The sequence below is a fragment of the Pristiophorus japonicus genome, chromosome 6 (assembly GCF_044704955.1).
Source record: "Pristiophorus japonicus isolate sPriJap1 chromosome 6, sPriJap1.hap1, whole genome shotgun sequence".
In the NCBI taxonomy this organism is placed as follows: Eukaryota; Metazoa; Chordata; class Chondrichthyes; family Pristiophoridae; genus Pristiophorus; species Pristiophorus japonicus.
Window position 1 is genome coordinate 26,403,933 of NC_091982.1, and position 144,179 is coordinate 26,548,111.

Consider the following 144,179-nt stretch of genomic DNA (forward strand, 5'->3'; position numbering starts at 1 on the left):
ATTGCTGTACTGCGCATGCGCATAAAGGCACACCGCTTTATTCCACCTGTGAGTGTGAGAGGGGAGAGGAGAGAGTTGGCATTTGAGAGGACAGAGTTGGAGGTTGGAGAGGAGAGAGTTGGCATTTGAGAGGACAGAGTTGGAGGTTGGAGAGGACAGAGTTGGAGGTTGGAGAGGACAGAGTTGGAGGTTGGAGAGGACAGAGTTGGAGGTTGGAGAAGACAGAGTTGGAGGTTGCAGAGGTGGCATTCGGAGAAATTGAGACGCACAAACTATTGAGTACTCATTTCTTTCATCATTGACGATGAGTGGTCAGAAATCAACAATGAAGACTGGCAAAACCAGGCCCCTGGTTTTGGAGGAGCTAGTAATGGAGGTAGAGCGCAGGTACAAAGACCTCACCCGGGATGGTCATGGCAAGCCTCCACCACCCCAATATCAATGCATTTGGAGGGAGATCGCTGAGATCGTGTCCGCAATGGGCAATATTGAGCAGGATGGGGACCAATGCCGGAAACGTTGGAACGCTTTGGTGGGGGCAGCAAGAGTGAGTAAAAATGTATTCGTCCCCTCCTGTCCAACGCCAAAAGGATTGTGCGTCAGATGTGTGGGAGTGTGTGTGGGGGGCGTCAGCAAAGGGGCTAAAGGCTGCAATGTTTCTTGGCGCAGAAGAAAAAAGCTTCCAAGGCAGCAAGCCTGTGTGGGACGGGAGGGGGACCAGCAGAGGTGGTCGAATTGAGCAGGCTGGAGGAGCATGCATTGACATTGGTGGGTGACCGCTGCCGTGCAACCACAACGGTTGATGCAGATCCAGTGCTACAGCATTGTAAGATTATACTAATCTGCGGTCTGAGCCACGCTCATGGCATGAAAGGCATGGCATGAAAGGTCATGCAATGTTAAGGCACTCGCAGTTTAATGCACACTTTGTTGCCACGCATTGGTGTGCCCATATAGAGATGCAACTCCCTGCTGGCACAATGTGAGATAGCACAGCTCACATCTCAGCTTGACCAGCTCCACCCCCCACCCCCGCCGCTCCCCCCCCCCCCCAACCCCCGGCTGCAGACTGAAATATTATCCTCTACTTGCAGATGATGACTCGCACAGCACAGATCAAGGCACATCATCGACCTCTGGCCTGCAGAGAAGCCATTAGACTCCAAACTTTTCCCACTCCAACGCTGCCCCCAGCCCAAGACAGCAGATCCCTCCTCCAACCCCCTCCCCCACCCCCCCAGATCGCCCATTTCCACGGCTCCCACCTCCGCCACCCTGAACCACGAAGAAGAGGAGAGAGAGGAGGAAGGACTCGTCTTTGAGCCCCTTGAGCTCCAAGAGCAGGAACAGGATGATAGCAGCCTCCTGCCATATGAGCCAGGTGTCAGCAGAACCTCGGCGTCAGCCTCTGAGTTCCTGGGGTTTGGAACGGACTCCACACTGGCAAGTTCAACCAAGCGCAGAGGCTGTGGGGCGAAGGCAAGCAAGGCGCCAGAACCCACCAGCCGTGAGCATCCACTTGAGGATCCACCATGGCTCTCTGCAATTCTGGAGATGATCCAGCTATCACGGATAAGCGTGAAGATAGGTCGCGATATGTTCCAGACCATGACTGGAATAGCTGCCAGCATGGCCACCTTCACCCAAGAGCACGTTGACAAGATGGACCAGCTCATCACTGTGTTGGAGTGCACAACCGAGACCATTGAGGCGATGAAGCCGATAAAAGACCATTGGAGGCCTATAAAAGGCCCAGCGGCAGCGAGAGGCGGCAGTTGGTGAGGCGCGAGTCCGGGGGCGGAGGCCTATAAAGGCCCAGCAGCAGCAAGAGGCGGCGGCAGTTGGTGAGGCGCGAGTCCGGGGGCGGAGGCCTATAAAGGCCCAGCGGCAGCGAGAGGCGTACTTGTGCAGCTACAGGGAGAAGGCAAAAAAGAAATAGAAAGGTGACGTCACAGCCAAAGGGGTAAATGATTGGCTGGTGATTGGTGAGTAGTTTTTCTTCTTCTCTTTAACAGTGAGTAAACTTTAACATTATTGTTGCCTATCTAAAGGTTAAGTCATGGCAGAAGAGCTCAGTCGCGTGTTCTGCTCCTCCTGTACCATGTGGGAACTCAGGAACGACTCCAGTGTCCCTGACGACTACGTGTGCAGGAAGTGTATCCACCTCCAGCTCCTGACGGTCCGCGTTGCAGAGTTGGAGCTGAGAGTGGATTCACTCTGGAGCATTCACGATGCTGAGAATGACGTGAGTAGCACGTGTAGCGAGTTGGTCATACCACAAGAGAAGGGTCCACAGCTAGATAGGGAATGGAAAACCAGCAGGAAGAGCAGTGCAAAGAAGGTAGTGCAAGGGTCCCCTGTGGTCATCCCCCTGCAAAACAGATACACTGCTTTGAGTACTGTTGAGGGAGATGACTCATCAGGGGAGGACAGCAGCAGCCAAAGTCATGGCACCGTGGCTGGCTCTGTTACACAGGAGGGCAGGAAAAAGAGTGGGAGAGCGATAGTGATAGGGGATTCAATTATTAGGGGAATAGATAGGCGTTTCTGCGGCAGCAACCGAGACTCCAGGATAGTATGTTGCCTCCCTGGTGCAAGGGTCAAGGATGTCTCGGAGCGGGTGCAGGACATTCTAAAAAGGGAGGGAGAACAGCTAGTTGTCGTGGTGCACATTGCTACCAACGACATAGGTAAAAAAAGGGATGAGGTCCTAGAAACGAATTTAAGGAGCTAGGAGGTAAATTAAAAAGTAGGACCTCAAAAGTAGTAATCTCAGAATTGCTACCAGTACCACATGCTAGTCAGAGTAGGAATCGCAGGATAGCACAGATGAATAAGTGGCTTGAGCAGTGCTGCAGCAGGGAGGGATTCAAATTCCTGGGGCATTGGAACCAGTTCTGGGGGAGGTGGGACCAGTACAAACCAGACGGTCTACACTTGGGCAGGACCGGAACCAATGTCCGAGGGGGATTGTTTGCTAGTACTGTTGGGGAGGAATTAAACTAATATGGCAGGGGGATGGGAACCAATGGAGGGAGACAGAGGGAAACAAAAAGGAGATAAAAGCAAAAAACAGAAAGGAGATGAGAAAAAGTGGAGGGCAGAGAAACGCAAGACAAAGAACAAAAAGGGCCACTGTACAACAAAATTCTAAAAGGACAAAGGGTGTTAAAAAAACAAGCCTGAAGGCTTTGTGTCTTAATGCAAGGAGTATCCGCAATAAGGTGGATGAATTAACTGTGTAAATAGATGTTAACAAATATGATGTGATTGGGATTACAGAGACGTGGCTCCAGGATGATCAGGGCTGGGAACTCAACATCCAGGGGTATTCAACATTCAAGAAGGATAGAATAAAAGGAAAAGGAGGTGGGGTAGCATTGCTGCTTAAAGAGGAGATTAATACAATAATTAGGAATGACATTAGCTTGAATGATGTGGAATCTACATGGGTAGAGCTGCAGAACACCAAAGGGCAAAAAACGTTAGTGGGAGTTGTGTACAGACCTCCAAACAGCAGTAGTGATGTTGGGAAGGGCATCAAACAGGAAATTATGGGTGCATGCAATAAGGGTGCAGCAGTTATAATGGGTGACTTTAATATGCACATAGATTGGGCTAACCAAACTGGAAGCAATACGGTGGAAGAGGATTTCCTGGAGTGCATAAGGGATGGTTTTCTAGACCAATATGTCGAGGAACCAACTCGGGGAGAGGCCATCTTAGACTGGGTGTTGTGTAATGAGAGAGGATTAATTAACAATCTCATTGTGCGAGGCCCCTTGGGGAAGAGTGGTCATAATATGGTGGAATTCTGCATTAGGATGGAGAATGAAACAGTTAATTCAGAGACCATAGTCCAGAACTTAAAGAAGGGTAACTTTGAAGGTATGAGGCGTGAATTGACTAGGATTAATTGGCGAATGATACTTGAGTGGTTGACTGTGGATGGGCAATGGCAGACATTTAGAGACCGCATGGATGAACTACAACAATTGTACATTCCTGTCTGGCATAAAAATAAAAAAGCGAAGGTGGCTCAACCGTGGCTATCAAGGGAAATCAAGGATAGTATTAAAGCCAAGGAAGTGGCATACAAATTGGCCAGAAATAGCAGCGAACCCGGAGACTGGGAGAAATTTAGAACTCAGCAGAGGAGGACGAAGGGTTTGATTAGGGCAGGGAAAATAGAGTACGAGAGGAAGCTTGCAGGGAACATTAAGATGGATTGCAAAAGTTTCTATCGATATGTAAAGAGAAAAAGGTCAGTAAAGACAAATGTAGGTCCCCTGCAGTCAGAATCAGGGGAAGTCATGACTGGGAACAAAGAAATGGCAGACCAATTGAACAAGTACTTTGGTTTGGTATTCACTAACAAGGACACTAATAACATTCCGGATATAAGAAGAGTCAGAGGGTCTAGTAAGGAGGAACTGAGGGAAATCCTTATTGTGTTGGGGAAATTGATGGGATTGAGGGCCGATAAATCTCCAGGGCCTGATAGACTGCATCCCAGAGTACTTAAGGAGGTGGCCTTGGAAATAGCGGATGCATTGACAGTTATTTTCCAACATTCCATTGACTCTGGATCAGTTCCTATCGAGTGGAGGGTAGCCAATGTAACCCCACTTTTTAAAAAAGGAGGGAGAGCGAAAACAGGGAATTATAGACCGGTCAGCCTGACATCGGTAGTGGGTAAGATGATGGAATCAATTATTAAGGATGTCATAGCAGCACATTTGGAAAGAGGTGACATGATAGGTCCAAGTCAGCATGGATTTGTGAAAGGGAAATCATGCTTGACAAATCTTATGGAATTTTTTGAGGACGTTTCCAGTAGAGTGGACAAGGGAGAACCATTTGATGTGGTATATTTGGACTTTCAGAAGGCTTTCGGCAAGGTTCCACACAAGAGATTAATGTGCAAAGTTAAAGCACATGGGATTGGGGGTAGTGTGCTGACATGGATTGAGAAATGGTTGTCAGACAGGAAGCAAAGAGTAGGAGTAAATGGGGACTTTTCAGAATGGCAGGCGGTGACTAGTGGGATACCGCAAGGTTCTGTGCTGGGGCCCCAGCTGTTTACACTGTATATTAATGATTTAGGCGAGGGGATTAAATGTAGTATCTCCACATTTGCGGATGACACTAAGTTAGGTGACAGTGTGAGCTGCGAGGAGGATGCTATGAGGCTGCAGAGCGACTTGGATAGGTTAGGTGAGTGGGCAAATGCATGGCAGATGAAGTATAATGTGGATAAATGTGAGGGTGTCCACTTTGGTGGTAAAAACAGAGAGACAGACTATTATCTGAATGGTGACAGATTAGGAAAAGGGAAGGTGCAACGAGACCTGGGTGTCATGGTACATCAGTCATTGAAGGTTGGCATGCAGGTACAGCATGCGGTTAAGAAAGCAAATGGCATGTTGGCCTTCATAGCGAAGGGATTTGAGTACGGGGGCAGGGAGGTGTTACTACAGTTGTACAGGGCCTTGGTGAGGCCACACCTGGAGTATTGTGTACAGTTTTGGTCTCCTAACCTGAGGAAGGACATACTTGCTATTGAGGGAGTGCAGCAAAGGTTCACCAGACTGAATCCCGGGATGGCGGGACTGACCTATCAAGAAAGACTGAATCAACTGGGCTTGTATTCACTGGAGTTCGGAAGAATGAGAGGGGACCTTATCGAAACGTTTAAAATTCTGATGGGTTTAGACAGGTTAGATGCAGGAAGAATTTTCACAATGTTGGGGAAGTCCAGAATCAGGGGTCACAGTCTAAGGATAAGGGGTAAGTCATTTAGGACCGAGATGAGGAGAAACTTCTTCACCCAGAGAGTGGTGAACCTGTGGAATTCTCTACCACAGAAAGTTGTTGAGGCCAATTCACTAAATATATTCAAAAAGGAGTTAGATGTAGTCCTTACTACTAGGGGGATCAAGGGGTATGGCGAGAAAGCAGGAATGGGGTACTGAAGTTGCATATTCAGCCATGAACTCATTGAATGGCGGTGCAGGCTAGAAGGGCCGAATGGCCTACACCTGCACCTATTTTCTATGTTTCTATGAGCAAGAAATGGCTTTTGGATGCGCAGTTCAAGCCCCTGACCCCACACCCTCAAGGCAGACGGGTTCGGAGGAGCAGGAGATCCCGGCGCCTTTGGCCACACCCCCTGCCTTCTCACCAAGATGCACAAGTCTGCAGACATCCCACTGCCCTCCTGCATAACCTCGTCAACCAGAGGCAGTGAGGGGCAGGGGAGTGGCACGCTGTGGTGTAGGCAGGGCGAGGAAGAGGAGCTTGGGCATCGCTTCAAGGCTGGGGAAGAGAGGTGGTGGTACCGGGTAGATGGGATGGGTGTTGGTGGTGTAAATGTAATAATGTTATGTAACCTATGTTATTGTGCACTTGTAAATACACTCACATTGTTGACCCTCTCTTGGTGAGTGTTTGAATTTAACGTCATGTGTGGTGCCGTGTGAGAAACACACGTCTGTCCCTCAGGTCATCTGCTTTATAAGGAATATCTTTCCATCCACATATGACTGCACTGTATAATGGGTACGGTCATCAGGCCATCGCAACATGCTTTAAGTGATGTGAGGGTTATTCGATGTGTCAGATTAATTACATCTCTCAGAATAGACTTATGTCCGTAACCACAGCAAGGCATGCTGGGTACAGGTTTTTTGTGATGAATCAGAACAGATTTTATGAAGTAGTTTCCTTGCAGTACAAAGAAAGGCACATTAACAAGGTGATAGTGACAGTCTAGTCATTGAAACCTCAACGGTAGGCCACTGAGTCACCGCAGTGCTTGTCTCTTGCTGTGTTCTATTGACCGTAGTCCTTCCTCAGTTTGGTCTGTAATTGTGCTGCCCCTAATGTCGAATAGCTGTAACTTTCTATCCTTTTCCTCCCATACAAATGTTGTCAGAGTCTGCAGCTGCCTCAGCTTGGAATAGATCATTCTAGCCCTAACCTCTCACGCTCTATGTGATATGTAGTGCTTCCCTGAGAACCTCTTGAAGGACTGTGTCATAGAAGTAATTAATCAGCTTGGATGGACAAAATGTGACTTTTCACTTCTTCATAATTATTTTGCCTTCGCCATTGGGCTTCTCAATGAAGGTCTTTCAGCAAGGTCAAAGAAGAAAGTTTCCATCAGCCGAGACACATGTCAGTCACTTTTATCACATCCAAATTAAACATGACCAACAATAAAGTAAAGCAACATCCACCTAACTTTTTCCCAGCAGTCCCAGTCATGATGGTCGAGCACCTGCACCATAGCCGCGATGTGCAGCGCTGCAGCACTCGGGGTCCTTCTCCCTGCCGCCCGACTCACGGCCAGGGCAGACCTGCTTTTTGCGAGCGGTCCTTCTGGCAGACGGCAGGTCCATCGCAGGCCAGCATCCCTCACCAAAATGGCCGATTTGCAGCAGCCGGCATGGGTGGGCGGCATGACGTCACGCCGGCGGATCCCTCTGCGACCAATCCCGCACCGGGCGGAACCTGGACAGCAGATAGGCGGTTCCGGAGGAATCACCCATAAAACATACAATTCCAGCAGATCCTCGCCGGCTGCGGGCGCAATCGCTACCAAATCCGGCTCCATTGAGACTGACACTCCATGATACAGGAAAGTCACAAGTGTGTTTTTACCAAGTCAGATCCACACGTTTATAAATATCATTGAACATTGATGATAAGGTAACATAGTTGTATCTTAAAAAATGAATATGTATGCAGAAATTGCCAAGTTATATGCAACAGGACAAGGTCAGGTTAGGGACAGTAAAGGTAATCAATGACATGAGGCCTGAGAATAGTGTGCTCTTTTCATGAATTGCCAATCTGCCATTATAGGGAAGAAACTTTTTCAAAGCAAATTAGATTTCAGTTCTAGATACTCCACAAAGGCTGTGTAGTACCCCAAATGTTCTTGCAATGTGGTCTGATATGAATCACTGAAAATTATTTTTCTGTCCTTTTCCAAATATGGTTCTATGGGCCAATTTCATTGACTCTGCTAAATCACTGTGTCTGTGTGTTCACATAAAATTTATTTTTTTTGCCATTTTAACACAGTCACTAAACTGTTAAAAAATGGGAAACTATTACATCAAAATAGAGCATAAAGGAATTACATGCAAATGTATTAAGCAACACACTAGCAGAGATGATTAAGCCCCTCTATGCTGAATTGCTGATATTTGCAATTAGAAACACCGGACAAATGTATGGTGGGAGTGGTGCTGGTAAAAGATGCATCAACATACATATTTTTTAATGTATCGCCTGTCCATTGCAGTGTATATATTTATTGGGTTTAATGATGAAAGTCACATGAGAAAGCTGCAAGCCATTGTTTGAATAAAAGCACATGGGCTAGCCCAGTGGATAAAGCCAATGCCTGGGGGTAGGAATGAGCCATACACACCAGAAAGTCTCAGGTTGGATTCTTGGCTATTGTTGAGTTAGTGGCTCTCAGCCATGCTGACAGTTGGCCCACTACGATTGGTCTCAACATCGCATGCTGGAGAATTGGGGGAATAAAATCAGCCAGGCTTACTGCTCATTTTTTAAAATATATTCATTCACAGGACGAAGGCATCGCTGGCAAGGCCAGCATTTATTGTCCATCCCTAATTGCCCTTGAAAAGGTGATGGTGAGACACCTTCTTGAACGACTGCAATCCTTGTGGTTAAGGTACTCTCGCAGTGCTGACTTTGTCGTAACAGTTTGGTACAACTGAGTGGCTTGCTCGGCCATTTCAAAGTCAATTGTCATTGCTGTGGCTCTGGAGTCACATATAGGTTGGACCAGGTAAGGATGGCAGATTTCCTACCCTAAAAAAGGACATTACTAAGCCAGCTGTGTTTTTCTGACAATCTGGTAGTTTTATGGTCACCATTACTGATAATAAACTTTTTTATTTTAAATTTATTTAATTAAGTGAAATTAAATTACTGCAGCTGCCATGGTGGGATTTGAACTTAATTCTCAGGATTACTGGTCTAGTACCATAACCACTATGCTACCATACTCCTTTATCATTATGAATGGTTTTATGAAAGGGAAATCATGTTTGACAAATTTGCTGGAGTACTTTGAGGATGTAATGAGCAGGGTGGATAAGGGAGAACCAGTGGATTGGTGTATTTGGATTTCCAGAAGGCATTCGATAAGGTGCCAATAAGCGGTTCCTGCACAAGATAAAAGCTCACGGGGTTGGGTGTAATATATTAGCATGGATAGAGGACGACAACAAAGAATGGGCTGGTCTTGGACTTGGCTTGGAGGCGACGAAGGTTTAACAGCTTCCCATTGGATTTGTAGTTTAGTTCCATTCCAGTGGGGAGCATGTTGACTTTGAGGTGGAGCATGGCAGCGAGGAAGATTGAGAGGGGTGGAGTGATGACGCAGCCCTATTTGACCCTGGTTCAAGCGTGGATTGGGTCGGTAATAGATCCGTTGATAAGGATCACAGCCTGCATGTCGTCGTGGAGCAGGCGAAGGATGTTGACGAACATTTGGGGGCATCCGAAACGGAGGAGGACGCTCCATAGACTCTCGCGGTTGACAGTGTCAAAGGCCTTTGTAAGATCGAAAAAGACCATGTATAAGGGCTGGCACTGCTCGCTGCATTTTTCCTGCAGCTGCCGCGCTGCAAAGATCATGTCCGTTGTACCCCATAGGGGACAAGATGCTCACTGCGACTCCGGGAGGAGCTCCTCGGCCACAGGGAGAAGATGGTTGAGGAGAACTCTAGCGACAACTTTCCCAGTGGCTGATAGCAGGGAGATTCCTCTGTAATTGCCGCAGTTGGACTTGTCCCCTTTTTTAAAGATCAGAGGCTGAACTCCAGGAAATAGTCAACGTATTTACTGAGGCATACGAAAGAATAGGCCTTACTCTAAACATCCGTAAGACAAAGGTCCTGTACCAGCCTGTCCTTGCCGCACAGCACTGCCCCCCAGTCATCAAGATTTATGGCGTGGCCCTGGACAACATGGACCATTTCCCATCCCTCAGGAGTCTGTTATCAACAAAAGCAGACATTGATGAGGAGATTCAACACAGCATCCAGTGCGCCAGCGCCGTCTTCGGCCGCCTGAGGAAAAGAGTGTCCGAAGACCAGGCCCTCAAATCTACCACCAAGCGCATGGTCTACAGAGCTGTAGTAATACCCGCCCTTCTGCGTGTCTCAGAGGCATGGACCATGTACAGTGGACACCTCAAGTCGCTGGAGAAATACCATCAACGATGCCTCCACAAGATCCTACAAATCCCCTGGGAGGACACACGCACCAACAATAGCGTCCTCGACCAGGCCAGCATCTCCAGCTTTGAAGCACTGACCACACTTGATCAGCTCCGCCGGGCAGGCCACATTGTCCGCATGCCAGACACGAGACTCCCAAAGCAAGCGCTCTACTCAGAACTCCTTCATGGCAAACGAGCCAAGGGTGGACAGAGGAAACGTTATAAGGATACCCTCAAAGCCTCCCCATCAACATCTGGGAGTCCCTGACCAAAGACCGCCCTGAGTGGATGAAGTGCATCCGGGAAGACGCTGAGCGCCTCGAGTCTCATTGCCGAGGGCATGCAGAAATCAAGCGCAGGCAGTGTAAAGAGCCTGCGGCAAACTTGTCCCACCCTCCCTTACCCTAAATGACTGCCTGTCCCACATGTGGCAGGGACTGTGCCTCTCATATTGGACTGTTCAGCCACCTAAGGACTCATTCTAACAGTGCTAGCAAGTCTTCCTCAATCCAGAGCGACTGGCTATGATGGTGAGGAGAGAAGATTGGCTAACAGAAAACAGAGTCAAGATAATTGGGTCATTTTCTGGTTGGCAAACAGTGACTAGTGGGGTGGCATAGGGATCTGTGCTGGGTCCTCAACTATTTACAATCTATATTAATCACTTGGATTAAGTGAAGGGACCGAGTGTAATGTAGCTCAGTTTGCTGATGATACATAGATGAGTGGGAAAGTAAATTGTGAGGAGGATAAAGGGACACAGACAGGCTAAGTGAGTGGGCAAAAATTTGGCAGATGGAGTATAATGTGGGAAAATGTGACGTTATCCACTTCGGCAGAAATAATAGAAAAGCAAATTGTAATTTAAATGGAGAAAAATTGCAAAGTGCTGCACTACAGAGAGACCTGGGGGTCTTTGTGCATGAAACACAAAAAGTTAGTATGCAGGTACAGCAAATAATCAGGAAGGCAAATGGAATGGTGGCCTTTATTGGAAGGGGGATGGAGTATAAAAGCAGAGAGGTCCTGTTACAACTGTACAGGGTATTGGTGAGGCCACACCTGGAATACTGTGTACAGTTTTGGTCTCCGTATTTAAGGAAGGATATACTTGCATTTGAGGCTGTTCAGAGAAGGTTCACTAGGTTGATTGCTAGTGCTGTTAAACTAATATGGCAGGGGGATGGGAATCAATGCAGGGAGACAGAGGGAAACAAAAAGGAGACAAAAGCAAAAGACAGAAAGGAGATGAGGAAAAGTGGAGGGCAGAGAAACCCAAGGCAAAGAACAAAAAGGGCCACTGTACAGCAAAATTCTAAAAGGAAAAAGGGTGTTAAAAAAACAAGCCTGAAGGCTTTGTGTCTTAATGCAAGGAGTATCCGTAATAAAGTGGATGAATTAACTGTGCAAATAGATGTTAACAAATATGATGTGATTGGGATTACGGAGACGTGGCTCCAGGATGATCAGTGCTGGGAACTCAACATCCAGGGGTATTCAACATTCAGGAAGGATAGAATAAAAGGAAAAGGAGGTGGGGTAGCATTGCTGGTTAAAGAAGAGATTAATGCAATAGTTAGAATGGACATTAGCTTGGATGATGTGGAATCTATATGGGTAGAACTGCAGAACACCAAAGGGCAAAAAACATTAGTGGGAGTTGTGTACAGACCTCCAAACAGTAGTAGTAATGTTGGGGAGGGCATCAAACAGGAAATTAGGGGTGCATGCAATAAGGGTGCAGCAGTTATAATGGGTGACTTTAATATGCACATAGATTGGGCTAACCAAACTGGAAGCAATACGGTGAAGGAGGATTTCCTGGAGTGCATAAGGGATGGTTTTCTAGACCAATATGCTGAGGAACCAACTGGAGGGGAGGCCATCTTAGACTGGGTGTTGTGTAATGAGAGAGGATTAATTAGCAATCTCATTGTGCGAGGCCCCTTGGGGAAGAGTGACCATAATATGGTGGAATTCTGCATTAGGATGGAGAATGAAACAGTTAATTCAGAGACCATGGTCCAGAACTTAAAGAAGGGTAACATTGAAGGTATGAGGCGTGAATTAGCTAGGATTGATTGGCGAATGATACTTAAGGGGTTGACTGTGGATGGGCAATGGCAGACATTTAGAGACCGCATGGATGAACTACAACAATTGTACATTCCTGTCTGTCGTAAAAATAAAAAAGGGAAGGTGGATCAACCGTGGCTATCAAGGGAAATCAGGGATACTATTAAAGCCAAGGAAGTGGCATACAAATTGGCCAGAAATAGCAGTGAACCCGGAGACTGGGAGAAATTTAGAACTCAGCAGAGGAGAACAAAGGGTTTGATTAGGGCAGGGAAAATGGAGTACGAGAAGAAGCTTGCAGGGAACATTAAGGCGGATTGCAAAAGTTTCTATAGATATGTAAAGAGAAAAAGGTTAGTAAAGACAAACGTAGGTCCCCTGCAGTCAGAATCAGGGGAAGTCATAACGGGGAACAAAGAAATGGCAGACCAATTGAAAAAGTACTTTGGTTCGGTATTCACTAAGGAGGACACTAACAACCTTACGGATATAAGAGGGGTCAGAGGGTCTAGTAAGGAGGAGGAACTGAGGGAAATCCTTATTAGTCGGGAAATTGTGTTGGGGAAATTAATGGGATTGAAGGCCGATAAATCCCCAGGGCCTGATGGACTGCATCCCAGAGTACCTAAGGAGGTGGCCTTGGAAATAGCGGATGCATTGACTCTGGATCAGTTCCTATCGAGTGGAGGGTAGCCAATGTAACCCCACTTTTTAAAAAAGGAGGGAGAGCGAAAACAGGGAATTATAGACCGGTCAGCCTGACATCGGTAGTGGGTAAGATGATGGAATCAATTATTAAGTATGTCATAGCAGCACATTTGGAAAGAGGTGACATGATAGGTCCAAGTCAGCATGGATTTGTGAAAGGGAAATCATGCTTGACAAATCTTATGGAATTTTTTGAGGATGTTTCCAGTAGAGTGGACAAGGGAGAACCATTTCATGTGGTATATTTGGACTTTCAGAAGGCTTTCGGCAAGGTTCCACACAAGAGATTAACGTGCAAAGTTAAAGCACATGGGATTGGGGGTAGTGTGCTGACATGGATTGAGAAATGGTTGTCAGACAGGAAGCAAAGAGTAGGAGTAAATGGGGACTTTTCAGAATGGCAGGCAGTGACTAGTGGGGTACCGCAAGGTTCTGTGCTGGGGCCCCAGCTGTTTGCACTGTACATTAATGATTTAGACGAGGGGATTAAATGTAGTATCTCCAAATTTGCGGATGACACTAAGTTAGGTGGCAGTGTGAGCTGCGAGGAGGATGCTATGAGGCTGCAGAGCAACTTGGATAGGTTAGGTGAGTGGGCAAATGCATGGCAGATGAAGTATAATGTGGATAAATGTGAGGTTATCCACTTTGGTTGTAAAAACAGAGAGACAGACTATTATCTGAATGGTGACAGGTTGGGAAAAGGGGAGGTGCAACGAGACCTGGGTGTCATGGTACATCAGTCATTGAAAGTTGGCATGCAGGTACAGCAGGCGGTTAAGAAAGCAAATGGCATGTTGGCCTTCATAGCGAGGGGATTTGAGTACAGGGGCAGGGAGGTGTTACTACAATTGTACAGGGCCTTGGTGAGGCTACACCTGGAGTATTGTGTACAGTTTTGGTCTCCTAACTTGAGGAAGGACATTCTTGCTATTGTGGGAGTGCAGTGAAGGTTCACCAGACTGATTCCCGGGATGGCGGGACTGACTTATCAAGAAAGACTGGATCAACTGGGCTTGTATTCACTGGAGTTCAGAAGAATGAGAGGGGACCTCATAGAAACGTTTAAAATTCTGATGGGTTTAGACAGGTTAGATGCAGGAAGAATGTTCCCAATGTTGGGGAAGTCCAAAATCAGGGGTCACAGTCTAAGGATAAGGGGTAAGCCATTTAGGACCGAGATGAGGAGGAACTTCTTCACCCAGAGAGTGGTGAACCTGTGGAATTCTCTACCACAGAAAGTTGTTGAGGCCAATTCACTAAATATATTCAAAAAAGAGTTAGATGTAGTCCTTACTACTAAGGGGATCAAGGGGTATGGTGAGAAAGCAGGAATGGGGTACTGAAGTTGCATGTTCAGCCATGAACTCATTGAATGGCAGTGCAGGCTAGAAGGGCCGAATGGCCTACTCCTGCACCTATTTTCTATGTTTCTATGTTTCTATGATTCAGGAGATGAAAAGATTGACATGAGGATAATTTGAGTAGGTTGGGCCTATACACATTGGAGTTCAGAAGAATGAGAGGTGATCTTATTGAAACATATAAGATAATGAGGGGGCTCGACAAGGTGGATGCAGATATTTCCACTCCTAGGGGAAACTAAAACTAGGGGACATTAGAATAATCGCCCATTTAAAACTGAGATTAGGTGGAATTCCTTCTCTCAGAGGGCTTGAGCAGTGGTGCAGCAGGGAGGGATTCAAATTCCTGGGGCATTGGAACTGGTTCTCGGGGAGGTGGGACCAGTACAAACCGGACGGTCTGCACCTGGGCAGGACCGGAACCAATGTCCTAGGGGAGTGTTTGCTAGTGCTGTTGGGGAGGAGGTAAACTAATATGGCAGGGGGATGGGAACCAATGCAGGGAGATAGAGGGAGACAAAATGCAGACAGAAGCAAAAGTCAGAAAGGAGATGAGTAAAAGTGGAGGGCAGAGAAACCCAATGCAAAAAACAAAAAGGGCCATTGTACAGCAAAATTCTAAAGGGTCAAAGTATAATAAAAAGGCAAGCATGAAAGCTCGGTGCCTCAATGCGAGGAGTATTCGGAACCCAGGAGAGGGCTCTCAGCTAGTTAGAGTCGGGGAGAGCTCAGATGATCAGGACCCCAAGAAAGAATGCAAAAGGCAGGAGGCAACAGAGCAGAGTAGCACTGGGGTAAGTGTAAACCACAAGGTGATAGGAAGGGACAATATGTATGAATATAAAGGGACTGCAGGAGGGGTCAAAACTAAAAATTATCGTTTAAAAACTAGTATTAAAACACTCTACCTAAACGCACGCAGCATTCGAAATAAAGTAAATGAGTTGACGGCACAAATTATTACAAATGGTTATGATTTGGTGGCCATTGCAGAAACGTGGTTGCAGGGTGGCCAAGACTGGTAATTAAACATACAGGGATATCTGACAATTCGGAAAGATAGACAAGAATAAAGGAGCTGGGGTAGCTCTGTTACTACTGCTGTCCTTACTACTAGGGGGATCAAGGGGTATGGCGAGAAAGCAGGAATGGGGTACTGAAGTTGCATGTTCAGCCATGAACTCATTGAATGGCGGTGCAGGCTCGAAGGGCCGAATGGCCTACTCCTGCACCTATTTTCTATGTTTCTATGTTAATAAAGGATGATATCAGGGCAGTTGTGAGAGACGATATTGGCTCTAATGAACAAAATGATGAATCATTGTGGGTGGAAATTAAAGATAGTAAGGGGAAAAAGTCACTGGTGGGCGTAGTTTATAGGCCCCCAAATAATAACTTCACGGTGGGCGGACAATAATCAAGGGAATAATGGAGGCATGTGAAAAAGGAACGGCAGTAATCATGGGGGATTTTAACCTACATATCGATTGGTCAAATCAAATCTCACAGGGTAGCCTTGAGGAGGAATTCATAGAATGCATACGGGATTGTTTCTTAGAACAGTATGTTACAGAACCTACAAGGGAGCAAGCTATCTTAGATCTGGTCCTGTGTAATGAGACAGGAATAATAAACGATCTCCTAGTAAAAGATCCTCTCGGAATGAGTGATCACAGTATGGTTGAATTTGTAATACAGATTGAGGCTGAGGAAGTAGTGTCTCAAACGAGCGTACTATGCTTAAACAAAGGGGACTACAGTGGGATGAGGGCAGAGTTGGCTAAAGTAGACTGGAAACACAGACTAAACGGTGGCACAATTGAGGAACAGTGGAGGACTTTTAAGGAGCTCTTTCATATTGTTCAACAAAAATATATTCCAGTGAAAAAGGAGGGCGGAAAGAGAAGGGATAACCAGCCGTGGATAACCAAGGAAATAAAGGAGAGTATCAAATTAAAAACCAATGCATATAAGGTGGCCAAGGTTAGTGGGAAACTGGAAGATTGGGAAAATTTTAAACGACAGCAAAGAATGACTAAGAAAGCAATAAAGAAAGATAGATTACGAAAGTAAACTTGCGCAAAACATAAAAACGGATAGTAAAAGCTTTTACCAATATATAAAACGTAAAAGAGTGACTAAAGTAAATGTTGGTCCCTTAGAAGATGAGAAGGGGGATTTAATAATGGGAAATGTGGAAATGGCTGAGACCTTAAACAATTATTTTGCTTCGGTCTTCACAGTGGAAGACACAAAAACCATGCCAAAAATTGTTGGTCACGGGAATGTGGGAAGGGAGGACCTTGAGATAATCACTATAACTAGGGGGGTAGTGCTGGACAGGCTAATGGGACTCAAGGTAGACAAGTCCCCTGGTCTGGATGAAATGCATTAAAAGAGATGGCAGAAGTTATAGCAGGTGCATTCATTATAATCTACTAAAATTCTCTGGACTCTGGGGAGGTACCAGCGGATTGGAAAGCAGCTAATGTGACGCCTCCGTTTAAAAAAGGGGGCAGACAAAAGGCAGGTAACTAACTATAGGCCGGTTAGTTTAACATCTGTAATGGGGAAAATGCTTGAAGCTATCATTAAGGAAGACATAGCGGGACATCTAGATAGGAATAGTGCGATCAAACAGACGCAACATGGATTCATGAAGGGGAAATCAGGTTTAACTAATTTACTGGAATTCTTTGAGGATATAATGAGCATGGTGAATAGAGGTGTACCGATGGATGTGGTGTATTTAGATTTCCAAAAAGCATTCGATAAGGTGCCACACAAAAGGTTACTGCAGAAGATAAAGGTACGCAGAGTCGGAGGAAATGTATTAGCATGGATCGAGAATTGGCTGGCTAACAGAAAGCAGAGAGTCGGGATAAATGGGTCCTTTTCGGGTTGGAAATCGGTGGTTAGTGGTGTGCCACAGGGATCGGTGCTGAGACCACAACTGTTTACAATATACATAGATGACCTGGAAGAGGGGACAGAGTGTAGTGTAACAAAATTTGCAGATGACACAAAGATTAGTGGGAAAGCGGGTTGTGTAGAGGACACAGAGAGGCTGCAAAGAGATTTAGATAGGTTAAGCGAATGCGCTAAGGTTTGGCAGATGGAATACAATGTCGGAAAATGTGAGGTCATCCACCTTGGAAAAAAAAACAGTAAAAGGGAATATTATTTGAATGGGGAGAAATTACAACATGCTGCGGTGCAGAGGAACCTGGGGGTCCTTGTGCATGAATCCCAAAAAGTTAGATTGCAGGTGCAGCAGGTAATCAGGGAGGCGAATGGAATGTTGGCCTACATTGCGAGAGGGATGGAGTACAAAAGCAGGGAGGTCTTGCTGCAACTGTACAGGGTATTGGTGAGGCCACACCTGGAGTACTGCGTGCAGTTTTGGTCATCTTACTTAAGGAAGATATACTAGCTTTGGAGTGGGTACAGAGACGATTCACTAGGCTGATTCCGGAGATGAGGGGGTTACCTTATGATGATAGATTGAATAGACTGGGTCTTTACTCGTTGGAGTTCAGAAGGATGAGGGGTGATCTTGTAGAAACATTTAAAATAATGAAAGGGATAGACAAGATAGAGGCAGAGAGGTTGTTTCCACTGGTCGGGGAGACTAGAACTAGGGGGCACAGCCTCAAAATACGGGGGAGCCAATTTAAAACCGAGTTAAGGAGGAATTTCTTCTCCCAGAGGGTTGTGAATCTGTGGAATTCTCTGCCCAAGGAAGCAGTTGAGGCTAGCTCATTGAATGTATTCAAATCACAGATTTAACCAATAAGGGAATTAAGGGTTATGGGGAGCGGGCGGGTAAGTGGAGCTGAGTCCACGGCCAGATCAGCCATCAGGCTCGAGGGGCTAGATGGCCTGCTCCTGTTCCTAATTCTTATGTTCTTATGTTCTCAAATCTATGGAATTCTCTGCCCCAGAAAAAAAATGCACTCCTGTGACTAACAAATAAGAAAAAGTTGAAGGGAACATAATTATTGCTAGATCACTCTATTTCTTCAAAAGAAAATCTCAGAATATCTATCAATTTAAAAAAAATCAGGAAATAAATCAAACGTGTTTCACAGAAACTAAGTTTTAAAAAGGTTTCTGTAGCAGTCCAGTACAGCAGATATCTATAGCACCTGCTTCCTAACTACATATTGGCATGTTCATGTCTCAAGGCTGCCATTCACTTGAGATGCCTTTTGTTTTAATTTTATATGTATCTTTACCAAAAGTTACTCCAAGTGCTGCTGCTACTTTTTTGTTGGCAATAAATAAAATACATGAAATTATTTTTTTCTGTTTAGTAATGTTTCTCAATCAAATTCAGGGGGACATCGTTGTGGAAAACAGCAAGATTGATAATCGTGGCTTGCTGTGGCTCATAAAGCAGTGTTGCTGTGTCATCCGTGTACTAAACTAAATCACTGTGTGACCATATAATAATCTTGTATGTGTGATGTGACTGCTGTTGAGCTCAGGAAGGTTTGTTCAGCAAGACATTTTACACTCATACACAGTTGTTGAGAGAAAATGGTTCTTCACAAATGCAGGGTAAACACTGGCCCTGAGTTTCTACAGCAGTTGTTCCAATCTCCTGTCATAATCTTGGAGGGAGAACATCAGAGCCCTGGAGACCAATCTCTCACCATGATGAGAGATGAGGACAACCCCTGCAGAAATTCAGTGGAATTACAGAGAAAATTGTTTTTCACTTTTTGTATCACTGCTATTATTCACAAATAGCAGAACTGTAACTATCCTTCAACAAAATTTCTTTTAAAATTAGATCAGTCAAGTGGTAAAAAAATTTTAAAATTTTTTCAGTTGAACACCAGTAGCTGCCTTAGAACAATATGAAAGGAACAGAGATCCCTTTGCTAACAAGTTTGGGGAAAAGATAAATAAATAAATGAAATATTATGAGCCCTCTGCTTCATCAAGTACTTGTGCACTGAAGTATGCCAGAACTTCATATATCAAGAACAGTAATTGCTAGTTGAGCATCTGGTTCTCCGGAAAAAGGAAATAATATTTAGAATGTTGAACAGTGCATAACACCATCAAAGATCAATGAAGATATATCCAGGTTGACTGTTGCAGCTCGTTTCAACAGAAAGCACTTATGATAAGTTCAGTCCAACGTCATATTAGCAATTAAAAAATAGAACATCAATCATTCAGCTGGTTGCATCATGAGATAATCTTCTTCCATTTCAACACCTGAAAAAACAAATAAAAATTCAGTGTTGTAATGAGAATTTTAGTTAATAAATCTGCATGAAAATGACACATGTTATCGTTAATCAAAGTGAAGTTTACGCATGAGTTGTCCAATGGCTTAGTGGGCTAAAGTTACTACCTCAGTCTAGTACTGAGCCATGCAGACTAGAAGGCTCCTGGTTCATGTTCTGGACTGTGCTGATTTCAGTTGTGCATTTGGCTTCAGTGCCCTTCCTGGGCTATGGAACATGAGAAAAAAGTCAGCTAGAATTTGCACTCCTGCTCACTATCCAATAGCATCAGCTGCAGAGTGTGCATCAGGTGCAGACCACACAGAGCTCAGCTGTGATCCCTCACATGGTCAATTGCAACAACAAACTTGCGTTTATGTAGTGACTTCAACGTAGGAAAAAGTCCCAAGGCACTTCACAGATACCCAGTCAGGCAAAAATTAACAATGAGCCAAAAAAGGAAATATTAGGAGGGAAGGTTAAAAGCTTGGTCAAAGAAATAGGCTTAAAGAAGGGTTTTAAAGGACAAGAAAGAGATGCAGAGGTAGAGAGGTTTAGGGTGGAAATTCCAGACCTTAGGGCCTATATGGCGAAAGTCATGGATGCCAAAAGTGGTGCAAAGAGATTTCTGGATGTACATGTGAGGAGAGTTGGAGGAATGTGGAATCCACCGAACAACAGGGACATTTGGTGCTGGATTTCTGCTGTTTCCAGGATTTCTTGCTTGCCTAGTAAGGGACAGAACCACTGCCCATTCCTTAAAACCAAACGTCATTGGAAGGGGTAACGAGTTAAGAGGACTCCCTATGTTGGGAGTTCCAGCTTTTGTGTTTCACTCAAGAATCATTGTAGTTCTGCAGGTCAGTATACAGAGTGAGATGAGGTCTACTGGCCTCCATATGAGTGCAAGTGGGCCCCTCGGAGCAGGGGGGGCCTTTCTTGTTCCTATTTGGGGAGAGAAAACTTTGTGCTCCACTTTGTCCTTTATATACATTTAGCATTAGATGCCAGTTTCCACTGCAGGTTGGGTTTCACTGGGTAATATGAAGAGAAAAGAAATAAAGAAGAAAGTAAGACTTGCATTTATATAGTGCCTATCATGACCACTGGACATCACAAAGCGCTTTACAGCCAATGAAGTACTTTCAAAGTGTAGTCACTGTTGTAGTGTGGGAAACACGGCAGCCGATTTGCGCACAAGCAACAACGTAATAATGACCAGATAATCCATTTTTTGATATGTGGATTGAAAGATAAACATTGGCCAGGACACCAGGGATAACTCCCCTGCTTTTCTTTGAAATAGTGCCATGGAATCTTTTACATCCACTTGAGAGAGCAGACGGGGTCTCGGTTTAAAGTCTCATGCGAAAGATGGCACCTTCGACAGTGTAGTGCTCCCTCAGCACTGCACTAGAGTGCCATCCTAGATTTTTTTGTGCTCGAGTTCCTGGAGTGGGATGAACCCACAACCTCTGAGGCGAGTTTGCCACCAACTGAGCCAGAACCTGTTCTCTTAAAACCCACAGATTATAACCTTCCACAGCCTGCTCTATACACACATACACACACAACTTTTACAACTCTGGAAAATAGGAAATACTATAAAATTCACAAAAAAATTGACAGGAGAAATATCTTCAATGGGCTGAACAAATCCACTTAGCAAAACAAGATTATAGGAAAATGTTAAAATAAGGCACCTTTTATTCATATCAAACCAATACATGAGAAGAGCAGTATTTCCAAGCACATATGATTCGGCTCAGGTAACAGTAAAGACATTTTAAATACCTTTCTGTTTGTACACAGGGTATAATAAGGGTATTGCTATGCCTTGGTCTTCCTTTTGGTATGCAGCTATTAAGTTCTTCACTTTACGAAACAACCTCTTTGGGACTCCAGGTGCAGTCTGTAAACACATAAAAGAAAAATAATTTTTAGGAACAGGATAAGGACAAAATGCTAAAATAAGCCTATCCCTTTGTCTCAGACCAGGCCCAGATACCCATTTTCTCACCTTAATTCCTTCTCACTTCAGAAATGCGGCATTTATCAGGGCCGTTTTTCAAGTTTGTGCTGCCAGCTGGGAACCTTGCCCACCAGCCATACATTTCAGAAAATCCCCAGCATGCTGCCCACGTGTTCTGTTAGTTCCGATTCAGAATAATCGGCCATATACTTTACACTTCAACAACCTTCCCTGCTAACATATTCCACAACTCTATGTGACATTCCTCTTATCCCTAACTTTCCAATTTTGAAACTTGTGTTCACTAGTTCTTGAACCCTGTTAATGCAACCAAACATCATAGATATCCATTATCACTTTTATTTCATTAGTCACGGTCTGCAAATTGTAATTGTTTCACAGGTGTTGTACTCCTCTGGCTAGGCCACACTGCGCTCACTTATTATGGCTTCATGGGATGCCAAGACATTTTTTTTTCATGCTAATAATTCTGAGCAAGTTATCAGGTCAAAGAATTTAGTTGACAGGATACCCATGATATCGAATTGTAGAAATAAAAAAAAAATAATGCAAAATAAGAAAATATGAAATAAGGACAGGAAATGCTGGAATGCACAGCAAGTCTGAAAGTACCTGGAAAGAGGAAAGACTGGTTAATATTTGGAAAGATCTGGAAAAATGAACGGCCTCCTTCTGCGCTGTAAATTTCTATGTTTCTATAAGATGGTCTGAGAATAAGAGGGGAGGAGAGAACTTTTTCAAGTGGAAACTCTTCATCAGAACTGGAAATAAGATTTTTTTTTTAATTTATAGGACAACTAAAATAATGAATATAGGGTACAAGTATAAATATAGCAAGAGTAGAAATACACAAAGATACTTCCAAGAGTAAAAATTTGCTGAATGTTAGTCCAAAAAAGTAACTACTGGATTTAGTGGCCTGTAAACTGTTTTTTTTGTAAAGATGGAAAGGAGTGAAGCGTTGCTGCAGTCGGAATGCAGGGAGGGTTATGCCTGAAATGTTAACTTGTCTCCACAGATGGTGAGTGTTTCCAGCATTTTCTGTTTTTGTTTCCTAAACTGCACACGTCTCTGCCTCATCTTGAGCTGTGAATATCAGCCAGACTGTAATGTATATTCACTGCGGCTTGAAAAGAAACAGTTAGCAGTCACTGATTTTAACTCAGTGTGTCCTGTACCAAAAAGAAAGATTTCAATAAATAATCCACTATGGACAAAAATGCTTTATTTTTGTCGTATGAACAGGATCCAGTCCACAGTTAAGGGCCAAGGTCTATAATGCCGCATACCATCGAGGTGAAAAGAGTAGCAGAAAGGACGTGATAAATCAGGCAATTATGCCTATCTGAAGCTAGCATTGGAGAACTGCAGGAAGAAGGAGAGAAGGAAAGAATTCCACAGTTCTGAGGTCCTTGGAAATAATGAATTTGAATAAGGGACAAAATAGTCTTGATTTTAACACAGTGAGAATGCAGACAAGAAGAAAAGGCAACAGCATATTTAGTTTAGATTTTAGAAGAAACAGAAGAAAGTAAGTTCAGAGGAGCAATGTTGACAGCTTTAATTAAAGCTTAGGTAGAATGATGGTTAATTACCAAGAAGAAACAGAATCATGCAGCAGACACAGTCTGTGTGTGTGCATCAGGAGTTTTACAATGTTAAATTACCAGTCACAGGGCTGAGATCAATTTCATTGTAGGTTATGTTAAATTTGTATGGAACCTTGGTTAGACCACACTTAAGAGTTCTGTGCACAGGTCAGATCTCCATATTAGAAAAAGGATAGAGAGGCACGAGAGAAGCTGCAAGAAAGATTTACAAGGATGATACCAGAACTGAGAGGTTATAACTATCGGACAATTATACAGGAATAGACAGCTGAAGAGTGACCTGATAGAGGTCTTTAAAATTAAGAAGGAGTTTGATAGGATAGATGTAGAGAAGATGTTTTCACTTGTGGGATCAGTTCAAAACTAGGGATCATAAATATAAAATAAAAACAGAAAATGCTGGAAATCTCAGCGGGTCAGGCAGCATCTGTGGAGAGAAACAGAGTTAATGTTTCAGGTCGATGACCCTTCGTCAGTGTTCTAGCATTTTCTGGTTTTATTTCAGATTACAGTATCTGCAGTATTTTGCTTTTGATCATAAATATAAGATAGTCATTAAAAAAATCCAATAAGGAAGTCAGGAGAAACTTCCTTACCTAGAGAGTGGTGAGTATGTGGAACTCGCTACTACATGGAGTAGCTGAGATGAATAGCATAGATACATTGAAGGAAGATATGGTAATAGGGTGAGATGAAGTAGGGTGGGATGATCCTCGTGTGGAACATAAACACCAGCTAAGACCAGTTGGGCCAAATGGCCTGATTCTGTGCTGCAAATTATATGTAATTCTATGCAATAAGCTCTAAACTGCAATGAGTATGACTTTGGCCAGCTTTATATTCAGTTAGTTCAGTGTGAACTGAAAGGACAATAATTTCCACCAACCCATTAATCAACATCTTTATTTACGAGGTTGAAAACTTCCTGCTGCTCATTTGCACTCCGGAGCATATTAAATGATTCTGCACTTTACCCCTTCTACTTATAGAAAATTAATATACTGCAGTAATATGGGAAAATAAATAAGGTTTATTAATAGAGACAGTGAAGTATACAGATGGAATCAAGGGACAAATTTATATGAATTAGAGATAAATTTGAATCAGAATTATGCCATGAAATATATGTTTTCATCATCATCATAGGCAGTCCCTCTGAAGCGAGGAAGACTTGCTTCCACTCTTAAAATGAGTCCTTAGGTGGCTGTACAGTCCAATACGAGATCCACAGTCCCTGTCACAGGTGGGACAGATAGTCGTTGAGGGAAAGAGTGGGTGGTACAGTTTGCTGCACGGTCTTTCCACTGCCTGCGCTTGATTTCTGCATGCTCTCGGCAATGAGACTTGAGTTGCTCAGCGCCCTCCTGGATGCACTTCTTCCACACAGGGCGGTCTTTGGCCAGGGACTCCCAGGTGTCAGTGAGGATGTTGCACTTCATCAGGGAGGCTTTGAGGGTGTCCTTGTAACGTTTCCACTGCCCACCTTTGGCTCGTATGCCGTGAAGGAGTTCCGAGTAGAGCGCTTGCTTTGGGAGTCTCATAGAAACATAGAAACATAGAAAATAGGTGCAGGAGTAGGCCATTTGGCCCTTCTAGCCTGCACCGCCATTCAATGAGTTCATGGCTGAACATGCAACTTCAGTACCCCATTCCTGCTTTCTCACCATACCCCTTGATTCCCCTAGTAGTAAGGACTTCATCTATCTCCTTTTTGAATATATTTAGTGAATTGGCCTCAACAACTTTCTGTGGTAGAGAATTCCACAGGTTCACCACTCTCTGGGTGAAGAAATTCCTCCTCATCTCGGTCCTAAATGGCTTCCCCCTTATCCTTAGACTGTGTCCCCTGGTTCTGGACTTCCCCAACATTGGGAACATTCTTCCTGCATCTAACCTGTCTCACCCCGTCAGAATTTTAAACGTTTCTATGAGGTCCCCTCTCATTCTTCTGAACTCCAGTGAATACAAGCCCAGTTGATCCAGTCTTTCTTGATAGGTCAGTCCTGCCATCCCGCGAATCAGTCTGGTGAACCTTCGCTGCACTCCCTCAATAGCAAGAATGTCCTTCCTCAGGTTAGGAGACCAAAACTGTACACAATACTCCAGGTGTGGCCTCACCAAGGCCCTGTACAATTGTAGCAACACCTCCCTGCCCCTGTACTCAAATCCCCTCGCTATGAAGGCCAACATGCCATTTGCTTTCTTAACCGCCTGCTGTACCTGCATGCCAACCTTCAATGACTGATGTACCATGACACCCAGGTCTCTTTGCACCTCCCCTTTTCCTAATCTATCACCATTCAGATAATAGTCTGTCTCTCTGTTTTTACCACCAAAGTGGATAACCTCATATTTATCCACATTATACTTCATCTGCCATGCATTTGCCCACTCACCTAACCTATCCAAGTCGCTCTGCAGCCTCATAGCATCCTCCTCGCAGCTCACACTGCCACCCAACTTAGTGTCATCCGCAAATTTGGAGATACTACATTTAATCCCCTCGTCTAAATCATTAATGTACAGTGTAAACAGCTGGGGCCCCAGCACAGAACCTTGCGGTACCCCACTAGTCACTGCCTGCCATTCTGAAAAGTCCCCATTTACTCCTACTCTTTGCTTCCTGTCTGACAACCAGTTCTCAATCCATGTCAGCACACTACCCCCAATCCCATGTGCTTTAACTTTGCACATTAATCTCTTGTGTGGGACCTTGTCGAAAGCCTTCTGAAAGTCCAAATATACCACATCAACTGGTTCTCCCTTGTCCACTCTACTGGAAACATCCTCAAAAAATTCCAGAAGATTTGTCAAGCATGATTTCCCTTTCACAAATCATGCTGACTTGGACCTATCATGTCACCTCTTTCCAAATGCACTGCTATGACATCCTTAATAATTGATTCCATCATTTTACCCACTACCGATGTCAGGCTGACCGGTCTATAATTCCCTGTTTTCTCTCTCCCTCCTTTTTTAAAAAGTGGGGTTACATTGGCTACCCTCCACTCCATAGGAACTGATCCAGAGTCAATGGAATGTTGGAAAATGACTGTCAATGCATCCACTATTTCCAAGGCCACCTCCTTAAGTACTCTGGGATGCAGTCTATCAGGCCCTGGGGATTTATCGGCCTTCAATCCCATCAATTTCCCCAACATAATTTCCTGACTAATAAAGATTTCCCTCAGTTCCTCCTCCTTACTAGACCCTCCGACCCCTTTTATATCCGGAAGGTTGTTTGTGTCCTCCTCAGTGAATACCGAACCAAAGTACTTGTTCAATTGGTCCGCCATTTCTTTGTTCCCCGTTATGACTTCCCCTGATTCTGACTGCAGGGGACCTACGTTTGTCTTTACTAACCTTTTTCTCTTTACATATCTATAGAAACTTTTGCAATCCGTCTTAATGTTCCCTGCAAGCTTCTTCTCGTACTCCATTTTCCCTGCCCTAATCAAACCCTTTGTCCTCCTCTGCTGAGTTCGAAATTTCTCCCAGTCCCCGGGTTCGCTGCTATTTCTGGCCAATTTGTATGCCACTTCCTTGGCTTTAATGCTATCCCTGATTTCCCTTGATAGCCACGGTTGAGCCACCTTCCCTTTTTTATTTTTACGCCAGACAGGAATGTACAATTGTTGTAGTTCATCCATACAGTCTCTAAATGTCTGCCATTGCCCATCCACAGTCAACCCCTTCAGTATCATTCGCCAATCTATCCTAGCCAATTCACGCCTCATACCTTCAAAGTTACCCTTCTTTAAGTTCTGGACCATGGTCTCTGAATTAACTGTTTCATTCTCCATCCTAATGCAGAATTCCACCATATTATGGTCATTCTTCCCCAAGGGGCCTCGCACTACGAGATTGCTAATTAATCCTCTCTCATTACACAACACACAGTCTAAGATAGCCTCCCCCCTAGTTGGTTCCTCGACATATTGGTCAGGCATGCGAACGATGTGGCCTGCCCAGCGGAGCTGATCAAGTGTGCTCAGTGCTGCGGATGTTGGCCTGGTCGAGGACTCTAATGTTGGTGCATCTGTCTTCCTAGAGAATTTGTAGGATCTTGCGGATGTCATCACCCAACACCTTGTACCTCCAGAGGGACAAATACAAGGCATCGCAGCAACACCCTTGCTCCAAACTCTGGCACCAGCTCGACTATGTCATCGTCTAAGCCAGGGATCGCAAGGATGTGCGCATCACCCGCGTCATGACAGGAGCTGACAACTGCTGAACGGACCACCGCCTAATCCGATCCATCGTTGACATCAACAGAAAGCAATTGACAGAAAGCAATAAAGAAAGAAAAGATTGATTACGAAAGTAAACTTGCACAAAACATAAAAACAGATAGTAAAAGCTTTTACCGATATATAAAACGGAAAAGAGTGACTAAAGTAAATGTTGGTCCCTTAGAAGATGAGAAGGGGGATTTAATAATGGGAAATGTGGAAATGGCTGAGACCTTAAACAATTATTTTGCTTCGGTCTTCACAGTGGAAGACACAAAACCATGCCAAAAATTGCTGGTCATGGGAATGTGGGAAGGGAGGACCTTGAGATAATCACTATCACTAGGGGGGTAGTGCTGGACAGGCTAATGGGACTCAAGGTAGACAAATCTCCTGGTCCAGATGAAATGCACCCCAGGGTATTAAAGAGATGTCGGAAGTTATAGCAGATGCATTCGTTATAATCTACCAAAATTCTCTGGACTCTGAGGAGGTACCAGCGGATTGGAAAGCAGCTAATGTAACGCCTCTGTTTAAAAAAGGGGGCAGACAAAAGGCAGGTAACTATAGGCCGGTTAGTTTAACATCTGTAGTGGGGAAAATGCTTGAAGCTATCATTAAGGAAGAAATAGTGGGACATCTAGATAGGAATAGTGCAGTCAAGCAGACACAACATGGATTCATGAAGGGGAAATCATGTTTAACTAATTTACTGCAATTCTTTGAGGATATAACGAGCATGGTGGATAGAGGTGTACCGATGGATGTGGTGTATTTAGATTTCCAAAAGGCATTTAATAAGGTGCCACACAAAAGGTTACTGCAGAAGATAAAGGTACTCGGAGTCGGAGGAAATGTATTAGCATGGATCGAGAATTGGCTGATGATCAGAAAGCAGAGAGTCGGGATAAATGGGTCCTTTTCGGGTTAGAAATCGGTGGTTAGTGGTGTGCCACAGGGATCGGTGCTGGGACCAGAACTGTTCACAATATACATAGATGACCTGGAAGAGGGGACCGAGTGTAGTGTAACAAAATTTGCAGATGGCACAAAAATTAGTGGGAAAGCGGGTTGTGTAGAGGACACAGAGAGGCTGCAAAGAGATTTAGATAGGTTAAGCGAATGGGCTAAGGTTTGGCAGATGGAATACAATGTCGGAAAGTGTGAGGTCATCCACCTTGGGGAAAAAAAACAGTAAAAGGGAATATTATTTGAATGGGAAGAAATTGCAACATGCTGCGGTGCAGAGGGACCTGGGGGTCCTTGTGCATGAAACTCTTTTTGGAGTTCACCTGCAAAACATAAAACATTAAACGGTGCCACCCGACCTGGGTGACACTCCAGACATTTACAAGGCCCTTTTTTTTTTTTTTCCCCCTTTTTTTTTGTGTTTTTCTTTTTTTGGTTTTTTTTTTGGGCACTAAAATCACAATTTTCCCCAGTGCCCCCTATAAAAGGGAACGGGGACACTAAAAGTACCGGCAATTAAAACAAATTAAACTTAAAAACGTAAAATCAAATTAAAATTTGGTTGCCGGGCGTGATGATGCACTCCAGTCCCTCCGGTGCCCACCTCTCGTGGAAGGCCGCGAGCGTACCGGTGGACACCGCGTGCTCCATCTCCAAGGACACCCTGGACCGGATGTAAGAGCGGAAGAGAGGCAGGCAGTCAGGTTGAACGACCCCCTCAACCGCCCGCTGCCTGGACTGGCTGATGGCACCCTTGGCCGTGCCCAGGAGCAGTCCTACGAGGAGGCCTTCGGACCTACCCGCTCCCCTCCGCACAGGGTGCCCAAAGATCAGGAGAGTGGGACTGAAGTGCAGCCAGAATTTCAGGAGCAGCCCCTTCAAATAATGGAACAGGGGCTGCAACCTCGTGCACTCAATAAAAACATGGAACACGGACTCCTCCAGACCGCAGAAATTGCAGGCGGCCTGGGAGTCCGTGAACCGGCTTAAAAATTTGTTGCACGGCACTGCTCCGTGCACCACCCTCCAGGCCAAGTCCCCGATGAATAGTGGGAGGACCCCTGCGTAGAGTGCCCTCCATCGGGGACCCCCGCCTCCCCCGGACGGCAAGATGGTACGCCATGGCGTATCCGGACGGCCGGCGAGGATGGCAAAGTTGAGGGTGTGCAGGAGCAGCCCGTACAGGAAACCCCTCCGCGCGGAACTGAAAGGCACGGAGGGGATTTCCCCGAGGCGGCTCAAGTTGTGAGGCGCCGGCCCCCGAGGGAGGTTCCGGGGTTTGGCGCCGATGACGAATTCCGTCCGGACGGGGGTCAGTTCGGACGGGATCTCCCCACGTGCTTGAGCCTCCTCGATGCACCTAACGGAGTCAGGGCCCAGAGCTGTTTTTAGCGACTCGATGGCATCGGCCGCGGACGTTGGCAGAGTTTAGGCGCCGCGCCAGCGTGTCTGGCGCCATCCAGCCCGCTCCTCCGCCATCGAGCAGGTCCCTGACCCTGGTCACCTCACTAGCCACAGCCCTCTCTTCCGACCGCCACATGAAACCTCGGCCGTGGAGGTACGGATTCCCGAGCAGCGGTTCCTGCAGGACGGCCGCCACTCCAGCCGGCGGAGAGCTGCGCTTGGTGGAGACTTTGTTCCAGACCCTGATGAGTTCCCTGTAAAAGACAGGCAGCTCCCGCAGGGCGGTCCTGGCACCCCCCAAGTTCACAAACAGGAGCTGCGTGTCATAATTGAGGTCGCGCTGCTGGCGGAAGAAATACCTCGCCAGAGCACACCACCTCGGAGGGGGCTCGACGTAAAGGTATCTCTGCAGGGTCTGAAGACGGAAAGTCGCGAGCTGGGCGCTGACGCACACCAACGACTGACCGCCCTCCTCAAGCGGGAGATTCAAGACCGCAGCAGAGACCCAGTGCTTCCTGTTGTTCCAGAAGAAGTCCACCAGCTTCTTCTGTATCTTGGCGACAAACGCAGGGGGAGGGGTCAAAGTGACCAGCCGGTACCACAACATTGCGGCCACCAGCTCCTTGTGCATGAAACTCTTTTGAGTTAACCTGCAAAAACATAAAACATTAAAACCATGCCACCCGACCTGGGTGACACAGCAGACATTTTCAAGGCCCCTTTTTTTTTTGGTTTTTTTTTTTTTTTTTGGGGCGCTAAAACCAAATTTTTCCTTTTTCCAGTGCCCCCTATAAAAGGAGAGGGGGACACTAAAAGCACCGGCAATTAAAACAAATTAAACTTAAAAACGTAAAATCAAATTAAAATTTGGTTGCCGGGCGTGATGATGCACTCCAGTCCCTCCGGTGCCCACCTCTCGCGGAAGGCCGCGAGCGTACCGGTGAACACCGCGTGCTCCATCTCCAAGGACACCCTGGACCGGATGTAAGAGCGGAAGAGAGGCAGGCAGTCAGGTTGAACGACCCCCTCGACCGCCCGCTGCCTGGATCGGCTGATGGCACCCTTGGCCGTGCCCAGGAGCAGTCCTACGAGGAGGCCTTCGGACCTACCCGCTCCCCTCCGCACAGGGTGCCCAAAGATCAGGAGTGTGGGACTGAAGTGCAGCCAGAATTTCAGGAGCAGCCCCTTCAAATAATGGAACAGGGGCTGCAACCTCGTGCACTCAATAAAAACATGGAACACGGACTCCTCCAGACCGCAGAAATTGCAGGCGGCCTGGGAGTCCGTGAACCGGCTTAAAAATTTATTGCACGGCACTGCTCCGTGCACCACCCTCCAGGCCAAGTCCCCGATGAATAGTGGGAGGACCCCCGCGTAGAGTGCCCTCCATCGGGGACCCCCGCCTCCTCCGGACGGCAAGATGGTACGCCATGGCGTGTCCGGACGGCCGGCGAGGATGGCAAAGTTGAGGGTGTGCAGGAGCAGCCCGTACAGGAAACCCCTCCGCGCGGAACTGAAAGGCACGGAGGGGATTTCCCCGAGGCGGCTCAAGTTGTGAGGCGCCGGCCCCCGAGGGAGGTTCCGGGGTTTGGCGCCGATGAGGAATTCCGTCCGGACGGGGGTCAGTTCGGACAGGATCTCCCCACGTGCTTGAGCCTCCTCGATACACCTAACGGAGTCAGGGCCCAGAGCTGTTTTTAGCGACTCGATGGCATCGGCCGCGTGGCGGACGTTGGCAGAATTTAGGCGCCGCGCCAGCGTGTCTGGCGCCATCCAGCCCGCTCCTCCGCCATCGAGCAGGTCCCTGACCCTGGTCACCTCACCAGCCACAGCCCTCTCTTCCGACTGCCACATAAAACCTCGGCCGTGGAGGTACGGATTCCCGAGCAGCGGTTCCTGCAGGACGGCCGCCACTCCAGCCGGCGGAGAGCTGCGCTTGGTGGAGACTTTGTTCCAGACCCTGATGAGTTCCCTGTAAAAGACAGGCAGCTCCCGGAGGGCGGTCCTGGCACCCCCCAAGTTCACAAACAGGAGCTGCGTGTCATAATTGAGGTCGCGCTGCTGGCGGAAGAAATACCTCGCCAGAGCACACCACCTCGGAGGGGGCTCGACGTAAAGGTATCTCTGCAGGGTCTGAAGACGGAAAGTCGCGAGCTGGGCGCTGACGCACACCAACGACTGACCGCCCTCCTCAAGCGGGAGACTCAAGACCGCAGCAGAGACCCAGTGCTTCCTGTTGTTCCAGAAAGAAGTCCACCAGCTTCTTCTGTATCTTGGCGACAAACGCAGGGGGAGGGGTCAAAGTGACCAGCCGGTACCACAACATTGCGGCCACCAGCTGGTTTATGACTAGCGCTCGACCCCTGTAGGACAGCACTCGGAGCAGTCCTGTCCAGCGCCCTAGGCGAGCGGCGACCTTGGCCTCCAGCTCCTGCCAGTTCGCCGGCCAGGCTCCCTCGTCGGGGCTAAGGTAGACTCCCAGATAGAGGAGATGGGTCGTGCTCCAGGCAAAAGGCCTGAGCTCCTCCGGCAGGGAGTCCACCCGCCACTGACCCACCAGGAGTCCGGAACATTTCTCCCAGTTGATCCTGGTGGAGGACGCGGCCGAGTAAATCTCCTGGCACTCACGCATCCTCCGCAGGTCAGCGGGATCCTCTACCGCGAGGAGCACGTCATCGGCGTAAGCCGAGAGGACGACCTCCACGCCCGGCCCTTGCAGAGCCAGTCCCGTCAACCTCGTCCGCAAGAGGCGCAGGAAAGGCTCCACGCAAACGGCGTATAACTGGCCGGACATGGGGCATCCCTGGCGCACCCCTCTCCTAAAGCGAAGGGGCGCCGTCAAGGACCCGTTAACCTTAATCAGACACTCCGCGGCGGCGTACAAAAGTCGGATCCGGGCGACGAAATGCGTCCCGAACCCGAAAGCGCGCAGAGTTCCGAGTAGATAGTCGTGATCCACCCTGTCGAACGCCTTCTCTTGGTCGAGGGATAGGAAGGCGACCGACAGACCAGCCTCCTGGGAACAATGGATGAGGTCCCGGACCAGATGGATGTTATCGTGGATTGTCCGGCCTCCTTGTGCATGAATCCCAAAAAAAAAGTTAGTTTGCAGGTGCAGCAGGTAATCAGGAAGGCGAATGGAATGTTGGCCTTCATTGCGAGAGGGATGGAGTACAAAAGCAGGGAGGTTCTGCTGCAACTGTATAGGGTATTGGTGAGGCCGCACCTGGAGTACTACATGCAGTTTTGGTCACCTTACTTAAGGAAGGATATACTAGCTTTGGAGGGGGTACAGAGACGATTCACTAGGCTGATTCCGGAGATGAGGGGGTTACCTTATGATGATAGATTGAGTAGACTGGGTCTTTACTCGTTGGAGTTCAGAAGAATGAGGGGTGATCTTATAGAAACATTTAAAATAATGAAAGGGATAGACAAGATCGAGGCAGAAAGGTTGTTTCCACTGGTCGGGGAGACTAGAACTAGGGGGCACAGCCTCAAAATACAGGGGAGCCAATTTAAAACCGAGTTTCTTCTCCCAGAGGGTTGTGAATCTGTGGAATTCTCTGCCCAAGGAAGCAGTTGAGGCTAGCTCATTGAATGTATTCAAGTCACAGATAGATATATTTTTAACCAATAAGGGAATTAAGGGTTACGGGGAGCGGGCGGGTAAGTGGAGCTGAGTCCACGGCCAGATCAGCCTTGATCTTGTTGAATGGCGGAGCAGGCTCGAGGGGCTAGATGGCCTACTCCTGTTCCTAATTCTTATGTTCTTATGTTCTTATGTAACATAGCCCCAAAGCAGAGGGAGCAGCAGAAGCAGTGCCACAAAAAAGTCAATGCCGGGGCACTTAAAGACCCAGCTAAGAGAGCCCTGTACAGTCAGCGCCTCACAGCTAACCTGGCGTGCCATGATGACCCCCGAGACGCAGAATGCCCACAGCGCTTGGTCTGCCCTCCAAGCCTCCTTAACCAGTGCCTGCAAAAAGACACTTGGTCACTCAACCAGGAAAACCACGACTGGTTTGATGAGAATAATCAGGAGATCCAAAAGCTAAAAGATCGCAAGCGCAAGGCATTTCTGAGCCTTAAACAACAACCCAACTCGGGACCAGAAAAGCAGCATTTCAGACGGTCCAACAAAAAACCTGGGACCTAAAGAACAGGTGGTGGATGGAGAAAGCACAGGAAATACAGCAGCTGGCCAACAGCCATGATGTGCAAGGATTCTTCATCGCAGTCAAGGCCACCTATGGGCCAAACACCCAAGGCCCTACCCCAATGCTGGCCAAGAACGGGGAAACACTCATCAAGGACACTGAGGCAGACAGGGCCCGTGGAAGGAACACTCCAAAGATCTCCTCAATCGAGACTCTGCCTTTGACTCGAGTATTCTTGATTCCATCCCGCAGCATGCTACCCGCCACCACCTTAGTAAAACCCCAACATTGCATGAGGTAGAAAAAGCTATAAGACAGCTTAAGAACAACAAGGCTATGGGAGCGGATGGAATCCCTGCTGAGGCACTGAAGTATGGCAGAGAGGCATTGTTGGCGCGAATACATGACCTCACCTCTCTCACCTGAAGGGGGGAGAGCATGCCAGGAGATATCAGAGATGCAGTGATCGTGACCATCTTTAAAAAAGGGGACAAGTCCGACTGCGGCAACTAAAAAAAAAAAAAACTACAGGGGGCCTTTTGGCTAAGATCATGCGTAACTGACCTGACAGGGGAGTAACCACCATAACCCCAAGGTGGTTCTCCCTGGATCAGGAAGGTATATGCTTGCTTTTTTGGAAATAGGAGGTGGGTGGGGTGGCTTGACCCATCCACCTCCACGGAGGTGTGTGGGGGACCTGACCCATCCACCTCCATGGCACGAACCTGGTATTGCAGTACTTCCAGGAACGGTGCAGTGGCTCTGGGCCTTTTGGCTAAGAGCATTGGCGCAGAGTGATCCTTGACGTGTGCAGGGTGACCTCTGGCGTTTGTGATTTGACAAAGAATTGGAACGATTGGCTACGAATTTCAAAAAAAAACTACAGGAGAATCTCCCTGTTATCAGCCACTGGGAAAGTCGTCGCTAGAGTCCTCCTCAACCATCTTCTCCCTGTGGCTGAGGAGCTCCTCCCGGAGTCACAGTGCGGATTTTGTCATCTACGGGGCACAATGGACATGATTTTTACAGCGCGACAGCTGCAGGAAAACTGCAGGGAACAGCACCAGCCCTTATACAGGGCCGCCTTCGAACTACAAAGGCCTTTGACACTGTCAACTGCGAAGTTCTGTGGAGCGTCTTCCTCCGTTTCGGATGTCCCAAAGATTCGTAACTATCCTCCGCCTGCTCCACGACATGCAGGCCCTGATCCTTACCAACAGATCCATTACAGACTCAATCCACGTCCGGATCTGGGTCAAACAGAGCTGGCACATCGCCCCAACCCTCTTCTCAGTCTTTCTCACTGCCATGCTCCACCATGCTCAGTAAGGAATGCAAAGGTGCTGGAGATAAACTTCAAATAATAATAGGGTCTTAATCTTGGTCAACCTTTACAAAGCCTTCATAGAATCATAGAATAGTACAACACAGGAGGAGGCCATTCGGCCTGTTGAGTCTGCGCTGGCTCTTTCGAAGAGCAATCCAGGTAGTCCCACTCCCCCACTCTTTCCTCATATCCCTGCAATTTTTTCTTTTTCAAATATTTATCCAATTTCCCTTTGAAGGCCTTTATTGACTATGTATCCACCATTTTTCAAATGTTATTTCTATTTCTTTATTTCAATATATTATCAGTGACATTCAAAATGATCTGAGGTCTTAGTTCTAGCATTCTAATATTGATGAAATATTAACTTGAATATGAGCTTTAAAGTATGCACCTCCACTTCATTTTTCTTGTGTTGAATATTTTGCACCATTCGTGGTTTGAGAGAGGATTTCTTTAAATCTAGTTGATAATATTAATTTTCTGAAAAATGACAAAAGTGGGTTTGAGTGAGCCAATAGCAGAGCCTCACCTGTGCCAGTAGCTCAGAGATTTGGCCATGCTGAATTTTTCAACTGGAGTCCATCCCCTTATTTTAAATAAGCTGCTGGCTCAACTGAGCTTGTCCAGTGAGCTAGACCTGTAGCTCACTTAGTTGGGGAGGATAATAGCAGCAAGGCAGCAGCTCTTGAAGGGCTGCAGATCTTCAATACAGCTTAAATACAGCTTGCATTTAAGTAATACCGTTAATGTAGGAAAATGCCCCAAGGTGCTTCAGACAAAAATTGACATTGAGCCAAGGAAAAGATATTAGGAGGGTTGACTAAACGCTTAGTTAAAGAGGTCCTTTTTACAGAGAGACAAAGAAGGGAAAGGTGAAGGAGCAAAGCAGTTTGTGGAGGAAATCCAGAGATTAGAGTCTAGTTGGCTGAAGGCATGGCTGCCAATGGTAGGGTGAACAGATTGGTGGTTGCACAAGCAGATTACTGAGGGAAGTAAGGGTGGAAATTATGGAGTCTCTGGCCCCAATCTTCCAACCCTCCTTAGATTATGGGGGCGGTACCAGAGGACAGGAGGATTTTAAATGTTACACCCCTGTTTATGAAAGGAGAGTGGGATAAACCCAACAACTATAGGCCAGACAACCTCATGTTGGTGGTGGGGAAACGTTCAGAGATAAGTTCAGGAAAAAAATAATCGCAATTTGTAAAAGTATGGGCTAATAAATGAAAGTCAGCACAGATTTGTTAAAGGCAAATCGTGTTTGACTATTTTGATTGAGTTCTTTGATGAAGTAATGGAGAGGGTTGATGAGCGTAGTGCGGTTGATGTTATGTATATCAACTTTCAAAAGGCATCTGACAAAGAGCCACATAATAGGCTTGTTAGCAAAATAAAGCTCATGGGATTAAAGGAACTGTGGCAGCGTGGATATGAAATTGATAAGGGACAGAAAGCGTAGAGTAGTGATGAACTGTTGTTTTTCAGACTGGAGAGAAGTATACAGTGATGTTTCCCAGCACTTGGTATTAGGACAACTGCTCTTATTGATATATATTAATGACTTGGACTTGGGTATACAGGAAATAATTTCAAGTTTACAGATGATACAAAACGCAGAAATGTAGTCAACAATGAGAAGGATAGTAACAGACTTCAAGAAGGCATAGACAGACTGGTGAAATGGGCAATCACTTGACAGATGAAATTTAATGCTGAGAAGTATGAAATGATACAGTTTGGTAGGAAGAATGAGGAGAGGCAATATGAACTACGTGGTACAATTTTAAAGGGATTGCAGGAACAGAGACCTGGGGGCTGTATGCAAACAAATCTTGGAAGGACAAGTTGAGAAGGCTGTTAAAAAAGCATATTAATTAGAGGAATAGAGTAAAATGCAAGGAAGCTATGCTAAACCTGTATAAAACACTGGTTAGGCTTCAGCTGGAGTATTGTGTTCAATTCTGGGCACCACATTTTAGGAAGGATATCAAGGCCTTAGGGAGCGTGCTGAAGAAATTTACTAGAATGCTACCAGGGATAAGGAAATTCAGTTATGTGGAGAAACTGGAGAAGCTGGGATTGTTCTCCTTAGAGCAGAGAAGCAAAGAGGAGATTTCATAGAGGTGTTGGAAATCATTGAACGGTTTTGATAGAGTAAATAAGGAGAGACTACTTGCAGTGGCAGATGGGTTACTAACTCAACAACAGAGATTTAAGGTGATTGGCAAAAGAACAGAGGCGACATTTTTTACACAACGAGTTGTAACTTGGAATGGATTGCCCGAAAGGGTGCTGGAAGCAGATTTAATGGTGACTTTCAGAAGGGAATTAGATAAATATTTGAAATGAATAAAGTTACAGGGCTATGGGAAAAGAGCAGGGGAGTGGGACTAATTGGAAAACTGTACCAAAGAACCGACAAAGGCACAATGGGCCGAATGGACTTCTATGCTTCTAAGAGCAAGAGTTGGAGGAGCACAGAGTTCTCGGAGGTTTGTAGAGCTGGAGATGATTACAGAGATAGGGATGGGCAAAAACATGGAGAGATTTGAACACAAGGAGAAACATTTGGGAACCGGAAACCAATTTAGCTGAATGAGTACAGAGCTGCAAGGACCATCAGCAGGCCGGGGCCTTCAAAGGAGCGTACCACTTCAAGGTACAGCGCGTGCTGGGGAGCGACGGCTGTGAAGAGGGCGACTGGATTAGACGTCACCAAGTTCCATGTCGCTTATTGGAGCATGGACAGGTACAGCAGGAGCGGCGGGGTTGGGGTGCAGAAGCAGGAGTGATCGTAGAGCGACATGATCGGGGCCCAGGAGAGGCGTGAGTTTGGGGCCCAGAAGAGGCGAGGACCCAGGGGCAGCACGGGCCAGCTCACGTTGCAATATGTGTCCGCACTAGGTCCGTGCAGCAGAGCTGGTCTCCAATCATCCTGGTTAATCCTTGCCATTGGACCAAGACCAAGCTCTGTCAAGTCCGTGTGGTGGCTGGTGTGCAACGGCCACCCCACGTTAAAAAAATCCACGCATAGGCATCTTCCACCCTTCAACATGTAGTTCGGGACCTGGAATATTCGGTCCTTCATTGAAACACCTGTGAACTCATCCCTTTTTGGCATGGAAGCAAGTCATCCTCAATACGAGGGACAGCCTATGATGATGATGATGGGTGAACAGGACTTAGGATATGGGGAGCAGAATTTTGGATGTGTTCAGCTTTATGGAGGTTGGAAGATGGGAGACCAGCCATGATAGCATCGGAATAGTTGAGTCTGGAGGTAACAAAAGCATGGGAGAGGGTTTCAGCAGCAAATTGGTCGAGGCAGAGGTGGAGACGGGTGATGTTAGTGTAGAACCGGATATGTGTGAAAGAGTTTCAGACATATTGGAGTTTTTGGAGGGTGGAGGACAGAAAGCCAATAAGGAAAGCTTTGGAATGAGAAAAACTTGTATTTACATAGTGCCTTTCCTCAGAATATCCCAAAGCGTTTCACAGCCAATGAAGTACGTTTGAAGTGGTATCACCTGTTGGAATGTAGGTAACCGCAGCAGCCAATTTACACACAGCAAGGTCCCTCAAATAGCAATGAGATAAATGGCCAATTAATCAATTTTGATGACGTTATTTCGTGGATAAAAGTGAGTCAGAACAATGGGAGAACACTGCTCCTCTTCTTCGAATAATACCTTGGAATCTTTTACATCGACCTGAGCAAGCAGACGGGGCCTCAGTTTAATGTCTCATCTGAAAGAGTCAGCCTAGGTCGTGTGTCTAACTACTGGAGTGGGAGTTGAACCCACAATCTTCTGACACATGATGAGTAGCCGAAGCTACAGGTGCCAATGCATCAATGGGGGCTTCAGCAGTAAAGGGACAGAGGCAGACAACATTGCAGAAATAAGCGGTCTTGGTTATGGATAGGGTGTGGGGTCTGAAACTCAGCTCAGGATGCAAAGATTGTGAATGGTCGAGCTCCGCCTGAGATACTGGCTGGGGAGGAGCTGGAATCAGTGGCTAAGGAGCAGAACTTGCAGTGGAGGCCAAAGACTGTGGCTTCGGCCTGCCTGACATTGAGCTCGAGCATGTGATGACTAATCCAAGTCTTGGTAATAGGACAGTTCATAGGGAGTTAAGGGATCAAGGAGAAGTGATAAAGAGATACAGCTGGGTGTCTTCAATGTACATGTGAAAGCTGACCCTATACCTGCAGATGATGTTGCTAAGCAGGAAGAGAAGGGGGCCAAAGATAGATCCTCAGGTGGAAAGAAAAGGTACTGTTGGACATTCATGGCTACTTCAGATAGGTAGGAATGAGACCATGTGAAGGCACTTGCACTGGGCTGAAAGTAACAAAGTCATAATCCCTATTTGCATTATTTTCCAGTTGATGCAATGAATGGCTCAGACAGAAATTAAATATTTCAAAAGGTAAAGTTTGAAAAGTGTTCAAATTGCGAGTCTGATGAGAGATACTTAACTGTTTCTCCCAACTGTTTTTCTAATAATGCAATTAGATGGTGTTATGAAGACAAAAGAGAAAACAATCATCGACAATTATTAGTGTGAATTCAAATGAGTTCCAACTGCTGGCGGCATAAACAAGTTTCCATTCCCAGAGACTACATAAATCTCCATGACAACAGGACTTTTGAAAAGGTAACAGTGGAGCAATCGACTTCAGAATTATGTCCCCAGCAATTTCCATTTGATGAAAAGACAGAGATTGTTGTGTCCTCTGTCTTCATACATGGTCTTACTATTGTTACCATTTGTTATGTATTTCTAAAGCTCATTTTTGCTTCAGCCACTGATCAAGGACATCTTTCATGCACATAAAAAGCAAAATACTACATGGATGTTGGGAACCTGAAATAAAAACTGAAAATGCTGGAAACACAGCAGGTTAACCAGCATCCATGGGGAGAACAAACAGTTGATGTTTCAGGTGCATACCCTTCATCTGAACTGAAAAATAAGAGACAGATAGGCATATTAATAGAAAAAGCGGAGCGCTACATTTTATATGTAAACAGCGAGGAAGCACCAGTGGAATGCTATAACAGATCATCTCAGTCAATTAACGAGAAGTATTAAATAAGTAAAAAATATTAAACAAACAAAGGCCATGTGAACAGATAAGGAAGTGAGAGGCCTAAGGAAAATGGGAAGGATGGAATTTCAATTAAATCAAATATGAAATTAAAACAGGTTTGAAAATGAAACACAAGATGCTGGCAAATTGCAGCAAGTCCACCAACTCCTGTCAAAAGGGAAAGAATACATCAGCATAAGGCAAAAGCATTCCATGCTCCAACAAATCTGAGTAAAGAAATGTTATCTCACTTCTCTCCTTACTCTCTTGGTAACGATTCTGAATTGATGTCCCCACATCACTGTCTCCCCAATCAGAATGGTCACCCATTATACACCCATCTCTGAAGTCAATGGAAAAGGAAGTCCAGCGGGGTGTATAATGTGTGACCGTTCTGGTTTATCAACCGGCAGTTAAAGTTAAAATCAACTCCTACATTTCAATCTGTGTATATAAATTAATCCAATTCATTGCCTGAAATGGGTCTTTACAGGTAAATTTAGAATGTTAAAATAAATTGTTAAAATTTTGTAAAAATTATTTGTAGCCAGGAGGAACTCTATGAATGTGATTGCACTTATAGAGTTACCTTCCTTTTTTATTGATAACCATACTAAAATATTAAATATCAATCAGCAGTATGGAGAAAAAGTGATTGCTGACTCAGTTTATGACAATTGACATAAAATTAAATGCCATTGATCTTAAAGGAACATACAATAAAAAAAGACTTGCATTTATATAGCACCTCTCACGACCACCGGACATCTCAAAGCACTTTACAGCCAATGAAGTACTTTTTGGAATGTAATCACTGTTGTAATTTGGGAAATGTGGCAGCCAATTTGCGCACAGCAAGTTCCCGCAAACAGCAATGTGATAATGACCAGATCGTCTGCTTTTTGTTATGTTGATTGAGGGATTCTGGTATCCCCCAAGAATCTATCCTTAGCCTCCTCCTAGTTCTGATCTGTATGCTGCCCCTTGGCAACATCATCCATAAACACGGCATCAGTTTCCACATGTACGCTGATGACACCCAGCCCTACTGCATCATCACATCTCTCGACCCCTCCATATTGTCAGGCTGCTTGTCCGACATCCAGTACTGGATGAGCAGAAATTTTCTCCAATTAAATATTGTGAAGACTGAAGCCATTGTCTTTGGTTCCCGCCACAAACTGCATTCCTTAGCCACTGACTCGATCCCTCTCCCTAGCATCTATCAAAGGCTAAACCAGACTGTTCGCAACCTAAAGCGTCATACTTGATCCTGAAATGAGCTTCCGGCCACATATCCGCAGCATAACTAAAACCGCCTATTTCCACCTCCATAACATTGCCCGCCTCCGCCCCTGCCTCAGCTCATCTGCTGCTGAAACCCTCATCCATGCCTTTGTTACTTCTAGACTTGACAACTCCAACGCAATCCTGGCTGGCTTCCCACATTCTACCCTACGTAAGCTTGAAGTAATCCAAAACTCAGCAGCCCGTGTCCTAACTCGCACCAAGTCCCATTCACCCATCACCGCTGTGCTCGCTGACCTACATTGGCTCCCGTTTAAGCAATGCCTCGATTTTAAAACGCTCATCCTTGTTTTGAAATCCCACCATGGCCTCGCCCCTCCCTATCTCTGTAAACTCCTTCATCCCTACAACCCCCGAGATGTCTGCGCTCCTCAATTCTGGTCTCTTGAGCATCCCTGATTTTAATCGCTCCACCTTTGGTGGCCGTGTCTTCAGCGACCTGGGCCCCAAGCTCTAGAACTCTCTCCGTAAACCTCTCCGCCTCTCTACCTCTCTTTCCTCCTTTAAGACGCTCCTTAAAACCTACCTCTTTGACCAAGCTTTTGGTCATCTGCCATAATTTCTTCTTATGTGGCTAGGTGTCAATTTGTTTTTGTCATAACACTCCTGTGAAACGCCTTGCGATATTTTACTACATTAAAGGCGTTATACAAATACAAATTGTAGTTGTAGTGGGATAAATATCGGCCAGGGCATCGGGGATAACTCCCCTGCTCTTTTTCGAAATAGTGCCATAGGGTTTTTTAAGTTCACCTGAGTGAGCAGATGGGAATTTAGTTTAAGATCTCATCTGAAAGACAGTGCAGCACTCCCTCAGGACTGCACTGGAGTGTCAGCCTGGATTTATGTGCTCAACTTCCTGGAGTGGGATTTGAACCCACAACCTTCTGACTCAGAAACGAGTACGCTACCCACTGAGCCACAGCTGACACTAAAAATGGTGTATGTAATTTCTTATTTAAAATATTAGGTGGTATAATGACAAAATTGATTAGATCACAAAAAGGGCTGGAGAATATGTTTTGGGTTGTGAAGGGTCAGCCCCAGAACTGTACCATGGCCTAATGCCTGTACCATATGCCATATTTCCTCATACCATGGAATGTCCATTATCTGACACAATGAAGCTAGTAAAATTTACATCCACTCCAACAATAAGCTTATAGATAAAGTACCAGTGGGATATATGCCAACATGAAAAGATAAAGGGAAGCTTCCAATTTGAACTGTAGCAATACCAAGAAATCAGGGTCCCTTCTTGGAAGCTTACTTGGCACGATCATTCCTAGGAGTGCCCCAATGTCCCCATAAAAAGGGGAGGCCCAGCACACCTAAAGTAACAGAAGACAGCATCACCTTGTCCCTAAAGCCCACAGCAAGGTTATCCAGTCCATTATGTTCCTCTGCCTCTGTTCCTGCCTGCTCTCCCTACAGAACCACAATCATCAACCACCTCTATCCTTCTCATGCACAGAGCCTGAAAATTGCTCAAACCTGAGCATGCATGGCATTGCCAGCACACTCAGCACCTCTGTGAGACACCAGTATATGAAACACAATGTAAATAGACATGTTACAGTTCATTAAAAAATTAATGTTTCTCTTACTTCAACTGTCCATGAATCAGTAGGAGTCTTGAAAACACGGTATGTGTAAACTAATCCAGAACATCTGTCAAAAAAAGCACAAATTTAGTGAATGCAACTGGCTGTTATTTAGACTTGGAGCAAAACATTTATTATATATTAAATTTAGTAAGGCACATTTTGTGGAGAATTTTCATGTGAATCTTGCTCCTAGGAAAAACTCCATTATAGTATCTGTAATAAAAACAGAGAATGCTGGAAATCTCAGCAGGTCAAGCAGCATCTGTGGAGAGAACAACAAAGTTAACGTTACTGGTTGACGACCCTTCGTCAGAACTGCCGAATGGTTGAAAAGAGCACATTCTTAAGCACTGAAAGGGGGAGGGGAAGAAAGAACAAAAGGGAAGGGCTGTGATAGCGTGGAAGGCAGGAGAGATTAGAGAGACGAAAGGGATGATCGGCCGAACTCAAATGGTAATGACAGAAGTTAGAAAAAGGTTAGTCTGGGAAGGGTGTGAATGGCGGAGTAATGACCAGCTGCCATTAGAGACAAAGAGGGGAAAAAAGAGAAGAAAAAAAACATAAGATTGGGGGGGGGGGGGGGGGGAGGGAGCCAAAGATGGCCAGAGGTTATGCTCTGAAATTGTTGAAATCGATGTTGAGTTCAGAAGGCTGTAAAGTGCCTAAAGAAAAGATGAGGTACTGTTCCTCGAGCTTGCGTTGAGCTTCGTTGGAACAGTGTAGGAGACTGAGAATGGAGAGGTCAGAGCGGGAGTGGAGTGGAGAATTAAAGTGACAGGTGACCGGAAGCTCAGGGTCACACTTACGGACTGAACGGAGGTGCTCAGCAAAGCGGTCACCCAATCTACGTTTGGTCTCCCCAATGTAGAAGAGACCACATCGCGAGCAGCGAATACGGTATACTAAATTGAAAGAAGTACAAGTAAATCACTGTTTCACCTGGAAGGAGTATTTGGGGCCCTGGACAGTGGTAAAGGAGGAGGTAAAAGGGCTGGTGTTGTGGGAAGTGGAGGGGTGCTAGGGGTGACTGCGGAATGGACCAGGGTGTCATGGAGGGAGCGGTCCCTTTGGAATGCTGAGAGGGGAGGGGAGGGGAAGATATGATTGGTGGTGGGATCATGCTGGAGGTGGCGGAAATGGTGGAGGATGATCCATTGAACGGGGCGGTTGGTGAGGTGAAAGGTCAGGACAAGGGGAACCCAGTAATGCCAGTTATATAAGTAGGTAGCACTGTGATGGGAGATTTGAAAGTCACAGATTCACCCAGCCCGGTGTAGTTAGTTACTGTTGGTTTTGTGTTCCATAGTTGTTAATTGGTATTTTTTTTACATTTTTAACGGAATTTATTTCTTTATATACTTTTTATCTTTCTGTTGAATCAATTTTGCCTTTCTTTTCTCAAGTTCAGCGGGTACGGTTATGTAATAGTTATGTCACTGAACTAGTAATCCATAGGGCTGGACAAATAATCCACTGAATGTGAGTTGAAATCACACCATGGGAGCTTGAGAATTTGATTTCATTTCAAAAAACAAATTCTGGAAATAAAAATCTGTTACCAATGAAGCTGTCGGCTTGTCATAAAAAAAATCAATTGGTTCAAAGGTGCTCTTTTAGGAACAAAACCTGCCAGCCTGACCTGGTCTGGCCAATATGTGTGTCGAGTCCCACACCAATGTGGTTGACTCATAAATGTCCTCTGAAGTGGCCAAGCAAGCCACACCACCACCTTCTCAAGGCAAATAGGAATGGGCAATAAATGCCGGCCTTGCCAGCAATGTCCGTATATGGAGAATAAATAAAAATGCTGTGTGATTCTAATATATTTTCACAAGTTCTTCTATATTTTCATTCCTTCGATATTTGTAAACATTTATATGATATACGTCTTTGTAAATAAAAATTCATTAAAAAGAAACATATTTTTTGACCCAATTGTACAAACACTTTGTCAAGAAATAAAATCCCACTTAAGCCAATATGCTTTCACATTGTGTGATACTTTTAATGCATCACTTCAATTTTTTTCTGCTACAAACAATGATGTTCCCGTAACTGCCAATACCTCACAGTAGGGCTCTTCTCTCAAAATACTCTCTCCAGACACAGCCCGAGTTTAGAAGGACAGCATCCACAAATGTATTCACTGCTTTAGTCACTGATGATCAAGATTGTCTAAGAAAGGAAATGACACACAAGCTCATATAGGGACAGTGGTCATTTGTGTGAAAAATGTAGAAAGGTAAAAAGTAAAATTGTATTTCTTTTAACTGGACATTTTTTTAATTTGATTTACAACCTGCAAAAATTAGACTCGTAGTCTCATACTGGATCAGAATCTGGTCTTTGCATCTATCTATGCATATATCTATACAAATGAGTGTTATAAATAGGTGCAATCAAAACATTATGACTAGTGTTTGCGACTTCAATGCTACTTTTTTAGTCAGAAGGCTATGAGTGTAAAATTGAGTCGGCTCGTCAGCAGTACAGTAACAAAGAACACTGAGAACTAACATGCACTGTCACAGAATGGTGGTTTTTAGATTCAATTCTCCACTCAATCAGCTCCGGTCTTTGGATACCTTGTGAAGTGAAGACAAGCAAAAATTAGGAGAGGAGAAGGATCTATCCTTCCCATCTATTAGGGACTGGCTTAGAGTGACATTGGGCATGTCAAAGTTACACAAAGGAGAACTGAGAAGCAAACCGAATCATTCATAATCTCAAAAAAAAAGTTTATTCCCAGTAGCAGTAATTATACTCCATGCTCCTTAGTGAAGGTGAAACCACTAACTAACTCATCTAGTGTGCTTTCACCTACACTAATGTAATGGGCTCAATTTTCCCCAAAACCGTTTTTTTGGTGTACAGGTTGAGCGTCCGAAATCCGGAAACCTCGGGACCGAGGCAGTTCCGGATTCCGGGTATTTCCGGATTTTGGAACGTCTTTGCCTGGGCCAAGGTAGGTGGGGGTCGGGCAGCCGTGATCAGCCCGCCCAGGTAAGGGGGAGAGGGGGAAGAAGGGGGGGGGAGCCGGGGCCGATGCGAGGTCAGGCCACCGAGGGCTGGGGCGGGCAAAATCGCGGCGAAGTCGGGCTGGAGGTCGGGCCGCCAAGGGCCGGGGCAAGGTCGGGCCGGGGCGAGGTCGGGCCGCCAAGGGCCGGGGCGAGGTCGGGCCGCCAAGGGCCGAGGCGAGGTCGGGCCGCCAAGGGCCGAGGCGAGGTAGGGCCGGGGCGAGGTCGGGCCGCCAAGGGCCGGGGCGAGGTCGGGCCGCCAAGGGCCGAGGCGAGGTCGGGCCGCCAAGGGCCGGGGCGAGGTCGGGCCGGGGCGAGGTCGGGCCGCCAAGGGCCGGGGCGAGGTCGGGCCGGGGCGAGGTCGGGCCGCCAAGGGCCGGGGCGAGGTAGGGCCGGGGCGAGGTCAGGCCGCCAAGGGCCGAGGCGAGGTAGGGCCGGGGCGAGGTCGGGCCGGGGCGAGGTCGGGCCGCCAAGGGCCGGGGCGAGGTCGGGCCGGGGCGAGGTCGGGCCGCCAAGGGCCGAGGCGAGGTAGGGCCGGGGCGAGGCGAGGCCGCCAAGGGCCGAGGCGAGGTAGGGCCGGGGCGAGGCGAGGCCGCCAAGGGCCGAGGCGAGGTAGGGCCGGGGCGAGGTCGGGCCGCCAAGGGCCGAGGCGAGGTAGGGCCGGGGCGAGGCGAGGCCGCCAAGGGCCGAGGCGAGGTAGGGCCGGGGCGAGGTCGGGCCGCCAAGGGCCGGGGCGAGGTCGGGCCGCCAAGGGCCGAGGCGAGGTAGGGCCGGGGCGAGGTCAGGCCGCCGAGGGCCGGGGCGAGGTCGGGTCGCCGAGGCGGAGGGAGTCTGGATTTCGGAACATTTTCCGGTTTCCGGACAACCCCGCCACGGATCGGCCCGGTGTCCGGATTCTGGAACATTCCAAATTTTGGAACTCCGGATTTCGGACGCTCAACCTGTACTTGAAGAGTTACGCCCATTTTTCTGAGGCCCAACTACGGCAAAAAAAATTTATCCAGCTTTCCCCATTTCAATTGTTGATTTTGGCACCACCTAGCCTGTCCTTTAACTTTGGGGGTGGAGCCTAAGATCTGCGCCAAAAAGGTCGGGTTGCCGGGGTAACGAGGGCCTCACTGCGGGCTGAGGCTGGAAAGTGAAACATACAACACATTCTGGCCAGCTCACAGCAACCTGCACAAGCACATTGCACAATGCAGCAGCATTCCAGCATTAAATTATTGAAGCGTTTAAGCCAAAAGTCTGTCCACCCGCTCCTGGTGCCCGGTGCTGCTCCTAACTAACCCTGGCCAAAAGGCCGCCCTTCCCTCTTGGTGCCGGTGCAGATAGCCGCTGCTAGCCCTGACCAAAGGGCCTCCCTCCTCCCGGTGCTAGGTGCCGCTCCTAACCCTGGCCGAAAGGCCTCCCCTCCCCCCTCTCGCCTCTCCTCTCCCACCCCTCCATTCCCCCCCCCCCCCGCAGCCCCCTCCTCTTCTTTCCCCCCCTCTCTCCTCTCTCCTCTCTCCCCATCTCCGCTGCTGCTGTCTGGGCCGTGGAACTGCATCTGCTGTGCTGATTCTCTTACCTGCACTGATTTTGTTAACAGAAGGTTTTTCCAGAGTGGTCACATAAGCCGTCCGAAGAAAACTTGGAGTAAATCGGAGCTGGCCAAACTTGCTTAAATGGCCAGAATTGGCGCGGGCGGCATAAATCAAGAAATAATGGAGGCTTGTAAAAAACGAACAGCAATAATCATGGGCGATTTTAACCTTCATATTGATTGGACATTGGACAAAGCAAATTGGCCAGGGTAGCCTTGAGGACGAGTTCATAGCGTGTAACTTTTAAAGCTTTTAAAAGCCAGCAAAGAACGACTAAAAAAATGATTAAGAAAGGGAAGATAGACTATGAAATAAACTAGCACAAAATATAACAACAGATAGTAAGAGTTTCTATAGGTATATAAAAAGGAAAAGAGTGGCTAAAGTAAATGTTGGTCCCTTAGAGGATGAGACAGAGGAATTAGTAATGGAGATGGCAGAAACTCTGAACAAATTTTTTGTAGCAGTCTTAACGGTAGAGGACACTAACAATATTCCAACAGTGGATAGTAATTGGGCTATGGAGGGGGGCGGGGGGGCGGATGAACTTAACACAAGCACAATCACTAAGGAGGTGGTACTCAGTAAGATAATGGGACTAAAGACAGATAAATCCCCTGGACCTGATGACTTGCATTCTAGGGTCTTAAGAGAAGTAGTGGTAGGGATTGTGGATGCATTGGTTGTAATTTTCCAAAATTCCCTGGATTCTGAGGAGGTCCCAGCAGATTGGAAAACTGCAAATGTAACACCCCTATTTAAAAAAGGAGGCAGACAAAAAGCAGGAAACTATCGACCAGTTAGACTAACATCTGTGGTTGGGAAAATGTTGGAGTCCATTATTAAATAAGCAGTAGCAGGACATTTGGAAAAGCAAAATTCGGTCAGGCAGAGTCAGCATGGATTTATGAAGGGGAAGTCATGTTTGACATACAGGAAGCAGAGAGTCGGGATAAACGGGTCCTTTTCAGAATGGCAGGCAGTGACTAGTGGGGTGCCGCAGGGCTCAGTGCTGGTACCCCAGCTATTTACAATATACATTAATGATTTAGATGAAGGAATTGAGTGTAATATCTCCAAGTTTGCAGATGACACTAACCTGGGTGGCGGTGTGAGTTGCGAGGAGGATGCTAAGAGCCTGCAAGGTGACTTGGATGGGTTAGGTGAGTGGGCAAATGCATGGCAGATGCAGTATAATGTGGATAAATGTGAGGTTATCCACTTTGGTGGCAAAAACATGAAGGCAGAATATTATCTGAATGGCGGCAGATTAGGAAAGGAGGTACAACGAGACCTGGGTGTCATGGTACATCAGTCATTAAAAGTTGGCATGCAGGTATAGCAGGAGGTGAAGAAGGCAAATGGTATGTTGGCCTTCACAGCTAGGGGATTTGAGTATAGGAGCAGGGAGGACTTACTGCAGTTGTAAAGGGCCTTTGTGAGGCCCCACCTGGAATATTGTGTTCAGTTTTGGTCTCCTAATCTGAGGAAGGACGTTCTTGCTATTGAGCGAGTGCAGCGAAGGTTCACCAGACTGATTCCCGGGATGGCAGGACTGACATACGAGGAGAGACTGGATCGACTGGGCCTGTATTCACTGGAGTTTAGAAGGATGAGAGGGGATCTCATAGAAACATATAAAATTCTGACGGGACTGGACAGGTTAGATGTAGGAAGAATGTTCCCGATGTTGGGGAAGTCCAGAACCAGGGGACATAGTCTAAGGATAAGGGGTAAGCCATTTAGGACTGAGATGAGGAAAAGCTTCATCACTCAGAGAGTTGTTCCCTACCACAGAGAGTTGTTGATGCCAGTTCATTGGATATATTCAAGAGGGAGTTAGATATGGCCCCTACAGCTCAAGGCATCAAGGGGTATGGAGAGAAAGCAGGAAAGGGGTACTGAGGTGAATGATCAGCCATGATCTTATTGAATGGTGGTGCAGGCTCGAAGGGCTGAATGGCCTACTCCTGCATCTATTTTCAATGTTTCTATGTTTCTATGTTGAAAAATTTGTTGGAATTCTTTGAGGATGTAACGAACAGGGTGGATAAAGAGGAACCAGTGGATGTGGTGTATTTGGACTTCCAGAAGGCATTTGACAAGGTGTTACATAAAAGGTTACTGCACAAGATAAATGTTCACAGGGTTGGGGGTAATATATTAGCTAGGATAGAGGATTGGCTAACTAACAGAAAACAGAGAGTCAGGATAAATGGCTCATTCTCGGGTTGGCAATCAGTAACGAGTGGGGTGCCACAGGGATCAGAGCTGGGACCAACTATTTACAATCTATATTAACAACTTGGATGAAGGGACTGAGTGTAATGTAGCCAAGTTTGATGACAATACAAAGATGGGAGGAAAAGCAATGTGTGAGGAGGGCACAAAAAATCTGCAAAAGATCATAAGCAGGCTAAGTGAGTGAACAAATTTTTGGCAGATGGAGTACATTGTTGGAAAGTGTGAGATCATGCACTTTGGCAGAAAAAATCAAAGAGCAAGTTATTATTTAAATGGAGAAAAATTGCAAAGTGCTGCAGTACGGCAGGATCTGGGGGTATTTGTGCATGAAACGCAAAAGGATAGTCTGCAGGTACAGCAAGTGATCGGGAAGGCCAATGGAATCTTAGCCTTTATTGCAAAGGGGAAGTCTTGCTACAGCTATACAGGGTATTGGTGAGGCCACACCTGGAGTACTGCGTGCAGTTTTGGTTTCCGTATTTACAAAAGGATATACTTGCTTTGGAGGCAGTTCAGAGAAGGTTCACTAGGTTGATTCTGGAGCTGCGGGGGTTGACTTATGAGGAAATGTTGAATGGGTTGGGCCTCTACTCATTGGGATCCAGAAGAATGAGAGATGATCTTATCGAAACATATAAAATTATGAGGGGGCTTGTTTGACAAGGTGGATGCAGAGAGGATGTTTCCACTGATAGGGGAGACTAGAACTAGTCTTAGAATAAAACCGAGATGAAGAGAAATTTCTTCTCTCAGAGGGTTGTAAATCTGTGGAATTCACTGCCTCAGAGAGCTGTGGAAGCTGAGACATTGAATAAATTTAAGACAGAAATGAACAGTTTCTTAAACGATAAGGGTATAAGGGATTATGGGGAGTGGGCAGGGAAGTGGACCTGAGTCCATGATCAGATCAGCCATGATCATATTGAATGGCGGAGCATGTTTGAGGGGCCTTATGGCCTACCCCTGCTCCTATTTCTTATGTTCTTATGTTCTTATGTATCCAGAATAATTTCCTTGAACAGTACGTTGCGGGAGCAGGCTATCTTAGATCTGGTAATGAGACAGGATTAATAAATGATCTCCTAGTAAAGGATCCTCTAGGAATGAATGACCATAACATAGTTGAATTTCAAATTCAGTTGGAGGATGAGGAAGTTGGATCTCAAACCAGTGTTCCAAGCTTAAATAAAGGAGACTACAAAGGTATAAGGGCAGAGTTGGCTAAAATGGACTGGGAAAATAGATTAAAGTATGCGATGGTTGATGAGCAGTGGCAGACATTTCAGGAGATATTTCATAACTCGCAATAAAAATATATCCAAATGAGAAGGAAAGACTGTAAGAGAAGGGATAATCATCTGCAGCTAACTAAGGAAATAAGGGATGGTATCAAATTGAAAACAAGAGCAAGACTAATGGGAGGCCAGAGGATTGGGAAACTTTTAAAAGCCAGCAAAGAATTACTAAAAAAATGATGAGGAGAGGGAAGATTGATTATGAAAGTAAACTGGCATGAAATATAAAAACGGATACTAAGAGTTTCTACAGGTACGTAACAAGGAAAAGTGTGGCAAAAGTAAATGTTCGTCCCCTAAAGGATGAGATTGTGGGAATTAATAATGGAGAACAGGGAAATGGCAGAGACGTTGAACAAATATTTTGTCTCGGTCTTCATGGTAGAATACACTTAAAATATTCCAATAGTGGCTAATCAAGGGGCTTTCGGGAGGGAGGAACTTAATATAATCACTATCATTAATGAAGTAGTACTCGGTAAAATAATGGGACTAAAGGCGAACAAGTCCCCTGAACCTGATGGTTTACATTCTAGGCTCTTAAAAGAAGTGGCTGCAGAGATAGTGAATGCATTGGTTGTAATCTACCAACATTCCCGGGATTCCGTGGTAGTCCCAGCAGATTGGAAAACTGCAAATGCAACACTCCTATTTAAAAAAGGAGGCAGAAAAAAAGCAGGAAACTATAGACCAGTTAGCCTAACATCTGTCATTGGGAAAATGCTGGAGTCCATTATTAAGGAAGCAGTAGCGGGACATTTGGAAAAGCATAATTCAATCAAGCAGAGTCAGCATGGTTTTATGAAAGGGAAATCATGTTTGACAAATTTGCTGGAGTTCTTTGAGGATGTAATGAGCAGGATGGATAAGGGGGAACCAGTGGATGTGGTGTATTTGGATTTCCAGAAGGCATTCGATAAGGTGCCATATAAAAGGTTACTGCACAAGATAAAAGTTTACGAGGTTGGGGTAATAGATTAGCATGAATAGAGGATTGGCTAATTAACAGAAAACAGGGAGTTGGGATAAACAGGTCATTTTCCGTTTGGCAAACTAGTGGGGTGCCGCAGGGATCAGTGCTGGGTCCTCAACTATTTACAATCTATATAAATGACTTGGATGAAGGGACCAAGTGTAATGTAGCAAAGTTTGCTGATGACGTGAGCACGACGCATATGTGCTGCGTCGTGCTCACGTAGCAATGTCCCTCCCCTTCAGTTAAAGGGGAGGGACGCTGTGAGCTCTGCAGCAACTTTAGTGGCGCCCAATGGGCCACCAGGGAGAGCTTCGGCCAGGCCACTGGCCCGGCACCCAAGAGGGGATGCTGGGCTGCCTGTTGGCGGTGCGACCGAACCCGTGGCCAACTTTGTCGGGCCGACTTCAGAGTCGGACGACAATTAAAATAAAATGGTGGCCGCGGCGGTGCACCCTCCCCTTTAAGGGCTGATGCGCTGTCCAGCCACTGCCAGCTTCCCACCGGAAAAAGCTGTTTGGAGCACTGACCAGCGGCCGCTCTGCTCCCGCGGACAGTTTCCTTCGTGGGGCGAAGAGGCGTCGCCGCCGGACAGTAAAGGGTCAGCGCGTGCCCGACAGGAACGGCAACAGGGGATGTGGCTGCACCCCTGGCCTGTGGCAATTTTGGATGGGTCGGACCATCCGCCTTACCGCCCATTACCAACCCTTAGAGTCACCCACCTAATGTGGACTAGAATCAACTACCTGCTGTGGACTGGAATCAGATGTAGGCTCGACTGGGCAGGGGTGTCAGGCTTCCTCCCCTGACTAACCTAGGTGAGATTTTTTGGTCACTTTTTTTGCTGTCAACCTACAAATGAGCAGATTTATTGAATTTAGCTCCATAACTTGCTATGGTGGGATTTGAACTCTCAACCTCCGGCTTGCTTGTCCACTACCATAAAGGCTACACCACTGTACCTAAGCAATGCAGTATATCCGATTGTGTTGTGTAAGCATAACCATGAGCGTTAGAAAGGGTAGTTTGTTCAGGGTGCATATATTTGTGGATAACAATGTTTTACATCAGAAAGTCTTTATCCTTTCATTGCTTGTTCTGTAAGAGTAGTGATATAGTACTTCTGCATTTTATGTAGTTGAGAACTGCTCAGTGGAACCATCATCATCATAGGCAACCCCTCAAAATCGAGGAAGACTTGCTTCCACTCTAAAAGTGAGTTCCCAGGTGACTGAACAGTCCGATATGGGAATTACAGTCCCTGTCACAGGTGGTATAGACAGTCGTTGAAGGAAAGGGTGGGTGGGGAGTCTGGTTTGCCGCAAGCTCCTTCCGCTTTCTGCACTTGTTTTCTGCATGCTCTCGGCGACGAGACTCGAGGTGCTCAGCATCCTCCCAGATGCGCTTCCTCCAATTAGGGTGGTTTTTGGCCAGGGACTCCCAGGTGTCGGTGGGAATGTTGCACTGTATCCAGGAGGCTTTGAGGGTTTCCTCTGCCCACCTGGGGCTCACTTGCTGTGTAGGAGTTCCAAGTAGAGCGCTTACTTTGGGAGTCTTGTGTCGGGCATGCGAACAATGTGGTCAGTGCTTCAATGATGGGGATGTTGGCCTGATTGAGAGCACTGATGTTGGTGTGTCTGTCCTCCCAGGGGATTTGCAGGATCTTGCGGAAACATCGTTGGTGGTAGTCCTCCAGCGATTTGAGGTGGCTACTCTATATGGTCCACGTCTCTGAGCCATACAGGAGGGCGGGTATCACTACAGCTCTGTAGACCATAAGCTTGGTGCCAGATTTGAGGGCCTGATCTTCGAACGCTCTCTTCCTCAGGCGGCTGAAGGCTGTGCTGGCGCACTGGAGGTGGTGTTGAGCCTCGTCGTCGATGTCTGCCCTTGCTGATAATAGGCTCCGTTGTCCAGGGCTACGCAGTGGATCTTGATGACTGGGGGGCAGTGCTGTGTGGCTGGGTCAAGTTGGTGGAGGGTCTTTGAATCCTCCTCAACTGTCTTCTCCCTGTGGCTGAGGAAACCCTCCCGGAGTCATAGTGCGGATTCCGTCCATTACGGGATACAACGGACATGATCTTTACAGCGCAACAACTGCAAGAGAAATGCAGGGATCAGCACCAACCTTTGTATATGGCCTTCTTTGGCCTTACAAAGGCCTTTGACATTGTTAACCATGAGGGATTATGGAGCGTCCTCCTCCGTTTCGGCTGTCCCCAAAAGTTGTCGCCATCCTCCGTCTGCTCCACGATGACATGCAAGCCATGATCCTGACCAATGAATCCACCACAGACCCAATCCACGTCCGGACCAGGGTCAAGCACAGCGCCAACCCTCTTCTCAATCTTCCTCGCTGCAATGCTCCACCTCACACTCAACAAGCTCCCTGTTGGAGTGGAACTAAACTATAGAACCAGTGGGAACTGTTCATTATTCGTCACCTCCAGGCCAGATCCAAGACCATTCCATCCTCTATCATCGAACTTCATGCACAAGGACCCCCAGGTCTCTCTGTACTGCAGCACTTTGCAATTTTTCTCCATTTAAATTATAACTTGTTTTTCTATTTTCTCTGCCAAAGTGGATCACCTCACATTTTCTCACATTATACTCCATCTGCCAAATTTTTGTCCACTCACTTAGCCTATCTATATCTCTTTGCAGATTTTTTGTGTCCTCACAATTTGCTTTCCCACCGACCTTTGTAATTGAGGGGGGTGTAATGTCTGGTCCTCCTCAATTGTCTGTCACGTCTTACATTGGGCACATAATGCAGTGGAGCGTTGCTTCGGCGATCTCGAGTCTGCTGCATGTTGCAGTCGCTCTCTGTTTTCCACCGATTGGTCACAAACAAGGAATGCCCCGACGAAGACACCTCTTCAATTCCAATCAGTCACAGTATGGTCAAGATGTTTTTACAGATGTTCACATCAACTCCAATGACCTGCAGAGTACATCCGATCACCGCCGAGGTTGAAGCACAGCAGCCTTTTAAAGGACGCGACGTGTGATCGAGAAGATGGCGTCCATAATGCTGTGATTCATTCTGGTTAGTTCCACTTTTTCTGGGCGGTTTCTTGGGCGAGCGATATTGTGGGCGATGTGTGTGCGAGGTGGTGAAATTGATGCAGGGCGATCTCCATGGCCGCTAGTTTCGGTAAATATGCTCTTTATGACAAAAAAAAGTGGGCGGGCGTTAATATTGAATCTCGGCGTTAAATCCGTGCGGAAAGTAACGCTGGGCGATATTATGGGCGTTGAATTTGCCCATTCTGCTGATTCCGCCCCCAAAAAATGGGCGGGCGGTAATATTTTTTTCCCGGCGTTAAGCACATGGGGAAAGTGACGCTCGGCGATAAGTTTCTGAAAAACTCTCGCCAGTTTCCATTTTGTTCCAAAATGGGCGATACATGGGCGTTCTATGTCATTTCAGTGGTAAAATGGACGTGGTGGGTGTTAAGCTCGCAAATAAAGTGGAGGTTCTAGTCCATAAAGAGGGCAATTTCCCTCTATTCTCAACCCGAGGGATTCGGGCAGAGAATATTTATTTATCTGCCCCGTTTGGTGCGGAGGGCAATTTCGGCCCCTTAATGCCCTCAGAAGTGGCCCAGAAAGCCAATCAAAAAACAAACAATTGTTATTCAAAAAGAAAGCTACCACCTATCAGGGTAACTAGGGATAACAATGAAAAATAAAGTTAAAAATCAGTTGAGCTAATGAAGCCAGTATATGCATGTTGTAACTCTCTGATTGACCATAGACCACAGTCAGTGATACATCCTTTTATCTGTCATAAGCCACGTAGAACCCTCGTGATCCTTTCCATATATTTACTTGCTCCACTTTAAATGAAATTCCCTGTATAAATGTTTAAATCTAACTCTTGGTACATCCAGTCCATACTTCTTGCTTTACCAAGTCCCAATCTTGATAGTTGTCTGAACCTCTACATTTCTATTATTCCTCGTACAGCTATATCACTCTTTATGTCAGCTTAGTACCAGTATTTGCTCTCCCATTGCCCCCTCACTAGCTCTGTCTAGTTTTATCACCTCTTATTTCTTACTCTCATTAACGACTTTCCTCGTTATCTTTTCTCTTATTTCTTCAACTCAGCATTACTGCAGTCTCTGCACCCACTCACTCCTCTTAGTTTGAACAGTAGAGTTGTCTACACCCACCCAATCTTCTTCATCTCAACTTTTTTGCTGTTTCTGTGGTTTGAGGGGGAAAGAAAATGTTAAGATTGTAAGGAATAAAGCATTTCAAAATAGTATAATAAGTTTAAAAATGAATCTCCGTTCTTATATTAATGGAGAACTGCCATAAGAGGGAAATATTTCATCTATGCATTATGTATATCAAAATCATAAACAAGTTCTTCATTAGCATGCTTATGCTTTCATTGGATGTAGTGCACTGAGGCAATCTTCCATGAAAATGTTAATTAGTCCATTTGCAAGGTACACAGATAAAGTGAAATCCCGCAGTTCACAATTGTACTCAGAAACTAATAAGAGATCCATTGCTGGTGACTGTTATAATCGGACAGCCTTGGGTTGGCTGGATAGTGCAAGTCTTCTCTTCTCCTCCACTGCCCCACTGTAGAGGTTGGAGAAGCATCTATGGGGAAGAAATCTTCTTTGCATGGACTGTCTACAGAATGTAAGTAGCAACCTTCAGATCAGCCCATCTGGAATAACTGATGGCTGCTCTATTAAGCCAATTACTAAGAAGACGGCAACACAGCTGCTGTGTGATCTCAGCATTGTGCACCATCGATACAAAAGTGTGTTGCACTTTACAATTTATTTCAAAATGTTCTAAGTATTTTTCAAATCTAGTTAATATCTTTGACTCAAAATAATATAAATAGAACAGTCAAAGAGCATCCGCAGAACATTAGAATACTGAGGAAGCCGTGTCTAATTCATTTCTAATGCTGCTGCGTAGAAGGTCTAAAGGTTTCTATTACTCAGAATAAAAGTCATTACATAGATATTTAATGAATTAACTGCAGCAGAACTGGAGTTAGTCAAAAATGAATATAAACATCTGTGAAAATAAATGTATAATTATTAATGTAGTGCTAGTGGCAGTGTATTATAGAAACATAGAAAATAGGTGCAGGAGTAGGCCATCCGGCCCTTCGAGCCTGCACCACCATTCAATAAGATCATGGTTGATCATTCACCTCAGTACCCCGTTCCTGCTTTCTCTCCATACCCCTTGATCCCTTTAGCCGCAAGGGCCATATCTAACTCCCTCTTGAATATATCCAATGAACTGGCATCAACAACTCTCTGCGATCAGGAATTCCACAGGTTAACAACTCTCTGAGTGAAGAAGTTCCGCCTCATCTCAGTCCTAAATGGCTTACCCCTTATCCTAAGACCATGTCCCCTGGTTCTGGACTTCCTCAACATCGGGAACATTCTTCCTGCATCTAACCTATCCAGTCCCGTCAGAATTTTATATGTTTCTATGAGATCCCCTCTCATCCTTCTAAACTCCAGTGAATACGGGCCCAGTCGATCCAGTCTCCGCTCATATGTCAGTCCTGGCATCCCAGAAATCAGTCTGGTGAACCTCCGCTGCACTCCCTCAATAGCAAGAACATCCTTCCTCAGATTAGGAGACCAAAACTGAACACAATATTCCAAATGGGGCCACACCAAGGCCCTGTACAACTGCAGTAAGACTTCCCTGCTCCTATATTCAAATCCCCTTGCTATGAAGGCCAACATACCATTTGCCTTCTTCACCGCCTGCTGTACCTGCAAGCCAACCTTCAATGACTGATGAATCATGACACCCAGGTCTCACTGCACCTCCCCTTTTCCTAATCTGCGGCCATTCAGATAATATTCTGCCTTCCTCTTTTTGCCACATTTATCCACATTATACTGCATCTGCCATGTATTTGCCCATTCGCCAAACTTGTCCAAATCACCCTGTAGCCTCTTAGCGTCCTCCTCACAGCTCATAGCGCCACCCAGTTTAGTGTCATCTGCAAACTTGGAGATATTACACTCAATTCCATCATCCAAATCATTAATATATATTGTAAAGAGCTGGGGTCCCAGCACTGAGACCTGCGGCACTCCACTAGTCACTGCCTGCCATTCTGAAAAGGACCCGTTTATCCCGACTCTCTGCTTCCTGTCTGCCAACCAATTCTCTATCCACGTCAGTACATTACGCCCAATACCATGTGCATTGATTTTGCACACCAATCTCTTGTGTGGGACCTTGTCAAAAGCCTTTTGAAAGTCCAAATACACCACATCCACTGGTTCTCCCCTGTCTACTCTACTAGTTACATCCTCAAAAAATTGCAGAAGATTTGTCAAGCATGATTTCCCCTTCATAAATCCATGCTGACTTGGACCTATCCTATCACTGCTTTCCAAATGTGCTGCTATTTCATCCTTAATGGTTGATTCCAACATTTTCCCCACTACTGATGTCAGGCTAACTGGTCTATAATTACCCGTTTTCTCTCTCCCTCCTCTTTTAAAAAGTGGTGTTACATTAGCGACCCTCCAGTCCATAGGAACTGATCCTGGGTCAATAGACTGTTGGAAAATTATCACCAATGCATCCACTATTTCTAGGGCCACTTCCTTAAGTACTCTGGGATGTAGACTATCAGGCCCCGGGGATTTATCGGCCTTCAATCTCGTCAATTTCCCTAACACAATTTCCCTCCTAATAAGGATATCCTTCAGTTCCTCCTTCTCACTAGACCTTCGGACCTCTAGTACATCGAGAAGGTTATTTATGTCTTCCTTTGTGAAGACAGAAGCAAAGTACTTGTTCAATTGGTCTGCCATTTCTTTGTTCCCCATTATAAATTCACCCGAATCCGACTGCAAGGGACCAACATTTGTCTCCACTAATCTTTTTCTCTTCACATATCTATAGAAGCTTTTGCAATCATTTTTTATGTTTCCGTCAAGCTTACTCTCGTACTCTATTTTCCCCTTCTTAATGTGTCCTCCTCTGCTGTATTCTAAATTTCTCCCAGTCCTCCGGCTTGCTACTTTTTCTGGCTAATTTGTATGCCTCTTCCTTGGATTTAACACTATCCTTAATTTCCCTTTTGGAAAAAATATCAAATTATTTTTTCCAACTTTCTCCCCTTCTCTTTCTGCTCTGAGCAATTTGGTTCTGGTACATCAGTTAAGAGTCCATTCCTCATGTATGAACCAGTTGTGAAAGCTATTCCATTGTGCATGGTATCACAATCAAGCTGGACCTGTAACTACCCAGCAAATGGGAGTAGGAGCCCTACCTGATATCTTTCCCTCCCTCAGAAAGAAGGTTTGCCTCATCATATCTCCCACACCAAAGTGCTGAACACTGCCGAGGTTCTGATTGTATTGCCCCGACTATTGCCTCAGATGTGAACAGCTAACTCAGCAAAGACCCAGAGACGTTCTGGTCTGAATAACCTCATGTTGAATTATTTTGGTTCTTTTATATCATATTGTTTAATAGTTCTAATAGTCAGTATGTAAAAGTGGTGGCCCATGTGTTGTTGAACCAGTGAGACCCAGAAGTCCTAGGTTCAATCATTGGTCTGCGCTAATTCAGCTGAACGTAGTTATTTTAATTGAAACAAGAGAAATCTTGCATAATTTCAACCTCATGTAATCATGAAGATAATAGCCATAGGATCACTGTTGACTAGTTCCTACTTCAGATCCAGACGTCTAAGGTACAATCATTCAAAGTCCAGAGAAACTCCACAGTCATCATCATCATCATAGGCAGTCCCTCGGAATCGAGGAAGACTTGCTTCAACTCCAAAAATGAGTTATTAGGTGACTGAACAGTCCAATACAAGAACCACAGTCCCTGTCACAGATGGGACAGACAGTCATTGAGGGAAAGGGTGGGTGGGACTGGTTTGCCACACGATCTTTCCGTTTGGTTTCTGCATGCTCTCGGCGACGAGACTCAAGGTGCTCAGCACCCTCCCGGATGCACTTCCTCCACTTTGGTCAGGGACTCCCAGGTGTCGGTGGGGATGTTGCACTTTATCAAGGAGACTTTGAGGGTGTCCTTGAAACGTTTCCTCTGCCCATCTTTGGCTCGTTTGCCATGAAGGAGTTCCGAGTAGAGCGCTTGCTTTGAGAGTCTTATGTCTGGCATGCGAACAATGTGGCCTGCCCAGCTGAGCTGATCGAGTGTGGTTAGTGCTTCAATGCTGGGGATGTTGGCCTGGTCGAGGACGCTAACGTTAGTGCGTCTGTTCTTCCAGGGAATTTGCAGGATCTTGCGGAGACATCATTGGTGGTATTTCTCCAGCGATTTGAGGTGTCTATTGTATATGGTCCATGTCTCTGAGCCATACAGGAGGGCATGTATTACTACAGCCCTGTAGACCATGAGCTTGGTGGCAGATTTGAGGGCCTGATCTTCGAAACACTCTTTTCCTCAGGCGGCCAAACTGGCGCACTGGAGGAGGTGTTGAATCTCATCGTCAATGTCTGCCCTTGTTGATAAGAGGCTCCCGAGATATGGGAAGTAGTCCACGTTGTCCAGGGCCGCACCGTGGATCTTGATGACTGGGGGACAGTGCTGTGTGGCGGGGATAGGTTGGTGGAGGACCTTTGTCTTACGGATGTTTAGTGTAAGGCCCATGCTTTTGTACGCTTCAGTGAAGACGTTGACTATGACTTGGAGTTCAGCCTCTGAATGTGCGCAGGCGCAAGTGTGTGCAGTTATTGTCTGTCAGAAAAAAAAAATTATTCTCAACAAAATTTAACTTGTTTTCCTGGAAAAAGAAGTGGCTGTGATTTTCAAGAATAGAAGGAAGTTGATTAAATTGATCTCAGTAAGTTATTCATGGTGTGGATCAGCTCAAATACAAGAGTTAAAATTTGGAAATTAGGAGTAAGAAGGGAAGTGAGGTCAGACCTTTTCATTCACTGTTCTCTTCACGAATGTTTTTGCAACCTTTATTTTCAATGACACTGAGCGACTTATAAGCAATGAGCATAATGTTTATACAAGGAAGATTTAGACATAATTTACATACTGAAGATTATAATCAATTATATAAAAGAAACAAAAAACAGCAAACACTGAAAATATGAATCAGGCTAGTCAGTATTATGTAAAATAAAAGTAGGTTATATAATTTAGTGTGTACCTTCACCATAACTCGCTTTTCCTACTGTAGCATTTGTTGTATAGAACAGAAGGTCCCAAGTAATAATTTGTTGAATAAGCTACTCGGGAAGAACTTTGAAGTGGGCAGCAGAAATAGATTTAAGAGTCAAATAGGTGCATCTATGGAGAGAGATGTTGTTACATTTATGGTCCTTTCTGCCCTTCTCACTCTAGATATTCCAATTTCCATAGTTACGCTACTCATAGGCACATCTTAACTCTCTGAAGCTAGAAATAGACAGGACAAGGAAGAGACCCGGAGGCCGAAATTTCCCCTCGCCCGAAACAGGGCGTTCCCACAACGTTTTGTGTGTTTTCACTGCCACGGTGGTTGAGGTAGCCTCTTGAGCGAAATTCCGCTCTTTGTGTTTTTTTAAACTTGGATCCAGAAATCGCTCTTAAAGGGGACGGTGACTGCACAAGAGGGGCAGATACGCGGCGGTGGCAACACCTGAGGGGCAGAAGTTGCGGGGTTTGCGGAGTGACCGCCGCAATGACATCATCACGGTGCCACGTCACCACGGCTCTCCCCTTCCCTTAAAGGGGAGAGCCTTCGAGATTTTAAAACTTCGGTCCATTGGGCCATCAGGGAGGGTTTCAGCCGGGCCAGTGGCCTGGCACCCAAGAGGGGGTGCCAGGCTGCCTGTTGGTAGCCCGGCCGAACCCGGGGGGCATAATTGTCAGGCCGACATGGCAGTCGGCCAACAAAAAAAAAGGCGGCAGCGGCAGTAGGTCCTCCCCTTTAAGGGGAGCCGCACCGCCGTTGCAGAAGGCCACAGCCTTACTAGACCACCGGATAAAACTTGTTTTGGCACCGACGGGCGGGCTGAAGATTTTCAGAGCGGAATTTTGCTGTTGGGGTGGGAGGAGTGGGTAGATTGGCGGTGCGAACAGTGGATCGGCAGCAGCAGATCGGTAGGGGGAAGATCGGGGCACCACCGGGAAACCTCAGAAAGGCAACTGGGCTATCAGCGACCATTCCATGGAAAGTCGCTGCCAATTTACGGTGGTAACAGGCCTTAAGGAAAGGGGTAATTTCGGCCCCCTCGAGTTTATGTGAAACTGCCCACCTACCTCACTTTTGCTGCCACAATGGCTGAGCGGAAAGCCCAGGCCACTATGCATTGTGACTAAATTAAAGGAACTGATTCAAAGCTAGACAAAAAATGTTTCACTTTTGTCACAGCACAATTTAAGGGTATGGTGAAAGATGGGGCTGGTCTGTGAAAGGGTCAGGCTTGTTGGGCCTAATGTTTTTTGTTCCTAAAAGATCCTTATTTCTTCCCTCCAAACACACACATCTAATACACTTTGAGGTAGAAATTCAGTCGCTTAGTCGCTATGTCTACCGTCCCGCCACCATAAGCGCCCTCAGTAGCCTCCGACCGAATTTCTCCCCCCTGCTTTATTACCAAAGATCACTACCACAAAAAACAACATACATTTACACAGTACCTTTAATAACATATTCAAGTGCTTCACAGTTGATCTTCAGACTCAAGCACTTGTAGGAGGGAATCAGAAGAGATTTTCAGGTGTTTTTGAAGGTGGAGACACATTTAGCAAGGTGTAAACAGACACAGTTCCAGAACATAGCGACAAGATGGCTGAAGGCTCTGTAACTGATGTTAGAGTGAAGGGAGAAAGGAAGACACTGTAGCATTAGCAAAGGGTCCAGGCATGAAGGCAGGGCTTGAGGAGATTGCAGATGTAAGAAGGAGTGAGGCCATTTGCAAGTTGATACTGGGAATTATGGACCGGTTAGCCTGACATCGGTAGTGGGGAAAATGTTGGAATCAATTATTAAAGATGAAATAGCAGCACATTTGGAAAGCGGTGACAGAATCGGTCCCAGTCAGCATGGATTTATGAAAGGGAAATCATGCTTGACAAATCTTCTAGAACTTTTTGAGGATGTAACTAGTAGAGTGGACAAGGGAGAACCAGTGGATGTGGTGTATTTGGACTTTCAAAAGGCTTTTGACAAGGTCCCACACAAGTGATTAGTGTGCAAAATTAAAGCACATGGTGTTGCGGGTAATGTATTGACGTGGATAGAGAACTGGTTGGCAGAAAGGAAGCAAAGAGTAGGAATAAAACGGGTCCTTTTCAGAATGGCAGGCAGTGACTAGAGGGGTACCACAAGGTTCAGTGCTGGGACCCCAGCTATTTACAATGTACATTAATGATTTAGACGAAGGAATTGAGTGTAATATCTCCAAGTTTGCGGATGACACTAAGCTGGATGGCGGTGTGAGCTGTGAGGAAGATGCTAAGAGGCTGCAGGGTGACTTGGACAGGTTAGGTGAGTGGGCAAAGGCATGGCAGATGCAGTATAATGCAGATAAATGTGAGGTTATTCACTTTGGGGGCAAAAACAGAAAGGCAGAATATTACCTGAATGGTGACAGATTAGGAAAAGGGGAGGTGCAACGAGACCTGGGTGTCATGGTGCATCAGTCATTGAAAGTTGGCATGCAGGTACAGCAGGCGGTGAAGAAGGCAAATGGCATGTTGGTCTTCATAGCAAGAGGATTTGAGTATAGGAGCTGGGAGGTCTTACTGCAGTTGTACAGGGCCTTGGTGAGGCCACACCTTGAATATTGTGTACAGTTTGGGTCTCCTAACCTGAGGAAGGACATTCTTGCTATTGAGGGAATGCAGCTAAGGTTCACCAGACTGATTCCCAGGATGGCAGGACTGACATATGAAGAAAGACTGGATCGACTAGGCTTATATTCACTGGAATTTAGATGAGAGGGGATCTCATAGAAACATATAAAATTCTGACGGGATTGGACAGGTTAGATGCAGGAAGAATGTTCCCGATGTTGGGGAAGTCCAGAACCAGGGGTCACAGTCTAAGGATAATGGGTAAGCCATTTAGGACCGAGATGAGGTGAAATTTCTTCACTCAGAGAATTGTGAACCTGTGGAATTCTCTGCCACAGAAAGCTGTTGAGGCCCGTTCATTGGATATATTCAAAAGGGAGTTAGATGTGGCCCTTATGGCTAAAGGGATCAAGGGGTATGGAGAGAAAGCAGGAATGGTGTACTAAAGTTGCATAATCAGCCATGATCATATTGAATGGTGGTGCAGGCTGGAAGGGCTGAATGACCTACTCCTGCACCTATTTTCTATGATTCTATGGCCCCAAGTTTCGACATGATTTGCTCCTGATTTTTAGGAGCAACTGGTGCAGAATGGAGTATCTTAGAAATCGGAATTCTCGCCATTTAGTTTGCTCCAGTTCTAGTCAGTTAGAACAGTTTCACTTTGGAACAGAATTTTATTTTCAAAAGGGGGCGTGTCCAGCTACTTACGCCTGTTTTCAAAGTTTCGTCAGTGAAAACTTACTCCAAACTAACTTAGAATGGAGTAAGTGAAGATTTTTGTACGCTCGAAAAAACCTTGTCTACACTTTAGAAAATCAGGGGTAGGTTACAAATCAGGTTACAAATCAGGCGTAGGGAATGGAGGGGTGGGGGGTTTAAAGGGAAGTTTACAAACATTAAGCACTTCAGTTTTACAAATAAAGAGCCATCATCAATAATAAATGATAAAAACATCAATAAATCAACCAATAAATCAATCAAAAAAAATTAAAAATTAATAAAAATTTTTAAAATCAATAAATAAAACATTTTCTACTTACCGACTGCAGCGCCGGGAGCCCTCCAACAGCGTGCTGGGATGCCCCCCTCCCCACCCCCCCGAGTGTGTCTCTGTCAGTGTCTCTATCTCTCTGTCTGTCTGTCTGTGTGTGTCTCTCATTCCCTGTCTGTCAGTGTCTGTGTTTCTGACAGCGAGGGGAGGGGGAGGAGGGGGGTAGAGGGAGAGAGCGGGGAGCAGAGGGAGGGAAGGAGGAGGGATGGGGGAGAAGGGGGAGGGGGGAGAAGGGGGAAGAGGGGGGAAGAGGGGAGGAGGGGGGGGAGGGGAGGAGGGGGGGAAAGGAGATGGGGGAGGGGGAGGGGGGAAGGAGATGGGGGGGAAAGGAGATGGGGGGGAAGGTGATGGGGGGGAAGGAGATGGGGGGGAAGGAGATGGGGGAAAGGAGATGGGGGGGGGGGAAAGGAGAAGGGGGAGGGAGGCTGAACAGATCTGGCCCGGCCGGGCCCGAGACTTCGGGCAGGGCCCGTCCCCAGCACCAGATTTACAGGTAGGTGGCGTTGGGTCAGGTCGGGTGGAGCGCGGGTCGGGGGGGGTGGTGGGAGGGAGGTCGGTTCGGTTCGGGTCGGGGGGAGGGAGGGAGAGGGAGGTCAAGTCGGGGGGAGGGAGGTCAGGTCGGGGGGAGGGAGGTCCGGTCGGATCCAGTCGGGTGGGGGGGGGAAGCGGGAGTCGGGTCGGTGTCGGGGTCGGTCCTGTCCAGAGGCGGGGGGCGGGGGGGGGAAGCGGGAGTCGGGTCGGGTCCAGTCCGGGGGGGTCGGGTCGGATCCGGTCCGGGGGCGGTTGGGGGGGGAAGCGGGAGTCTGGTCGGTGTCGGGGTCGGGTCCGGTCCGGGGCGCGGGGGGGAGCGGGAGTCGGGTCGGGTCCAGTCCGGGGGGGTCGGGTCGGGTCCGGTCCGGGGGCAGGGGTGGGAGGGGGGAAGCGAGAGTCAGGTCGGTGTCGGGTCCGGTCCGGAGGCAGGGGGCGGGAAGCGGGAGTCGTGTCGGGTCGGGAGGAAGCAGGAGCTGGGCGTGGGAGGAACCTTATTCACGCAGCCCCAGTGAGGCTATTCGTCCAGGGCTAGGGGCTGCGTGCTTCGGTCCCTCCCACACAGTTTTGGGCGCCTGGAGCTACTGCACATGTGCGCCCACTGTAGCGCGCATGTGCAGAGGTCCCGGCACTGTTTTCAGCGCAGGGACTTAGCTCCGCCCCCTACAGCTCCTGCTGTGCTGCGTCGAGAGCCAGAGGACCTGCAGGGAGCTGGAGAATCTGGAAGTTTTTTTTAGGCGCACTTTGTGGCACGAAAAACGGGCGTCCAGGTCGGGACTGCGCTGTTCTAGGCACGGCTCGAAACTTGGGCCCTATGTTTCTATGATATGTAGAGAGGTAATGAAACCAGTCTAGATCAGCAAGAATTGGAATTGCGAGTGGGACTTTGTGCATATTAGTATGTAGATGGTGAAGTTCTGGATGAATTGGAGTTTTGGAGGATAGAGTTAGGGATGCCAGCAAAGAAGCTTTTGGAAATGTTATGTTTGAAATGACAAAGGCATGAATACGGGTTTTAGCAGCAGTGGGGTTGAGGTAGGGATGCAGATAGGCGATATTTTAAGGGTGGAAGTACAGTCTTGGTGATAGATTGGATAGGAGATTTTGAACCTCAAATTGAGAATCAAGCAGGACAAGAAGTAGGATTGAGCATAAGCAGATATCCAGGAGTATATGGTAGTAAATCATTTAACCGTCATTAATAAACCACTGTTAAAAATTGAAACTGTATAAACATTAGTGAAGAAAACTTAAAACTGCAACTTTGCTTTCTATACTTCAGGAGGCCCCATTACCAAGCAACATAGAAACATAGAAAATAGGTGCAGGAGTAGGCCATTCGGCCCTTCGAGCCTGCACCACCATTCGATAAGATTATGGCTGATCATTCCCTCAGTACCCTTTTCCTGCTTTCTCTCCATACCCCTTAATCCCCTTCGCCATAAGGGCCATATCTAACTCCCTCTTGAATATACCCAATGAACTGGCATCAACAACTCTCTGCGGCAGGGAATTCCACAGGTTAACAACTCTCTGAGTGAAGAAGTTTCTCCTCATCTCAGTCCTAAATGGCCTTCCCCTTTATCTTAAGACTGTGTCTCCTGGTTCTGGACTTCCCCAACATCCGGAACAATCTACCCACATCTAACCTGTCCCGTCCCATCAGAATTTTTATGTTTCTATGAGATCCCCTCTCATCCTTCTAAACTCCAAAGTATAAAGGCCCAGTTGATCCAGTCTCTCCTCATATGTCAGTCCAGCCATCCCGGGAATCAGTCTGGTAAACCTTCGCTGCACTCCCTCAATAGCAAGAACATCCTTCCTCACATTAGGAGACCAAAACAGAACACAATATTCCAGGTGAGGCCTCACCAAGGCCCTGTACAACTGCAGTTAGACCTCCCTGCTCCTATACTCAAATCCCCTAGCTATGAAGGCCAACATACCATTTGCCTTCTTTACCACCTGCTGTACCTGTATGCCAACTTTCAATGACTGATGAGCCATGACACCCAGGTCTCGTTGCACCTCCCCTTTTACTAATCTGCCACCATTCAGATAATATTCTGTCTTCGCGTTTTTGCCTGCCAAAGTGGATAACCTCACATTTATCCACATTATACTGCATCTGCCATGCATTTGCCCACTCACCTAACCTGTCTAAGTCACCCAGCAGCCTCTTAGCGTCCTCATCACAGCTCACACCGCCATCCAGTTTAGTGTCATCTGCAAACTTGGAGATATTACACTCAATTCCTTCATCAAAATCATTGATGTATATTGTAAAGAGCTGAGGTCCCAGCACTGAGCCCTGCGGCACTCCACTAGTCACTGCCTCCCATGCCGAAAAGGACCCGTTTACCCGACTCTCTGCTTCCTATCTGCCAACCAGTTCTCTATCCACATCAGTATATTACCCCCAATACCATGTGCTTTGATTTTGCACACCAATCTCTTGTGTGGGACCTTGTCAAAAGCTTTTTGAAAGTCCAAATACACCACATCCACTGGTTCTTCCCTTGTCCACTCTACTAGTTACATCCTCAAAAAATTCCAGAAGATTTGTCAAGCATGATTTCCCCTTCATAAAGCCATGCTGACTTGGACAGATCCTGTCACTGCTTTCCAAATGGACTGCTATTTCATCCTTAATAATTGATTCCAACATTTTCCCCACCACTGATGTCAGGCTAACTGGTCTATAATTACCCGCTTTCTCCCTCCCTTTTTAAAAAGTGGTGTTACAATAGCTACCTTCCAGTCCATAGGAACTGATCCTGAGTCGACAGACTGTTGGAAAATGATTACCAATGCATCCACTATTTCTAGGGCCACTTCCTTAAGTACTCTGGGATGCAGACTATCAGGCCCGGGGATTTATCGGCCTTCAATCCCATCAATTTCCCTAACACAATTTCCCACCTAATAAGGATAACCTTCAGTTCCTCCTTCTCACTGAACCCTCGGTCCCCTAGTACATCCGGAAGATTATTTGTGTCTTCCTTCGTGAAGACAGAAGCAAAGTATTTGTTCAATTGGTCTGCCATTTCTTTGTTCCTCGTTATAAATTCACCTGAATCCGACTGCAAGGGACCTATGTTTGTCTTCACTAATCTTTTTCTCTTCACATATCTATAAAAGCTTTTGCAGTCAGTTTTTATGTTCCCGGCAAGCTTCTTCTCGTACTCTATTTCCCCCCACTTAATGAAACCCTTTGTCCTCCTCTGCTGTATTCTAAATTTCTCCCAGTCCTCAGATTTGCTGCTGTTTCTGGCCAATTTATATGCCTCTTCCTTGGATTTAACACGATCCTTAATTTCCCTTGTTTGCCACGGTTGAGCCACCTTCCCCGTTTTATTTTTACTCCAGACAGGGATGTACAATTGCTGAAGTTCATCCATGTGATCTTTAAATGTTTGCCATTGCCTATCCACCGTCAACCCTTTAATATAATTTGCCAGTCTATTCTAGCCAATTCACGCCTCAAACCATCGAAGTTACCTTTCCTTAAGTTCAGGACCCTAGTTTCTGAATGAACTATGTCACTCTCCATCCTAATAAAGAATTCTACCATGTTATGGTCACTCTTCCCCAAGGGGTCTCGCACAACAAGATTGCTAATTAGTCCTTTCTCATTACACATCACCCAATCTAGGATGGCCAGCTCCCTGGTTGTTTCCTCGACATATTGGTCTAGAAAACCATCCCTAATACACTCCAGGAAATCCTCCTCCACCGCATTGCTACCAGTTTGGTTAGCCCAATCAATATGTAGATTAAAGTCACCCATGATAACTGCTGTACCTTTATTGCATGCATCCTAATTTCTTGTTTGATGCTGCCCCCAACCTTGCTACTACTGTTTGATGGTCTGTACACAACTCCCACTAGCGTTTTCTGCCCCTTGGTATTCCGCAGCTCCATCCATACCGATTCCACATCATCCAAGCTAATGTCCTTTCTTACTATTGCATTAATTTCCTCTTTAACCAGCAATGCCATCCCGCCTCCTTTTCCTTTCTGTCTATCCTTCCTAAATGTTGAATACCCCTGGATGTTGAGTTCCCAGCCTTGGTCACCCTGGAGCCATGTCTCCGTGATGCCAATTACATCATACCCGTTAACTGCTATCTGCGCAGTTAATTCGTCCACCTTCTTCCAAATACTCCTTGCATTGAGGCACAGAGCCTTCAGGCTTGTCTTTCTAACACACTTTGCCTCTTTCGAATTTTGCTGTAATGTGGCCCTTTTTGCTTTTTACTTTAGGTTTCTCTGCCCTTCACTTTTACTTTTCTTTTTGCTATCTTTTGCTTCTGCCCCCATTCTACTTCCCTCTGTCTCCCTGCATAGGTTCCCATCCTCCTGCATTACTCAACAAATAGTACCGTAAGTTATTAGCATTCTTCCCTGGACACTGATATAACTGTTCAAATCAACAATTACTTATTGGAGCATCACAAAACAATAATTGGAAGTGTGTCTTCATCAGCAATAGGTTACAATTTCACATTGTTGGTTCTGGCTATTATTGGGGCATAATCCATCATGCATGTGCAGAGGATTTAAAATTCAAACTTATCCAAGTTGTAAGCAGTTATCTCCACCCGTCCAAGTTTCATCATTGCAAAAGTAGACTGTCTGCATATGTGAATTGGTCTTTCATTGAGCACATGTACAATCAGACTAAAGATTGATGGCAGTGATATCTACAGGGGTTCTGCTGCCCTCCCACCATAACTTCGATTGAAGATTGGCACCAATTCTGCCATTCTCGGGGGTTTCTGCTGAAGTCCAAGTGTTGACTGATGTGTTTACTTCCAGCATTTTCAGTTTCAATTTCAGATTTCCAGCATTTGCAACATTCCCTTCGATCAGACAAGCTAAGGCGGTTTCTCTAATTTGGCACACAAACACAGCTTTCTACATAACTATGAATTGGAGTGCTATTTTTAAATGAGTATGTAGGGCATTGGGTTTCGAGTTCTCCCAATTTAGATGCTTGTTTTCAGCTGAGGTTTTTCTTTTTTATATTTTTAACAAGAACAATTTTTATTTTAGAGGGTTAAGATTTTAAAAACTATTGCTCTCAATTTTAAATTGAGAATTGATACAGATAAGAGGGCTCTAAATAAAATGGTATTGCAGTCTTTATGCTGTTTTTGCCTGAAATGTTAAAATACTGACAATTAACCAGATTTACAGTTACAATTCAGAATGACTACATTTTACAAGTCTTTTAATGTATTACTTCATGAATATTCAAATATACAGGAAACTGAGAATCTCGTAAAGGAGCATAGAATTTGATTTGAAAAGACAATGTTTGCAACTAGCTGAAGTATGATTTGGAGTTTCTTTCAAGAGGCTTTTTCACAAACATTTTTGGAAAATTTCCATCCTGGTACTGCAAACTAGAAAAAATAACAAACAACTTCAAAATCGCTGACATCTCACAAACAATGGCCTCGAAGTTTGATTACACCTGAAAGCAGGCACGTACCTGTTAATGTGGTCCAAAGCTGCTGGGACCTCTTTAAAACGAATCAGGTGTACAGCCAGTTTCAGGTAGGGGGATGTGGTGGTGCAGAAACTCAGGTGTTTCTGACTCCTCTTAAACTACAGCCAGCCCTTCTTAAATGGGAGGTGCGCTCTGGCTTCAGACAGCAGGGAAATTGCACAGATTCAAGAAGGTGGCTGGCAGAGGTCAAGACGGTACTCAGATTCTCCAATGCCACGTTGGAGGCCCTGGGCCCAGTGGTGGACAGGAGGAGGGAGATCATGTTCTCCACACCTGCCCCTCTCCACCTCAGAGGAAGTGTGGAAATGTATTTTTATCTAAGCTGATACCACACGGTATTTGTGTGCCCTTTTTAATATATAACAAAATGGAGTTCTGGTCCTTCCAGAAATTTCTGCATAAAGCAGTCGGCTTGCATAAACAGCTAAACCTGGCTTGAAAGGGCTCATAGCTACCAGACAGCTAGGAGGCAAGTCTTGCTGAGACAAGTACCCCCCCCCCCCCACCCATGGTGCTCTCCTATTGTCTATACGACACCAGTTCCACGCCACCCCACCCTTTTCGAAGTACTCAAACCACCAGCCATTATCTCTTGTAGAGACCTCATCCATTTGATGCAAAAAGATAATTGACTAGGAAACTGGACAATCCTGACACAATGCAAGGCAGGTAATAGCTCATTACCACACTCTCATGGAGTAATGGCCGGCTGGCCAACTAATAACCCTGACAAAAGGAAATATCTGGAAACAATGTCAGGACAAGGATGTAGTAATTAACTCTTTATCTGTATTCACTGACTGCGAGACAGAGCCAATACACAGGGAGAGGCCATAACTTGGGTTTTACTGTATAAATATCTCGTGAAACTGTACCATTTCAGAGGTGTTCACTTAGCCATTGACTGAGTGTGACCTTTCCCTTGCTAGCAAGTAAATTAAGAAAGAAACTTCTGCCGGAGCTGAAGGTGTCTGAGTCATTTATCGGAGGTCGAGATTTCGACAGAAGACAGTTCTCCAGCCAACACCTATGCCATCAGTGGGAAGAGGTTGCAGAGATCAATGCTAGCAGCTTAGCTACCAGGACATGGCTGCAAAACCCAATGAAGTTCAATTACCTCACCAGAGTTGTCATGGTAAGAATGCTGATCTCTTACTCTCTGCTCATACCTCCCTCACCTCCAGTCTCAGTACTCACAATACTCCCGTCCCCTGTTACTATCCGACAATCACTGCACCACACTTCACTCGACCACCTTTTCTTCATAACCACACAATTGCTACTATTGCAACCCTCATTTCCCAACACCTCACATCTTACACACTGTATACCAACTACTTGACTATGACAGGCACGTTGTCTAAATTCCACGCAAGGACCTCACTAACACAGTCCCTTCTTTCTTATAGGAGAACGTTGCACACAACTTGAGACAGGCGTCTACCACCGGAACAAGAGAGGCCCACTTGCGTGCACTCTCCCCCATGGAAAAATTAAGCTAAGGGCCATAATGACCTTGACAACCATTCCGTGGTTCGAAGCTTGAGTTATGGCTGCATCAGATGACATAGCTCAGTGATAGTGTGCTTTTTGACGTGAAGATGCCTGAGACATTGCTCCTCAGAAGTTCAGGTAGGACAAGTGCTTCCTGAAGACCCGCTGGTCTGCACAGTGTCCTCCTCCTCATCCCTCTTATCCCAGCTGTACCTACCATCTCCTGCCTTCTTTGCTACTCTCCTCCTCCTCCCGCCCCAAAAGTTGCCCGACCAGACCACCTATGACTGCAGTAAAACTGTTTTGAAGGCAGCCAAAACCAGTCCACCACTAGCAAAAACTTATCTTCAGAAGTCAGAATCAACCTCTATAGATTAGAAAACAGGCCCAAAAATGCCCTGAAGCCGAAAAGGACAAACCACTACTACGAAGTGGAAGAACCCTTTAAATAGCATTGCTGATGGGACTTTCCTGCCTGTTAGCACCACGAGTTCCTGAGCAAGTTTATCACCCAGTAAATTCGGTGCTGGGGCAGACCAATATCACAAAAGTGTTCGACAATAAGTGTTGGATGCTTAGTTAAATATTTGAATCAGCGTTTAACATACTTCCACCACATGCCGTGGACACCTACAGAGCAGCCAATCCAATATGGCGGGTTGCGCACTTCCGGTGTAGAATGAGCGTGCGTGTGGCACCCACCATACTGGACGTTTAGGTGCCATTTTTTGCCTGTAACATTTCTAGGGCAGCTCTACGACCAAGGCGATGCTTTTCCGTGGCTGAACAAGTTAAATTCTATTTCTATTGCACAGGATACAAAGGTTGTTTGCCCGTATTTTCGGGAGCACAAAGTGTAATTTGGTTTCTTTTTTCTTGATTACCGAAATCCCACACCTGAAAACAATTAGTGAGACAAGAGTTTGTGGTAAATTAAGCTACCGGCATATCGACTAGTTTATTACTCGTATTGCAGGGAAAAACAAGTATACAAAAGGGCATCTTTGCACCTTCAGATTTAGAAGTTTCCCAGAAGTTTCTGAAGGTGTCTGTGGGCATTAAAGGCACAAGACGTATTTCCAAGCAGGGAACTTCGGGGTATGCCCCTCTGGGGATTTTTTTTTTGTACACTTATTTGATGCATTTTTCAGCATTTTGGAGTCTATTGTCATCTTGCTTTTGAAATCTAAATTAAATACTCTTGGAAAGATTGCAGATTTATAAATATTAAAATAAAGTAGCTGTTACAGGTAACAATTAGCTTGGTTTCTGGATCATACATAGTGAAAGCAGATCTATACGTATACATATATCACAACTACAGGTGCAGCACCTAAAATCCAGAACCCTCGGGACCGAGGTCGTTCCGGATTCTGGGCTTTTTGATTTGTTTCTGACGTCACGAATCCGGAAACACCCGAGCCCAGGTTCGGGTATTTCTGGATTTCGGAGCGTCAGAATGTGGGGCGGGGGGATTCCCAGCCAGGAGTTGTTTGGGCCATCTGGCCCGCCGAGGATGTTGCAAATAATTATACAATTCCTCTTTCTGCAGTGGCTTTGAGCCCGTATGAGTTGCTGCGACCAAGTGGTAGCTTTAACAATGCACATTAAATCAGGCTTCCAGCACCGGTTCAAGACCGACGCTTAACTTATGGATCTGTCAGCAGCGTATGACACAGTATGGAAGCGTAGACTGCTTTTCAAGCTCTCCACCATTTTACCTTGCATCTTCTCAACTCCATGCTTAGCAACTGACGCTTCCGTGCGTACTGCTACCCAGAAAAGCAGATATGGGACATTAAACAATGGACTCCCACGGGGATCTGTCCTGGCGCCCATGTTTTTCAATGTTCACACCAGTGACTTGCCTGAAAGAGAATCCCGCAAGTTTGTATACGCTGATGACATTGCCTTGCCCACGCAAAACACAAATTTTTCCATCACCGAAGAGACCTTGACCAGTGATTTACAAAGGATGGAGGCCAAATTCCGCCAATATCAACTTCGGCCAAATCCATAAAAGACCGTCACCTCAACATTCCACCTCAACACCCATCAAGCAAACCATGCCAAAAAAATCTATTTAGGAGTCACGCTCGATCATACCCTGTTGTATAGACATCATCTCCAGAACCTTAGGAAGAAAATAAAGATTAGGATCAGCTTGATCCAGAAACTCACGGGATCTACATGGGGAGCAGAAGCTCAAACCCTCTGTATGGCAGCACTCGCCCTGGGGTACTCTACAGTGGAGTACTGCTCTCCGGCATGGCTATCAAGTCCGCATGTCAAATCCCTTGATGTCCAGCTGAATTCTACTATGAGAATTATCATCGGTGCGCTTTTATTGACACCAGCATCTTGGCTGCCCATGCTTGCAAACATCGTACCACCACACTTACGCCACGAATATGCAATCTACAGAGAATACAACCACTACATCTGCAAAGACATGCTGATCCAGACCAACTTCAACAATCTACCACTAACACGGCTCAAATCTAGAAGGCCATCTGAACCATTGCCAAAGCTCTTCAGCGATCTCCCCTTAGCCTCGATGACTAATGGTGAAATGTTTGGAAGAACTGTGACATATGGAATGGATTCCTTATAGAGGACCCCACAGTATAACCTGAAGGATCAAACCTTCCACGTAAACAGTGGACAACCATCAACCGCCTCAGAACCAGTCATGGTTGATGCTGCCATAGATGGAAGATTAAAGCATCCCCATCATGTGACTGTGGAGCTCCTAATCAGACCTTGGAACCCATCATTGAGCACTGCCCTCAGAGGACATTCGCAGGCAGCCTACAAGATATCCACGCTGTTACACCGGAAGTTTTGACCTGGATATCTGACTTAAGATATTGACATTTGATTTGCTTTGCTACTACCGTATGAAAGAAGAAGACCCCTAACTGTTTAAAAATGTTGATAGTAGGATCAGAATATGTATTCAATTAAAACTTTGGTCCCAAAAATTCTTAGGCGTTGAAAATGTCAGGAAGCTCAATCTCTGACCCGTGGGGGGCGAGGGGGTGGGGTGGGGGGTGGAATATTGGATGGAATCTGGCGGGAAGACTTCAAAAATATTTTTTTCCCCCCTTTAACTCCGCCAATGAACTCAGCCGGAGCAGCTGATGGTCGCCACTGATGCTCCCCGACAATTGCTGGCAGCCCGCCCAGCCACATAGCCCCCATCCCGGAATTTGGGATGGAGTCCCCAGCCATGGGCTAGGGGGTGATGAGGTTCCGCTGTGCTGTAATCGCACAAGTGGAGTGGATGCCCCAAGAATCTGGGGATCTCTAAATCTGCTGCCTAACAGAATTATATGTGAAGGAGGTGCCAACAGTTTCAACATAATTTTGACGGTTTCAAATCAAGGAATTCAAAAGATGTATTCACTTTGAGGCTCCTTACATACTAAGACAGCGTGACACCAATGCGATGGCACAAGTACACCCGCTCCAGAGTGCTCATGCGCAGAACAGAACTGTGAAGCATCCTGGGCTGACGCCAGAAGAGGGGCCAGGCATTGCTGGAAGCATTGCGTTTTGTCAGCAAATCCTGATGCACAGGCACAGGCAAACGTTGACTGCCAGTGTGAAACACCGAAGTTTGGCCTGTGCAGTATTGTTTTATTAGTGGGTTACACGAACCAGCAATCGGAATCCCTAATCCTCATGGCAACTGATTTGTTACTGCTCAGATCCAATCAGAAAGCAAACCTTCCAGTGCCCATGGAAGTTTATTTGCAAAACTGTGCTACTCAGGAAATAAATCACACTACATGTGATAAATGTAGAAATTTGCAGGATAGGTCACATCCTCTGAATCGCTTGCCCTCCTAATCACAGCTGAAGAGAATGACTATTGAGTTAATCCTTTCAATCCATTCAGTTTGAGCACACTGTGTTGGCATGAGGCCCCTCTGCTTTGCTAAATTAAGATAACCGGAGAGCGCGAGCAGAGATAACATGAGTTATTCTCTAATCAGTCCGACTCACCACTAAATTCCTCAGTTAAATCAGCAACCCCTGAAACTTCAACAAAAATGTGAAATACCAGTAAGATTGGCACCGTTTGCAAACTCCAAAACCAGACAGTGGGCAGGAAAATGGCAGCCCTGAAATCATGGGTTGAATTCGATGTTTTCATTGATACTATTGAAAATTCACTAAAACTAGTTATGACTAACGTTTCCACGTCATAAGAAAAAGAAGCAAGGGGAAAAATAACTTTGGAGCTTTTTAAAAAAAAAATCAGTCTACCTTACATTTTGAGAATTTCCAGACAGCCCACTCAAAAAAGCAAAACTGCTGAGTCAAGAAAGAGGGTAACGTTATGTGCAAATCTGGTTTAATTTATATTGATTAGTATAAAACACAGAAGTATGTTTACAGAAAGGCTTTAACATGCATCTCAGGATCAAGCAATTGTCACCTCACAGTATGTAACCATGGCCCAAATTTTGCGATCAGCGGCGAAGGAATGGCACTCGCCGTTCATTAAGCTTACAACTGCCCACAGACTTTTTGTGGGATTTTAACATGCAACTTATGAGAAATTCAGTAGGTTAACGTCTCCAGTTAGCGCCTGTGGGGAGGGGGGCTAATGGGGCGCTGGGTTAACGACCGGGCGCGGCAAATGCGGCGACACTCACAAACTCCAGTGCCGGATTAGCTCGTAGCGCTTGGACCTCTAGCGCTTCGCAGATCGTCACGTCATAAAGTGCTCAGCGCCCTGTTATTGCCCTGGATGTAAAATTGACTCTCGTTTCCTGCTGTATCGCTTCAGCAACACCAGCAAGAGGAGGCATTGTGAACTCGGCTGGCCACTTGGGGAGCGGTAATTAAAGGGAATGGTTTTCAGCTCGCGCAGCTTTTATTATTGCACCAGTCTTGTGCCTGCGCAAAATTTTTCATGTTTCACTGGTGCAAGATATCCAAGCCCTCCACTTTGTTTCGGGCTGTAATGACAGTCATGTAGGCGCACGAACATCAGTGTCCTCGTCCAAGCTAACATCCCCAGTATTAAAGCACTGACCACACTCGATCAGCTTCGCTGGGCAGGCCACATAGTATGCATGCCAGATACGAGACTCCCGAAGCAAATGCTTTATGCGGAGCTCCTTCATGGTAACGAGCCAAAGGAGGACAACGGAAACGTTATAAGGACACCCTCAAAGCCTCCCTAGTAAAGTGCGACATCACCACTGACACCCGGGAGACCCTGGCCGCAGACCGCCCGAGGTGGAGAAAGTCCATCCGGGAGGGCGTTGAGCTCTTTGAGTCTCGACGCAAGGAGCATGAAGAGGCCAGGCGCAGGCAGCGGAACGAGCGCGCGGCAAACCAGCCCTACTGACCCCTTCCCCCGACGAATGTCTGTCCCACCTGTAACAGGGTCTGTGGCTCTCGTATCGGACTGTTCAACCATCAAAGAACTCACTTTGGGAGTGGAAGCAAGTCCTCCTCGATGCCGAGGGACTGCCTATGATGCAGTCGCCTTGCAAAACAGAACTGCCGACAACGAGCTTGTGCAGCATCATTGGCCCTTCCCTTTAAACGAGGGAAGCAGCCTCTCATGCATTACCAATGTACTCAAATTTGTTTAGCGTACTGCCACTACCACCCCAATCTTGGACTTTAGCGCCCTAAGAGACGTGGTTAGCGCTTGTTTTAGCGCTCCACTTTCCTCTTGGAATGCTAAAACTGAATTTCCCAGCAGGAGAGAATCATTAGCACTGGTGCTACTTTTTCTACTTTTCAAACGTTAACGCCCCAACCAGGGCGCTATAGAATTTCTAGCCCTCTTCCCTCATAACTCAGACCTTTAAGACTAGTGATCAGCCTCATAACTTTTCTCTGCACTTCCTCGAACATGCGAATGTCTCACTTGTGTCATGCTAACCAGAATTAGACACAGCACTCAAAGACAGGGTTTAACCAGAGTTTGATCATAGCTTCCTCTGACATAAGGAAAACAATAGAAAACAACAGTCTATTGCCTTGGTTGATTGTTGCTCAGCATTGATTCAAAATGTGAGAGTTGAGTCTATTAATACCCCTAGGTCCTCTTCAACTTTGTAGCTATTTCATTGTTGTTAGTTGTGGAGTACATGTTACCCATTTTTATTTCCTATGTCTTTCTCGAAGAAATTTCATCCGCCTTTATTCTGCCCAATTGCATACCAATGTGTTACATCCTCATAATAAGTTCTCAGCTGGGTATTATAATAATTGGTCTCCATTTTAATGTTTTCTAATGGCAGTATTTGTATGAACATTTTGTGTTCATTAAGGTGAACCATTATATTGCTAAGCAACAAAACAGTTCCCAGTGCCAACAACAAACAGTCCCAGATCAGGGACAGCAGTTAGTCGCAGAGTAAAGCTTTCTCTGCTCTGCCTCAACAATGCACCTAAGTCCCAATCTCAGAAAAGCATCGCTTACTGTATTTCACATTTCTAACTTCAGTGTTGATGAAATGTACTGTTTTAGTGATGTTGATTGAGGGATAAATATTGGCCGGGACACCAGGAAAATCCCCCTGCTACTCTTAAATAATGCCATGGGTTTAATGTCCCATCTGAAAAACAGCACCTCCAACAGTGCAGCACCTCCTCAATACGGCACTGAAGTGTCAGCCTAGATTATGTGCTCAAGTGAGTCTAACAGAGGCAAATGTTATGTATGCAATAAAGGTTCAAACTGAGTACTGTTTAACTAAGCAAGGTACAACCTTGCTTCTGCTTTATTTCGGCCCAAACTGCCTGACTCTCAAAATGGCTGGCCTTTTATACCTGAGCAGCACCATGTGCGTGTTGCTCAGTGGCCTTCAACAATGAAGCCATCTGGTGGCTACAAACAGAATGACAGCAAGAATGCTACCGAAGTTGAAGTTGACATTTAGTTCTGAACTGTGGGCAGGGCAGTTTTATAGAATTAGATTCAATATTCCTTTCACATAGGACACATACAGCTCGCAGACAGAGGAGACTTTCATCCCATCAGTTGGAGCTAAATTTAATCCAGTTCCAGAGGTGAAAGGCTAGTGTCTTCTCCTAAATTTAAATTGCTTCAGCAAAAAATAAAAAGTATGATTAATATACCACAAAATAGTTACTTCAGTTATCTTATTGCTACTATTGGGCTCAATTTTCCCCAAAGCATTTTTTTGGCATACTTGAAGAGTTACACCCGATTTTTTGGGGCCTAAGTGCGCCAAAAAAAAAGTGTAAGTTTCCCCGTTGGATCTCTTCATTTTGGCGTGGCCTAACCCGACCTTTTAGTTTTGTGGGTGGAGCCTTGAACTGCGTCAAAAAGCTTGGGTTGCCATGGTAACCAGGGACACAATGCGAGCTGAGGCTGAAAAGTGAAGCATACAGCCACCTCCCAACACATTAAAAGAATTGAAAAACACATAGCACCAACTTACCTCCAACCCCACCCGAAGGTTGTCTAGTCTTCTTGGTCGCTGGTTCAGGTCTCTCATTCTCTCGGGACCGGACTGTGTGTGTGGACCGAGAATGGGATTGAACTGTGGACCAAGAATGGGACTGGACAGCCTTCGGGCAGGGTTAGAGGTAAGTTGCCGCTATGTGTTTTTTAATTCTTTCAGTGTGTCCAGGCATCTGCTGCGCCACTATCCTTACCTGCGCCAATTTTCTTAACTCTAGGGAAGGTTTTTAAGGACAGGCCACATATGCTGGCCTAATCAGAACTGGAGTAACTCTCAGCTGGCCAAACTTTCCTAGACGGCGTAGGTGTTTGGTTACGCCCCCTTTGGCTGAAAAAAAAAACTGACTTAAAAAATTCGTAACTGAGTTACACTGGTGCAAATTGATTGGGGAAACTGGGGATTTTTAAGTTAGGCCAGAAAAAGCAGCCTGCTCCAAAAAAATGGCGCAAATACTGGGGAAAATTGAGCCCATTGAGAGGGTAAAGGCATTAAAACTTGCCCTTGACTAATGTCCAGTCGGGGCAGGGGGGGGGGGGAGGGGGGGTTCTTTTCTTGGCCACAACAATCAAGTGTAGATCATGGCAGACAGTATTTTTCTTTCAACACTTGGAAAACAATTAACATGTTTCACTTTGCAGCTCCATGAATCAGGAAATCCTGCTTCGACTAAAGTTGTGGTTACAAGTAAAACACATCTAATCTGAGATGCTCATGTTCCTTAGCAAGAGAATATTTCTGTATAATATTTAAGAAGGTAACAATAATGAACCTGTAACTGGTAATAAATCATTTTTAATTTATACACTATCATATTTTTGTTTTTGTTGTTCATTCTTGTCAGATCAACTCCAGCGCCAAAGATCACTTTGCGCTATTACACTTGATCTTAGCCAAAAGGCCGAGAGGGGAAGCTGCACCGTTCCTGGAAACACTGCAATACCAGGTCGATGCGTGGAGTGGACGGAGCAAGCCCCTGTTCCTGCACTATCATATTATCCTAGTCAATCTCATATAGCCAGAAGATAGTTAGATACACACAGACATCTGTGTAGCAGTTGGCCCACATGACAGTCAGCTCACCTCAGAGTCAGAAGTGTTACAACAAAATTGTCAAAAATAATCTAGGCTAACTCAACAGTGCATTACTAAGGGAGTGCAGCATTGTTAGAAGGTGGAGTTTTTCGGATGTTAAACCGAGGTCCTGCCTACCTGTTTCAGTGGTTTAGGTGAAACACATGATGGCACAATTTTAAAAAGAGTTAGGGAGTTTTCTCTCTCAACCCACTGAAACAGAGAAGCTAGTCATTTATCTCATTGTTATTTGCCTGCATAATCTATAGTTGTTGCACTTCAAAATAATTCAGTGTGTGTAGTGCATTGAATTGATCCTGAGAGACATATCAGCCTGGATTGTACGGTAGCTATCCGCGCTCACCTTTATTGTGGAGCAAAGCAGACAGCAACATCTAAATGCGGAAATCAAGAATTTGCTGCCTGACTTGCATTGCTCCTCCACAAGCTCCACTACAACGGTACCTCGCCGATAGATTCAACATTAAAATACGTGAAGCATGTAAAGTTGAGATACATACCCACTAGTTACCCACTAAACACACCAGAAAATGTGAGGGCTGGTGCATTCAGGTGTAAATAAATGTTTAATGCCGTAATATGTCTTAATTGCTACGAAACAACCTCTCTAGCCTTGAAAATTTAATTTTTACAAGCATGGAGTCTCATTCCTTCAAAATGTAATTATTGTTGAAGATTTATTTTAAATTAAAAATTTTAATTTTTTAAAAAACATTTTTGTTCTGTCTCTTTTATCTCTCTCTCTCTCAATCCCATCTTTATCTCACTTTATTTTACTTTCTGTACATTATTTTGCATTGAATTAAATACTCTAATATATACTTTCTGGTGTAGACTTTGCGGAGCTCAGTGAGCATTCTTCAATTTGATTGGTTGAAGAGACACATTGTTGCTTGACCTACTGTCACATGCCACAGATCCCCTGCAGAGGGTGCTACACTGAAAAGGATCTCTTGTAACTGTTCCTTCGACGCTGACTGCAAAATCTAGGCCATTAAGACACCATGTAAGTTGTAGTTTTATGTATATTTAAACCATTAATTTTGCCTACTAGTACTAATCATACCTAACTAACAATTTTTGAAATGTATGTCAATTATGCTATTTTATGGATTTCTGTTGAAAATTTACCTTCAGTTAATACACACAACATATTGTGTGCAATTATTCTCCCTTTTTAATTAAATCGTTTAATGCACTGTTTTTTTTAACCTTCCTTATCCTTAGTATACTGAGGTGAATTGTAGCATTCCTACTGCCACACTGGCTGAGTTAGTTAGTTCAGCATAGATCGGAATTAAATAAAAATAGAAAATGCTGGCAATCTCAGTGGGTCAGGCAACATCTGTGGAGAGAGAAACAGAGTTAACATTTCAGGTCAATGACACCTTCATCAGAAGGGTCATCGACTTGAAACGTTAATTCTGTTTCTCGCTCCACAGATGCTGCGTGACCCGCTGAGATTTCCAGCATTTTCTGTTTTCATTTCAGACTCCAGCATCCGCAGTATTTCGCTTTTGTAGATCAGAATTAAACCTAGGCTCTTGCAGCTTTGCATGACTCAGTACCACACTGAATAATACACTTAACCCTCAGCCATCAAGGAAGCTGTTAGATACATGTTTTTTTTTTGTTATGGAATAATATTAGAGATAAAGGTTTGTTTCTAATGGTTTTCTTTTCACAGTAGTGATGGACAATAGCCATAGTGAGGATCACAATCTCTAAAAAGACAATAGCTGTAACTTTCCCTTAATGGAATCTGTTAAGGCAGGCCTGTGCATTTCAAAGCCCTATTAAATGGCGCTGGTCTGATGATGTCATCAATAACACATTTCCAGCCGGGATATTTAAAGGAGCTTGGCCACATTGCATTTGAAGGTTAAATTAGGAGTGTGTTGGCACTATAGTTTAGCATTCGGGTCTTGCTCAGCATTGCACACACGACTGGGCTGCACCCAAGTTCTCAGATGACTCTTTCTATATGCTGTGGAGGGAGTCAGAGCACACAGGGAGGTCCTCTTCCCATCTGATAGGTGCAAGAGACCTCCCCAGTATACCAAATGAGCCTGGCTGGAGCTAGCAGAGGAGGTGTAAACAGGGATGTTTTGAGATGGACATGGGTGCAGTACTGGAAGCGCTTCAATGATCTCATTAGATCAGGAAAGGTGAGTGCAAAGTCACACTCAACTTCATCCTGCTGCGCCTCTCATCACATCCCCAATACTCTACCTTCCCAAACCTACTCCTGTGCATACCTTGCACCTCCACCCATCCCTCACTCTCTATCTACATTATCACATTCCCATCAGACTAACCACCCCTGACAATCACCTTCATCCTAATGCAATCGTACCAAGTAACACCACACAAGGCCATTTGACATTGGCACCACACTCCATCATAGTCACCCTCTACAGATGTAACCCATCCATTCCTTACACTCATTCCATCAATATCACTCAAACTTCTCTTCTTTCCCTCTTTGCAGGAGAAGAGAGCCAGAGAGAGGGAAAGAACTGGAGGTGGCCCTCTTATCATTGGCCACATTAACTCCAGAAGAGGAGGTCTCCCTGGAACACTTAGGAGTTGCAGAGCGGCTGGAGGTGGGAGATGGAGAGAAGGGAGACAACTCAGCAACCTGGTGACAGAATTACATCTCACACAGCTCCAAGGCATACATCAGTCACTCATATGGGGACTGATGTCAGCAGTCAGTGAATGTTCATCAAGTGCATAAGGTTATTGTTACCTATTCTTGATATGACATTTCTAAATCATCTCTTTACTCTCCCACAGATCCATCAAGAGCCCCAGCCCCCATTGTCCAGGAGGAAGAGGAAGACAACTCCTCAGACATAAGCACACACAGCACCAGCACCAGCTATCTATGGAGAATTAATGGCAAAGGATCATAGACCTCCACTCGAGAAGGGATGTCAAAATAGATTTGGGTCCTCATGGCCCTACTGCTGTACAGTATGGTACTCTCCAGCTCCTTGCTAGCAGGGAAGTGTGGGTGGCCCATGAGAGGAATGATAGTGAGAAGGGACATGAAGCGGGGGCTCCTCTCAAAGTGCTCACACCTCTCCCCCGTTACTACCCCCTCAGTCAGAGCCCCAGATGTCTCCTCGGATCGCGATGGCCAAGTCTGCCCCTGCACAGTTACAGGAGGAGCAAACTTGGATAGGGCCATCAGAGGCTCCAAAACCCAGAGACTTTCTACCAAAAGTGTCTATGCAGTCATTGCATGGAAGTGAGCAAGCTGCCTCTACCTCTGCTGAAGCCACAGAGGTGCACCTTGTAGAAGCACACACAGGAGAAAGATGGCACACCATTGGATGTACAAGGGTATGCACATGGGTCTTTAAATAACTGTTTCTGTTAAGGTTCCATTATTCTTATGTCACATATTAAACTCGTTAATTTCACCACTATCCGGTCATGGCCAATTTTGTCTGCAGCTTTGGAAGTGGCTTAGTAAGTTTGAGTGAATGGTGAGATGTAACGTTACCTCCAACAATGGTGGTCAGTGTGAAAAGAATGGCTTGGTCTTTGTAGGGTTGCTTTATGTTGTTATTGTGGGATGGGGGTCGATGGGAGGGGGACTTGGCAGCCATATTGGTGTAATGCATGAAGTTAAGTAAATCTGGCCATGATGAGGCCATCCCTGGCCTCCCGAGCAACAATGTGCTCGGATGCTGGTGGCAGCTGGACCTCAGGTTCCTCCTCTTCGTCTTCCAGCTGGTGCTCCTCTTCCTCCTCCTCCAAAGAGGCTATGCAGTCAGAGCCTTGCTCCTCATGCAGCGCTAATCCTCATTGCCGCACCATGTTGTGCAGCACATATCCGACCACGACGATTCTGGAACCCCTGGCTGGGGCGTACTGAAAACCTACTGCATTTTCAGCATGTCAATTGTCTGCTCTATGTTATAAATCAGGGGTGCCCAAAATGTATATCATTGTGTGAACAAAATAGTGCCGCAAATAATGCTGCGATTATATGACTGTATTAGAACTTGAGACAAAAGTCTCTTCAGACTAGTATTAGAATAACTGGATAGATGCTTAGAATTTGCTTACGTTTTTGGCTCCCTGCGGATGTTATAGCATTCTGCACTATTACGGTCAGATAGGACTTTATTTCCAGGCCAGATATCTACTGTTTGTGTGCTAGGAAGGTTGATTAATGTATCTTTAATTTGACCCAACTAAGGCCCAATGCCTATGTTTTTTTCCATTACTGCTGATAACCATATTATAATGCTATGTTAGGATTTTGACTTTGTTTAATAAGACTGCTTTAAAATGCATAAGTTAACCAGTGTATGAGGATAGAAGATATCTTTGGGAATTTAATGATCCATTCCATGGTGCAATAGTCTGATAATGGAATTAAATAGTTAGTTTTGCATAGTTAAAGCTGCATGAACAGCTTGAACATAAGTAACTGATAACAAGCAGCTATGAACATCTGAAGCCGAGATTGTCTGACTCCAAACTTGGGAGGATAAGGACAGGAGAGATAGGAGGAAATCAGATGGATGGGCCTTCAGAATGTATAAACAGGAAAGGCATGTGAGAAAAGCATGAGATCCCTTTAGGGGAGGGTTTTCATTTAAGAGTTGAGACCAAGAGCTCGATGTGCCATTGGGAACCTAGTTTTAAGGGGAACCACTATAGGTTTAATGATACTGTCTATATTCTACACCAGCCCCACCCTTAAAAAGAGAATAAAAGAAAGACCTAGAGGGCTTGTTCTTACAGATGGTGGAGGGGAGAGCCATACAAGAGTGGGGCTGGTCTAACTCTCTTCCGAGCGTGGACCCATGCTCACCTAAGTTAACACTCTTGGAGGTTCTAGACAAGAGGAAGAAAGGCTGTAAGCCGGAGAATTGTTCGTGCTGCCAGCCGTCTGTCAGATCGGGATCGGTATCAGCTGCTTGTCACGGTCGTATATTTTTGCTGCACAACTAGTGCTGAATTCCACCTTAAACTATGATTAAATATAATATAGCCACCATATTAGTTTGCAGTCGATCCTGATTATTTGAAAGACCAGAGATAAGCTAATATCAACAAATTGGCTAATCTCTACAATTTGGTGGCCACGAAGGGACTGCAAAAGGGTTATTGTGGAGAAACGAGTTAGAGATGGACTCGGTTTATAACATCACCACAAGGCACCAGGCGGGATGACTGGGTAGGAAAATCTCGTAAGGGTTTCATCACTGAAACCAAAAACAAAATGGCAGGTGCTTATTATAAGATATAAAGTCACGATTAGTCTCTCAGAGAAATGGCAGGTCTCTGGGGCCCAAGAGGTTATCTGAGTCGTCCAAAAGGATGGATATAGTACTCCAAGCGTTTGGACGAGATAGCATCCCAAGTGAATGAGAAGAAAATATAAACTAGCTTATGCAACCCACCTCTGCGCCAAGCGTGGAGACTTGAGAAACAAACAGGAGAAGCATAAAAAGCAGGGGAATGGTTTTTAGATGGGGGAAATGATCTAAGCTGCATGCTAACCCATCTGAGAACTCAGCAAAAGAAGCAAAAAAAACAGGGAATTGGAGAATAAGTTGCTGAGATGACTATTTAAGAAAAAGAAAATGAAACCGACACAGACGTTTCAGCTTCTGTGCTGAGAAAAATAAAACACAAGATTTGCTAAGTGAAAGGAACCTTAAAAAAATGCTGGAATTGCAATGTGTGTGAAAGTGTGTGTTAAAGTATGGAAGTTTACTTGACTATGAAGGTTTAAGAAGTTACAGTATTCCTGTTGTCTGAAAGTCTGCCTTTAAAAGAAGGGACTGACTATTCCTACTGCACTTTTTCTGTCCTTCTGCGCCTGCGTCCACTCGACACTCCGCGCCCGATGCCTCCTGCCCGAAACCGGAAGTGGGACCCTGCAAACAGTCCGATCACGTTGTTGCTCCATGGGATGTTCGACCGGGCCTGCTGATCAGGCCCCATGTCTCCCGCTGAGCATCAGCAGTGGGAGAGCGGCAGCAGTGGGAGAGCGGCAGCAGCGGGAGAGCGGCAGGCTGCCGTGGGAGAGAGAGAGCTTGGGGGCGGGGGAGAGAGAGAGATCTTGCGGGGGGGGTGGGGGCAAAGAGAGAGAGAGAGACCGGGGGGCGGGGGGGAAGAGAGAGAGAGACCGGGGGGCGGGGGGGAAGAGAGAGAGAGACCGGGGGGGCGGTGGGGGGGAGGGAGAGAGCTTGGGGGCGGGGGAGAGAGAGAGAGAGAGAGATCTTGGGGGGGGGGGGGGGGCAGAGAGAGAGAGAGACCGGGGGGGGCAGGGGGGGAGGGAGAGAGAGAGCTTGGGAGGGGGGGTGCAGGGGGGAGAGAGAGAGCGCGAGATCTTGAGGGGGGGTGGAGAGAGAGAGAGCCAAGGGGTGGGAGAGAACCTGGTGGGGGGGGTGGCGGTGAGTTGAGAGACAGCTTGGGGTGGTGGGGGGAAAGAGAGAGAGAGCCTGGTGGTTGTGGGGGGGGGGGGGGAGAGACGGGGTGGGGGAGGGGAAGAGAGAGACACGGGGGGGGGGGGCTGCTGGCAGGAGAGGATTGGAGGGGAGAGAGGTTCTTCCATCCCCCTTTAAACCCACAGCCGATTTCTCGGAAAGCTCGGTGCGTGTGTTACAAGGGACATCGTTGGAGTGAATGAAATCCAGAAATCACGACACTCACTATTCAATTCATACCCAATAAACCTGTTAACAATCTGCACACAATGTCCCATCTATAGCGAGGGGGGGGGGTGGATAAGATCATGCACTTGTGCTGGTGTAAGGGACTTCAGCTGGGGGAAGCAGCATAAGTGCTGGTGTAAGGGACTTCGGTTGTGTGAGGGATGCTCTTGCACTGGGGTAAGGGACTTCGGCTGGAACTTGGTGGCTTTTGGGGAGATCTATCCTCTGTGGCTTCTGAAGTCAAAATGGATCGAGTTACAATGTGAGAAGTCAGTCAGAACTTAGCCTGGGCAGTTCCAATTACAAACTTCAGGGTGTGGCTTATTCTCCAAGGGGACCAATCAGCAATAGGTCAAGTTATATTGGAGAGTCAATCACAGACAAGGTGGTCATTTTGGCAGTACAAATAAATGCATCCTTAAAAGAAAGTGTCTGTTATATTTGTTTTAGCTCCACCTACTTCTCTGTTTATAGAGCTAAGAGCCGTTTAACACATCTGGTGGCTGTCAAAGTCACCACTGCCCTCAACTTCTTCGCCTCAGGCTCCTTCAAGGGATCTGCAGCAGACCTTTGCAGGATCTCGCAGTGGGCCGCCCACAAATGCATTACCCAGGTGACCGATGCCATGTTTCATAAGTTAGGCACTTAATGTACAGTTTGCCACTGATGAAGTCAGTGACTGAGCGAACGCTCAGCTTTGTGGCTCAAGCTGGCTTCCCACAGAGCTTCATCAACTGCACACATGTGGCCATCAAAGCACCTCCAGATCACCCAGGCGTGTTCTTGAACCGGAAGGGCTTCTACTCCCTCAATGCAGCTCATCTGCAACCATAAAAAGATCATGATGCATGTGTGTGCCAGATTCCCTGGGAGCTTTAATGACACATTCGTCCTGTGCCAATCCAGCCTCCCTCAGCTCTTCGCACCTCTGAACAGAGTTACAGGCTGGCTGCTTGGAGACAAGCGGTATGAAGTTATAGGAACATGACAACATAAGAAATAGGAACAGGAGTAGGCCATACGGCCCCTCGAGCCTGCTCAGCCATTCAATAAGATCATGGCTGATCTGATCATGGACTCAGCTCCACTTCCCTGCCCGCTCCCCATAACCCCTTATCCCCTTATCGTTTAAGAAACTGTCTATTTCTGTCTTAAATTTATTCAATGACCCAGCTTCCACAACTCTCTGAGGCAGCGAATTCCACAGATTTACAACCCTCCGAGAGAAGAAATTTCTCCTCATCTCAGTTTTAAATGGGTGGCCCCTTATTCTAAGATCAGGCCCCCTAGTTCTAGTCTCCCCCATCAGTGGAAACATCCTCTCTGCATCCACCTTGTCAAGCCCCCTCATAATTTTATACATTTCGATAAGATCACCTCTCATTCTTCTGAATTCCAATGAGTAGAGGCTCAACCTACTCAACCTTTCCTCATAAATCAACCCCCTCATCTCCAGAATCAACCTAGTGGGCCTTCTCTGAACTGCCTCCAAAGCAAGTACATCCTTTCATAAATATGGAAACCAAAACTGCACGCAGTATTCCAGGTGTGGCCTCATCAATACCCTGTATAGCTATAGAAAGACTTCCCTGCTTTTATACTCCATCCCTTTTGCAATAAAGGCCAAGATTACATTGGCCTTTCTGATCACTTGCTGTACCTGCATACTAACCTTTTGTGTTTCATGCACAAGTACCCCCAGGTCCCGCTGTACTGCAGCACTTTGCAATCTTTCTCCATTTAAATAATAACTTGCTCTTTGATGGCTGATGACTCCCTTGAGGAGACTGAGGAGCACTATAACAAAAATCACGTGATGACCAGATGTGTAATAGAGCAAGCAATCAACATGCTGAAAATGCACGTCAGGTGCCTTGACAGGTTTGGAGGAGCCCTTTAGTATGCATCAGCCAGGGTCTCCAGAATCATTGTCATTTCTGCACGCTGCACAACATAGCGCAGCAGCGAGAATTGGAGCTGTTGGAGGAGCAAGTCACAGAGTTTTGGACGAGGAAGACGAGGAGTAGGTGAAAGAGAAGAGGGAAGAGGAGGAGGTGGAGAAGGAGGAACCTGAGGTAGACATGGCACCAGCAGTGGTACACATTGCTGCCTGGGAGACCCAGCTTGCCTCATAATGGCACGATTTAGTTAAGTTAGTTAAGCTCCCAGATGCTGTACCAACTTCCCACCCAACCCCATAAACATCACAGAGCAGCCTTAAATTAAACAAACCATTCCTGTCACACATATACACACATTGCTCGAAGTTAAGTAATGTCTCACCATTCACTCCAACTGACAAGGCCACTTCCCAGGTAGCAGGCAAAAATGGACAAGATGGGAAAGTGCTGCAAAGAAATAAATTTATGTCGGTCATAAATAGAACTGAACCTTAACAATAATATTGTGGCAAACACCCTTGTATATCTACAATTGTGTCATTTTTCATTTCCGAGTACTTCTACGATGTGCACCCTCTGTGGCTTCAGCAGAGTTAGAGGCAAGCTGCTCATTTCCCTGCTCTAACTCCTTAGACACTTTTGGTGGATGCCCTTTGGGTTTTGGAGCCTGTGAGAACTCCACCAAAGACTGCTCCTCCTGCAACTGTGCAGGGGCAAACTCGGCCATCAGAATCTGAGGCAGCATGTGGGGCTGTGACTGAGGGGGAGGGAACGGAGGAGAAGCTTTTAGCAGAGCCCCCATTGTCATGTCTCCTCACACAATCATCCCTCTCATGGGCCACATGCACTTCCCTGCTGGCAAGGAGTTGGAGAGCACCTTGCTGCGCATAAGTGGAGAGATGAACATCCAAGTCTACGTTGGTGTCCCTCCTAGAGATTACTGCAATACGAGTTCTCAAGCTGTTGTTCACAGCAAGCATGAAGTGGGAGAAATTTGGGGCGCCCCCAAATGAGGTACTACACAATTTCGGCCTGTAACTCACTGTGTCCATTCACTCATTTTACATAAACAAGCAGTGGTCTATGCATCTACCATTCCAAAAGTGCTACACTCATGAAATGCTTTTTTCATTTGCATCAGTATAGATGATACAGATGGATGCAACCTTGAAAAGTCAGTTGGGCACATGGCTAAGTTAAAAAAAGAAGTACATTAATAAGATGTAAATGTTCTATAGTATCTTGGTTTGACCACACTTGGCGTACTGAGTACATTCTACCTCGCTTGCTGTTTACAAGCTCACAAGCTCCAAAAATAACCGGTTGCTATAAATACTGCCTCACTGAGTGTGGTATCGGGGTGATGGAGCTGGGTGCGACCTCGGTTACCATGTCCCTCAGACGCCGTGAGCTGCAAATCTGCCGTGTGCTGCAGCAAAGTGGGCGTCACTGAACGGGACGCCTGTTACACGTCCCGCCCTATTGCAACCAACGCAGCGGAATATTGGGCAGGGAGCGGGACCTGCGGTGCCGGCCAGTACGGATTTCTACCCCGCGGTGTCTGAGTAACGAGCAAAGCGAAGACAGCGCCCATCTCCGTCACTCCCACAAAGTAATGAATCCCGCCAAGAACACGCAGCCAATGGTGCTAAACGCTCCGAGGCCAACGAGCAGACTGGTTACTGGAACACTTAACCCGAGTGGTAGAATGCTTGTGTGCTCAACCTCGCAGCTCGGCGTCTGAACTCTCTGGTCTGCACTCAATGAGTCTGGGCTGTGGCTCAGTGAGCTGCTTGCTCAAGTCTTCGGAATGGAACGAAACCATCAATATATATACGGTTGCAAGATCATGCTATTAAGTCTTTGGTTGCTTTGAGTGACGTCATTAAAGTCCAGGTCGGTGATTGGAGCGTGGGCAGATATAGCAGGAGCGGCGAGATCGGGGTGAAGGAGCGGCGAGAGACTGTAGAGGGACATGATCAGGGCCCAGGAGAGGCGTGAGTTCAGGGCCAGGGGAAGAGGGGCAGCACGGGCCAGCCCACACTGCGATATGTGTGCGCACCAGGTCCGTGCAGCAGAGTAGGTCTCCAGTTGTCTTGGATAACCCTTGTCACTGGACCAAGACCTAGCTCTGTCAAGCCCGTGTGGTGGCTGGTGTGCAACGTCCACCCCACGTTAAACAATCCACGCAAAGGCATCTTTCACCCTTCAGGATGTAGTTCAGAACCTGGAAAATTAGGTCCTTCAGTGAAACACCTGTGAACTCATCCTTTTGTGGCGTGGAAGCAAGTCATCCTCGCTTCGAAGGACTGCCTATGATGATAATGATGATGACTGTGTACAGTTCTGGTCTTCATATTACAGAAAGAATACAGAGATATGGGAGAGACTGCAGAAAAGATTTACAAGGATGATACTAGAACTGAGAGGTTATAACTACCAGGAAAGACTGAATAGGTTGGGTCGCTTTTCTCCAGAAAAGAGGTGTGATTTGATATAGGTCTTTAAGATTATGAAAGGGTTTGATTGGGTAGAAGTAAAGGAGATGTTTCCACTTTCGTGGGAGACCAAAACAAGGGGCCATAAATATAAGATAGTCACTAATAAATCCAATAGGAAATTCTGGAGAAACTTCTTTACCCAGAGAATGGTTCGAATGTGGAACATGCTACCACAGGGAATAGTTGAGGCGAATAACATAGATGCATTTAAGGAGAAGCTAGATAACCACATGAGGGAGAAAGGAATAGAAGGATATAAGAACATAAGAACATAAGAAATAGGAGCAGGAGTAGGCCATAAGGCCCCTCGAGCCTGCTCCGCCATTCAATACGATCATGGCTGATCCGATCATGGACTCAGTTCCACTTCCCTGCCCGCTCCCATAACCCCTTATCCCCTAATCGTTTAAGAAACTGTCTATTTCTGTCTAAAATATATTTAATGTCCCAGCTTCCACAGCTCTCTGAGGCAGTGAATTCCACAGATTCACAAATGCGCGTCAGAAGTATTGACAGGTTTGGAGGAACCCTTTAGTATGAGAAGAAATTTCTCCTCATCTCAGATCTAAATGGGTGGCCCCTTATTCTAAGATCATGCCCTCTAGTTCTAGTCTCCCCCATCAGTGGAAACATCCTCTCTGCATCCACCTTGTCAAGCCCCCTCATAATCTTATATGTTTTGATACGATCACCTCTCATTCTTCTGAATTCCAATGAGTAGAGGCCCAATCTACTCAACCTTTCCTCATAAGTCAGCCCACCCATCCCCGAGATCAACCAACTGAACCTTCTCTGAACTGCCTCCACAGCAAGTATCTCCTTTCGTAAATATGGAAACCAAAACTGCACGCAGTATTCCAGGTGTGGCCTCACCAATACCCTGTACAGCTACAACAAGACTTCCCTGTTTTTATACTCCATCCCCTTTGCAATAAAGGCCAAAATTCCATTGGCCTTCCTGATCACTTGCTATACCTGCATGTTTCATGCACAAGTAACTTGCTCTTTGATGGCTGATGATTCCCTTTAGGAGACTGAGGAGCACTATAACGAAAGTCACATGATGACCAGATGTGTAATAGAGCAAGCAATCAACATGCTGAAAATGCGCGTCAGAAGTATTGACAGGTTTGGAGGAACCCTTTAGTATGCATCAGCCAGGGTCTCCAGAATCATTGTCATTTCTGCACGCTGCACAACATAGCGCAGCAGCGAGAATTGGAGCTGTTGGAGGAGCAAGTCGCAGAGTTTTAGAGGAGGAAGACGAGGATTAGGTGAAAGAGAAGGGGGAAGAGGAGGAGGTGGAGAAAGAGGAACCTGAGGTAGACATGGTACCAGCAGTGGTACACATTGCTGCCTGGGAGACCCAGCTTGCCTCATAATGACACGATTTAGTTAAGTTAGTTAAGCTCCCAGATGCTGTACCAACTTCCCACCCAACCCCATAAACATCACAGAGCAGCCTTAAAATAAACAAACCATTCCTGTCACACATATACACACATTGCTCGAAGTTAAGTAATGTCTCACCATTCACTCCAACTGACAAGGCCACTTCCCAGGTAGCAGGCAAAAATGGACAAGACGGAACAGTGCTGCAAACAAATAAACTTATGTGGGCCATAAATAGAACTGAACCTTAATAATAATATTGTGACAAACACCCATATGCATACCCTTGTGTATCTACGATTGTGTCATTTTTCATTTCCGAGTACTTCTACGATGTGCACCCTCTGTGGCTTCAGCAGAGTTAGAGGCAAGCTGCTCATTTCCCTGCTCTAACTACTTAGACACTTTTGGTGGATGCCCTTTGGGTTTTGGAGCCTGTGAGAACTCCACCAAAGACTGCTCCTCCTGCAACTGTGCAGGGGCAAACTCGGCCATCAGAATCTGAGGCAGCATGTGGGGCTGTGACTGAGGGGGAGGGAACGGAGGAGAAGCTTTGAGCAGAGCCCTCACTATCATGTCTCCTCACACAATCATCCCTCTCATGGGCCACATGCACTTCCCTGCTAGCAAGGAGTTGGAGAGCACCTTGCTGCACATAAATGGAGAGATGAACACCCAAGTCTACTTTGGTATCCCTCCAAGAGATGACTGCAATACGAGTTCTCAAGCTGTTGTTCACAGCAAGCATGAAGTGGGAGAAATTTGGGGCGCCCCCAAACGAGGTAGTACACAATTTCGGCCTGTAAATCACTGTGTCCTTTCACTCATTTTACATAAACAAGCAGTGGTCTATGCATCTACCATTCCAAAAGTGCTACACTCATGAAATGCTTTTTTCATTTGCATTAGAATAGATAATACAGATGGATGCAACCTTGAAAAGTCAGTTGGGCAAATGGCTAAGTTAGAAAAAAAAGTACATTAATAAGATCTAAAAGTTGTATAGTACATTGGTTAGACCACACTTGGCGCACTGTGTACATTCTACCTCGCTTGCTGTTTACAAGCTCCAAACATAACCGGTTGCTATAAATGCTGCTCCATGGCCTCGCTGAGTGTGGTATCGGGGTGATGGAGCTGGGTGCGACCTCGGTTACCATGTCCCTCAGACGCCACGAGCTGCAAATCCGCCTTGAACTGCAGCAAAGTGGGCGGCACTGAACGGGACGCCTGTTACACGTCCCGCCCTATTGCATCCAACGCAGCGGAATATTGGGCAGGGAACGAGACCTGCGTTGCCGACCAGTACGGATTTCTATCCCTCGGTGTCTGAGTAACGAGCAAAGCAAATCTCCGTCACTCCCACAAAGTAATGAATCCCGCCGAGAACACGCAGCCAACGGCGCTAAACGCTTCGAGGCCAATGAGCAGACTGGTTACTGGAACACTTAACCCGAGTGGTAGAATGCTTGTGTGCTCGACCTCGCAGCTCGGCGTCTGAACTCTCTGGTCTGCACTCAATGAGTCTGGGCTGTGGCTCAGTGAGCTGCTTGCTCAAGTCTTCGGAATGGAACAAAACCATCAATATATATATACAGTCGCAAGATCATGCTATAAGCCTTTGGTTGCTTTGAGTGACGTCATCAAAGTCCAGGTCGGTGATTGGAGCGTGGGCAGATATAGCAGGAGCGGCGAGATTGGGGTGAAGGAGCAGCGAGAGACTGTAGAGGGATGCGATCAAGGCCCAGGAGAAGCATGAGTTCAGGGCCAGGGGCCCAGTGGTAGCACGGGCCAGCCCACACTGCGATATGTGTGCGCACTAGGTCCGTGCAGCAGAGCAGGTCCCCAGTCATCTTGGATAACCCTTGTCACTGGAACAAGACCTAGCTCTGTCAAGCCCGTGTGGTGGCTGGTGTGCAACGTCCACCCCACGTTAAACAAATCCACGCAAAGGCATCTTTCACCCTTCAGGATGTAGTTCAGGACCTGGAATATTAGGTCCTTCAGTGAAACACCTGTGAACTCATCCTTTTTTAGCGTGGAAGCAAGACATCCTCGCTTCGAGGGACTGCATATGATGATAATGATGATGACTGTGTACAGTTCTGGTCTTCATATTACAGAAAGAATACAGAGACATGGGAGAGACTGCAGAAAAGATTTACAAGGATGATACTAGAACTGAGAGGTTATAACTATCAGGAAAGACTGAATAGGTTGGGTCGCTTTTCTCCAGAAAAGAGAAGGCTAAGGTGTGATTTGATATAGGCCTTTAAGATTATGAAAGGGTTTGATTGGGTAGAAGTAAAGGAGATGTTTCCACTTATGTGGGAGACCAAAACAAGGGGCCATAAATATAAGATAGTCACTAATAAATCCAATCGGAAATTCTGGAGAAACTTCTTTACCCAGAGAATGGTTCGAATGTGGAACATGCTACCACAGGGAATAGTTGAGGCGAATAACATAGATGTATTTAAGGAGAAGCTAGATAAACACATGAGGGAGAAAGAAATAGAAGGATATAAGAACATAAGAAATAGGAGCAGGAGTAGACCATAAGGCCCCTCGAGCCTGCTCCACCATTCAATACGATCATGGCTGATCCGATCATGGACTCAGCTCCACTTCCCTGCCCGCTCCCCATAACCCCTTATCCCCTAATCGTTTAAGAAACTGTCTATTTCTGTGTTAAATTTATTTAATGTCCCAGCTTCCACAGCTCTCTGAGGCAGTGAATTCCACAGATTCACAACCCTCTGAGAGAAGAAATTTCTCCTCATCTCAGATCTAAATGGGCAACCCCTTATTCTAAGATCATGCCCTCTAGTTCTAGTCTTCCACACCAGTGGAAACATCCTCTCTGCATCCACCTTGTCAAGGCCCCTCATAATCTTATACATTTCAATAAGAACACTTCTCAATCTTCTGAATTCCAATGAGTAGAGGCCCAACCTATTCAACCTTTCCTCATAACTCAACCAACTCATCCCCAGGATCAACCTAGTGAACCTTCTCTGAACTGCCTCCACAGCAAATATATCCTTTCGTAAATATGGAAAACTAAAATTGCACGCAGTATTCCAGATGTGGCCTCACCAATACCCTGTACAGCTGCAACAAGACTTCCCTGTTTTTATACTCCATCCCCTTTGCAATAAAGGTCAAGATTCCATTGGCCTTCCTGATCACTTGCTGGACCTGCATAATATCCTTTTGTGTTTCATGCACAAGTACCCCCAGGTCCCGCTGTACTGCAACACTTTACAATCTTTCTCCATTTAAATAATAACTTGCTCTTTGATTTTTTTCTGCCAAAGTGCATGACCTCACACTTTCCAACATTATACTCCATCTGCCAAATTCTTGCCCACTCACTTAGCCTGTCTATGTCCTCCTGCAGCCTCTTTATTTCCTCCTCACACTTTGCCCTTCCTCCCGTCTTTGTATCGTCAGCAAACTTGGCTACGTTACACTCATTCCCCTCTTCCAAGTCGTTAATAAAGATTGTAAATAGTTGTGGTCCCAGGACTGATCCCTGCAGCACTCCACTCATTACTGATTGCCAACCAGAGAATGACCCATTTATCCCGACTCTCTGTTTTCTGTTTGTCAGTCAATCTTCTATCCATGCTAATATATTACCCTCAACCCCGTGAGCTTTTATCCTGTGCAATAACCTTTTGTGTGGCACCTTGTCAAATGCCTTCCGGAAGTCCAAATACACCACATCCATTGGTTCCCCTTTATCCACCCTGTTCGTTACATCCTCAAAGAATTTCAGCAAATTTGTCAAACATGACTTCCCCTTCATAAATCCATGTTGACTTTGCCCGACCAAATTTTGCTTTTCCAAATGTCCTGTTACTGCTTCTTTAATAATGGACTCCAACATTTTCCCAACCACAGATGTTAGGCTAACTGGTCCTAACTGGTCTATAGTTTCCTGCTTTTTGTCTGCCTCCTTTTTTGAATAGGGGCGTTACATTTGCTGTTTTCCAATCTGCTGGGACCTCCCCAGAATCCAGGGGATTTTGGTAAATTACAACCAATGCATCCACAATCCCTGCCACTACTTTTCTTAAGACCCTAGGATGCAAGCCATCAGGTCCAGGGGATTTATCCACCTTTAGTCCCATTATCTTACTGAGCACCGCCTCCTTAGTGATTGTGATTGTGTTCAGTTCCTCCCCACCTATAGCCCCTTGACTATCCACTGATGGAATATTGTTAGTGTCCTCTACTGTAAATACTGATACAAAATACTTGTTTAGAGTTTCTGCCATCTCCATGTTCCCCATGACTAATTCCCTGGTCTAGCCCTCTAAGGGACCAACATTTACTTTAGCCACTCTTTTTCTTTTTATATCCCTATAGGTACTCTTACTAGCTGTTTTTATATTTTGTGCTAGTTTACTTTCATAGTCAATCTTCCCTTTCTTAATCATTTTTTTAGTCATTCTTTGCTGGCTTTTAAAAGCTTCCCAATCTTCTGTCCTCCCATTAGTTTGGCCACTTTGTATGCCCTTGTTTTTAATCGGATACCGTCCTTTATTTATTTAGTTAGCCACGGATGGCTTTCTTTTCTCTTGCACCCTTTCCTCCTCACTGGAATATATTTTTCTTGAGAGTTGTGAAATATCTCTTTGAATGTACACCACGGTTCATCAACCGTCCCACACTTCAATCTGTTTTCCCAATCCACTTTAGCCAACTCTGCCCTCATTCCTTCGTAGTCTCCTTTATTTAAGCTTAGTACGCTGGTTAGAGATCCAACTTTCTCACCCTCCATCTGAATTTGAAACTCAATCATGTTATGATCACTCATTCCAAGGGGATTCTTTACTAGGAGATTGTTTATTAATCCTGTCTCATTACACAGAACAAGATCTAGGATAGCCTGCCCCCTGGTTGGTTCCGTTACATACTGCTCAAGGAACCTGTCCCTTATGCACTCTATGAACTCTTCCTCAAGGCTACCCTGACCAATTTGATTTGTCCAATCAATATGTTGATAGGGTTAGATGAAATAGCGTGGGAGGAGGCTGGAGTGGAGCATAAACACTGGCATGGATCAGTTGGGCCGAGTAGCCTGTTTCTTTGCTATACATTCTACGTAATTCTATGTAATACAGAATTCTCAACACACAGTGTCACGACACACAACATATCTAGCAACAGACCGACAGAAACCTGATGATCTTACAGACTCTATAGAAACCCCTCAGTCTATGAATTCCAGTTTAAAAACCTATGATTTAGTATGAATTATCTTAATTATATTACCTAGGGATTAAAAATATATTTTACAGCTTTGATTGAATTTGTATAATTTTATTAATTTTATGTACAACCAATAATAGCAGTTTGGTCTCTTTGGTATTCTAACAATAAAATAGGATATCATTTTAATAATGGGAAAGATATAAAATTAGTTACAGGCTATGTTCATTCTCTCAAATGTTTAAATAATTTCGGAAACCCAAATATTGCATCACCTAACCACTATTTCTTTATTCAATCCATCTTTTCTACACTCCCATTTAACTTTAATGTTGTCTTACACTAAAGGTCTTGGTTATATGTTCTCAGTGGAAATAAATTTCAACATGGCTTTGATAAAATCTGTTTATTCTTCATGAATAGATCTTTGAATATTTGAACATATATATATAAACTGTTATGTATGCAACACCTTGTGACCAGCATACTACCGCCACCAGAGGGTGCATCTGTTGGAGTCCCAAGGGATCCCAGCATCCCTTGGGAGCACTGCATATCAGCAGGCCTCCCATGCTGTGCCTGCACTCTGGAGTCAGAATAAAGAGACTAAGGTCACACTTACTCAAGTCTACAGTAGTCAGTCATGTTGCTTTATTTGAGACATAACAACTGGTGACGAGTAATAGATAACGAACCATCATGCGAAAATGCAAAGAACTGTTGGCAACCTGGAGAAATTCTCAGAAGGTGACAATTGGGAAGCCTTCGTGGAGCGACTTGACTAATACTTCGTGGCCAAAGAGCTGGAAGGAAATGAGAATGCTGCCAAAAGAAGGGCGCTCCCTCCTCACCGTCTGCGGGGCAACAACTTATGGCCTCATGAAGAATCTTCTTGCTCCGGTGAAACCAACAACCAACAACCAAATTGTATGAAGAACTGTGTAGCTGGTCCGGGAGCACCTAAACCCGAAGGAGAGCGTTCTGATGGCAAGGTATCGATTTTATACATGTCAGCAGTCTGAAGGCCAGGAAGTGGCGAGCTATTTCGCCAAACTAAGGCGCCTTACAGGACATTGCGAAGTCGATGGATTCCTGGAGCAAATGCTAAGAGACTTATTTGTGCTTGGCATTGGCCATGAGGTTATCCTTCGCAAACTATTGACTGTTGAAACACCGAACTTGAGCAAAGCCATAACGAAAGCCCAAGCATTTATGTCCACCAGCGATAACACCAAACAAATTTCGCAGCATAAAGATGCATCGGCAAGTATTGTACACAAAGTAACATCGTTTTCAGGCAGGAATGCATATGGCAGAACGTACACGCCTGCAGCTGCACAACTTCAGATGACTCAGAGTCCGCCATCAGGTGTGAATACGAGGCAATTAACACCATGTTGGCGCTGTGGAAGTGATCATCGAGCCCATCAATGCCGCTTCAAACACTATGCGTGCAAAGACTGTGGAACAATGGGACACCTCCAGCAAATGTGTAGACGAGCTACAAACCCTGCAAACCACCAAGTTGCAGAGCAAGACTGATCCTTGGCAGATCAAACTGAACTAGACTTGAACCGAGGAGGCAGAAGTGTACGGGGTACACACATTCATCACGAAATGTCCACCGATCATGTTAAAAGTTGAAACATAGAAACATAGAAACATGGAAAATAGGTGCAGGAGTAGGCCATTTGGCCCTTCGAGCCTGCACCACCATTCAATAAGATCATGGCTGATCATTCTCTCAGTACCCCTTTCCTGCTTTCTCTCCATACCCCTTGATCCCCTTAGCCGTAAGGGCCATATCTAACACCCTCTTGAATATATCCAATGAACTGGCATCAATAACTCTCTGCGGCAGGGAAATCCACAGGTTAACAACTCACTGAGTGAAGAAGTTTCTCCTCATCTCAGTCCTAAATGGCCTACCCTTTATCCTAAGACTGTGTCCCCTGGTTCTGGACTTCCCCAACTTCGGGAACATTCTACCCACATCTAACCTGTCCCGACCCGTCAGAATCATATATGTTTCTATGAGATCCTCTCTCATTCTTCTAAACTCCAATGTATAAAAGCCCAATTGATCCAGTCTCTCCTCATATGTCAGTCCAGCCATCCCGGGAATCAGTCTGGTGAACCTTACGCTGCACTCTCTCAATAGCAAGAACGTCCTTCCTCACATTAGGAGACCAAAACAGAACACAATATTCCAGGTGAGGCCTCACCAAGGCCCTGTGCAACTGCAGTAAGACCTCCCTGCTCCCATACTCAAATCCCCTAGCTATGAAGGCCAACATATCATTTGCCTTCTTCACCGCCTGCTGTACCTGTATGTCAACTTTCAATGACTGATGAACCATGACCTCCAGGTTTCGTTGCACCTCCCCTTTTCCTAATCTGCCGCCATTCAGATAATATTCTGTTTTCGCGTTTTTGCCCCCAAAGAGGATAACCTCACATTTATCCACATTATACTGCATCTGCCATGCATTTGCCCACTCACCTAACCTATCTAAGTCACCCTGCAGCCTCTTAGCGTCCCGCTCACAGCTCACACCGCCACCCAGTTTAGTGTCATCTGCAAACTTGGAGATATCACACTCATCGAAATCATTGATGTATATTGTAAAGAGCTGGGGTCCCAGCACTGAGCCCTGTGGCACTCCACTAGTCACTGCCTGCCTTTCTGAAAAGGACCCATTTATCCCAACTCTCTGCTTCCTGTCTGCCAACCAGTTCTCTATCCACATCAGTATATTACCCCAATACCATGTGCTTTGATTTTACACACTAATCTCTTGTGTGGGACCTTGTCAAAAGCCTTTTGAAAGTCCAAATACACCACATCCACTGGTTCTCCCTTCTCCACTCTACTAGTTTCATCCTCAAAAAATTCCAGAAGATTTGTCAAGCATTATTTCCACTTCATAAATCCATGCTGACTTGGACCGATCCTGTCACTGCTTTCCAAATGTGCTGCTATTTCATCTTTAATAATTGATTCCAACATTTTCCCCACTACTGATGTCAAGCTAACCAGTCTATAATTACCTGCTTTCTCTCTCCCTCCCTTTTTAAAAAGTGATGTTACATTAGCTACCCTCCAGTCCATAGGAACTGATCCAGAGTCGATAGACTATTGGAAAATGATCACCAATGCATCCACTATTTCTAGGGCCACTTCCTTAAGTCCTCTGGGATGCAGACTATCAGGCCCGGGGGATATATCGGCCTTCAATCCCATCAATTTCCCTAACACAATTTCCCGTCTAGTAAGGATATCCTTCAGTTCCTCCTTCTCACTAGACCCTCGGTCCCCTAGTACTTCCGGAAGATTATTTGTGTCTTCCTTCGTGAAGATAGAACCAAAGTATTTGTTCAATTGGTCTGACATTTCTTTGTTCCCCATTATAAATTCACCTGAATCCGACTGCAAGGGACCTACGTTTGTCTTCACTAATCTTTTTCTCTTCACATACCTATAGAAGCTTTTGCAGTCATTTTTTATGTTCCTGGCAAACTTCTTCTCTATTCTATTTTCCCCCTCTTAATTAAACCCTTTGTCCTCCTCTGCTGAATTCTAAATTTCTCCCAATCCTCAGGTTTGCTACTTTATCTGGCCAATTTATATGCCTCTTCCTTGGATTTAACATTATCCTTAATTTCCCTTGTTAGCTACTGTTGAGCCACCTTCCCCATTTTATTTTTACTCCAGACAGGGATGTACAATTACTGAAGTTCATCCATGTGATCTTTAAATGTTTACCATTGCCTATCCACCGTCAACCCTTTAATTTCTCTAGCTAATTCACGTCTCAAACCATCGAAGTTACCTTTCCTTAAGTTCAGGGTCCTAGTTTCTGAATTAACTGTGTCACTCTCCATCTTAATAAAGAATTCTACCATGTTATGGTCACTCTTCCCCAAGGGGCCTCGCACAACAAGATTGCTAATTAGTCCTTTCTCATTACACATCACCCAGTCTAGGATGGCCAGCTCCCTAGCTGGTTCCTCGACATATTGGTCTCGAAAACCATCCCTAATACACTCCAGGAATTCCTCCTCCACCGCATTGCTACCAGTTTGGTTAGCCCAATCAATATGTAGATTAAAGTCACCCATGATAACTGCTGTACCTTTATTGCATGCATCCCTAGTTTCTTGTTTGATGCTGTCCCCAACCTTACTACTACTGTTTGATGGTTTGTACACAACTCCCACTAGCGTTTTCTGCCCCTTGGTATTCCGTAGCTCCACCCATACCGATTCCACATACTCCAAGCTAATGTCCTTCCTTACTATTGCATTAATTTCCGCTTTAACCAGCACTGAATGGAATTCCAGTATCCATGGAATTGGACACGAGTGCGAGTCAGTCTATCATGAGCAAAAAGGCCTTCGAGAGGTTGTGGTGCAACAAGGCACAAAGGCCCAAGCTGAGCCCTATTCATACCAAGCTGAGAAGTTACACTAAAGAGCTGATCCCTGTAATTGGCAGTGCAGCAGTAAAAGTCTCCTATGATGGAGCGGTGCACGAACTACCACTATGGATTGTACCAGGAGATGGCCCCACACTGTTCGGCAGAAACTGGCTGGGAAAAATCCGTTGGAATTGGGACGACATCCAAGCGCTTTCGTTCATCGATGACGCCTCATGTGCCCAGGTTTTGAGCAAGTTCCCGTCGTTGTTTGAGCAAGGCATTGGAAATTTCTCTGGGGCGAAGGTGCAGATCCACTTGGTTCCCGGTACACAACCCATCCACCACAAGCACGTGCGGTGCCATACATGATGTAAGAGAAAGTGGAGATCGAGCTCGACAGGCTGCAACGAGAAGGCATCATCGCGCCGGTTGAGTTCAACAAGTGGGCCAGTCTGATTGTTCTGGTTCTCAAAGGGCGATGGCACAGTCAGAATTTGTGGGGACTATAAAGTAACGATTAACCATTTTTCGCTGCAGGACTAGTACCCACTACCCAAGGCAGATGACCTATTTGCGACGCTGGCAGGAAGGAAGACGTTCACCAAGTTGGACCTGACCTCGGCCTACATGACGCAGGAGCTGGCGGAATCTTCGAAGGCTTCACCTGCATCAACACACACAAAGGTCTGTTCGTCTACAATAGATGCCCGTTTGGGATTCGATCGGTCACGGCTATTTTTCAAAGGAGCATGGAGAGTCTGCTAAAGTCAGTTCCGTGCACCGTGGTTTTCCAGGATGATATATTGATCGCAGGTCGGGACACCATCGAACAGTTGTAGAACCTGGAAGAGGTTCTAAGTCGGCTAGATCATGTGGGACCCAGGTTGAAATGCTCGAAGTGTGTTTTCCTGGTGCCAGAGGTCGAGTTCTTAGGGAGAAGAATCGTGGCAGACGCATCAGACCCACCGACGCCAAGACGGAGGCCATCAAGAACGTACCGAGACCACAGAATGTGACGGAGCTGCGGTCGTTCCTGGAACTCCTCAATTATTTTGATAATTTCCTACCCGGGTTAAGCACCTTGCTGGAACCTCTACATGTGTTGCTACGCAAGGGAGATGACTGGGTAGGGGGGAAATCACAAGAGTCTGCTTTTGAGAAAGCTAGAAACCTGTTATGTTCCAACAAACTGCTTGTTTTGTATGATCCATGTAAACATTTAGTGCTAGTTTGCGATGCATCTTCGTACGGGGTCGGGTGTGTGTTACAACAAGCAAACGAATCGGGAACATTGCAACCGGTCGTTTATGAGTCAGGAGTTTGTCCAAGGCCGAAAAGGGCCTTCAGCATGTTTGAAAAAGAAGCTCTGGCATGCGTTCATGGGGTGAAAAAAATGCACCAGTATCTGTTTGGCTTAAGTTTGAGTTAGAAACTGAATATAAGCCGCTCATATCGCTATTCTCAGAGAGCCAAGGTATTAATACCAATGCCTCTACTCGCATCCAAAGATGGGCGCTCACGCTGTCTGCCTATAACTATGTAATTCACCACAGGCCAGGCACAGAGAACTGTGCTGATGCTTTCAGTCGGCTACCATTGCCCACCACCGGGATGGAAATGGCACAGCCTGCAGACTTCTCTTGGTGATGGATGCATTCGAAAACGAAAAGTCATCCGTTACGGCCCATGGATCAGGATCTGGACCAGCCAGGATTCTTTACTTTCCCTTGTAAAAAACTGTGTCCTCCATGGGAGCTGGTACAGCGTCCCAGCGGAGATGCATGAAGAGATCAAGCCGTTCCAGCGGCGCAAAGACAAAATGTCCATACAGACGGACTGTCTTTTGTGGGGTAATTGCATGGTTTTGCCTCAGAAAGGCAGGGAAATGTTCATACGCGACCTACACAGTACCCACCCAGGCATAGTAATGATGAAAGCTATAGCCAGAGCCCATGTGTAGTGGCCCGGCATCGACTTAGATTTGGAGTCTTGCGTGCGCCAATGCAACACTTGCTCTCAACTGAGCAATGCGCCCAGGGAGGCACCGCTAAGTTTGTGGTCATAGCTCTCCAAACCGTGGTATAGGATCCACGTTGACTTTGCTGGCCCATTTCTAGGTAAAATCTTTTTGGTTGTTGTGGATGCTTATTCAAAATGGATTGAGTGTGTAATAATGTCTGTAAGCACGTCCATTGCCACCATTGAAAGCCTACGAGCCATGTTTGCCAAGCACGGCCTGCCTGATGTCCTTGTCAGCAACAATGGGCCGTGCTTCACCAGCGCTGAATTCAAGGAATTCTTGACCCGCAATGGGATCAAGCATGTCACATCTGCCCCGTTCAAGCCCGTATCTAACGGCCAGGCAGAACGAGCAGTTTAAACCATCAAGCAAAGCTCCCTGCAGACCCGCCTGTCCCGAGTCCTGCTCAGCTGCCGCACAAGACCCCACTCGCTCACCGGGGCTTCCTCTGCCGAACTGCTCATGGAAATGGCACTCAAAACATGCTCTCTCTAGTCCACCCTGATCTCCATGATCATGTCAAGGGCAGGCGGCATCAACAAAGCATGTACCATAATCGCGCAAATTTGTCACGCGATATTGAAGTCCGTGACCCTGGATTTATACTCAAATATGGACATGGTCCCAAATGGCTTGCTGACACTGTCATAGCCAAAGAAGGGAGTAGGGTATTTGAGGTAAAACTTGTAAATGGACTAACTTGCAGAAAGCATTTGGACCAAACCAAACTGCGATTCACAGACAGCCATGAGCAACCTGAAGAGGACACCACCAACTTCGACCCTCCGATAAACACAAAAGTGGCAACCGACATCACGGTTGACCACGAAGCTGAACTCACCATCCCCAGCAGCCCAGCAAGGCCAGCTGTGCAGCAACCTAGCGAAGGCCCAACCAACTCACCTGCACCTGTGTTTGTACCGAGACGATCGACTGGGAGTGGAAAGCCCCAGGTCGTCTCACCCTGTAAATAATTGTACTATTGACTTTGGGGAGGGAGTGATGTTACGTATGCAACACCTTGTAACCAGCATTCTACCGCCACCAGAGGGCGCATCTGTTGGAGTCCCAAGGGATCCCAGCATCCCTTGGGAGCACTGCATATAAGCAGGCCTCCCATACTGTGCCTGCACTCTGCAGTCAGAATAAAGAGACTAAGGTCACACTTACTCAAGTCTACAGTACTCAGTCATGTTGCTTTATTTGAGACATAACATAAACAAATTCAGATGTTTATGGAGGTCATTTGGGTAATCGTGTTTGCCCCAGTGCTACCTCCACATCAGAATATTTACTCTCATCCATGTTTCTTTAACTGACTCTCCTTCAATAGTTAATTGTACTCATGCAGTCCGTACTGGTGGAGGACCTTTGTCTTATGGTTTAGCGTAAGGCCCATGCTTTCGTACGCCTCAGTAAATACGGCGACTATGTCCTAGAGTGCAACCTCTATATGTGCGCAGACGCAGGCGTTGTCCGCGTACTGTAGCTCGACGACAGAGGTTGGGGTGATCTTGGTTCTGGCCTGGAGATGGCGCAGGTTGAACAGGTTCCCGCTGGTTCTGTAGTTTAGTTCCACTCCAGCAGGGAGCTTGTTGACTGTGAGGTGGAGCATGGTGGCGAGAAAGATTGAGAAGAGGGTTGGGGCGATGATGCAGCCATGTTTGACCCCGGTCCGGACATGGATTGGGTCTGTGATGGATCCGTTTGTAAGGATCACGGCCTGCATATCGTCGTGGAGCAGGTGGAGGATGGTGACGAACTTTTGGGGGCATCTGAAATAGAGGAGAACACTCCATAGACCCTCACGGTTGACAGTGTCAATGGCCTTTGTAAGGTCGAAGAAGGCCGTGTTTAAGGGCTGGCGCTGTTCCCTGCATTTTTCCTGTAGCTGTCGTGCTGCAAAAATCATGTCCGTTGTGTCCCGTAGGGGACAAAATCCGCCCTGTGACACAAGGAGGAACTCCTCGGCCACAGGAAGAAGACAGTTGAGGAGGACTCTAGCGATGACTTTCCCAGTGGCTGATAACAGGGAGATTCCTCTGTAGTTGCTGCAGTCAGAATTGTCCCCTTTTTTAAAGATGGTCACAATTACTGCATCTCTGAGATCCTCCGGCATGCCCTCCTCCCTCCAGATGAGAGATGAGGTCGTGTATTTGCGCCAGCAGTACCTCGCCACCATAATTCAATGCCTCAGCAGGTATTCCGTCCGCACCCATAGCCTTGTTGTTTTTAAGCTGTCTTATGGCTTTTTCTACGTCGTGCAGTGTTGGGGTCTCACTGAGGTGGTGGCGGGTAGCATGGTGCGGGATGGAGTCGAGAACACTCGAGTCAAAGGCAGAGTTTGGATTGAGGAGATCTTCGAAGTGCTCCTTGCAGCTGGCCCTGACTGCCTCGGTGTCCTTGATGAGTGTTTCCCCGTTGGGGGGTGGGGCCTTGGATGTTTGGCCCATAGGTGGCCTTGACTGCGATGAAGAATCCTCGCACATCATGGTTGTTGGCAAGCTGCTGTATCTCCTGTGCTTTCTCCATCCACCACCTGTTCTTTAGGTCCCAGGTTTTTGCCGTCTGTAATGCTGCTTTGCTGTTCCCGCATTGGGTTGTTAAGGCTCAGAACCCTGTACTCACCGCACAGCCCTGTCCCCTAGTCATCAAGATCCACGGCGCGGCCCTGGACACCGTGGACCACTTCGCATATCTCGGGAGCCTCCTATCAACAAGAGCAGGCATCGACGATGAGATCCAACACCATCTCCAGTGTGCCAGTGCAGCCTTCGGCCGCCTGAGGAAAAGAGTGTTTGAAAACCAGGCCTTCAAAACTGCCACCAAGCTCATGGTCTACAGGGCTGTAGTAATACCTGCCCTCCTGTATGGCTCAGAGATATGGACCATGTACAGTAGACACCTCAAGTTGCTGGAGGAATATCACCAACGATGTCTCCTACAAATCCCCTGGGAGGACAAGTGCACCAACATCAGCGTCCTCATTCAGGCTAACATCCCCAGCATTGAAGCACACTTGATCAGCTCCGCTGGGCAGGCCACATAGTCCGCATGCCAGACACGAGACTCCCAAAGCAAGTGCTCTACTCCAAGCTCCCTCACGGCAAACGATCCAAAGGTGTGCAGCGGAAACGCTACATGGACACCCGCAAAGCCTCTCTGATAAAGTGCAACATCCCCACTGACACCTGGGAGTCCCTGGCCCAAGACCGCCCAAGTGGGGGAAGTGCATCCACGAGGGCGTTGAGCACCTCGAATCTCATTGCTGAGAGCATGCAGAAACCAAGTGCAGACAACAGAAAGAGCGTGCGGCAAACCAGTCCCACCCATCCCTTCCCTCAACGACTATCTGCCCCACCTGTGACAGAGTCTATGGCTCTCGTATTAAACTGTTCAGCCACCAAAGAACTCACTTCAGGAGTGGAAGAAAATCTTCCTCGATTCCGAGGGACTGCCTATGATGATGACTCTATTAAAAGATTACATGGAAGAAATTCTTCCAATCTTCCCTTTAAAGCTTCTGGTACTTATTCTAAAAGTAGTTGCTGTATTTGTTGATTGAGGTAGGTTTGATACCAATGAAATAGCAACGATATAATTTTTATAGAGATTCTCTCCTCCCTGCCCTCAATTTTCCATCTTTTAATGAAGGCACTGTCTCATGCTGGTGTTTCATACTGACAGCAACTCTCCATTACCTCAGCAACTGGTCATTCTTTATCTCCATAATGTATTATTTATTCATCTTTCATTCAAAGTAGGACATTTAATTTTGTCATTTGCATAATTTAAGTATATCTATATGTTGTTATGTGCCTACGTGTTTTACTTAAGTAGGTAAAAAGAGTGTTACTTTTTAAAATAAGTTTAATACCATCTCAATTATATTTTCTTAATATGATGCTTCGAATTCTTTGAATTAGACTCTTTTAATGTGGTTATTAAAACCCAATGTGCATGAAGTGAGGATTCTTTCCAGTCACTATGGGCTGTAGTGTGCGGCCCCTACGAGTGCGTACGACCTGCCCACATCCTCGTAGAGACCACGCAAGTGCCAGGTTTTCACGTGCGAAGCGCATGGGCAAAAAGCCAGAATTTACGATCTGTCAAGAATCTTCTTGACTGATCGTACCAATCCCTGGGAAAAGGATATCCGCTGGCACAGAGTTGGGCGACTTCTGCCCAACAAAGGCCGTGAAATTCTTTCGCCTGGTAAAAGCAGACGTAAGGCTTGCTTTTACGAGCATAGGAGTTTAAAAAGACAGAAAATAAAATGTTATCAATAATTTATACATTAAAAAACCTGTGAAATAAGGTAAGTTTATTTTTAGCCCTTTTACAATATGGAAATTTATTTTTCAAAAAAATTAAAGTTTTGTTTTAGATATTTAATTAAATGCCATTTTAATTAATTTTAAATATGTGATATTTTTTGTTATTTATTTGAAGTGCAGAGGTATTTTTGGGGTTATTCCTATTCATATTTATGGGGATTCCGTACATACGGAATCGCCATCAGCATGAATCTGGATCCACTACTTTTATTGGTTGAGCTGGCCCACATGATCGCATGGGTGCTTGCAGACCGCCTGTACCCCCGAGATGCGTGGGCCTCAAGACTGAAAATCTCTGTACCTCCCAGACCACCAGGTATTCCCGCCCGCTGGTCAGGCTGTGATTTCTGCTGGGTTTGGGCGGGAGTCCAAGTCTGCATATGGAAATGGGACCAAGGAGTGAAAATCTCTCCGGGCCTCAGCATCAGAGTGTTAGTCACCCAGGACCCTTGCACCCACCGATCCCACCCCAACTTACAATTGAAGTCCTTTTATTTTTGGCATGTGGAATGTTCACCACCGCTAATTGCATGGTTTACTTTTTATTTCAAGAGCCATTTGTTTGGCTACGAGGTAGCACTTTTGACACTGAGTCAAAAGGTTGTAGGTTCAAGTCCCACTCCAGAGACACGAGCACATAATCTTGACTGACACTTCAGTGCAGTACTGAATGAGTACTGTTAGAGGTGTCATCTGGTAAGTTATCACAATGCTTTTTCTGGGACCTTGCTGTGCACAAATTGGCTGCCACATATCCCTACACTTCAAAAGTACTTAATTGGATGTAAAGGGCTGTGAAACACCCTGAGGTCATGAAACGTGCTATATAAATGCAAGTTCTTTGTTTCTTTCCCATCCCCTCTGAAAGATCCAGTTATTGAGTCAGAAAAATTGTGAAAAAGCATAGCAACACAACAATAATTCATTACTTCTAAAAGCTCTGCAGATGTGATCGAAAACCATTGAGTAACAAACATAATATAGAATTGACGGTGCTGTGACTCAGCTTATTTTGCATATTTTGCAATATACCACTGGAATTATCACACTTAAACCAATGCACTTCAACATTGGATGTAACACTTTGGGCCCAAGTTTCCACATGATTTGGGCCTGATTTTTAGGAGCAACTGGTGGAGAACAGACTATCTTAGAAATCGCAATTCTCCACATTTTTTTTTCTGCAGTTCTAGTCAGGTAGAACAGTTCTACTTTAGAACAGAATTTTTTCTTCAAAAGGGGGCCTGTCCGGCCACTGACGCCTGATTTCAAAGTTTCCACAGTGAAAACGTACTCCAAACCAAAGTAGAATGGAGCAAGTGAAGATTTTTGTGGAACTGAAAAAACCTGTTCTACACATTAAAAAATCAGGCGCAGGTTACAAATTAGGCGTCCAGAACGAGGTGGGGGGGAGGGGGGGGGGGGGAAGGGAAGTCATTAAATTATACAATCAATCCTTATTTATACTTCTACAAATATTATACAAATAAATCCAACCTGAATAAACATTTATAAGCAAAGAAAAGATTAAATAAACCATCTTCCTACCTGTGTGAAAGTGCTTCAGCCATCGTTCGAAGGAAACCGCCGTTTGTTGCCGCAGAGGGGAGGGAGGGGAAGGAGACAGCGGCTTGTTGCCGTGGAGGGGAGGGAGGGGAAGGAGACAGCGGCTTGTTGCCGCAGAGGGGAGGGAGGGGAAGGAGACAGCGGCTTGTTGCCGTGGAGGGGAGGGAGGGGAAGGAGACAGCGGCTTGTTGCCGCCGCGGAGGGGAGGGAGGGGAAGGAGACAGCGGCTTGTTGCCGTGGAGGGGAGGGAGGGGAAGGAGACAGCGGCTTGTTGCCGTGGAGGGGAGGGAGGGGAAGGAGACAGCGGCTTGTTGCCGCCGCGGAGGGGAGGGAGGGGGAAGAAACCGCCGTTTGTTGCCGTGGAGGGTGGGGAGGGGAAGGAGACAGTGAGAAGGGTAGCCTCAGTGCTGATGTGCTGATGGCAATGTGCTTTTATTAAAAAATGTTCAAAAATTAAACAGCTACAAAGAACTACAAAAATGGCCGAGTGCCAATGTTTCCTGCACACTGTGCGTGCGTGAACGCTCCAACGCGCACGCGCAGCGTTGCCGGCAGGAAAAAAACTAATTTAAATAGTACCCGCCTCCTCCCACTTACAAAATTGGTGCGAGTGTAGGCTCCGCCCCCCCGGGCGCCGCACCAAACAGACAAGGAGCTGCAAAGCGCTTGAGAATAGCGCGTTTTATTTCTGCCGCCATTTTAGGCGCGAAAAACGGGCGCCCAGCTCGGAGGGGCGCCCGTTTTTTATCCTGTGGAAACTTGGGCCCTTTAAATGTATCATCCAAAATTTTTCCTAACACCAGTTGCAAACAAGTGACTTTCACTCTGATCTTCACCCTACAATTGTATACAGATAGCTCCATTTACCTTGTCTAAACACATGCCAAGTTTAAAAGTGCAAATGTCTTGAAGTTATCTCTTCGAATATTCGTGTAAAAATGTTGATAATATCCATATGAAATTCTATTTCAACTAAGGTGCTAACTTGTTGAAAATAAATGAGTTAATGCCTCCTTTAAAATAGCAGACAAATGAATTACATATGAATGAATTCAAATGTTGTGTGCTAATATTGCACAGCAACACTTCGTGCCAATAGATGCATCCATTAGCTAACAGTAGGTGCTCTTAGAAGAAAATCTATTATTCCTGTGTTATGTATATACATAATTTCTTTTACATTTTACTAAATGGTATTATCCCCTAAATGAGCATTCCCACTGCTAACAGGGATTGGCAGACTCTAATTAGGTGCATAATTTACATGTTATTTTGTGTTGAAGCATATCCCTACATTTTATGTTGTTTAAAGCAATTATATTTCCACAAATGCTCCTATAGTACAGCCTAAGTTCTACTTGCTGTGAAATATTGCTTAAACTTTTATTGAGATTTTACTGTAATTTTTAGTTGCACCTCTCATTTACTGTTAAGAACAGTGACTTACCACCCAATCATAACAATATTATAAATAGGTATATGCTAACGCATTCTCCAAGTGTCCGTAAATACCTTCATGTTTGTAGCACTGTATTTGGTTCAATGCCTTTCATGTGTTGAAGATAATTGAAGTATACAAAACTAAATAGGGGGTTTATAAGGATGTGATGGTAAAATTATCAAATCTAAAGTATGTTGTTTAAACACCTGCATTCACCATAACATCAATTATGATAAGGAAACATCATAGGAACGGTCTTATCTAGATAGGTTTGTTGCATTTTATCGATGGCCCATGAAAGACTTGATTTCATAATTTGTCATTAAACAATATTTTTACATAAACCATGCAATGAAATGCAGAATCCTTGTGACATTTTTTTCAAATTAATGAATATAAAGGGGCAATTTTAACCTAACTTGCTCGTCGGGAGACTAACAAGATTGGGTTCAACCCTGGTTTTACAACCCGCTCGATTTTACACTGTTGAGTTCAATGGAAAGTAATATTGGGCAACAGCAGCATTGTATCCAATCCTGTGGGTTTCCCATCCTGCTAGTTAGATTACAATTACCTCTAATGTCCCTATCAGAGACTGTAGGTCCTGCATTGGACTCTTCAATCACCTGAGAACTTATTTCTAGTGTGGAAGCAATGTCATCCTTGACTCCGAGGGACTGCCGATGATGATGATGATGACCTCTAATGTTTGTTTATTTTTTTCAGAGTAATGTAATTTGTGATATTTTTTAAACTTTTCCAGTTGAAATTCTAACACAGTCATCAAAAGGCTTGAGACTTTGCCCAATTTTTTAAAATTTAGACGAGAAATTATTAGAGGTACGTATCTTCCTGCAATAGTACTCACCTTACAGCCTGACAGCCACTCTACCTGATCCATAGATCCATTATCCATTCCCTACAAAAACCTCAGCTCTCTATTTAAAAACAAATCTCTGGCATATCTTGGGAAATAAGTAAATTGTACTTCCATACATCTTCAGTAGCCTGTGAATTCCAGGTCTGATCTGAATTTATTTTTTTCTAATATTTAAGAGATAGGACTACTGATACAGTATAATTGTCTGTCTCTTGACACTTCTGAAAATCTTCCTATATGTGAATAATGAGAAAATGCGGTCTCACAGAAAATGTGCAATACTTTATTCTCAAAAGGTTGCAGATTCCAAGAGTGGAATCTCAGACAATCATGAGAACAGCAACTGGGCTATGGAGATCAAAAATGCAAATAGAACACATTTTGAGACTACATGGCAAGAGTGAGACCAAGATCAATGTAGAAAAGAGCAGGTTGAGAAGAGTAAAAAACAGGCTGTGAAAGTCCAAAATTTATTCCCGCTCTGTGCTTAGCAGCTGAGCTGAGCCATATTAAAAATTCAACTGACCTCGATATACTTGGGGTAGGCAAGGAGAACATCAGCCAGGGTGCCTGTTCTTGATCACTATTTAGTGATGCCTGTGAGGTTGTGCATCTGTTTGATCAAACAAGGATAGGAACAGGCTTGACAATGATGCATCCACAGTGCAGTGGTTGGCCAATACTCGCTGTCTGGCTCCACATAAAGAACCACCAATTGGATGAGGTATTGGAGAGCCATTATTGTCTATGAAATTGCAATCCAACATGAATTACCCAACAGAAAATTTGAGGAAAAATAAAGTGGGTAGAGACACTTTTAGAGTTTTGTTTGAAGTATGAACAATGGACACAACTAAATGAATCCTAATAAAATCATGTAACTGAAAGGAGGTCAAGCCCTTAGTAGTCCCTGTATTCCTCTAAAACAAAAACTTCATTAACACCAGAGTTCTTTTATAAGAGCTGCTATCCTGATTTTTTTAACCAATTTTTTTCTCTTCTTCTTAAAGTACTAATTCCTGCTGAGGGATGATTCCATGGGCAACAGTAGCCATTCAGTGCTTGGCCCAATTGACCAATCTTCATATGTAAGCCTCGGACTATTCACCATGGAGGATATCACAGCTGTGCCCAATACTGTTCTCCCTGGACATTAACACACATGCACTTGCCAGCAGGAATCACTCAATAGTGATCGGTGCCATATACCCTGACTGATTTATGCAAGTTGTTGTTGATTTTTTCCCTACCTAGCTGAAGGACGTTGAGTATTCTTTTCTGTTTAAACTGAGCATAATAAGTTTCTGATTTCTTCAATATAATTTTAGCAATTCTTGCACATTCCCGATTTTAATCGCTCCACCATTGGCAGACGTGCCTTCAGCTGCCTCGGTCCCAAGCTCTGGAATTCTCTCCCTAAACCGCTCTGCCTCTCTAGCTCTCCATCCTCCTTTAAGATACTCCTTGAAACCTACCTCTTTGACCAAGTCACCTGTCCTAATATCTCCTTATATGGCTCGGTATCAAATTTTGTTGAAAACTCTCCTGTGAAGCACCCTGGGACGTGTTACTATGTTAAAGCTACTATATAAATGCAAGTTGTTGCTGTTGAAGTTACTTACAAGCAAGAATTTTTGATTTTTGCTTTAACTGTAAACAAATGTAACTTAAACCTATAATATGATCTACCACTGTCTAGAATTCAAGAGTGATTTGTTTAAACTTTCAATGTTATTGTTATAATTTGAGAGAAAGATGAGAAGAAAACACTACTAGATCTGATTCCAAGGGGACTGAACTTTACAATGTTATAAAATTGATTCTTTCTTCAATCTTATAGCCTTAGGGTATGGCACTAAAACGTTATATATAGAAGTACCTTTGCTTTCCATTTGGATCAGTAAATGCAAGCTTTCAGTAAGTCTCACAATGGCAATGTAGTCCTCTATAAAAAGTCAATGGCTCTCTCATTTTAACTTAAATGTACGCAAGTTCTACAAATAAACACGGCTCTATGCGTATAAATGGATTTGTGATCTGTCTTGCTCTTGTTGACCATACATCTATGTCAATCCTAACATTTCCCTGAGATGTACTGCTCTGTTGATTAGTTCCTTCAACTCAACTTTTACCAAAACCAAATATTGTAGATTAATTCTCCGATGCTCTGAAAATACCAAGTACCACTTATCCATCAATCTGTTAGAAGGAACACAAATACAAAGCAAAACCTAGCACAACTGGGATTTAGCCACTGATAAAACTGTTGATTTCAGTTGGGCTGATTGGTATTAAACATGAGGGTTTTTGTCAGTTTCAGGACAGGTTGCATGTTTTAATCAGTCTGAAGAAAGATGTGGTAGATTTATAATTGAAACAAAGCAAGTGATAGAAAATACTTAAAATGTAGTGACAAACTACCTTGAAAATGTTTACCAGTCTGATGTTTAAATCTAGTTGAATTTTCAGAACAAAATTTTAAAATTGCCGTTGTTTTGCTTTTAGAGTGGAAATGTGGAACATTACACATAAAAGGATAGCTTAGGACAAAGCAGCAAGTTTGAAGTTTGCAGAAGCGGCAAACATTCTTTTGATGTTCAACAAGAAAAAGTCCCTGCAAAATGCCAAGATGTCTACCTAGTTTTGTACTATGGAGAGTGCTGATCATTAGTTTTACTTTGTTCTGCTCATGATAATGTTTCCTGAACAACAACTCTGCCCGTAGTGACTATAAGTTAATGTCTGAAACTGTTTATGGTAGATGCGTAAGCGATTGCATGAGGGAAGGGAAGACAAGGATGACATTAATTTGAACCATTAGCATGCTTTCAACAAAGGTAGGCTTTAATTACTGAAACTACTGAACCATTTGAAAACCAAGTAAGTGCTTGCTGTCACCTCCAACATAAAGTATTGTGGCAGAACACTTGTTTATTTCAGGGGAGAGGTATGTGCATACCTTCACTCTTGTGCCAATTTAGGATTGAGTGAATGACATTCTGTCCCACAGATCAATCATAATCATTTATCTCTTCATTTCTCAGTGGGCTGAAAAGACTGTATACTGCAAATAAATATTAAATTTATGTATAGTTGAGTAAAATTTTATATTCAATTATTAATTCCAAATAAAGGGACAGGAGCAGAAGCATGTCATTTGGAAAACAAAATCATAACTCAGAACGAATACTGCAGATAAAAATAATATTCTGTGAAAGGATTCTAAATTGCCACAAATTGACAAAAGTGAAACAAAGCTACTTCTCTAAAATAGTTAAATTACCACAATTCCTCATTTTAATTTCACAATTCTTCACTGTTGGTATTTAACATACTAATCAAAGAAACTCTTCAGATGTTGAGCTCTTGCAGGCAGAGCCCGTACACACTCAATACAGACAACAGGCTTAACTGAAAATACTGTAATCTGATCAAATATTTCATTCCTTTGTTAAAAATATTTGGTGAGACTTCCAAGAATCGAGATCATCTGTTCGTACTTTTGGATGCTAAAATTATTTGATGCTGGTGGAATGTTATTGTTTTTCTTGAAGAACATGAACTAAAACATTTTTATAAAACAACTTACTTTTGAAATTTGTATTTCTGATAAACGTGCAATATAAAAGTGAAATGCTATTTCACTTTTAAATGCCAGTTTCAACAGTATGTTTTATAATGAGCCATGAGGAGTGACGAGAGCAGCTTAAGCTTCATAGTCTAGAAAGAAGGCAGGTCCTCTATACCAGCTATGTGCACTATTTAATATCTACTTTGATGGGGATGTCCTCAAAGTTTGAAAATAATTAAATATAAATCAAGCAAATTCAGATTATTAATTCAGAGAAAGCCAGGAGAGTAGTACCAAAGAACATAAATAGAAAGGAGTGAAAAGTAAATTTAGAAAAAATATCAGTTAAAGAGGGATAAATGTTAGGGGTAATTTACCAAGATAATGACAGCAAAAACATGGGGATTATTTAAAATACAATTAGATACAAAGATGGTAGAGTTAATGAATCAGAAAGATGAGCTTCAATGAGACATATGGCCTTGTCTCATCCCTGACAGGCATTCTTGCTCCTGATTACTCTCCAGTGATTCGTGCTGAAAAGCACCTATGTGTGACTGTTTAGAGCAGAATAATTTCTAATACTTGAATAACCCACCAACACTCGCTGTTCAGCTTATATACTTGGATCAAATACTAGAAGGCAGGCAGCACCCATGGAACCAAGAAACTTTAAGATAGGATGGGAGAAAAAGACGAGACAATTAGAAAAATAGAGTAATCGAACATAGTATCCACAATCTGAAAAAGTTACTCTGTATTCCAAAATTCCATGGAGTGTGCAGTTGCTTACCAACTTACTAAATCCTACCAGTAGTCAGTAATTTAATTTTAACAACTATCAATAGTTTGTTTTCCTCTCACATTGATTTGAGATCTCCCTACCAGGGAGAAAGCAATCCTTCACCACTTTCACAATACCAAGTAGCAACGGTCATTTTAATGTTTCTTTGGCATTGGGTCTACCTACACCTTGCTTATTCAGAGTGGTTTAAAATGTGATATAATTTAAAATATTTCAAACTTTAGAAATATAAAAGCAGCTTCAAGGGGTACATTTTAAGAAGTTACAATTTTCCCATGGAGTTTCGCCCACTGGGCGCAGAGGTCAGCGGGCCCTGCATTAGTTTTAATGCACAGTATTTTAATGCACAGTAAATCTGTTCTCATATATGGAAAATCCTGCAGGGCTCACTCTACACCTCGACAATCAAACTCCAGTTTCAAGAGCCGGCACAGGCATGATGGGCCGAATAACTCTATGTGCTTCGAGTGGATGTAGCTCCACGCCAGGGGCACAGATTTGTTAAATTTGCACCCACGTTGAAATGAGTTTGCAATCCGTCTGCCTCTTTTGAAGCTCAAGTTCCTGGCCACCTGCTTCTTTTCTCCTCCTCCACCCCAGAAGTCTTCAGAATAACAAGTCTGTCAGTGTCTGAAACTGAACAAGCAGGTTAACTGACGATTTGATGAAGACCTATCCGAGGTGTCCCCAAACCAAAACATTAATCTAGGTTTCCTGTTTCAGATGCTGGTGCACCTGCTGTGCGTTTTCAGCATTTTCTATTCAAATTTCAAATTTCCAGCGTTTGTAGGTTTCTCTTCATTTCTACTATTTGTTATGGCTCACAATATTTCTTCTGCCAGTTCAAAAATGCAGATTGCCTACAAGGGCATTCCATAGCTCTGGTGCGTGCATAAAATACACAACAGCGGGAAAAAAAAGACTTTCAAAGAGACAGATTTGATTTATAGCTGTTTTAAGGGTTAACTTTGAAAAACAAAATTGTATTTTATTTTTCGAGTTGGTGCAAAACTAAATCCCGTGCAACGATAAAGGTAAGTTCTCACTTGGATTACACTGCACAGTCCAGGAACAGCGGATCCTCCCAGGCTGACCGCAAATGCAACTTTCCCAATGGGGCAAAACAATGGGGCAAAAAGTGGTCGAGCATTATTAGAAACTCGTCGGTGGACTGTCATTTTAAATAATAATTGAGCATCGTAACCCTTTAAAAAGAAATCCTCACGAGAATTTGAATGCATTAAGTTGTGTCACCCTTGATCCTTCCTGCAACCGAATAGTGACTCTGCTCCCTTAAAAAAATGTGCTGGTGGGGGAGGTTGATTTTACGCGATTGCTGTTCACCTAGCAGGAAGTTTGGATTTCTCCAGTGACTTTCGCGAGTTTGCACCGACTGTCTGGGAGTTGTGGCGCTGGTGCGGCGCTGGTACTTACAGCACACACAGGCAGTAGACCCCCGGCATAGACTCGCTGTCTCGGATCAAGTAGCTCCCGTCTTTGCCGTTTCTGCTGAGCAGCTTCTCCCCGATCGTTCGGCTGATTTTCCCGTGATAAATTGGATGGTCCATTGTTTTTTTTCTTTCTCTCACAGCGCCTCAGTGACTGGATTTTATTTGATTAAGCTTATGTTGCAAGGTTCCGGCAGCGGTCGAGGCGGATGCCCGGCTTTTGAGCAGTTTGACACCTTCTCAAAGTAGCGCGTCATGTTGACGCGAAAGAGTAGTGTAGGGATAAGATTTCTCCCACAAAAAGAGAGATAATTTACAATCAGAATTTCCGATAAGTTCCATCCCCCAAAACCTGTTGTGTCTCGTCAGTTATATTCTGATCCTTTCATTCAGTTTTTTAAATTCGTTCCTGGAATGTGGAAGGCCAGAATTTATTGCCCATCCCTAATTGCCCTTGAGAAGGTTGGTGGTGAGCCGCCTTCTTGAACTGCTGCGGTCCATGTCGTGAAGGTGCTCCCACAGTTCTGCTGGGAGGGAGTTCCAGGATTTTGACCCAGCGACGATGACGGAACGGCGATATATTTCCAAGTCAGGATGGTGTATAACTTGGAGGGGAACTTGGACGTGGTGATGTTCCCATGCGCCCGCAGCACTTGTCCTTCTAGGTGGTAGAGGTCACAGGTTTGGGAGATGCTGTTGAAGAAGCCTTGGCAAGTTGCTGCAGTGCATCTTGTAGATGGTACTCACTGCAGACATGGTGTGGCGGTGGTGGAGGGAGTGAATGTTTAAGATGGTGGGTGAGGTGCCAGTCAAGCAGACAGCTTTGTCCTGGTCATTCAGTGTCAGCTGTGGCTTAGTTGGTCACACCCTTGCCTCTGAGTCAAAAGCTTGTGGGTTCAAGTCCCACTCCAAGGACTTAAGCACAAAAATCTAGGCTGGCATTCTAGTGCAGTACTGAGGGAGTGCTGCACTGTTGAAGGTGCCGTCTTTCGGATGAGATGTTAAGCCGAGGCCCTGTCTGCCCTCTCAGGTGGTTGTAAAAGATCTGATGGAATTATTAACAAGAACACCCTGGTGTCATAGCCAATATTTATCCCTCAATCCACATCACAAGAACAGATTATCTGATCATTATCTTGTGGGAGCTTGCTGTGCGCAAATTGTCTGTCGCGTTTCCTACATTACGACAGTAACTACACGTCAAAATGTACCTATTTTGGAGGAAGGTGGCAGTAGGTGCCAGGTAACAGTGGGAATAGCCCTGGTGTGCAGAATGGAAAATGTAGGCCTAGTAGAGGCCACCTTTCCATCCGATCTTGCTGGCATGCATTTACCTTTGTTGGTTTTGGTCACTGCTGAGCCTAAACAGCTCCTACCTTCTTCAGGGCTCTTTCACCCATGTAAGGTCCTTCACTGCCTCTTCTGCTGTTGCAGCAGCATCCCCCCATCAGCACCGCCTCAGTGTCCTCAGATGTTGGTTCGAGGCCCCAGGCAACTGAAGAAGGCTGATGGGCTCTGCTGACAGCTCTGACAGCGTCCATGGTAGCTCACACTGTTGCCATGGAAGCTTACACGGCTGTCATCTTGGTTCTGGGGGCCAGTATTGACAAGGGCTTCCAGAGTGTCACGCCACTCAAAGATTCTGTTCGCTCAGAGCTGGAGCATTGCTGAGGCACAATCCCAGGAGAGTGGCCTTGGCTCCACGGAAGAGGCACCTGCTGTCCTCTCTCAGGAGGACGTCATAATTATTGCCCCCTCAGTTTGTTAGTGCAACACCACCAGCTGAGCTAGACTACCCCAGCCCACACTGCGATGACACAGTCTGCTGCCGGGCCTTCAAGACCCTGAGCTGCTCGAGATCGCCCACCATGGCCATCTGAAGTGTCATCGATGAAAGCTTAGCAGCCTTCCACCTTCCAACCTGTAGCCATTGGGGAAGCACTTTGTAAGAGCATTAGAATAGGTGAAGGAACACAGGCACTAAAAGCTTGGACAAGGGTCATTCATAATTATTTATGTTAACTGTTAATTACAGATGGAATTTAATACTTTGATAAATTTGTTTTTAATCTGGTCTTAGTGTTGGTGTTAATATTTAAAGTGAAATCAGGGCAAGACCCATAAAGCTGGACTGAAGGAAGGCAGTCAGATGGTGGTAATGGGAATGGTGGTGATGAGCATTGCAGGACTGTTGGTGTATTGAGGATGGGAGGGATGGTTCATGTGCAACGTCCTTGGATAAACTGATCTCGAGAATTCTGGCAGCCAGGGACACTGTTGATTGAAGCCACTCATGCACTTCCTCCTCTTTATACTTCTCCTTCTGCATTTCTGGTCCTTAATGATGGCAAAGTTATGCAGCATGCAGCAGACGACAACTAATCTGGATACCAGCTCAGCGCACTACTGCAAGGCACCTCCCAAACAGTGCGGGGAGCAGAACCATTGCTTTACCTCTGCCGACTCAATGATATTACTGGTTGCAGCATGGCTCTCGTTGTAGGTCACCTCTGCAGCTGTGTCCAGGTTCCTGACAGGAGCCGTGAGCTAAGTCTGAAGGAAATAGTGCTTGTCACCCAGTGACCAGCCTGTAACCTGACGGTCTGGTTGGAATAAAGGTGGCCAGGATGAATGCAACATGACTGCTTTTGCTCTGTCCATGGGGAAAGAGATGCGGGTGTTGCTCCTGGCAAAGAGAGCTTCGTTGACTTCCCTGATTCAGTGGTGGACTGTAAACTGAGATATGCTGCTCATGTCACTGTTGCAGCCTGGAAGGAGCCTGTTGCCTAAACATTAAGGGCCGTGCTGACCTTGACAGCTATAGGCAATGCTATCCATGTTCTGGTTTGAGGCACAAGTTGTGGCATCTGCAGGTGACATCGCATGGTGCTAGATTTCTCTGTGAAGTGAAGGCACCTGAGATATTGCTCCTAAGTGAAGTTCAGGTAGATGTGCTCCCTAAAGACCCCATCGGATGTGACTTGCTGAGCAGTGCCCTCCTCTTCCCTATTCTCCCAGTTGCTCCTGTTCTCTCCTGTCTTCTTGACTGCTCCCCTTTGTCCTCCAGCCCTACAGGTAGCTCTACCAGACTACCCATGATTACAGTGAAATTGTTTTGAAATCAACCAAAAAAACTTGCAAAAACGTGTTATCACCAGTCAGAAATTACTTATCAAAGTTAGAAAACCACCCAGAAGTTAACTAGCAGCCGCGATGGACAAATTAGCAACTAGCTAGTATGTAGTGGATGGACCCTTCACTACTAAAGGGTCCTTGCTACCTGTTAACACCATGAGTCACTGAGTGAGTTTCTCACATGGCGGGCCTGATACTGTGACATCCCAATTTCACAAAAGGGTCCTGCAAAATGCATAGGACCCTTATTTAAATATTTGAATTACCATTTAACATACTTCTGGCACGTGCCCTGGAGGCCTACATGAGGAGCCTGATCCAATATGGCAGGTGGTGCACTTCTAATGGGGATGCGTGCACGTGTGCGCACCACAATATTGGATGCTTCAGCACCTGTTTTACGCCAACAAATTTCTAGACCAACATTCCAAAGTGAAATGAGTTTGATCTCCTGGAACGTGATTTCATTCCATGATTAGTTATTATTTTGTACTAATTGACAATCTAGCTCAGATGTGTTACACATATGGCTGGTGTGGGAAATAGAAATGTTGCATTGGTGCAGAAGGGAGTGCTTTTCTGAGGTTGATACTATGGCATATTCTTTGGGCAAAGGAAAGAGAGTATTAAAGTAGGTCATTCAGCCCATTGTGTCTGCGCTGGCATCATTTGGATGTGCACAGGTTCACATTAAAAATAAGCTCTATTTTCTCAGCTCAACAATCCACTTATGTGCCTGGAATGTTTGACCCATACACAGCATGCTGAACACTATGGTTGAAGTCCTCTGTCTGCCACATCAAAAAGTCTTCACTTTCTTTTTAAAAAGTAAATAATGGTGAACATCATTTTAACCATTAGGTCAAACCACATAACCAACAAGCCTGAGCAGTATGTGGGTTGTGGAGTCATGCTGCTGTAAGGTGCTTCATTTTCCAATGTTCACCACAAACAGTTTAGCTCATGCGCTTTAGTAGACTTACTATATAGTTCCAGTTGTGGCTCATGAGAGAAATAAGCCACCGCTGGTAATTATGGTATAAAGGGACAATGGGGCTGAAATTCAACTCCACAAAAAGGCCTCTTACCGTCAGAAAGCGGCGGCCAGGCGGTGGAGTTGAGTGGCCGCCGACCTCTGGTCGAATGGCCGCCGCCAGCGAAATATGGCTCGGGGATTTTTCTGGCGGTCCCCACATCTGCCCCGCTGCTGCTGACCATCCTAAGTACGTCACCAAAGGGCCGTCGATCTCCCGCACCTCTATTGCACCTCCCACGAAATTTAGCTCCAAAAATCTTTAATCCGCCGTGCCGTACCCCCGACAACCTTTACTGTCGGTGCACCTTGCTTTCAGTCTGTGAGCTACGGCAGCATGGTGGCCCTTCAAGGCGAGGGCGCACTGCTGTGGCCGCCATGTTTTATTTTTGCCGGCCGACTGCCAGAGTATTTGACTGTAAGAGTATCGCTGTCAAGCCCATTTCAGAATTGCCAACCAGTGACGCCTGTTGGATAGTGTGCATTCATAGATATAGATTAGAATAAGATGATGTTCGGAACATAGGAAGGAACATAGGGTCCGAAATTGATGGCCTTACCACCCACTGCCGTCGACAGCCACCCACTGCCGCCAACATTCCTCTTGAAGTTGCGCCCAGTGCCACTTTCCATTTGGTGTGGAGCAGGCGGGAGGAAAGAACTACCAGGAACCGCCTGCCGACGTCAGCGGATGGCCGACTGGCGCAAATGACCTCCTGCCCGCCAAGATACCATATTGATGTGGGCAGGAGTCGGTGCCAGAACAGGGAAGGACTGCTGGCCAGAGGCTGTTCTATTCCCGACGGTGAGTATGAAGAGTTGAAAAAAAGGATTAGTGAGCATTTTTTTTAAAGTTTTTTCTTTACAGCGACTTACCTGGATGGGGTCCCCTGAAGGTGTTCCGATGTTTTTTTTTTGATGATTTTCCTTTTCAGGGACTCAAGCGCCCTTGCTGCCGAGATTGGGAGCTCCCGCCGGCTGCCGCCCAGATTGGCAGCATATCCCTCTTTTGCCACCCGCTGCCCTTTCAAAGACCTTTTTGACAAAAACCCCGCCCAAAGTGTCGTCAAGTACCTCGGCGGCCATCGGCAATCCGTTGGGGGGCACTTGGATGGGCGGGGGCCTTCACCAATTTCAGTCCCATAGAAACAGAAGTCGGCTGTAAAAAAATGGCATCCTTGACTTTATTAATAAAGGAATAAAGTACAAAAGCAATGAAGTTTTGCTATTCTTTAATAAAATACTGATTAGACTCCAGCTGGAGTACTGTGTCCAATTCTGGGCACCACAATGTCGAGGCCTTCGAGAAGGTGTGAAAGAGATTTACTGGAATAGTACCAGGGATGAGGGATTTCAGAGACTGGAGAAGCTGCAATTGTTCTCCTTAGAACAGAGAAGGTTAAGAGAAGATTTGATAGAGGTGTTCAAAATCATGAGTGGTTTCGATAGAATAAATAAGGAGAAACTGTTTCCTGTGACAGAAAGGTCTGTAGCCAGAGGACACAGATCTAAGGTGATTGGCAAAAGAACCAGAGGCAAAATGAGGTAAATTTTTTACATAGCGAGCTGTTGTGATCCGAAATAAATTGGCTGAAAGGGTACTGAAAGCAGATTCAATATTAACATTCAAAAGAGAATTGAAGAGAAAAAATGTATAAGGCTGTGGGGAAAGAGCAGGGGAACGGGACGAATTGGATAGCTCTGCCAAAGAGCCGGTACAGGCACGATGGGCCGACAGACTTCTTCTGTGCTAGGCCATGCAGCCTCTCGGACAGTTTGGCCATGGGTGATCTGTATCTTAACTCCATCCACCTCCCTTGGTTCCGTAACCCTTAATACCCTTGCCTAACAAAAATCCATCAATCTCAGTTTAGAACATTTCGATTGACCCCCCCCCCCCCCGCCAGCCTCAACACCTTTTTGGGAGAGAGAATTCCAAATTTTCACTACCTTTTGTGAGAAGAAGTAAATTCTGACATCACCCTTACATGGCCTCAGTCTAATTTTAAGGTTATGCCCTTTTGTTCTGGATTCTCCCACCAGAGAAAATAATTTCTCTCTATTTGCCCTATCAATTCCATTGACGATCTTAAATGCTTCAATTTGATCAGCCTTTAATCTTCTATGTTCAAGAGAATACAAGCATAGTCTATGCAAATTGTCCTCATAATTTAACCCGTTTAGCCCCAGTTCTATTCTGATTCGGCTCTGAACTCCTCAAAATAGCCTGCTGACATTTACTAACTAGGCTTATTGTTACAAATTCAGGTCGTCTTGGGTTCCATAACGTCAGTCACTCTCATAAGCAGCCTCAGCATTTTACTTTTTGGGAATTGACTCTCACTGCTTGTACACCAAAGGGTCCCCCCTAGAGGTATTGCCAGAAATCCCAAAATGTGACTTTATACACAAAGAATGGCCACCTCTACACCTTCAATAGGTACTTGGCACCTATGGATTTGTACCCTGGCAAGAATCAATACTATCAGAAGGGAAGGGGAGAAAATTTACAAAAAATGTTTACGATTGCCTCATTATATGGCCTATGATCTTTAGAGAGGTGGTGGTTTCTCAGGGTGGCAAGTCAAGAAAACCCCTTTATCTGTAAATGTCAGGGTGTGTTTTGGATGGGCAACTCAGGGCTGTGACAGGTTCATCGGAGGGAAACCATGGCAACCATTTTTTGAGGCAGAGATTCAGTGGAAGACCTCTCTGTTCCAGACCTCCTTTATAATGCTCAAATATGGATCGTTTCAAAAAGGATAATCAAGCCTATGGTTCCAAAACAAGAGTTCTTGAAGTCCCTCAGGCTAATTTACTCACTAGAAGTTCTGTTCCTATAATAATAGGGAAATAGGTTATTTGGGGTTTCATTTTCTCTCGCACTGCATTTAGGGCATACAAGTTACTGTGTACATATAAAATAAACAAGTGAACATTTGTGTTAAATTAGTGCACAAATGAATTTTACGCAAATTGTGTCAGTGCATTAACCAGAATAAACCAGTTTTTCAATTTGAATCACAATGGAGGTCATTTTAACTCCCAAGAAAGAGTGGGTGGGGGATTAGAATGATTGAATTCTGGATCGGGACCGCAAGTCAGCTCCAACGCGCCCACTTCCGGATTTAACAGAGACACGTTCAGATGCCAGCGAGAAACCTACTCGCCGAAGTCAGGGTTTAATTATTGCAGGCAGGCGGATAGCTATTGGTGCAATTAATTTCCCTGGGAGACGTTAATGAGGTCTTTGTAAATGGATTTTAACTTTGCTTTAAATTGAAGGTGTACAGCACGGGTTTCCCAGAGCTCGGGAAACTGACCAGGGAAATGGAGACGAGTTTGAGCAGCAGTTCAGGTGGCTATTTAAACATGTCATTGTCTCATCTGAATAAAAACTTGCTTATTGCAGCTGGTGTCTCGGTTCTCTCTGGCAAATGTTTGGCAGAGATTGCTTGTGTGGATACAACTTTTTTCAACCGTGGAGGCTTTCAAACTGAAGATCAAGATGGGAGGCACATTGGATGTGTTTGACAGCACATCAGAAAAGGATGGCCATCACCATCCACAGCAGCGAAGACATTCTGTGATGGGATGAGCACATGAACCGGAGAGGGGCCGAGGTCACAGGAGGAGCTACCCATGTCACAGGGTTTACAAGCAGAGGCTCAGCTTCTTTCACCACTTGGAAGAGCAGTGCTTCCGCAGGCTGAGGTTGTCACGTCAGGAGGTGGCAGTCATCTGCAGCCTCTGAGAGGAAGACCTGCTCCCTGCTGGACCTGGTGGCCATGCATTACCAGCGGATGTGAAACTGACCACTACCCTCAACATTTTTGCCTCCGGATCCTTCCAGGGCACTACCGGGCACATATCCAGGATTGCCCAGTCGACTGCACATAAATACATAAGGAAGGTGACTCATGGATTGTTTTCCAGGGCTGGCAGTTAAGTAAATTTCCCCTGTGATGACAATAGCCAGAATGAGCGGGCACTCGGATTCGCCTCTCTGGCTGGATTCCCACAGGTATAGGGTGTCATCAACTGCACACATGTGGCAATCTGAGCACTGCCACAATGACCAAGAGTTTTTATAAACCACAAGGGATATTCGTCCATCAATGCACAGCTTGTGTGCAACAACAAGAAGAGGTTCATGCAGGTATGCGCCAGATCTCCTGGGAGCTGCCACAATGCCTTCATACTGCGGAAGTCCAACATTCCAGAGCTTTTCATACCAGGAAGCAGACTTAAGGGCTGTCTCGGAGACAAGGGATACCGCCTTCAAACATGGCTCATGACACCTATGAGGAACCCCACCAATATGGCACAGGAGCTCTACAATGAGAGCCCACCAGGTTGTCATAGAACAAACCATCAGAATGTTGACTGTGCCCTTCAGGTGCCTAGATAGTTCTGGAGGCACCCTTCAGCGCGCGACAGCGAGGGTGCCAAAATAATAGTGGTGTGCTGCTTCCTGCAGAACATTGCACAGCAGAGAGGAGTGCACATGGTGGAGGAGGACAAAGGGACTCATAATTCAACTTTTGATGAGGAGAACATAGAGGGGAAGGATGAAGTTAATCACTTACATTACTGCCAGGGATGCCCTAATATCGCAACGGGGTTCAGCTAGTGTGAAACATAACCAATTAAATCATGCAGTCCGCTCCCACAACCAGGACCACAACCCCTCCCCCACCTCCCCTCTGCATTAAACAGTCCTTCAATCACTCATCCATCCATTGCACCTCCACATTCATCATGAAACAAGTTAAAGGGCAAGTTGGCACTTGGGATGCAATAATGAAGATGTGGAAGTGGCGTAAATCGATACCATTTTATATGGCATTATAAAAAAGGGAAACAACAACATAACATTTTGTCAAATCCCCTTGGTGAAAAACAATTTCTTCAATTTACTCTTCCTACTGCTTCTACGTGGTGCATCCCGTGTGGTCTCCGCAGAGGTAGAGGCAGGCTGCTCAGATCCCTGCTCTGACTGCTGAGATGCTTTTGGCCACCATAGACTACTCCACCTGCAACTTTGCAGGGACAGATTCGGCCATCGGGAGAAGAGGCAGCCTGTCAGTTACTGGCTGGGTGAGAAGTGGGGCACTCTGAGTGCAGTTCACATTTCCATGTCCCATGTTGCCATCGTCCCTCTCCTGGGCTAGCACCACATCAATCCTACCACCATGCTGTACACCAGCTTGTTGGAGATCACTGACGCATTGTGAGGCCACAGATATGGTATCTGTCGTCCAATTTAAGGCAGCAGATAAGTTGGCATCCAAAGTCTTCACAGCAGTAGTCTTTGCCTGCATGGACTCATTTGATAGCCGTGCTTGAAGCTCCATTGAGATTGCCACTCTCCACATGTCAGACATTCTCGCAATTCTCAGCATCACCAATCCACTAGCAATCAAGTTGGACTCCTCCATCCTTTCCATTAATGTGGAGAGTGTTTATGGTATGTCTGTCAGTACCTGGCTAAGTTGCAGATGGACCTCTAGCATTCTTCTTAACGCTAGCCCCCAGGGTTCAGTATCTGTGTCCGGCTGATCAGCGCGTGGTGAGAATTGTGCCCCCCTGATGCAGACTTTCCACAGCTGTTCCTGCCACCAATGTCTGCTCGTGCTCACTTGTGAGGCATGAGTCACCAGGTGAAAACCGAACTAACTGTCTAAGTGGACCCACCAGAGTGCGAGTATTTGTGTTGGTATATGGCTGTGACAGTGCACCCTCAGAAGGAATGAGGTCTTCTGAGGGATCGTCCTCATGAATGTCCTGTGACACTTGCTGTATGCATGAAGGTCAAGGAAAACAAAAGAAAGGGATGTGATTTAGTTGTGGCAAAGTCACAATTTTGACAATCACCATACTCAGTCTTCTCAGAGTTCAGTCACTGATGAAATAAAGTCATAATTTGTGTGTCAGAGATATTTGTAATTTCTGTTACTAGTTATCTGCGAGCTCCCTGTCACTCCATCTCCAACTGAGAGGGACGCAGATTTATCTCCAGGGTATCCTCTGCATCAGATAGCTGGACTATTTGTTGCGGTCCACCTCCAGTTCTCTCCCTCTCCCTCTCATTTTGTGATCTCCTCTCCTACAAGGGATGAAAGGAACAGACCTGTGAGTCAGTGAAGGTCAGCTATTCACCCGATTGATGCAGTGTATTTGTTGAGGGTGACTATGAGATAGATGCATCACATTGCATGATGATTGGGGTGAGTGGCAATGGTGGATTGATAAATAGGGAGGTAATGAAGTACATAGAAAGTGAAGGCAGGGTGCTGCTGAAAGTTGAGTGGGTGTGAGGACTGATGTGATGGAGAAAGCTTAGCAAGACAGAGTGAAAGAGGATGGATGATTAAACCACAGGATATAGTTGAAACAGCAAATGTACTCACTTTTTCTGACCTGGTTACATCATTAAACCACTTTCTACATTGCATCCATGAGTCCTTCCATGACATGGGCACAACGCTCCTGTTGCTCATCTCCTTAGCTACCACCTTCCTGGTGAGAGCAGCAGGTTTCTTCCATTGCTGGGGAAAAGTATGTCCCTCCTGCTCCTGGCTGCACCCACAGTAATTCCAGCGATGCATCATTGAATCTGGGTGCCGCCTTGGCTCGATGTCCACCATATATCCTCAACACCTCCAATTTCCATTTGTGCCCTGTCCCTTTACATACAGCGGCGAATGCATCATGCAGGTGCATATCATACCCACTGTGTAGCTTGGAGACGCAAAACTCAGAAGTCAAAATGAATGAATTGATATAATTGTGTTGAGATTGCAGATTCCGGCTCACTCAGTCGACCTCTGGGTTTCTTCCACACAATTCCAACCCCTGCCCTCCCCCCACAATCGAAATCTGCCTTCATATTAATCACGGGGCCAATAAATCTATCATAAATCACCATCCTGCTTGATGAATAGCTCTTTAAAATTGTGCTCCAAAACAGCAAAATTCAATTACCAGATCAAAGACCAGCCTTCTTTTCGTTGATGCCAAAATAGGCTTTTTGGCCATTTTGGATGTTACAATAATTTAACAAGATTTATTTTAACTTTAATTAGATTTGATTTAAAAAATATATACCACTGTTTACAGTATATATTTTTCAATTTTCTGCACAAATGTTTAAATAGATAATTCAGTTTAATCGCCTTGAGCAGTTCCACCCAACACCTCGTCTGACGTTGATGACTTCATGTAAATAGAGCCATTGTGGTTAAATTAATTTTCTGTGCACGACAGATATAGAAAAACAAAACCAGGATGCTGTGGTTTGGTGAGAAGGTTCAAAGAAATATTTTCTGCTTTTCCTTGACTTTACTGAAACAATATGCTTTTCTTGCATCCAGAGAATGAAGTCTTCCTTATTTTGAACTTAAATTATAGCTTTAAAAGGATTTAGATTTACTGTCAAATGAAGATCTATTCAAAATATCAATAAAATATTCTAGAATATAATTACTTAAAAAACTATGAAACATATGGTGGAATGCAAGAGAAAATTGGATCACAATAAGAACAATCAAAAGAATCATCATAGGCAGACTCTCGAAATCGAGGAAGACTTGCTTCCACTCTAAAAATGAGTTCTTAGGTGACTGAACAGTCCAATTCAGGAATTACAGTTTCTGAAGGAAAGGGTGGATGGGACTGGTTTGCCGCACGCTCTCAGCGATGAGACTCGAGGTGCTCAGCGTTCTCCCGGATGCACTTCCTCCACTTAGAGCGGTCTTTTGCCAGGGACTCCCAGGTGTCAGTGGGGATGTTGCATTTTATCAAGGAGGCTTTGAGGATGTCCTTAAAACGTTTCCTCTGCCCATCTTGGGCTCGCTTGCCGTGTAGGAGTTCTGAGTAGAGCGCTTGCTTTCGGAGTCTTGTGTCAGGCATGCGAACAATGTGGCCCGCCCAGCAGAGCTGGTCGAGCGTGGTCAGTGCTTCGATGCTGGCCTAGTTGAGGACGCCAACGTTGGTGCATCTGTCCTCCCAGGGGATTTGCAGGACCTTGTGGAGATAGCATTGGTGGTATTTCTCCAGCAATTTGAGATGTCTACTGTATATGGTCCACGTCTCTGAGCCATACGATTATCACTACAGCCCTGTAGACCATGAGCTTGGTGACAGATTTGAGGGCCTGATCTTCGAACGCTCTTTTCCTCAGGCGGCCAAAGGTTGCGCTGGCGTACTGGAGGCAGTGTTGAATCTCGTTATCGATGTCTGCCCTTGTTGATAATAGGCTCCCGAGGTATGGAAAGTGGTCCACGTTATCCAGGGCCGCGCCGTGGATCTTGATGACTGGGGGAGTGGTGCTGTGTGCAGGGTAAGACCTTTGTCTTACGGATGTTTAGTGTAAGGCCCATGCTTTCGTAAGCCTCAGTGAAGATGTTGACTATGATTTGGCGTTCAGTCTCTGAATGTGTGCAGGCGCAAGTGTCATCCGCGTACTGTGGTTTGACAACAGAGGTTTGGGATGGTCTTGGACCTGGCCTGGAGACGACGAAGGTTGAACAAGTTCCCACTGGTTCTGTAGTTTAGTTCCACTCCAGCGAGGAGCTTGTTGAGTGTGAGGTGGAGCATTGCAGCAAGGAAGATTGAGAAGAGGGTTGACGCGATGATGCAGCCCTGCTTGACCCCGGTCCGGACATGGATTGGGTCTGTAATGGATCACAACGTGCATGTCATCGCGGAGCAGGCGGAGAATGGTGACAAACTTTTGGGGGCAGCCCAAACGGAGGAGGACACTCCATAGTCCCTCGCGGTTGACAGTGTCAAAGGCCTTTGTAAGGTCAAAGAAGTCCATGTACAAGGGTTGTTGCTGCTCCCTGCCTTTTTCTTGCAGCCATCGCACTGTAAAAATCATGTCCGTTGTACCCCGAAGAGGACGAAATCTGCACACTGAGCTCCTCAGCCACAGGAAGAAGATGGTTGAGGAAGATTCTAGCGACGACTTTCCCAGTGGCTGATAACAGGGAGATTCTTCTGTAGTTGCCGCAGTCGGACTTGTCTCTTTTTTAAAGATGGTCATGATTACTGCATCTCTGAGATCTCCCGGCATGCTCTCATCCTTCCAAATGAGAGAGATGAGGTCATGCATTCGTGCCTCTCCGCCATACTTTAGTGTCTCAGCGGGGATTCCATCCGCTCCCATTGCCTTGTTGTTCTTAAGCTGGCGGATGGCCTTTTCTACCTCGTGCAGGGCTGGGGTTTTGCTGAGATGTTGGCGGATAGCATGCTGCGGGATGGAGTCGAGGGCACTCGAGTCAAAGGCAGAGTCTCAGTTAAGGAGATCTTCGAAGTGCTCCTTCCAGCAGGTCCTGACTGCCTCACTGTCCTTGATGAGTATCTCCCTGTTCTTGGCCAGCAGTGGGGTGGGGCCTTGAGTGTTTGGGCAGTAGGTGGCCTTGACTGTGATGAAGAATCCTCGCACATCATGGCTGTCGGCCAGCTGCTGACTCTCCTGTGCTTTCTTCATCACCATCTGTTCTTTAGGTCGCGGGCTTTTTGTTGGACCTCAGCCTTAAGCCGTCTGTAATGCCCTGTGCTTGCGATTTATTAGCTGTTGTATCTCCTGGTCATTCTCATCCTGGTGTTTCCTGGTTGAGTGATCGAGTGTCTCTTCGCAAGCATTGGTAACGGAGGCCTGGAAGGCAGACCAAGCGCTGAGGACATTCTGCGTCTAAGGGACATCAAGGTACGCCAGGTTAGCAGTGAGGCACTGGCTGTATAGAACTATCTTAGCTGGGACTTTGAGTGCCCCGGCATTGACTTTTTTGCGGCACTACTTCTGCTGCCGTCGCTGCTTTCGGGCTATTTTGATGTTGATGACGGATTCGGCAGTTGTCGATCCAGCAGTCGTCAGCTCCTGTCATGGCACGGGTGATGCATACATCCTTGCAATCCCTGGCTTGGACGTTGACATAGTCAAGCGAGTGTGTTGCCACGATGCCTTGTACTTGTCCCTTTGGCGGAACAAGGTGTTGGTGATGTCAAGGTCGTGCTCTAGGTATTTTGTCAGGAGGAGGGTACCGCTGGAATTGGCCTTCCCTACCCCTTCTCTGTCGATCACACCTCCCCAGAGGGCTGGGTCCTTGCCGACCCTGGCGTTGAAGTCACCGCGGAGGATCAGTTTGTTGTCCGTAGGGACGTGGGACAGGGATTTTTCGAGGTTGGAGTAAAAATCCTCGTTGGTCTCATCTGTTGCATCGAGTGTTGGGGCATAAGCACTGATGACTGTGACACATTGGTTCCAGGATAGGGTGAGTCGGAGAGTCATGAGACATTTGTTAATCCCGCAGGGAAGTCTCTGAGGCAGTCGACCAGCTCGTTCTTGATAGTGAAACCGACTCCGTGGAGGTGGCGTTCTTCCTCTGGTTTGCCTTTCCAGAAGAAGGTGTAACCTCCACCTTATTCCTTGAGCTGGCCTTCCCCTGCCCGCCGGGTCTCACTTAGGGCGGCAATGTCGACATCGAAGCATCTAAGTTCCCGGGCCAACTATGGCGGTGCAGCGTTCCGGTCTGTCGCTGTTGGAATGAAAGACGGCCAAAGGCAGGCATGCACACAGTAACTCAGAGAGACATACTACCAGTAGCAAGCAGACAGAGGACTAATTGAGGAAGCAAATCTATGATAAGGTGTTTATACCTGTATGCTCAAAGTATTAAGCATTAAGTATTAAGCATAAGCTGCCTGAACATGAGACTGTTCTGACAGTATAACCCATGACATATCAGGTATGACAAATATGAAGCATAAGTTTATGATTATTCAGTTGTCATCAAGTAGATACATAAGGGAGGGGCCAAGCTACTCAATTCAACTACAGACATGATTTGTTCAGATATGTGTCTGATCAGCAATTTTTTAAATGAACAATTATTTAAATTTAGTTTGGCTCCAATTTCTGTTTTGGAAGGATTTATCAGCCTGCCCTTTCCAAATTATTGAGGTAGGATTTTAACCATCAAGGGTCTAACCGGTGCAGCACACCAGCCAACCGCCCCATTGTGTCAGCGGGAGGCCCTATTGGGGTGATAGTCAATACTGAGGAGGACTGCAACAAATTACAAGACATTAATAAACTTGCAGAATGGGCATATGATTGGCAAATGAAGTTCAACGCAGATAAATGTGATGCATTACATTTTGGTAGGAAGAATAGGGAGGTTACTGATTACTTGGGGGCTGAGAGTCTAGCTGGGGTAGGGGAACCAAGGGATCTCAGAGTACAAATACACAAATCGCTAAACGTTAAGACACAGGTTAACAAGGCCATAAAAAAGCAAACCAAGCACTAGGGTTTATTTCTAGAGTTATAGAATTGAAAAGTAGGGAAGTTATGCTAAACCTGTATCGAACCTTGGTTAGACCACACTTTGAGTAATGCATACAGTTCTGTTCGCCATATTATAAAAAGGATAGGGAGACACTGGAGAGGGCGCAGAGAAGATTTACAAGGATGACACTAGAAATGCGAGAGTATACATATCAGGAAAGGATGAACAAAAAAAAATGAACAGGGTGGGTCTCCTTTCTCTTGAAAAAAGAAGGCAGAGGAGTGACCTAATAGAGGTTTTTAAAATTATGAAAGATTTTGATAGAGTGGATACAGAGAGAATGTTTCCACTTGTGGGGAAGAGCATAACTAGAGGTCATCAATAGAAGATCGTCACCAAAAAATCTAATAGGGAATTCAGAAGAAACTTTTTTACCCAGAAAGTGGTGAGAATGTGGAACTTGCTACCCCACAGGGAGTGGTTGAAGCGAATAGTATAGATGGATTTAAGGGAAGGCTAGACAAGCATATGAGGGAGAAGGGAATAGAGGGGTACGCGGATAGATTTAGATAAGGAAAGCCGGTATGGGAGCACAAGCCTGCATTTCTGAAATGCTTTGCTTCGGTGCAGTCTGGAGATATCTAAAGGGTTAAAAGTTGAAGATTGAAGTTTGTATTAAAACAGAACGATTGGATCGAAACAGGCTGCTAAGACAATATAGAGCCATTTAGCCATTGAAATGTGTCTATCTGATCACCTGTGTGTTTACAGTACCTCATGGTGGGAGTCGATTTATGGTAATGAGACTTGACTACAGGATAATGAGTAGCTGGTCATTTATCTGTATGTTAAGTATTTGAGTGTACCTTTAATACTATGCAAGGAAACAATCTGGTTTGTGTATAGTAGTTCAGAAACTCCCACTCAACATGGCAGGAGTTGTTAACCGCACTGCGCCTGGGGGCACTAACTGCAGGTGCAAATGAGTGGAATTTCTAGCCCTAAGAGTTGATTTTATGGAGGTATATCAAGTTGTTAAGGGTATAGAAAATGTTAGCACAGAATATTACTTCAAATTAAATTGTGGGAGTGGAACAAGGTTCAAACTAGAGAGGCATGCTTTTAGGACAGACGTCTGGGAATTCTTCACACAAAGAGCGACCATACGTGGTATAACCCCAGATAATGTAGTGGAGGCAAAAACCCAAGACTCATTGAAGAAACAATGGGATGCTATGCACAGGTGTGGGGTGTAGCTCAGTGGCAAAGCATTTGACTAGCAGGATGTGCTGATTGGGTGAGATGAAGAGGGATGGGAGGAGGTTGGTGTGGAGCATAAACACCGGCACGGACTTGCTGGGCCGAATGGCCTGTTGCGGCACTGTAGGTGTGACATCCTCTGTACCACATCACAAACACACACATACAAGATGGCTCCATTACACAGGAACTTGTCAGGTGACCTCGTCACACGATCCTTTTATTGTCTAAACAGCAGTGGTTGCGTTAACACAGTAGTCCACGAGGTGGGGCTCTACATCACAGTAGGCTAGGTGTAACTCTATACGGTGGGCGAGAGGTAGTGTTAGGGTTGCTTTCGATGAATGGATCAAGATGGGTTGATTAGCCTTTCTCAGCCATAGTTATCTTCTGTGTGTGCATGCCTGCCTGCTCTCCAGCGGCAGGTCGGGGCCATAAAAGGAGCAGCGAGCGGCAGCCATGGGCAGCGTGGCAGTGTACCACGGCAAGGTACAGCGTGAGCTGGTGCAGGAGGGCAACGGGAGTGAAGAGGGACGTCATCAAGGCGATGATTAGCGCGTGGGCAGATACAGCAGGAGCGGCGAGGTCGGGGCGAAGGAGCGGCAAGAGACTGTGGAGGGATGTGATCGGGTCCTGGGAGAGGCACAAGTTCGGGGCCAGGGGCCCAGGGGCAGCACAGACCAGCCCACACTGTGATATGTGTGTGTACTAGGTCCGTGCAGCAGAGCAGGTCTCCAGTCATCTTGGTTAATCCTTGCCACTGGACCAAGACCTGACTCTGTCGAGCCCGTGTGGTGGCTGGTGTGCAACGGCCACTCCATGTTAAAAAAATCCACACACAGGCATCTTCCACCCTTCAATACGTAGTTCGGGACCTGGAATATTAGTTCCTTCATTGAAACACCTGTGAACTCATCCCTTTTTGGTGTGGAAGCAAGTCATCCTCGTTTCGAGGGACTGTCTATGATGAGTCGTGATTTCAGGACAATGCCATTTTGATTCTACATCGTCTGCATGTTAATTGTCTAAATGTACTATACAGGAAAACAAGAGTTCAAAGACTTTTTTGGTGTAAAAATGAGAGGGAAGGCTGTTTGACCCACACACGTTAGACACTGGAAACTCGGAAGGTGTGTGTGTCAAAAGCAGCCATGGAAATTGGAACAAGCAGAGAGCTGCCTTTGTGAAGTGTCTCAGTAACTTTCATACTTGGTTTGTATAGTATGAATGTCTAAATAAAAGACCTGATCCTGCCATTTATTATAACTGAGTGTGTGTGTAATTCGATGTTTAAAGCAACGAAGCGAAAAGAGCAAGAAAGCTGTACAACAGACAGGAGGAGGCTCGAGTGCAGCATCAATGCCGACATGGATTGGTTGGGCCGAATGGCCGGTTTCTGTGTTGTGTATATCTTATGTAATCCTATGTAATCCTATGTATTTCAGAAGTCGGCTTTCATTGATATATATGTGGTGGGCTGTAGGTGCCAAAAGGGTATCCCAATATAGCTCTCCAGCTCCGGGCCAGACCAATACCAGGTGGTCAGGAGGCCTACTTGGCCTGGAAAAGGTAGATTCGCAAGCAGTTGCGATCACAGAGGGGGGAGCCTCTTGATGACGGCACCCTTACTTCTCCTGACTCTACAAATATAATTTTAGCACTTACCTGGAAGGGCCTCTTCTGCTGTTCCACCGGGTTTTAATGAGCAGAGTGACCATGATGGATGTTCCCCCCGCAGTGGGCATTTAAAGTGCCACCAGAGTCCTACGCACAGCATTGGACACTGGCTTGCATAAGTTACTGAGACCTCTGCCTGAATCAGGCAGGTTTCATCGGTAGTCCAGCAGAAGGCCCTGAAATATATCACAGCAAAGCAGGAATGACGCAGTAAGTCTATTTATATCCATTTCTACAGGGCAGAGGGAGTTAAAATATCTGAATCTAACTGAGGCTTAGAATCATAGAATTTCACAGAAGAAGGGCATTTACCTGTGCTGACTCTCTGAAAGAGCTATCCACCTAATCCAATTCTCCTACCTTTTTCCCATGAATTTTTAGATTTCTTTAAACAGCTATAGCCACAACAGCCTACTTGCATAAAGCATTGGTAAGCCTCCTGCTACTTCTGCAGCCAGAACCACTCTTAAATATTATGGCACTGATTTGCAATGTTGTAGAGAGTTCAATCGAAAGAATCTCAGCCTTCATGGCTCGGACTATGCCTCTAGATTTTATTAGTGGTAACACACCCATCTCTACCACAAATACACCTCTCTCGATCCCACTACTGCCTACGATTTATCACACTGCTTGTCCGACATCACGTTTTCGATAAGCAGTAATTTCCTCGAATAAAATATTGGGACGACCGAACCCATTGTCATCGGCCCCCACCACAAACTATGTCCCCCAGCCACTAATTCCATTCCCTTCCCAGGCCACTGCCTGAGGTTGAACCAGACCATCCTATTTGACTCTGAACTGAGCTTCCAACCCTATGGGCACCCCTGTGAGCGAGTAGGGTCTCGTGCGGTAGCTGAGCAGTACTCGGGACAGGCGGGTTTGGAGTGAGCATTCTGTGACTCGTTTAAGGCTCTGTTTGATTGTTTGTACTGCCCGCTCTGCCTGCCCATTGGAGGCTGGTTTAAATGGGGCCGAGGTGACATGTTTGATTCCATTGCTGGTTATGAATTCTTTAAATTCGGCACTGGTGAAACATGGCCCGTTGTCACTGACCAGTATGTCAGGCAGGCCGTGGGTGGCAAACATGGCCCTCAGGCTTTCAATGGTGACAGTGGTGGTGCTTCCTGACATTATTTCACATTCAATTTTGAAAAAGCATCCACCACCACCAGGATCATTTTACCGAGAAACGGGCCCGCATAGTTGACATGGATCCTCGACCATGGTCTAGAGGGCCAGGACCACAAACTTAGTGGTGCCTCTCTGGGCGCATTGCTCAACTGAGCACACACACTGCATTGCCGTATACAGGACTGTTAGTCAGAGTCGATACCGGGCCACCATACGTGGGATCTGGCTATCGCTTCTATCATTACTATACCCGGGTGTGTGCTGTGGAGATCCGAGATGAACGTCTCCCTGCCCTTTTTGGGTAGCACTACACGGTTACCCCGCAACAGGCAGTCTGCCTGAATGGACAGCTCGTCATTTCGCCGCTGGAACGGCTTGATTCGCTCTTGCATTTCAACGGGGATGCTGGCTCAGCTCCCATGCAGTACACTGTTTTTTACTAGGGACAGCAGAGGATCTTGGCTGGTCCAAGTCCTAATCTGGCGGGCCGTGACAGGTGATTTATCATTTTCAAACGCTTCCATGACCATCAACAAGTCTGCGGGCTGCGCCACCATCAACAATTTTGCAGGCTGCGCCATTTCCACCCCCGTGGTGGGCAATGGTAGCCGACTGAGAGCATCCGCACAGTTCTCGGTTCTTGGTCTGTGGTGGATGGTATAGTTATATGCTGATAGCGCGAGTGCCCACCTTTGTATGCGGGCTGGGGCATTAGTATTTATCCCCTTGTTTTCAGCAAACAAGGATATGAGGGGCTTGTGATCGGTTTCCAGCTTAAATTTGAGGCCAAACAGGTCCTGATGCATTTTCTTTATCCCGAACACACACGCTAATGCCTCATTCTCAATCATGCTGTAGGCCCTCTCGGTCTTAGACAAGCTCCTGGAGGCATAGGCGACAGGTTGCAACTTCCCCGCAACGTTAGCACGTTGTACTACACACCCGACTCCGTACAACGATGTCTTTTACATGAGTTATACAATACAAGCAACTTGTTGGAGCATAAAATGTTTCTGGCTTTCTCAAAAGCAATTATTTGTTTTTTTCCCCCATACCCAGTTCTCACCTTTGCGCAATAACACATGTAGGGGCTCTAAGGGGGTGCTTAACCCCAGTAGGAATTTACCAAAATAGTTGAGGAGTCCCAGGAACGACCGCAGCTCCGTGACGTTCTGTGGCCTGGGCACATTCCTGATAGCCTGTGTCTTGGCGCCTGTGGGCTGAATGCTGTCCACCGCGATCTTTCTCCCCAAAAACTCCACTTCTGTTGCCATGAAGACCTCTTTGGCCGCAGCCCTACACGATCCAGTTGCTGGAGGACCTCCTCCAGGTTTTGTAGGTGCTCGGCGGTGTCCCGACCCATGACCAATATGTCGTCCTGAAAAACCACCGTGTGTGGTACCGACTTGAGTAGACTCTCCATGTTTCTCTGAAAGATCGCTGCAGCCGACCTAATTACAAACGGGCATCTGTTGTAGATGAACAGTCCCTTGTGCATGTTGATGCAGGTGAGGCCCTTTGAAGACTCCTCCAGCTCCTGCGTAATGTAGGCCGAAGTCAGGTCAAGCTTGGTGAACGTCTTGTCTCTTGCCAGCGTCGCAAATAGGTCGTCTGCCTTAGGTAGCGGGTATTGGTCCTGTAGCGAGAAACAATTAATAGTTACTTTATAATCACCACAAATCCTGACCGTGCCATCACTTTTGAGTACTGGAACAATCGAGCTGGCCCACTCGCTGAATTCCACTGGGGAGATGATGCCCTCACGTTGCAGCCTGTCCAACTCGATTTCCACTCTCTCCCTCATCATCTGAGGTACCGCTCGCGCCTTGTGGTGAATGGGCCGTGCCTCTGGGACCAAGTGGATCCGCACCTTCACCCCGGAAAAGTTTCCAATGCCTGGCTCAAAAAGGGAAGGAAATTTGTTAAGAACCTGGGTACATGAGGCCTCATCGACATGTGATTGTGCTCGGATGTCATCCCGGTTCCAGCGGATTTTGCCCAGCCAGCTCCTTCCAAGCAGTGTGGGGCCATCGCCTGGGACAATCCAGAGTGGCAGTTCGTGCACCGTGCCCTCGTAGGTGATCTTGACCATGGCGCTGCCCAGGACAGTGATGAGCTCTTTGTTGTACATTCTCAGTTTCGTGTGGATGGGGCTCAGGGCTGGTCTGAGTGCCTTGTTGCACCACAGTCTCTCAAATATCTTTTTACTCATGGTGGATTGGCTAGCACCAGTGTTCAGTTCCATGGCTACGGGTAAGCCATTCAATTTTACATTTAGCATTATAGGTGGACATTTTGTCGAAAATGTGTGCACCCCGTGTACTTCAGCATCTGCCTCCTCTCTCTGAGGCTCAAAATTGCTTTGATCCACTATGGACCGATCTTCCTCTGTCATGTGGTGGTTAGTAGGTTTTGCAGAGCATGCAGCTTGTCTGCAAGCTCGTTGGAGGTGCCCTATTGTTCCACAGCTCTTGCAAACATACCCTTTGAAGCAGCATGAATAGGCTGAATGGAAGCCTCCACAATGCCAACAAGGTGTGAATTGCCTTGCATTCATCCTTTGTTGCGGACTCTGAGTCATCTGGGTCACCTGAGGCCTGCTGGCAGTTGCAGACTTATGGGTTCTGTCCTGTACATTTCTGCTCGCAAACACAGTTCCAGTTAATTTATGAACATTGCTAGCACTTGTGTGCTGAGAGATTTGTTTAGTGTTATCACTGGTGGACATAAATGCCTGTGCTATCGCAATGGCCTTACTGAGGGTCGGTGTCTCTACAGTCAAAAGTTTTCGTAGGATGGTCTCATGGCCAATGCCCAGTACAAAAAAGTCTCTGAGCATCTGCTCCAGGTAGCCATCAAACTCACATTGTCCTGCAAGTCGTCTTAGCTCGGCGACGTAGCTCGCTACTTCCTGACCTTCAGATCGCTGGCACGTGCAGAACTGATACCTCGCCATCAGCACGCTTTCCCTCGGGTTAAGATGCTCCCGAACCAGTGTATACAGCTCCTCATACGACTTATCTGTGGGTTTCACCGGAGCCAGAAGATTCTTCATGAGGCTGACGGTCGGTGCCCCGCAGACCGTGAGGAGGACCGCTCTCCTTTTTGCAGCGCTTCCTTTCAATCCAGCTCGTTGGCTACAAAGTACTGGTCTAGCCGTTCGACATCGGCTTCCCAGACCTCACCCTCCAAGAACTTCTCCAGGATGCCCACAGTTTGCTGCATCTTTGCATTGGATTCGTGTAGTCATTGCCAGTTGCTGTGTTCCTAACACAGATGAGACTGCACACAGGGAGGTTAAAGTAACAGTGACCTCAGTCTTTATTAAGACACTCCAGAGTGAGGAACAGGTCTTAAGGGGCTGCCTTATATACAGTGCTCCCAAGGGATGCTGGGATCCCTTGGGACTTCAGGGGATGCGCTCCCAGGTGGCGGAACATGGGAGTGCATGCTTTACAGATACACAACAAGAAAGTCTGCCGTTAGTTAGACTTGCCCCTGTACTCTTTTGCCTGTTAAGTTGCTGAAAGTGTGGGCTGTTAATGGCACAGCGAGGGAAACAGAGCATTTGGGACCTGAGTGAACAGGGCACCCAACAGTGCAAAGCCTTAACCAAGCATTGGGAAATAAACACAGGAAAGACTGAGGGCTCAATTTTCCCATAAGCATTTTTTGGGCGTACTTGAAGAGTTACGCCCGATTTTTTGGGGCCTAAGTACGCCCCCAAAAATATTCTAAGTTTCCCCATTGGATTTCTTCATTTTGGCATGGCATAACCCGACCTTTAGTTTTGGGGGTGGAGCCTTGATCTGCGCCAAAGAGATCCGGCTACCATGGTAACCAGGGACACAATGTGAGCTAAGGCTGCAAAGTGAAGCATACAGCCAGCTCCCAACACATTAAAAGAATTGAAAAACACATAGCAGCAACTTATCTCCAACCCCGCCCGAAGGGCTTGCAGGTCCGGTCCCATTCTCGGTCCCCATTCTCCCAGTCCGGTCCTATTCTCGGTCCGTGGATTTTTTTTTTCTTCTCTCTCTCTCTCTGTGAATGTGTGAGTGAGCCGGGGACCGAGAATGGGACCGGACAGCCTTCGGACAGAGTTGGAGGTAAGTTGTTGCTATGTATTTTTCAATTCTTTTAGTGTGTCCGGGCATCTTCTCCACCGATTTCCTTACCTGCGGCGATTTCCTTAACTCTCCAGAAGGTTTTTCTGGAGAGGCCACATACACTGGCCTAAGCAGAACTCTCAGCTGGCCAAACTTCCCAAAATGGCCAGAATTGGCATAGGTGGCTGGTTACGCCCCCTTTGGCTGAAAAAAAATCTGACCGAAAAAAATCGTAAGTAACTGAGTTACGCTGGTGCAAATTGATTGAGGAAACTCTGTTTTTTTTTCAACTTAGACCAAAAAGAGCAGCCTGCTCAAAAAAAAACGACGTACATCACTGGGGATAATTGAGCTCCGAGAAGGAGCGTGAATTAAAGGGGGTTTATTCAATGTCAAATCAGGTACAGAAAGAAAGATATAAAGGGAAAGAAAGATTTGATTAAGAGACAAAAAAGAAAAGTAAGAAAAACATAATTTTCATTTTAAATTTGACATTTATAAAATTACCCCAAAAAATTCAAAACCTTGAAGGATTGAGATTCCACACTTGTAATAGTTAATTTTCAATGCCAGAGAGGTTGATTGGTAGTCATTAACACTTACCACGTCATTAAAAGGGTGCTTACACATATAATGACAAAACGTAACTTTCTGTGGCAAGTTTACTGGGCCAATACAGCGTTCCTAAAAAACAACGGGAGGCTAACAGTGGCACAACTCGAACACCAAATTTTGGATATTCACATTTAAACAAGCATGTGCTCCACACCTGAAGTTGCTGCACCATTTACCCATAAATAACAGCCAGTGCCATTAGCCTTGCCATTATTTTGACAGTATATTCTGGGCCATCGTCCGATCACGCTCCTGCAAAGCACTTTGGGATGTTTTACCAAGTTAA

General features: G+C 45.8%; 1 protein-coding gene across 1 annotated transcript; it reads right to left on the reverse strand.

Moving 5' to 3' along the window:
* Positions 1-19,535: 19,535 nt before the first annotated feature.
* LOC139265102 (SH2 domain-containing protein 1A-like) lies at positions 19,536-119,818 on the reverse strand. Its single transcript, XM_070881997.1, has 4 exons — positions 119,617-119,818; positions 43,373-43,436; positions 21,456-21,573; positions 19,536-19,650 (listed from the first exon to the last, which is right to left on the reverse strand). Exons 1-4 carry the CDS (start codon positions 119,748-119,750, stop codon positions 19,604-19,606), a joined length of 363 nt encoding a protein of 120 aa, XP_070738098.1. The 5' UTR covers positions 119,751-119,818; the 3' UTR covers positions 19,536-19,603.
* Between the last annotated feature and the right edge of the window lie 24,361 nt (positions 119,819-144,179).

Excerpts from the sequence above, each read along its gene's own strand:
- LOC139265102 (XM_070881997.1), bottom strand. The coding sequence starts at position 119,750 with ATGGACCATCCAATTTATCACGGGAAAATCAGCCGAACGATCGGGGAG. Across the intron at positions 21,574-43,372 it reads CTGATTCATGGACAGTTGAA|ACTGCACCTGGAGTCCCAAA; the intron begins GTAAGAGAAACA and ends ATGTGTTTACAG. Across the intron at positions 19,651-21,455 it reads CCCTGTGTACAAACAGAAAG|GTGTTGAAATGGAAGAAGAT; the intron begins GTATTTAAAATG and ends TTGTTTTTTCAG.